This window comes from Schistocerca americana, chromosome 5, assembly GCF_021461395.2.
Source record: "Schistocerca americana isolate TAMUIC-IGC-003095 chromosome 5, iqSchAmer2.1, whole genome shotgun sequence".
Lineage (NCBI taxonomy): Eukaryota > Metazoa > Arthropoda > Insecta > Orthoptera > Acrididae > Schistocerca > Schistocerca americana.
Window position 1 is genome coordinate 613,341,415 of NC_060123.1, and position 144,179 is coordinate 613,485,593.

Sequence of the window (144,179 nt, forward strand, 5' to 3'; positions counted from 1 at the left end):
TCACAGAATCTCTTCCGCGAACCTTGCAGCACCAGCACTCCTGGAAGGAAGGATATTGCGGAGACATGTTTTAGCGCCGGCCGTGGTGACCGTGCGGTTCTAGGCGCTCCAGTCCGGAGCCGCGCTGCTGCTACGGTCGCAGGTTCGAATCCTGTCTCGGGCATGGGTGTGTGTGATGTCCTTAGGTTAGTTAGGTTTAAGTAGTTCTAAGTTCTAGGGGACTGATGACCACAGCAGTTGAGTCCCATAGTACTCAGAGCCATTTGAACCATTTGAACATGGCTTAGCCAGCGCACACTCCGCTGCAGAGTGAAAATCTCATTCTGGAAACATCCCCCAGGCTGTGACACAACCGCAGAAGATCTTCTGCAGACGTCGAAACATCCACATAGGAATGACTCTGGGGAGACGTTGTAACGTCCCCACAAAATTGTATAAATAATAACAATGAATAATATGATTCTATTTTAGTGTAACCTCCCCACAAAAAAATAATAATAAAATCAATATTATGGTTAGTGATTCTAATTTTAGTGTAACCTCAAAACAAAATTGGTTCACGTTTATAACCTCCCTACAGAAATTCATTCACATTTAACCTCCACACAAAATTTGTTTCCCATTTAATGTACCCACAAAATTCTTTTCTCATTTAATGTAAGCTGGAAACAGAAAAATTCCTAAGCCTCATACTAAAAAATAAATACAGTAACCTGGTAAATTTTGGACGACAGCAGTGCTGCGTCATGGCCCTGTAAGATCATTCTGAATAAAAAAGCAAAAATTCTTACCTCAATAAAGTCGCCAAATATCTGCTCTTACAATAAGTTTTTCCGGCACAGCTCTGTGCAATGCTGGCCGATAGATTTGTCATTTATGAAAGGAAGCAACTGATTTTTCTTTTGCAACAATCGGAATGATCATGGATTGGAGAAATTAGTAAATTCTTTAAATTGAAATGAATGCTTGTAAAAAAAATTACTTTATATGAGAAAGATTATTACTAGGACATTTTTAAAACATTTGCATGGGAGTTCAAATAACATTACTAGATATGCGCGAGGCTGCTTTTTACCTTATACAATAATACTCAGGCTCCGGCATCACTGCACTGTGACCGGCCCAGCCAACATGATACACCATACCAGACCAGAGCAGACTGCAGACTAGCCACTAGCACCAACTTACTGCTACAGCTACACAGTTCCTACTCAGTCAACACTGCTCTCTGGTCAGCGATTCTCTTATACCTTGCATATCGCAGGCAGCGCATGAGCAATACATCGAAATTACATCTGCTCAGGCCACTTACATAACCCTCCACTGGGGGGAGGTCAAAATTTGGCAGCGATGGTGAGTCAATTGGACTTGCCATGAGCAACAAATTTTTCGTAATTAACTAAGTTTACAGTCACAGAGTATATACATATATATAAGTGCAGAACATAAAATGAAATAGAGTGCACATGCACTGAGTACAGAACATATCAAGAAATTACAAAATGTATACGCAATGAGTACAAAACATATTAACAAATGACATAAAGTACACACGCACTGTATATATTTCTACCATTTTACAAGAACTAGTATAGGAAAGGGAAGGATTGCATCATGGTTGTAGCACAGTAGGTTGCACGTAGCTGCACGGAAAGTCCATATCTTTCTACAGAAGCACAACACCAAGTGAGACAATCTGAAGTTCTCTTCCTTGAAGTATTAATCAGTGTAGCCAAGACACTGAAATGTCGTATTAATATACAATGTTATCTTTTTGGTAGTACATTAAGTACACCAAACAGTGGAACCATAATAACATCTCCATTGTTCAAGGTGGTGGACAGCATGATGTGTCAACACCACACTCTTGCAGACCCATATTCTTTCACCAACGTAGAATTAGTGCAAAAACCAAGTGTAGTGCTCCATGATCATGAGGATGGACAGGACAAACGGATATTGCAGTAATTTCTGGTAATTAGGTCAGAAGGTGAAGGACATTAAGTCTTATGCTAGTCATCATTGAGAATTACACTAGTCTATCAACCGATTTGAGTAATTGGTGGCACTCATTGCCTAGTTACTAGACATTTCTGTATTATGTATGAAGTATTACAGAATATTATTCATAAGTCATCTGATTACAGTGAAAATTGGCACTCATTGGCCAGTTACTAAACATTTTTATGCATTATTCAAAAGTGATCATTCAAAGCAAGAGTTAATTAATGGCATAGCATTAACATAATTCATCTAGTTATAGTAATCATTGGCATTCATTGGCCAGTTACTAAACATGTAGCAAGTATTGAATATTACAAAGCACTATTCATAACTCATCTGATTGTGGTAATTATTGGCACTCATTGGCCAGTTATAGACCATTTCTTATGCATTATTCAGAAGTCATCATTCAAAACAGGAGCTAATGAGTGCAGCATCAAGCTACTGGTATTCATATATGATACCATGTAAGTGACATAAAGCAAATTTAAAATACAAGAAACAGTGGCATTCATTGGCCAATTACAAAGTATTCATATAGTTTTGTAAAACATTATTCAGTATTATTCAGAAGTCATCATTCAAAATGAGAGTTAATTATTGGCATAGCATTTATAGAGTATAACAAAAATATTATTTACCGAAATTATTGGCATAGCATTTATACATTGTTACAAAAAATCATTCAGTATTACTCAGAACTCTCTTAAACTGATAGCATTCTTTGGGACTGGTAATAAATTTTTTTGTACTAGGAATGCATTGCGTTGGGATCGATAATTAATGGCTGGGACATAAAAATATTTGCTTTTGACTTATTGCTGCAAATAAGGATTAGTAACGTCATTTGTCATGAGTCAGCTGTAGCAAGGTTATGAAACAAGTAGAGTATATGTGATCACATTCATAAATGACACACACAAATGGGTAAAAAATATGCAAGTACTAGAACAGGTTTAATGACTAACTGCTTATAACACATTAATTTCATAAATAGCTTCTCCTAGAAAAAATACAAAATGGATTATTGAGCTGAAAGAAGAAACGCATATTCTGCTAAAAAGTAGTGAACTTCGAATTAACAGGTAATGAAACGTGTACTCAATATGTATGTACTCTAGCTGTCCTTTCCAAAACATTCATTCATTATACCATGCGATATAAGACATACTGTCACAACGAACTGCAACAAATACTTAAATAACTACTAGCATCTCTTAACTTATAGTAAATATATAAATTTCATCATTATTCTCATCTGCAAGGAAAAACTTCATTATTCATATTACCAAAACTTCATTACTATCATCACCTGCAAAGAAAAACTTCATTATTCGTATTAGCATATTCTTCATATAACTATTCATCACCATTCATTATCATCTGCAAAAAAAGACACTTCATTATTCATATTACCATTTACTTCATACAACTATATATAGTATAGAGTTTCTTATTTCTAGCATATTTCATCACTAAACCTAAGATGTGTAGTTCTGTCTGACAGCCTGCATCAATCGCCTCGTGTTCTGAAAGAAAAATAATTAGTTAAGATTGCTATCATACGATGTGTATAGTATATTCTTGTTAATGCTCGTTAATTCTGATCCATTTACTCTTCGTGAGGAGGTATTGCATCTTCTTTCGTTCGTTCCGAAGGTGACATTCCCATTTCATAGTAATCCACTGTGGTTTGTTTAATTTATTTCTTTTACACGTTATTGCTTTCTGAAAATGATGAATAAGGATTAATATCTTGCATTTAAATCATATACCCATTAAATAAAAACTGGTTTCTAGTGATATAATTAAGCATACAGCATAGCATGACAGAAAACGTATTATGTCAAAAACATAGACAGCGTTCAGGCGCAAAAATGTACACACAGTATCATAATCTAGTAGCAAAAAAAATGTAAAATAGTCACGATGTTGAGATATCATAAGGCAAAGTCAACTGGTGTTTGTTATATCTTAAAGATTTCCTAGTGCATACAAACAGAACAGGAAAACAATCATACATACACGAAAAATGGAAAATGTGCACGGTCTGATATATAACGACAAGAAATGACTTTCTTTGTGTTCAGCTTGTATGTTGTGTAGTTGATAGAGGCGAGAGTTGAAGACTTTAATGGAGAAAGAATTTGATAAAATTAATGTCAGTAGATAGAATTGCATAATTGGTCATAAAATATGTAAGTTTATCTGAAAAAATGTGCACGGTCTGATGTGTAACGACAAGAAAAGTGACCTGCTAACCTTACCATGCCGGGCACTTGCCAAGAAAAAATATAATAATCATGAGTAAGTGTTCATATAACAATCTGCAAATGGCATTACAGTGTGATAAATCATAAAGTATATTCATTCGATAAAGGGTTTAATATTGGAGACATGGTGATTGCCTTTATTTTTTCTGGTTCTCAGAGTTTCGACGTGTACTACATTGGAGTGAGGAATGCTGCGAATTCGATATGGACCTGCGTGTAGAAGCTCAAATTTACTGCATCTGTTCTTTCCTCTGTTGGATAAATAGCGTGTACGTACTAATATCTTCTGTCCAATGTGAAAGTCACGGCGTGTACAAACCTGTTTTTGCTGTCTTCTCTGGCGCTCTGCGGCACGTTTGATGTTGTTCAGCGCAATGTCAATTATTTCATGGTGTCGTAGTCGACGAGATGTAGGAAAGGATACTAATTCTTTAATTTTGTTAGGTGATTCAACATTTTTCATTATAACAGTCGGAGATAGCATAGTAGATTCATTTGGTATCGAGTTAATTACATCCTGGAATGGCAGTATGTGTGTATCCCAATCAATATGTTTTTTATGGCAGTATATTCTACATAGTTTACCAATTTCTTTCATTAGTCGTTCACAAGGTTTCGAAGAAGCATGATACTTGGATATATAGATCGGAGAAATGTTTCTTGCTCGTAACATACGTGTCCATATAGCAGACCGAAATTGTGGCCCATTGTCGGAAATTACTTTCAATACATGTCCTACACGAAATAGAAAATGTTTTACAAATGCTTTCGAAACAGATTTAGCAGTAGCTTTGCGTAACGGAGTGAAGGTAACAAATTTCGAAGTGAGTTCAACAGCGACAAAGATGTAGCAAAAACCTCTATTAGTTCTGGGAATCGGACCAAAAATATCTACAGCGGCCATGTGTCTTAATTTAACAGGTACAATGGGATGTAATGGAGGAATACGTGAAGTCGTATCTGACTTAGCTTTCTGGCAGATTTTACATGACGCTAAAACTCGTCGAATACGTTTCTCTATGTTGGCAAAATAACAGTTCTGTCTCAGTATAAGAAAACATTTTCTGGCTCCGTAATGTGCGAGACTTAAACGAGTATACCAAATTAATTTGTTAACAAGCTCGTCAGGAATACATAATAACCAGTTGTTGCTGTCAGGGTGAGAGCGGCGAAACAGAATATTATTGCGTACAGTGTAATGGTTTCTAATGGTAACATTCTTCCTATCTTGCCAAAAGTGTTTAATTTCTTTCCGTACGTTGTCTTTACTCTGCTCTTGTGCTATGTCTCGTAATGACGACGAAATGAAATTTTCAAATGCAACTTGTTGAATGTACATAACGCTGAAATTTGCTTTGCAGAAGTTGGTTGCGATATCTTGCAGATTGTTGCTGAGAGAACGGGATAGTTCGTCTGCTACAATATTTTGTGTGCCGGGAATGTGAACAATTGTAAAATTAAATTCCTGCAAATAAAGTTTCCATCTGTTTAATCTGTCGTGTGTAAATTTAGCGGAAAGTAAAAACTGTATAGCTCTATGATCTGTGTAAACGGTCGTATGTCTTCCATAAAGAAAATGCCGTAATCTCGTAAATGCCCATACAACACATAATGTTTCAAGTTCTGTAACAGAATAATTGCGTACAGCAGGTGACAGAATGCGACTCGCAAAGGCGATGTTTTTAATTACTGTAATGCCATCTTCTTCAATTTCCTGAAAAATGTGTACGCCTAAAGCGGTGTTAGAACTGTCGGTGGCAATGGAAAAATTTCGAGTAAGATCTGGGTGTGATAAAAGTGGTGCATTCAACAAAGCATGTTTCAGGTTCATAAATTCAGAATGTGCTTGCTTATCCCAGGACCAAATAGTGTTTTTACCTGTCAATTGAAATAATCTAGGGGTGTCTAAAGCAGAGTAATGAATATATTTACGAAAAAAGTTAATTAAACCCAAAGAGCTGCGTAGTTGTTTCTTCGTCGTAGGAACAGTAATGTCACGTAAAGCTTGAAGTTTTTCCGGGTTAGGCGCAATGCCTTCTGCTGAAATTACATGTCCAAGAAATTTTATAGAAGTTTTGCCAAAGTGCGATTTACTGAGATTAACTGTGAGTCCTTGTGCACGAAAAGTTCGTAACAGTTGTTCAAGAATCAGATTGTGTTCAGACCAGTTAGCCTCTGCAATAAGAATGTCGTCTACATACGTTGTGATTCTGTCTTTCATGCAAAAGTGTGTATCGGATGCCGTCAAAAGTAATAACATTTTCGTGAACAAAATTCTCTGTGTCAAAAGTATCGCTTGCGTTGCTGGAAGATGCAATCTGTACTGTATCTAGTCAAATTCTTTCTGACGTGCTGTTATTTTCGGGAAGATGCTGTGGCATTTCAACTATTTGTACTGTTCTGTTATTTCGTCCTGACGTATTACGTTCGGGACGATGCCGACTGTCTGGTTCATTCATGATAATCTGTTGTTGCGGATGATTCTGCTGCTGGTAAGACCGACTGTTATTAAATGTACGCTGAAAATTGTGCTCATTACATTTACGTCTGTCATAATAATCATTGCTATACGGCGCGTTGCGATAGGAATTGAAATGATGTGTCTTCTGTACGTAGTGATTTCCTTATTGCTGTGCGTTGCTATTTGGTGTTGCCGACGCTATACGTGTAGGCGGCGGAACATTAAAGCTTGGTTGACCTTGCACATTACATTGTTGGTTAGGTATGCTAACTGGCTGGTTTTGTTGCTGTTGTTGGGAAAAACCTCTATTGTTACCAAAATGTGGTCCCTGTTGCTGATAATTTTGACGATACTGTTAATTAAAATTTTGTCTGGTATTTAAGTTCTCGTGGTTGTCATTTCTGGAGCGTCTAATGAAAACTGTCACTTTCGGTAAAACTCGTCATATCAGATTTCTTTACTCATTCTTAATCCTAGATGACCGATAGTTGAAGAGCTGTTTTGATAGATATAAAGGATAGTAGAAGAGAATGCAGCAGTGCAGAAAACTAAAGATGAAATAGCACTACTACGGCTCGGGGCCCTGTGCACGCTACGGCACATATTCATCGAAGCGTAATGAATCCCCTGAGGTCTCTTATGCGCTGCAAATAAATTTTAGTTTCTGCGTTACAGGCAATGCCGGTGAAAATTCAAAAGCAAGTTGTTGTATCCAATCCAATTCTAGTTTCTGCGTTACAGGCCAAGCTGATGAAAATACAAAAGCAAATTGTCGTATCCAGTCCAAAGCGTGAATCTGTGTTCTGTCATTATTAAGCACTTTAAATTTCCTAACAGATAGAAAGTGTTTGTAATAAAAATTATCGTCTCTGTATGTCTGAGCAGGTTCAGGATTGCATGATAATCTATTTGTCTGTGACTGTTCGGAATCTAAGTCACGTAGTCTCTGTAAATTACATAAATTATACATGCTGTGTGAGTGTGAGAAATGTTCGGAATGTGGCGTATGCTGTGCCGTGTTAGAGGCTGAAACATTTTTCATCTCTGTCACTTCTTGCTGTAAAGTTGACAATTTTCTACGTAATGTATTATTGGACGAACCTATCTCACTGATTGTCTACTGTAAATTTTGGAATTTAGGTGTTTGATTAAACGAAATTGGTGAAGTATCGTCTGATTTGGTGTCATTATTACTTTTGATAACGTCAATACGACTGGCCAATTCATCATATTTTCCAGTCAGTACTTTTACCTGATCATCGTTTTTAGTATCGCAAGCATTAATTTGTTCTTGTATTTTACGTGTGGTTTTGTTTAATTTCTTAACGTCTCCTTTTATGGCATCGAGATCCTGTATTAGTTCTAATTGTTCAAGTCTGTCGGTCATTGTCTGAAAGTCTAATGTGTGTGTGTCTGTTTTTGTTTTAAGACCGGAGATTTCATCATGCAATTCGGTGTTCAACCGTTTGATTTCGTCTGATACTGTAGCAATATTGATGTCTATATATGCTTTTGCTTTCGTAAACAATTTACGCTTATCTTCCTGTGTCTGTGCAGTAATTGTTTCCATGACTTGTTGCTTTACTTTATTCTGTTCCTGTATACGTTTACGGTAACGCGTTTCACTGTTTTGTAGGTGGTGATTAAAACGTTCGTCAATTTGGCTGTTCTGTTGGTCAAATTTCGCGTCTACTTTTGCATCCAGTGTGCGTGAAAGTTCTGCTGACATTAATTTAAACTCGTCGCGTAACTGTGTTGCGTTTTCCGAGCATTGTTTAGCGACTGCACTAATTTCATCTCTAAGTAATTTCGTTGTAGCTGCTTGCGTATTCCTTAATTCTTGAGCCACAGATCTAATTTCTTCACTACTGCTCCTAGCACAAGCCCTAATTTCCTAACGTAATTGTTCTTTAGTATCATGACATTGCGCGACAACGGCTGTAATCTGTTCACTAAGTTGTTTGTTCTGTTCATTAAGTTGTTTGAAATTGTTATCTTGCTTATCATTCGACTGTTTGGAATTGTTGTCTTTTTCATTTAGTTGTTTGAGATTGTCGCCTTGTTCTTTCTTGAATTGTAGTAATAATGCTACAATTTGATCCATGCCAAAATTACCTACTCTATTCTCTGTGCTGTTTGATGGCGTACCTGCAATTGTCATGTTTTGTGTCACCATTTGGTCATTCTGTGATTCTCGAAAAGGTTTGCCAATCGGATGTGCACTGTGAGTCACTACCTCGGAACCAAATAAATTTTGACTACAGTTTGTTCATCTTCGTGAGAAAAATTTATCTGTTCACATTTCAAATTTTGCAAACCGGGTGTGTCAAACTGGGCAGCGTTCATTGTATCGTAACGCGCCGCGTCATCAATTGTTAAATTTACTGTGGACATAATTGAATTTATTTGCCCATCATTAGGATTTGACTCAATACTAGTGTTCGGCAGGCACTGATTATCTGTAACTAGGGGATCATCATTATTACAATGAGTGTCGCAAGTATTATCGGTCAAATTATTCGAGCCGGCTATTTCATTCATTGCACATCGCGATGTACTGTTAACAGTTTTTCGCGGCATTTTTCACAAATCAAAATTAAGCACAAATTGAAACAAAGATAAAGCAAAAATTGAACAAACACAATTACAACAAAGAGCAATAAATTGCCGATGATCTATGAAAGAAAAAGTGACAAATTAGTAAATGCGTTGCGCCAGATGCAAACTACATTTAAGTAAATAAGAGCAGATATATGACTACTTCTCAGAGATTCACAAAGAAATACGATCCTGTCTGGATGTCGCCAAGTGTAACCTCCCCACAAAATTGTATAAATAATAATAATGAATAATATGATTCTGATTTTAGTGTAACCTCCCCACAAAAAAATAATAATAAAATAAATATTATGGATAGTGATTCTAATTTTAGTGTAACCTCAGAACAAAATTGGTTCGCATTTATAACCTCCCTACAGAAATTCATTCTCATTTAACCTCCACACAAAATTTGTTTCCCATTTAATGTACCCACAAAATTCTTTTCGCATTTAATGTAAGCTCGAAACAGAAAAATTCCTAAAGCTCGTAATAAAAAATAAATTCACTAACCCGGTAAATTTTGGACGACAGCAATGCTGCGTCATGGCCCTGGAAGATCATTCTGAATAAAAAAGCAAAAATTCTTACCTCAATAAAGTCGCCAAATATCTGCTCTTACTTTGCAACAATAGGAATGATCATGGATTGGAGAAATTAGTAAATTCTTTAAATTGAAGTGACTGCTTGTAAAAAAATTACATTATATGAGAAAGATTATTATTAGGACATTTTTAAAGCATTTGCATGGGAGTTCAAATAACATTACTAGATATGCGCGAGGCTGCTTTTTATCTTATACAATAATACTCAGGCTCCGGCATCGCTGCACCGCGACCGGCCCACTCAACACGATACACCATACCAGACCAGAGCAGACTGCAGACTAGCCACTAGCACCAACTTACTGCTACAGCTACACAGTTCCTACTCAGTCAACACTGCTCTCTGGTCAGCGATTCTCTTATACCTTGCATATCGCAGGCAGCGCATGAGCAATACGTCGAAATTACATCTGCTTGGACCTCTTACAACGTTCAGACAGTCTCCCCGAGTAAACGATGTCCCGAAATCGGAATGCAAGGCAACAGGACTAAGACAGCGAGGCTCGCAATGAATCCTTAGTAGTATTGAAACTAAGGTGATCGCAAGCACAAACTCCAAAACACACTTGAAACTGCAACTTACAGAGCACACGTATTCTGAACGATACCAAAAGTCATCCATAGAATCTCGGATTAGTGCTAAGCAGCGGCACATGATGCTTCGTGTGATATCGGATAACTGTGGACGTCAACTTGATACTACATTAAACAGTATCGTTGATAACTGAAGACTAAACAGAAACGCTTCACCGGTCATTTGTCGGTTATCATCACACACGGAACGAGTTAGGATGAATCTTAAATATTCGCAGACCGATTTTCTTCTTTCTATCAAATAAAGAGACATTTTTCTACGGTACGGATAGTTATGTCTGTGATGTGCTAGCGAGAAAATGTTTCGTAATTGTTACGGCACGAAGTCAAGCGCCGGCACACCAGTCGAGAACGATGGAGCAGAGAAGGCTATGAGAAGGGGTTAGCCAATCGCACGCTGACCGGACCTCCCTCCAGGACGACAACGCGACAGCAGAGGCCCCTATGTGGAGAGGACATAAGCGGCGCGACCGACTGCTGACTGCCCTATTCAATAGCAGATTCAAGACTAGCCACTTGGATAGCAGCTTCAATATTAGCTACTTCGATGGCAGTTCAGTGCAGGCTTTTGTCTGTTAGAGATCAGCAGTCACTGCACTGACTGATTATTTTGTACGGCGTCCTATGCTTGTGACACATACGTGTAACAGCCAAAGTACTGTATTTCATTAATTGTAATAAAAGTCATTACTACGAGTTGTTTGATTGTGTTTCTAGCGAACAGAGTAGGCAGGATTGCTAGACACAATAGTAATTCACAATTACAGAACTCAAGTCCTTCAAGTATTAACAATATCTGCCCACATTAGAAAATATTTCAGGGATTAGAATTACAGCAGATTCTGTGAGTAAGAACGGATGTTGTGCTGATCTACTGTCAGAATCAAGTGCCACGAATAAACCGGTTTCAACCTTCTTATACTTTACAAATGAGTTAATGTGTTAAATACAGAATGCATCATAGCTCATGGCGTAAATGAAGACAGTAGAAAGTACACAATACTAGAAGCAAAGAAAACTCAGTAATCAGGGGTTCTACAGCGCATACCTTAAAAGGTATACGTACTTCTCCACTGTCGATACTGTGAAACAAATCTCCTCTACTACAAGCTCTTTGCTTTCACTATTATGAGAGGAGGTAATATGGACTAAAAAAGAAACGATATCTACTAATATGGTCTCTATAGTGCGTACTTTAAGAGATATGAGGATTTGTTCAGTAGAAGAGATCTGTTTCACAGTAGTGACGATGAAGAAGTATTCATAGATTGTAAGTAGGCTGTTTAGGTTTTTTTTATTGGTAACACCACTTCTGTATAAAAATCACTGGCTGTGCTGTGTGCAGTCTGTGGCTAGTTTGCATTGTTGTCTGTCATTGTAGTGTTGGGCAGCGGCAGCTGGATGTGAAAAGCGCGTAGAGTTGCGCAGTTGGAGGTGAGCCGCCAGCAGTGGTGGATGTGGGGAGAGAGATGGCGGAGTTTTGTAATTTGTCATGAACTGATATATATATTATGACTATTGAGGTAAATACATTGGTTGTTCTCTATCAAAATCTTTCATTTGCTAACTATGCCTATCGGTAGTTAGTGCCTTCAGTACTTTGAATCTTTTATTTAGCTGGCAGTAGTGGCGCTCGCTGTAGTGCAGTAGCTTGAGTAGCGAAGATTTTTGTGAGGTAAGTGATTTGTGAAAGGTATAGTTTAATGTTAGTCAGGGCCCATTCTTTTGTAGGGATTATTGAAAGTCAGATTGCGTTGCGCTAACAAAATATTGTGTGTCAGTTTAAGCACAGTCTTGTATAAATTGTTCAAAGGGGACGTTTCAAGATCTTACGGTATGCGTTTTAGAGCCCATGTTTACTGAGTCCTTTTCGCTTCTAGTATCGTGCACTTTCAACCGCACGCGCTTACGTCATTAATTATGACACACGCTCTAATAGACGTTAGATATGTAAGCGAGTAAAACTTAGAGAAGGTTTTGAACTACCGGTATGTTTAAAGTTCGTTGGAAACCGATAAGAGCTGTTATTTTTAAACACTGGATGAATATGGTGGGGGTAATCTGGGTACCGTTTTAAGCAAAAGCAACTTTTTCACGCATCTCAATGTTTGTGAACGTAATATCTCCTGAATGATAAGTCGTACTACCACATAATTTTGCACGTACATTCAGTGGTGTATTGGGGGGGGGGGGGGGGGGCGGTAGTCTGCAAAATGTGTTGCGAACATAGTTACTACTAATGAAATAAAAAAATTAAAACGTCGTGTCTGATGTGGCAGCTTTACTGAAGGCACTGCGAATGTAATCATCATTTTGTGGAGAACGTAAGTTTCCTAAAGCTTTAAAAGTACATTACGTGATCAAAAGTAACCGGACACCTGGCTGAAAATGACTTACAAGTTAGTGGTGCCCTCCATCGGTAATGCGGGAATTCAATATGGTGTCGGCCCACCCCTAGCCTTGGAGACAGCTTCTACTCTCGCAGGCATACGCTCAATAAGGTGATGGAAGGTTTCTTGGGGAATGGCAGCCCATTGCTCACGGAGTGCTGCACTGAGGAGAGGTATTGACGTCGATCGGTGATGCCTGGCACGAAGTCCACGTTCCAAAACATCCCAAAGGTGTTCTACAGGATTCAAGTCAGGACTCTGTGCAGACCAGTCCATTACAGGGATGTTATTGTCGTGTAACCGCTCCGGCACAGGCCGTGCAATATGAACAGGTGCTTGATTGTGTTGACAGATGCAATCGCCATCCCCGAATTGCTCTTCAACACTGGGAAGCAAGTAGGTGCTTAAAACATCAATGTAAGCCTATGCTGTGATAGTGCCACGCAAAACAAGGTGTTCAAGCCCCCTCCACGAAAAACACGACCACATCATGACACCACCGCCTCCGAATTTTACTGTTGGCACTACACACGCTCTCAGCTGACGTTCACTGGGCATTCGCCATACTCAGACCCTGCCATCCGATCGCCAACTTGTGTACCGTGATTCGTCACTGCAACACAACGTTCTTCCACTGTTCAATCGTCCAATATTCATGCTCCTTACATTAAGCGAGGCGTCGTTAGTCATTTACCGGCGTGATAACCGCAGCATTATCCTGCTGAAATGTAAGGTTTCGCAGGGATCGAATGAAGGGTAGCGCCACGGGTCGTAACACATGTGAAACGTAACGTCCACTGTTCAAAGTGCCGTCAATGGGAGCAAGAGGTGACCGAGACGTGTAACCAATGGTACCCCATACGATCACGCCGACGATGACGAATACACGCTTCCAATGTGCGTTCACCGCGATGTAGCCAAACACGGATGCGACCATCATGATGCTATAAACAGAACCTGGATTCTTCCGAAAAAATGACGTTTTGCCATTCGTGCACCCAGGTTCGTCGTTGAGTACACCATCGCAGGCGCTCCTAACTGTGATGCAGCGTCAAGGGTAACCGCAGCCGTGGTCTCCGAGCTGATAGTCTATGTTGCTGCAAACGTCGTCGAACTGTTCGTGCAGATGGTTGTTGTCTTGCAAACGTCCCCATTTGTTGACTCAGGGATCGAGACGTGGCTGCACGGTCCGTTACAGCCATGCGGATAAGATGCCTGTCATCTCGACTGCTAGTGATACGAGGCCGTTGGGATCCAGCACGGCGTTCCGTATTACCCTTCCCGAACCCACCGATTCCATATTCTGCTAACAGTCATTGGATCTCGACCAACGCGAGCAGCAATGTCGTGATACGATAAACCGCAATCGCGATAGGCTACAATCCGACCTTTATCAAAGTCAGAAACGTGATGGTACGCATTTCTCCTCCTTACACGAAGCATCACAACAACGTTTCACCAGGCAACGCCGGTCAACTGCTGTTTGTGTATGAGAAATCAGTTGGAAACTTTCCTCATGTCAGCCGCCGTTGTGGCCGAGCGGTTCTAGGCGCTTCCGTCTGGAACCGCGCGACCGCTACGGTCGCAGGTTCGAATCGTGCCAATCATGGATGTGTGTGATGTCTTTAGGTTAGTTAGGTTTTAGTAGTTCTAAGTTCTAGGAGACTGGTGACCTCAGATGTTAAGTCTCATAGTGCTCAGAACCATTTTTTTCCTCATGTCAGCACGTTGTAGGTGTCGCCACCGGCGCCAACCTTGTGTGAATGCTCTGAAAAGCTAATCATTTGCATATTACAGCATCTTCTTCCTGTCGGTAAAATTTCGCGTCTGTAGCACGTCATCTTCAGGATGTAGCGATTTTAATGGCCAGTAGTGTATTTTCACACTCTGAGGAGGAAGCTGCTGATTGAAATTTCATGTGGAGGTCCTGCCGCAGCAAAAAACGCCTTTGTTTTAATGACTGCCAAACCAATTCGTGTATCATATCCTCGGAACTCCTTCGTTATTTCGCGATAATACGAAATGAGCTGTCTTTCCTTGAACTTTTTCGATGTTCTCCATCAGTCCTGTCCGATGCGCATCCCACACCGCACAGCAATACGCCAGAAGGGGCGGGGGAGGGTGGGACAAGCCTAGTGTAAGCAGTGTCTTCAGTAAACCTGTTGTATCTTCTAACTATCCTGCCAATATATCGCAGCCTTTGGTTCGCTTTCCCCACAACATTAGCTATGTGATCGTTCCAATTTACGTTATTCGTAACTTTAATCCCTAAGTATTTACTGTAGTTGAGTTTACAGCTTTTAGATTTCTTTTTTGTGCTCATTTGAATGACTTCACACTTTTCGTGATTTAGAGTAATTGCCGCTTTTTGCACCATACAGATGTCTGAATCGTCCGCTTTCATCATCCGATGACATTACATTACCGTAAGCTTTCTGGGAATCTAAAAATATGGAATCAGTTTACGTCCCCTGTTGATGGCACTCATTACTTCGTGAGAATAAAGAGGTAGTTGTGTTTTATAAGAACGGTATTTTCCCAATTTTTGTTGACCATTTGTAAATAAATCGTTTTCTTAGAAGTGATCACAATGTTCGAGCACAGTATATGTTCCAAACACCTATTGTAAATCGAAGTTAGTGATATGGGTGTGTAATTCAACGGATTACTCCTCATACTTTCGTAGGTATTGGTTGGAATTGGGGAACTTTCCAGTCTCTGAGTGAGGGTCTTTCTATGATTGCTAAGTACGGAGCTATTGTAACAGCATAATCTTAAAGGAACCTGAGTGGTATACAACACTGACCGGAAGCCTTGCCTTTCTTAAATTTAAAGCTGTTTCGTTACACTAAGGATATCTATTTCTAACATACTCATGTTGGCACTTGCTTTTGATTCGAATCCTCGAATATTTACTTGGTCTTCTTTTATCAAGTAATTTCGAGAAACTGTGTTCAGTAACTCTGCTTTAGCAGCGCTGTCGACAACATCACCATTGTCATCGTTCAGTGAAAGCATTGATTGCGTCTTGCTACTAGTGTACTTTACATATGACCAGAATCTCTTGAGGTTTCCCGCTAGATTTCGAAACGGAGTTTAGCTGTAGAAACTGTTAAAAGCGTTTCGCAATGAAGTTCGCTCTACATTTCGAGCTTCTGTAGAGCTTTGCCAATCTTGGGGATATGCCTTCTTTTAAAGTTGGCATGGTTTTTTACTTGCTTCTACAATAGTGTTTTGACCTTTCTTGTGTACCATGGGAGATCACTACCACCTCTTATCATTCTATATGGTATACATCTCTCAATTTCCGTCGATACTATTTCTTTGAATCTAACCGACATCTGGCCTACACTTTCATTGTCAGATTGGAAGGAGTGGAGACTGTCTCTTAGCAAGATGCCAAGCAAATTTTTATCTCCTTTTCCAAATGTATTTTGGGTTTATTATTGTTGGGTTTGGATGTTTCGGCAGTCAGTTTAACTATAATAACCCTGCGGTCACTAATTTCTGCATCTGTCGTGTTGCTCCTTGTTTGGTGATGATTATTTGTTGCTAAGAGGTGAACGATGTACATTTCTAATGGTCTCCTGATACAGTTGTTCAAAATAATTTTCTGAGAAAGCATTCAGTACGATTTCGGACGACGTTTTATGCATACAACCGACTTTACACATGTATTTGCGCCCACGTATCCAGGGTAGATTGAAGTCACCATCAACTATAGATGTATGAGTGGGGTACCTATTTGACATGACATTCAAGTTTTCTTTGAACTGTTCGGCAACTGCGTCATTTGAGTCACGGCGTCGATAGAAGGAACCAGTTAATTTATTCAAGTTGTCAAGCATAACCTCTATCCACACTAACTCACAGGAACTGTCTACTTGAATTTCACTACAAAAGAAACTACTTCTGACAGCAAAAAAACCTCTAACACAAACTGTGCTTCATCTAATCTTTCTGAATACGGTTAGGTCCTTTGTAAAAATTCAGGCTGGACATATTTCTTGCTTTTGTGAGCTTCCTGTGCCCATAATGATTTCAAAGTCAGTACTTTCTGTTAGTGCTTGGAGCTCTAGTTCTTTTCCAACACGTCTACAACAGTTTACAGCTACAATATTGATTGTTCCTATGTCTAGCCTCTTCCTTTGTTCCTCCTGCTCCCTCTGAAGCCTTTTCTGTACGTTCCTGAGACCTCCAGCCTAAAAAATCGTCCAGTCCCCTCCACACAGCCCCCCGCTTCCTGCGTGTAGTGGCCTCCTGACCTATTTAGTGGAACCCGTCTCTCTGACACTAGCAAATTCAGTTGTCTTCGCAATACTTTCCCCCAACTTTGTCTTTAGGAATCAGCTCTAGAGTCTTCAGTGCTGATTTTCAGTCGACTCTGAAGGTAAAGCAACAGGTGAGACATAAGCAAGGAAAGAAATTTTTCATCTGTCCCTATTCTCTAAGGCCGTTCAAGCCCCTTAGGAAAAGTATCCATCACTGCCTTTTTCTGTCATAATAGCAGGTGAAATGCGTTACACTTATCTGAGTATCGAGAACTGTGAAAAGTGGTATAGCAGAGCAGTAGAACAGAACATGAAGAAAGTGTCAATACCCTTTGGGCCGTAACGAGCTACTGCCGGAAGGTCATATATAATTACGGTGAAATCTTGCCTGGAAATTCATTAATTCATTAACTCATGGTGTTCCATATGTGTCATCGAAAAGATGGGATGTACACTGCTGGCCACCGTAAATGCAACACCCTGAAGGAAGCATCTGAATCAAGTGAAATTTACACCATGGGTTTGCAGCGATGAGATATGCAACTGATTAGAATTTCAGCGCAGACGCACATCACGCGCGCCTGTGGCGCCACCTCATAGCGCCATTTAAGGCTTGGCGATTTCGACGAGTGTACGTTCGGCACGTGTGTTTACCTTGTGGTTGTTTCACAAGACGATCAGTTATGCCTCGTAGACAACAGCGAACATCGTTTGATCAAGTATCCGAGTTCGACAGAGGAAGGATAGTGGCTTACCGAGATTGTGGATTATCATACAGAGAAATCGCTAGTCGTGTTGGACGAAACCAAACAACTGTAATGCGGATATGTGACCGTTGGATGCAGGAGGGTACGACGGACCGACGTGGTCGATCGCATTCACCTCGGTGCACCACTGCACGTGCTGATAGGCAAATTGTGCGCATGGCAGTGACGGATCGCTCAGTGACATCCCGAACCATAGCACAGCACATTGCGTCTGTAACGCATCATCCATTGTCTGCGCGTACCATTCGACGCCGTTTACAGCAGAGTGGTCTGTCCGCAAGACGTCCATTGCTTCGTCTACCATTGACGCAGAACCACAGACGTCTCCGTCGCCAATGGTGTGATGACAGACGGATGTGGACGGCAGAATGGAATGACGTTGTCTTTACTGACGAGGCACGCTTCTGTCTGCAGCACCACGATGGTCGGATTCGAGTGTGGAGACACCGTGGAGGGAGGATGCTGGACAGCTGCATTATGCACCGCCACACTGGTCTTGCACCGGGTATTATGGTATGGGGTGGTATTGGATATTACTCTCGCACGCCTCTAGTACGCATTGCCGGTACTTTAAATAGCTGGCGCTACATATGCGAGGTGCTGGAGCCCGTTGTCCTTCCTTACCTTCAGGGCTCGGCCACAGCCATATTTCAACAGGATAATGCGCGACCACACGTGGCACGCATTGTCCAAAGGTTCTTCGTCAATAACCAGATTGAAGTGCTTCCCTGGCCGGCTCGCTCTCCGGATCTTTCGCCGATAGAAAACGTGTGGTCCATGGTTGCTCAACGAGTAACCCAGATTACATCCCCAGCTGCCACACCAGATGATCTTTGGCAACGTGTGGAAGCTGCTTGGGCTGCTGTACCCCAGGAACACATCCAACGTCTCTTTGACTCAATGCCGAGACGTGTGGCAGCGGTGATCTCCAACAATGGCGGCTACTCTGGCTACTGATTCTGGCAGGAACCACATGTCACAGACGTCTGTAAACGTAATCATTTGATACTTGGTCAACATGTTATCTACAAAATAAATTTTGTTGTGCTACCTCTTGTCTTTCTTGGTGTTGCATTTACGGTGGCCAGCGGTGTAGAAAGAGGCAGGTATACATTAACATGAGACAAAGACATCATAGCAACTTGTATACTGTATAGAGAATTAATAGTAGACCCTCATTGTACAACTTAGCACACTTCACACTTACACCATCTAAATCCAGTCGAGTAAATGAACGAGGAATCTGCTACTTTAAAAACAGTTTCATCCTCCTCATTTGTACTGTATAGCTGGTGTGTATCTGCTATTATTTGCTTAGCATTTACCTAGGTACAATACTATTTTTCAAACAAAATATTTACCCACATACTTATCTACGAAGACAAAATTTTACCAAATTACGCCTTGTCAAATAGCTTTATAACAAACACCGCTAATTGCCATGCAATTAACAGACCTTGTGAATCCCTAAATCTAGATATTAAGGCCGATTGTAGAAAGACTGTCTAATGAGGTAGTTTTTGATTTTCTTTTCAATTGGTAGGACTTACGAGTTAACATGCTGCCTTACGTTGGACCGGAGGTAGTTGAGTATTTTACTACCATAGAACGTAACTGCTTTCTGAGCGCTCGTCATGGAGACAGTTACCATGAAAATTATTTTTGTGTAGCTCATTACGACTGTGTATATCATAGTTCAGTTGAAGCCTCTTGTCATGACGGCAATAAACATCATTAAGGAGTAAACGTACTGGAAATTCAGTGCAAGAGTTGGAGTGTCCTCACAAAAGCTTCTGCTGAAGAAACCCTTTATTTACTGTAGGGGCGCTTATCAGTATGCTACTGTACTTCAGTGAAACGACAGAAAGTGTAAATAAGAGAACATTATTGTCCTAAGGTTAACACAGAGAGAGACACTTCCAAGGCATAATATGCTGAACTGAGTCCTTAGGAAAGTTTATCCAGTCGGAGTTACCAAACTGTGGACAAAGAAAGCAACGGTGCTATCGTGAAGTTTCCCCTTCTAGGTGCGAAGACGATATGAGGTCACTCACAGCTTTACGACCAGAGGTTAAGATAACTCGAATATCTTTCAAAAATCAGCTCACTACCTGAGAAACCATTATCCAATATTTTCGTGAACAAGAAATTGTTACTGACGGAGTCAAATACATCGCAAAAAGAATAGCAGTGCCAATATAGAGGCATTACATTTGTAAAGGGACTACTTCAGCTCATGACGTATTTAACTTTCGCAGTCTTGGGCGTACGAATCACCAGACGCCACGTTTTAACAGAGTGGATTTTTTTGTCAGAGGTAAACTTACGTGGGGACCTGCTCACTGTTTAGTTGACAGTGAGATAAGCGTTACAAAGGCTTTAAAATTTTGATTTTCTTGTAGGTTGGAGGATTTAGTGCGTCGCAGTGCGATCAGCTCATCCCTTTCTAGTTCAGTGGTTCCTTAATACGTTAATCACCACTTCGATGAGCATTATACAGGGTGTTCCTTTCACCGTGTACAAACTCTTGCCGGCCGCGGTGGTCTCGCGGTTCTAGGCGCGCAGTCCGGAACCGCGCGACTGCTACGGTCGCAGGTTCGAATCCTGCCTCGGGCATGGATGTGTGTGATGTCCTTAGGTTAGTTAGGTTTAAGTAGTTCTAAGTTCTAGAGGACTGATGACCACAGCTGTTAAGTCCCATAGTGCTCAGAGCCATTTGAACCATTTTACAAACTCTTAAGGACTGATCGATGACTGGACACGCAACCAAAAAGATCTAATGAATTCATGTCCGGAAATGCTTGACTTCCATGTTGGAGGCCATTTATTTAAACATACTTTGTTATGTTAGAGAGACTGCTGTCTTGCGGCCACAGTGACAGCATGCATGGTTTCCTCCTAGAGCTTGGTACTGTTCCTCATACGTCATGCCCTAGCGTCCTCTCCGGCCATAGTAGTTGTTAATGTTGTATTCTGCTCACTTCTCTTGCTGACTAACCTTGTAGTGGATGTAATACAGCGTTGTATACAATGGATTGGAAACGAGAGAAAGGCAAATGGTAGCGGACAGCAAGGTTGTATCAGGAGACCTGTCTCCGCCAACAGCAATCACAGCATTCAATGTTTGCAACAGTGTTTCGCCGTTTGCCAGAGACAGGGTCGTTTCAGGAAGCTGGAAATCATGAAGGACGTACCCGAAATGTGCGGATACCAGACTTGGAGGCAAATATGATTAACACTTTGGAAGGCCCGCCAGTACGGGGTAAGCCAGACAACGGTGTGCAATATTTTCCATTCCTGTTGTTATTACCCTTATCACTTACAGCGTGTGTAGGGCTTACTAGCGACAGATTTTCAACATCGTGAGCAGCTTTGTCACTGGTTTCTTCACCAGGCAAGCACGATTCCGGGCTTTGTGGCATCCATCATATTCAAAGATGAGACCACATTTACGCTGAATGGTATCTGCAACTTTCATAAGTAATCTGTGGGATAGTATGCAGAGCCCCCATGGTATGGTGACAGCGAATCATCAGCATAGGTGCAGCGGGAATATGTGGGCCGGGATAATTGGCGACCGTATTTTAGGACCAATTCGCCCAACAGGCCGGAACTATCGGAGTTCCTTCCGGGTGACTTTGCCTCCCCTGCTGGAAGAACTGCCATTGATGATTTGAACGGTTATATAGCTGCTACAAGATATGCTCCAGCCCACTTAACGTCCGGAAGCATCTCTACCGTGTCTTCCCTGTTCGATGGATCGGACGAGGGAATCGAGTTGCCTGGTCTGATCATTCATGAGGACGCAACCTGTGATATTTCTGGTTATGGATCCATCTCAAAAGTAACGTGTATGGAGTACACATTCCAGATGTGGAGACACTGGAGCAGCGTTTTCATGCCGCCTTTGACACTGTTCGGATGCAGCCTGGCCGGTATGAACGCGTGAGACAGAACATGCTACGGCGCGTACACGCATCCGTTGAGGCACATGCAAACCATATCCAACAAATTCTGCGAATGTGACTGCATGATACAGAGTGTATTAGATCGCAGTCTCCGAAACAATGTATGATTTAATAAGTGGGAACATGGAACTCATGCGTTTCCGGACATAGGTCCATTAGACCTTTCTTGTTCCGTACCCTCTCATAGAAGAATGCCTAGAGTTTGTACACGATAGAAAAAAATCACCCTACTTAAAAATAGAGGAAAATGTTTAGTGTTTGTGTGTGTGTACACAAAAGCACTTTTAGTAATATATTCCCTTTTTTGAGTTGAAATATGTTTACTTGTATTTAACACACCGTTTATCCACAGTAAAAGTGAGTCTCTTTGTGTCATCACTCATGTTTAAGGACATAACAATGTGTTTGTATCAGTCACTATGTTTGGTCCTTTCTCCGTCGCTGTCCCTACTAGCATCTTCAAATTACGGTTGTTTACTCACTTTGCTGTGGATAAACCAGAAAAGAGGGGAATCTAAGCGTTTGAAGTGTGGCGTTACAGAAGGCAAGGGTTGCAAAAGATCCGCGCAGAATGTGTGAAGCAAAAATTAAGTGAAAAACTCTGATTAGAAAAAGGACAGGACATGTGTTAAGACACGGTGGAATAGAGTACCCGGTACTAGTCAGAGTCATAGAGGGTAAGGAATGTAGGAGAAAACAGAGGCTGTAGTTATCGTCATCATGAGACACTAAATGAATGACTTGTTGATCTATCTCTATTTTCCCGTCCTTCACCGTATTTGCTATTCGGCTGTGGTTGCTGCAGTTCATTTTATTGGTGACACTTTGTAACTTGTTTTTATGAAGATGGTATACTGAATAGATAAATATAGCAGACAAGTGAGGGCAGACATTAAAATACGAAACAAAATATCAACGTGAGTAACTTAATTTTGTACTTGGGAAGTACAGAAGCCGGCGACAACAGAAATATAACAGATATTACAAAAAATAATTGCAGTGACTAAAAAGGCCCTCATAAATACGACTGATTTATTAAAAAAACAACTAACTCAATCGAGAAGCAAGAAATAAATTCATGAAGATATTTATTTGGAGTGTTTTAAGAGTTGGTCGTAAAAGGTTGACTCCAGAGAAACGAGAAAGGAAATAATTAGATGCAACAGAAATGAGGATATGGATAAGAGCCACGAAACACCCTAACCTGAGAAAAAATCTAATTAACGAATGTTAAATTAATTACTTTCTGTTTTTCATGATACAGAAAAAAACTAGATTAACTGTACACCTAATTCCACATTATTTTGGGTTGTCGGACATTATCACCAGTGATTGGAATACATACCACAAAATTTAGGGGTGTTAAGTGTAACTGCTGCTCTTTGATAAGGAGACTGACACAAGAGATGAAATAATGGTGGACCGATTCAAACCAGTTAAAACACTAACGGGTTTGCAAGTAAAAATTGTGTCTTAGACTTTAAGTCCACTTCTTCAGTAATCCTCCCCACCGCCATATAGCCTTTCTTTGGGCTGCACTGTGAAATACCTGTCTCTGTGATTCTTTATAGAGGACATTTATTTTCTCATCAGAGTGAATGTATTGGTACACGCACTTCAAGATCTCTAGACCTTTCGTTGATTTTAAGTCTCTTTTTCAGCGTCTGTAATATTGTTTACAACTGTTTTGTTTACTAAACTGCATACCTTTGAATTTCCTTCCCGCCCTGTTTCTTTGTAATACGGAACATATCCTGATTTAAAATGTATTTTTTTCTCAGTTTTCTACGCACTACTTTTAACGTTATTATGTTCTAAGAACTAACAGTATCCAATGATATTTCATCTATTTTGCCTTTGATTGCAACTTGATTTTCTTACTACTACTGTGACTTCCTCAAACTGGTACGTTAGTAATCGCTTTTCTCCTTTCAAGGCATCTTTATAGAATTACCCCTTCTTTATTTTTACTTGATACGTTCCTGTGTCGAGTAGGGTGTTTTTTTATCATGCAATTGTCCTTTTGCATCTTGATTACTTTCGGCATTACGATATGCCGCTTGGAGTTACATTTCCACACAGGAAGTTACGCTCTTGGAGATGATGAAATTAATGTTATCCACATGCTCATAAACTTCTAAAGCGAATAGAAAAATATTATTTCCTTACCTTACATATTATTCCAGCGTTGTAGATGGTAGAAAAACATTGCAACAAATTAATCTGAAATTCAGTCTAGGTCAATCAAAACACAAAGGTAAATCACACTAAGGTGGAGTTTCGTGATGTATAGCACTCAGGCCAACTTGAGTGCAGTTTTTATGCGTTTTTCCACTGCCGTCCAGGAAAATGACGGACTTTATCGGTTCCCGTCCCCTGTCGTGTGCACAAAACATCACAAACATCGTTTATTTATTGCAATTTCATCCCATATGGCCTTGGTGGCAAAGGCGTCATTTGGTTTGACAAAGAAAAACGAATTTTAAAAGTAGTAACAGATTTTGAGAATAAATTGTAAGTACATAAAATCGTGTCATACAGGTATTTCACAAAACCATAGTTCTGTGTCAACCAAATGTACCGGTTTTATACCATAGCTGGATCTCAACCTTGCAAGTGACATCTATGGGATGGGCACTCATCCAGGAGGCTGTTGTCTAAAGCCGGCACTGGATGACAACACCTGAAAATGGCCGCTGTTATTTTCCTTCTCGATAATCTTGCGAATAGCAGTTGTAGTAACAATCATCAACTTACAAATGTTTGAGAGAAAAAGGTAGTGATATCTGCACCTGGTAGACTTGTTTATTTATTTACATTATGTACATAAACATAATACATGCTGTTAAAGGTACAATACTGAAGATTTCAGGGTCACACAAGGATGTACAGTTGTCGTTCAAATAGTAAAGCCACTATGTAAGCATTTTCTGCGAGTCATAATGCTTGATAACGTACAAAACGCAAAACCACTAATTACAACTTCAGACACGAAAACTCATGATGTTGGACGTGACGATTGTTCTTCAGTGCTGTCCTCCTAGGAACGCTTTACAAACTTAAGATGGATTCCACTCTTAGTCATAAGGACAAAGGACCTAGGATGGTAATCCAGGTTAGTTACTGTCTTCTCTGTGGGTCGCACGCTGTACTTTGACAGGATGTTCACGAGACCCACTTTGGTTTGCAACAGACCCATCCTCATACCTGAAATATACACAGAAATGTAATTATACAGCTGAATGAAGTGATTCTGAATCAACTGCCCCTATTGATTAGGAAGTAAAGGCCTTTCTTTTTCATGTCCCTTAAGTAGGACGACAGGCTTCAGAGAAAATATAACTGGAGCTACATTTCGACATGTAGATACACTTACTCAGTGAATTCTCTAAACTTGGAAAAAGCATCAAACTTTACTATTAGTTTTCCGCAAAGCATATAAGAACAAGTGCCCACATGTGAGATCTCATGAAATTACATAAGACAATAAGTGTCTGCCGCAGTTGTTAGGTCGGTTACTGCCGCTAAAATGGCAGGTTATCAAGATTTAAGTGAGTTTGAATATGGTGTTACAGCCGTCGCACGAGCAATGGGTCACAGTATCACCGAGGTAGCGATGAAGTGGGGATTTTTCCGTACGACGATTTCACGAGTGTACCGCGAACATCAAGAATCCCGTAAAACATCAAATCTCCGACATCGCTGCGACCGGAATTAGATCCTGCAAGAACGGAACCAACGACGACTGAACAGAATGGTTCAACTTGACAGAAGTGCAACCCTTCTGCAATTTGCTGCAGATCTCAGTGCTGGGCCATCAAGTGTCAGCGTGCGAACCGAACATCATCGATATGGGCTTTCGGAGCGGAAGACCCACTCGTGTACCCTTGATGACTGCACGACACCAAAATTCGACTGTTGATGACTGGAAAGAAGTTGCCCGGTCGGACGAGTCTAGCTTCAAATTGTATTGAGTGGACGGACGTGTACGGATTTGGAGACAACTTCGTGAATCCATGGGCCCTGCGTGTCAGCAGGGGACTGTTCAAGCTGGTGGAGGCTTTGCAGTGGAGTGGGGCGTGTGCAGTTGCAATGATATGGGACCCCTGATGTGTTTAGATACGACTCCGACAGTTGACACGTACGTAGGCATCTTGTCTGATGACGTGCATCCCTTCACGTCCATTGTGCATTCAGACGGACTTGGACAATTCCATCAGGACAATGTGACGCCCCACGTTCAGAATTACTACAGAGTGGCTACAGGAACTCTCTTCTGAGTTTAAACACTTCCGCTGGCCACCAAATTGGCTCTGAGCACAATGGGACTTAACATCTGAGGTCATCAGTCCCCTCGAACTTAGAACTACTTAAACCTAACTAACCTAAGGACATAACACACATCCATGCCCGAGGCACATCCATGGCCTGCGACCGTAGCAGTCGCGCGGTTCCGGACTGAAGCGCCTAGAACCGCTTGTCCACCGCGGCCGGCTGGCCACCAAATTCCCCAGACACCCACATTATTGAGCATATGTGGGATGCCTTGCAACGTGCTGTTCAGAAGCTCTCCCTTTGTACTCTCAAGGATTTATGGAGAGCCCTGCAGGATTCATGGTGTCAGTTCCCTCCAGCACTACTTCAGACATTAGTCAAGTCCATGCCACGTCGTGTTGCGACATTTCTGAGTGCTCGCCTGGGCCCTACACGATATTAGGTGTATCAGTTTCTTTAGCTGTTCAGTGTATATGACAGGCAGCTTGTTAAACCAGGGTCCCTACAGTTCAGAAGTGTTAACCAAAGACTCGTCCCAAGATAAACCGAGGAAACGAGAACGACGGTGACCCAACAACCTAGGCTGCATAAGTAGTGGGGAATCAAACGGTGAGTGTCGAAAAACATGTAGGAACCGTGGAAGCACTGAAAAATGACACAGCATCAAACCGCAGAACCACTGATAACCGAGAGCAGGGCATTTCCGGTGAAGTCTGCAGAGGAAGCAAACAATGAGCGCAACCATAGGCAGGAGCAAATTGTTACTGGGAGCTGGTCAATGGTGACAAACGACGCAGATCAACAACCGCCCTGATATAATAACTCAAAACACGACCAGGCAGGGAAGACCAGCATAATACGCAAGGAATGATTGAACGCAGATCGCAAGACATACAATGGCCACCGTTAACGAGTCCTGAGCGAAGGAACACTGCAATTAAAACCAACAGTTCTCGAGCAAGCAGTGTGACAAGCAAAAGTAGCAGCGTGTGATGAAAACCGGCAAAACCAAACGCAAGTCGGATAAACTGTCAAAAGGAGACATACATGACTTGAAAGGAAATGTAAACAGAATGAAGCAATTACTGAGAAATGATGAAGGATGTACACGTCACAGGTCCCAAAGTTGCGCTGACGTCGAAGTGGAAAATGAAAGACAAGATCCGGATCCAATGGAATTAAGAACACGAACCCACCTGTGAACATTGGACATTGGGCAGATGAAACGAAGGAATGTCCCACCATGTACTTAGGAGAAATGACACAAGATTGTAAAACTGCAACACTAAATACAGAATAGAATCGAAGACGAAAAAGAAGTTTCAAGCAATGCTTGTATGTGGCAGATACACACATCGCTCTGGTACAGCTAGTAGTCACATATAGAACAATTGAAATTACCGGGTATGACGAAGCTACCAATACAGGGAGTGCATGCGGAATAGGCGTCCTATACAAACAACATATTCAGTATACGACACGATCGTTACTCGAATCCCGAAGAGATAATATCAGCATAAAAATTCATGATATGTTAATCATAAAGTATATAAACCAAGGGACAGTGTCGTTCGCAGGCAGAGAAAGGAATTTCTCAAGTGATCAGTTGAAATTTTAATAATATGGACTTATAATAAAATTATTATCGAAGGCGATTTCAATTGTGTTTTAAACAATTACGACCAAAGTTCCAATTTCAATTTTTTTTCAAGGACTACACATTTTAATAGAAGGACTTAAATAATTGGACACCCGTATGTAAGTTCATGCCAGTGCTACCAGTGCACCTACATCACCAACGTCGCTAAAATCGGGTTACATAGAATCTACGAGATGTGATCAAAAAATACGGTGAATAAATTTTTTTAGCAGCGGCTGCTGACGCTACAACCATTTGATGTAACTTGTCCGATAACTTGATCCGTTGAGACAGACAGCATCTAGTTGGAGCACGTTCTGACTTGTCACTCAGCGTCCAGCGACACTAGAGTGAGGTTGTGTTTATCGACTCTGTCACGCGTCATGAATTTCGAACAACGCGTGAACATTACATTCCGTTTCAAGTTGCAAGGAAATGCCCAAGAAAGTCAAGAAATATTAAAACTGATGTGTAGCGGTAATGATGTAACTCTGAGGACCGTTTACAAGTGTTACGAGCATTTTAAAAGCATAAATCAGTCGGTAGAAGACGAGTACACAAAAAGTGTCAAAAATTGTCTATTCAAGCAGGCGAAGAACTATTCGAGAGCTTACCGAAGAACTTAACACCTTGCACGGTTCCGGGCAAAGCATTCTAACTGATGATTTGCAAATGAGACAAATGATTGTAAAATTTGTTCCCAGACTTTTGACTGATGAACAGAAGAAAAATGGTGTGTCAGTTTGCACGGAGTTGAAGGATCGTCTTTATGCAGGACCGCAGTTCACATCCAAAATTCTAACTGGAGATGAAACTTGGGTTTATGGATTTGACCATGACACGAAAATTGAGAATACCTAATAGGAAAACTGAATTCCCTCGCTCTAACATGCCACGTCAGCCAAAATCGAATATCATAGTCATGCCCATTGTTTTTTTCGTTTTCAGGGCATAGGGCAATCAGAGTTCGTTACAAGGGAAACTATTGTAAACACCGAATTTTGCAAGGTCGTACTGGAACGTTTGCGAAACGATATATGAAGAAAGAGTCCAGGAAAATGGGCCAATGGCTTCCTTCTTCATCATGACATTACGCCGCGCCACACTTCGCTTTTGATTTCCGAGTTTTTGGTCGATGAAGGTTTTCCAGTCTGGGTTCAAAATGCCTCTGAGCACTATGGGACTTAACATCTGAGGTCATCAGTCCCCTAGAACGTAGAACTCCTTAAACCTAACTAACCTAAGGACATCACACACATCCATGCCCGAGACAGGATTCGAACCTGCGACAGTAGCAGCAGCGCGGTTCCGGACTGAAGTGCGTAGAACAAATCGGCCACCGCGGCCGGCTTTCCAGTCTGGGCACATCCGCGTTACTCACCATGCCGCGCGGGATTAGCCGAGCGGTCTCAGGCGCTGTAATCATGGACTGTGCGGGTGTTGGTTCAAATGGTTCAAATGTCTCTGAGCACTATGGTACTTAACTTCTCAGGTCATCAGTCCCCTAGAACTTAGAACTACTTAAACCTAACTAACCTAAGGACATCACACACATCCAAGCCCGAGGCAGGATTCGAACCTGCGACCGTAGCGGTCGCGCAGTTCCAGACTGTAGCGCCTAGAACCGCAACGGCCACTTAGCCCGGCTGTGCGGCTGATCTCGGCGGAGGTTCGAGTCCTCCCTCGGGCATGGGTGTGTGTGTTTGTCCTTAGGGTAATTGAGGTTAAGTAGTGTGTAAGCTTAGGGACTGATGACCTTAGCAGTTAAGCCACATAAGATTTCACACACATTTTTTACTCACCAGATTTAGTACCATGCGAAATCTGGCTCTTCTCAAAACTTAAAACTAAGCTTAAAGAAAAAGGTTTTGACACTATTTCTGTCATTCAGAGGGCCAGGACAGAACAACTGAACGCCCTTCCAAAAGTAGCCTTCGAGAAATGCTTCCAGTCAGGGATTCAGCGTTGAGATAGGTACATTGCCAGCCAATGAAAAGACTCTAAAGAAGATTAAATCAAATTCCATGTAAGCTTACACTTTGTTTCTAATAAAATTATTTACCATATTTTTTATCACACTTCTTATATTTTTGACAATGCCAAGAATTATCTGGTGGATAGAAAAATATGGCTATTGGCCATTGAGGTTCCCTGATCACTCAACTTACCATATCGAACTAAGTGATGTAAAGCAGGAAACGTTTCTAGCATATGAAGTATGGCATATGAACACAGATCTCTCAAACCAACCAGATATACAGAAATACAGAACAAGTGCCTACACATTCAAAACAAATATATCTATATATTAGAAACCAAGGTAGCTTGATGTGAAATAGTTTATTTGATGACCAGTTTCGACAGTAACAAGCTTTCAGCCTCAAACCTACAATGTACAGATAGAATAACGTCAATGGAGTAATCTGCATGGTCGTACAACAGTTATACACAAGGAACCATAATACCTGAATAATAAAAATTAAATACATCCCAGAAACACAATTAGACATCAGTCTAGTCGACATACTGAGAACATGCTCCAACTGTAGTAATACAGCTCCATCCTCGTTTGTCAAAAATATAAAACTTGCTAAATAAAATATCTATAGCACCAACAAGCTGTACAGGAAATACGGCAGGTGACGCGTCCGCGACTACTCAGGAAGACTGGAGCGGCTATGCTGTAGCGCCCATGTTGCGTGGTTTCAAGCTTGGTCGCCAGGTGGCTCCACCGCACCGAGGCAACAGTATAGATAAAAACGTAGTTCCAACTGGACAATAAACACTGACTCGGCTCACACCACAAAACAGATGACAATAACGTAGACCGAGATATTTTCTTATAACATTCTTGACAGTCTGTGATTAGCTTTTTCACAAGGGTTATTGGTGTTAGTACCAAAAAGGCTCAACGCTTTCAAAATCCAAACACTGTGCAGTACTGGTTTCAAAATATGGACACGACTGTTGAATAAAAGGCTAAGAGGAATTCTCGCTAAGATACAACATCGATGTAAAAAAAGTGCGATAAAAGGATACAATATTCCGAATATCGGGATATAGCACTCCCAACATGGGTAGAAAAGCAAAGTTAGTATTAGCTTTAACGGTTTTGCCAAACTCTACGAAAGAGTTAATCAAGACTTATTAATTACTGTAATGGGCAAAATGGGATCTGAGGGAAAGTTCGTTAGTATAACACAACAGTGCGTCCCTGACACTCAATTTACAAAATAATGGTGAAACAGCTCGACCAATACTGGAGAAATGAGCTACACGACAGAGCTGCCCATATCCTGTAACTCTTTATGCAATTACAGTAAAGCCATGAAAATCTACATTCTCTATAAACCCTCAATAGGAAATCCGCATATCACGTATATGTGGATGACATGTTATCAACAACAAACAAGGTTCTACATACAAAAAGAAGAATCCTACAAAATTACACCAGTGCGACCGGCGCTATCTCAAATCAACCGTTGTCCTGAATGGAATTTTCACTCTGCAGCGGAGTGTGCGCTGATATTAAACTTCCTGGCAGATTGAAAGTCTGTGTCGGACCGAGACTCGAACTCGAGATCTTTGTCATTCTCGGTTCAGTGCTCTAACAACTGAGCTATCCACGACTCACGATCCCTTATCACAGTGTATGAAATGGTAAATTTAGAGCCTTTGCCCGCGAAAGGGAAAGGTCCCGAGTTCGAGTCTCGGTCCGGCAAACAGTTTCAATCTGCCAGGAAGTTTGACATGTTGGCCTACTAGGTCCACTGAAGACTACATTCAGGACACGTTTTTACCAACAAAAGAAAGAAGGGAAGGGTAGGAATGACTATAGCGGGTAACCCGTATGAAACGGCAATGCATACTGTCAGGACAAAATTCAACACCATCCGAACAGCAATGAACGAACACACGGCCAGTGAATTAGACCGACTGCAGAAGACAGCACTTATAAATGCAGATATGCATAGTAAGGTATAGCATATTGCAACACACAAAGCCAACTATATCCATCGATACTGCACACAGACTCTTCGGAAGCGCCGGATGCTTTGCATGGAGAGACAACATATTTAAAACACCATTCCATACGACACAGCTGCACCGTCAACGGGCAGCACTTGGACTGCGAACCATACAACCGCAATGCATGACATTATGGATCAACAGAACATTAAAGATTCTTTAAAGCTGTCCAGATTTGATAACGAGCGAGTTATTCAACTGCCTCGAAACAGAAGAGCAAAAAAATCCCTGTAAATGCGGGTCAAATAGATAAAAACATGGTTTACGTGAGGAGGTATTACAGTGAAATCAGCTATATTGCAGCTAACTATAAAGCCCGCCGCCTAACCTAGACATTTTTCGACCACATTAGACGTCAACATCGATGCTACACATGCGGATCCGTTGTGTTTTGTTGTGAGGTATTTATCGAAAGATGGAGAACCTGCTGAAAGATTTATCTGTTGTCTCAAATTGTTTCACAAGTAGGAAGAATTAGCTAATTCATTAATAAATTTACTAGGCAAGTACGACCTGGACACTCACCTATGCAGGGGCTAGTCACACTACAATGTAAGCAATATGGCTGGTACTTAATCCGGTCTCAAAGCTAGAATTAATCGGATCAGCCCTCTCGCCGTGTCTGTTCCATGAGCGGCTCACTCTCTCTTTGCTTGTCAGGGTCGTGCAGCAGAATGTTGTCCTCAATCAGTTTCATTTTTCCGTTTGTTGCAACACTTTCTTCCGTTCTTCGAGACCCGTTGGAATATTTTTCAGTCAAAATTAAATTATTCTTTCTCTGTAAAACTACTTTCATGAAGACGCCAGGCAGAGCGACACGATACAGAAGAGATCTAATGCTACAAATAAACTGTTACCAATTGTTGATACTGATATTGGGACTTTATTAAAGTTGTACGATTCTCTGCTTGAATACTTTCGATACACTCGTTCAGTGTACGACACATGTGAAAACACTGGCGTCGAAAACATAACTATATAGGAAACAGTTGAGAAAAAGAAAAAAGTTAAGAAAACTGAGACGAAACAGCGGACCTTGATACTACTTTTGAAGAAAAGGATGATTTTCTGGTGGATATCTTTCTAGTTATTCCACACAGACTGATATCTGAGCTCGAGAAAAGAAAAAATCGTTGGAAGAGAAATTTGGAGTCCCTAAGTAATTTACTTGAAAAAGACAACACAAAGATTACTTGGAAGAATTTTTGAGTGATGAGGTTATTTATTTTAAAGCGTACGGGAAGGGCAACGAATTGAAAACCGCCTCCCCAGATAGTTTGTACAGTGTGTTGCGTGAAAGCCACGTTCAAGAGGTGTTTATCAATTTGGAGATTACGCTACAAGTGCTTTTGCAAAGCGCTGCTACCAGTTGTTCTTCTCATTCCTCAAAAAAATCAAGAATTATTTGCGGTTACCGATGTTGCAGGATCGAGTCAACAGTCTTGCTGTACTCTCCATGTATTCTGATATAACACAGCAGCTAGACTAGGAAGATGTTGTGCACGACTTTGCTACATTAAACATCATTGCCTGATTTACAGTCAGTTCCACAAGAAAGTGTACACCACAATTTTAAATGTCACTTCCGCAGCGACATCTTGCTGGTCTCGAATCTGTACACAGTGAGCTTTCACACAGTTTATAGAGAAAGACTGTGGGAGTTGAATGTTTTGTTTTGTCGGTTGCGGTTTTGGCTGTTTGCACTTACAGGCAGTTTAAACGCTGAAAATATATGCAATATCAAAAATGTCTTGTGAGGTACGGTAAGAAGCTATATGGTTCGAACAAGGAAAACTGGGTGCTTCAATAGGGTAATGATGTGAAACATCGCAGCCATCTCCGTACAGCGTGGAAACAAGACAATGGGGTGTCAACGATAGACTGGCCTGCGGTGTCTGTGGATGCAAATCCGATCGCAAATATTTGATCTTGTATGAAAGGCTTATTTCAATACTGGGACAAGTCCATTTTTGTACATGTTGAAATACAGAGTCCTAAAGTTAAATGAGCGCTGAAAAATCTGCAGTTGAGATACCAGAAATATTGAAGCATAGGGCTTCTTGAAACTTACTGGCAGATTAAAACTGTGTGCCGGACCGACACTCGAACTCGGGACCTTTGCCTTTCGCGGGCAGGTGCTCTACCAACTGAGTTACCCAAGCACGACTCACGCCCCGTCCTCACAGCTTGGGTAGCTCAGTTGGTAGAGCACTTGTCCGCGAAAGGCAAAGGTCCCGAGTTTGAGTCTCGGTCTGGCACACAGTTTTAATCTGCCAAGAAGTTTAATATCAGCGCACACTCCGCTGCAGAGTGAAAATCTCGTTCTGGATATGGATTCTTGCTAGAGATGAACCTCTCTTTCTGTTTGGATCATTAATTTCAGAAGCATTATAGACAGAAAAGTGGAAGTAATGGACTTGTACCACTATTGAAATAAGCCCTTCATATTAAGGTGGAGCTTAAAGGAAAGCCAATATATACTTTGAAGCACCTTTCAAATAAAATCAGGACGATATAGACATCGTTACCGAGAGAATATGCAGAAAACTCGTGAAAAGCACGCCAAAGAGGTGCAAAGCTATAATCGATCATGACGGCGATTGGATTAACTATTAGGTTACTGTACGATTACAAATAACATGTATTTTCATGTAAGTGTGATGAATTCAGTATGCTTGTATTTATTATTATTACTATGCATTATTATTCGCAGCAGCAGCAGTCGTTGTATTCAGTTACGTACAGATGCAAGTAACTTGGTGGTACATATACGTGGAAACGAGGGGCAGGAGCAATTTTCTCCCTCTCAGCGCGGCAGATAGCTACATTCTCTCCCACCTGTAACCTCAGACTTTTCGTAGATGATGAAGTTATCAATAATGAAGTATTGTCTACAAAAACTTAAGCATATATTCGGTCAGATCTTGGCAAGATTTTCAAGTGGTGCACGATTTTTTGGCTACTTCCGTTAAACGCCCAGAAGTGTAAGACTGTGCACATAATACAGCTTAAAAAACGACTTATCGCATGGCTGCAGCATCATTTAGCTACAGTTGGGATGTGTCAACTCATTCGAATATGTAGGTGTAACAATTTGCAGGTATATAAATGGAATGATCACATAGGTTCTGCATGTCGCTGACTTTGGTTCATATGTAGGATAGCGCTGCAGTCTGTCCACAAAGCAGATTCCTTACAAGACAGTCGTATCACCCACCTTAGAATATCATTAAAGACAGGAATAGAGGGATATACCAAACAGGCTGCATGAATGGCCACAGGTTTGTCTGACACATGGTGGGCGCCACAGAGATGATGTAAGATGTAAACTGGCAAACGCCAGAAGATGGGCTCCAACTATCCCGTGAAAGACTAAATAGTAAGTTTCAAGGACAAACTTTAAGTGATGAATGTAGGAATACGTTGCAGCTTTCTACGTATCGTTCCTGTGGGAACCGCTAAGACAAGATTAGATTCGTTGCAGTGCACACAGAGGTGTTTAGGCAGCCATTCTTGTTGGGCTCAATACGTGTATGAAACGGGAAAAAGCTCTAATAGCTAGCATCATTGGAAATACCGCCTGCCGTGCACTTCACAGTGGTTTGCGGCATATGGATGTAGACGCAGTTCGGTAAACGGTGTATGGAGTAACAAAATTTTCCTTTCTATGACTGTGTAGTGAACAACATAACCCACAGTGTGAGGTTAACAATACGAAAATATGTCAAGAATGGTCGCAGTGAAAATATGTGGTAGCATCAGTTACCAACATAGCTGTGAATATTAGTGCGTGCAGCAGCCGGCAACGTACTCACCTATGCAAATGCGTGGTCCCTCCCCGAAAGGCAGGTAGACATAGGGGTGTCGCTTAGCTTTGGCCTCTTCGGAGAACCTCTCAGGATCGAATCGGTCGGGGTCAGGAAAATGTGTGGGGTCATAATGGAGGCCCAGCACAGACAGCGCTACTGGTGTTCCTTTCTCCAGAATGACGTCACTGTCTGGAATCTTGTAGTCTTGGTTGCACTCTCTGTTTAGCAATGGTACGGGTGGATATTTCCTGAGAGACTCTGAAATGGAAAAGAAAAAAATGGCAATTATGCTATGTCATACAGATCAGAAAATTCCGTCTTTTGCAACGGAATTTCTTCGAGTGTGCCATTATTGCCCATATCTGGAATGCCTTGCAACGTGCTGCTCACAAGAAACCTCCACCCCTCGTACTCTTACCGATTTATGGAGAGCCCTGCAGGATTCATGGTGTCAGTTCCCTCCAGCACTACTTCAGACATTAGTCGCGTCCATGTGACGTCATGTTGCGGCAGTTCTGCGTGCCTGGGGGAGCCCTACACGATATTGGACAGGTGTAACGGTTTCTTTGGCTCTTCAGTGTAGTTTCCGCGTTCAGGGTATGCAAATATCGCAGATTATTAAAAAATATTGTTTTAATGCTACAAAATTAATGTTTATCTTTAAATGATGTGGGTTAAAAACAAAGTAGCACATCTAAGTGTGGTAGACCCGTATTTGGGGGGGGGGGGGGGGGTAGTAAATTGTGTTCCAGGGATGTCACAGAATGGAGGGGCAAACGTATGGGGTAGAATTGGGAGGAAAGGTAGATCACTTGACTGTGGTCATGCAGATCCCTGCTTCATAGGTGTGCAGACTGGAGCTCGAGCAGGTAATTCCCCACTCTCTTTATGCCACTACGTCACAACAAACAACTACAGGGTGTTTTAGAGTGCTATACGTGGCACTCACAGCACGCCTTATGAATCACTGGCAACGTAGTGCGCAGACATACCCCGGCGAGTGTTTATTTTGCACGAAATGGGTTAACACTGGAAGGAATACAGGCATGAGTTACTGATAATACTAATTCAGGTAATGCATATGGACAGAATTTCCGTATTGTATTGTATGGGACTGAGGACCTACTAACGGCGGAGAGGCTTCATCCCCGTCGTAGCCCTCAGTGGTTCACAAACCCACAACAGGCTACAGCAGTCCACTCACACCACCGCCGCCCCACACCGACCCCAGGGTTATTGTGCGATTCGACCCCTAGTGGACCCCACCAGGAACGTCTCACACCAGACGAGTGTAACTCCTATGTTTGCGTGGCAGAGTAATAACGGTGTACGCGTACGTGGAGAAAATGTCTGTGCAGCAACTCAGGCGGAATAAGGGGAACCAGCCGGCATTCGCTGAGGCAGATGGAAAACCGCCTTAAAAACCATCCACAGGATGGCCGGCACACCGGAACTCGACACTAATCCGCCGGATGGATTTGTGCCGGGGACCGGCACGCCTTCCCGCCCGGAAAGCCAAGCGTTAGACCGCATGGCTAGCCGGGCGGGTGAATTTGTGAAAGTCGCTGCACAGTGTTGTACCGTGCTAGAGGAGAAATTGAGTCTTAGTCGTTCTGTACGATAGCAGTAGTGTTCCTCCTACAAAGGCAACGTCCTCCGCCGAGAGTACTGCCCGCTTTTCAGTTTACACACAGACTACACCTCCCCAGCATTTCCTATCCAGTTCTCTTATGGGAGTAGACACTCAGCTAGTCTTTATGTAGTGGAAGTACTTTCAGTTTATCTGTAAAGAAAACAATCCGGCACATTGTTTTATATACGTTTTTTGTTTGAAATTTGTATATGGAAAAAGAAAATAATTGGTGTCTCTCCTAGGGATCGTCAAGGTGCTTTTTCTCTGTTATTTCAGCTGGTACCTGCAGTTTCGTTTTTGCATTGTATAGCTAAAGTCTACCCCACCGAGTATTGCTTCACACTTGTTTCATGCGTCAAGCACCGTTTTTCCTATAACACACCAGCACACCACAGGGTTAATACAGTATAATTATTGCATCCAGGTTAAATTTTCTGACAAATGCTACCTGTATCAGTGAGGATTGTACTTTGGAAAAGAAAAATTTGCTGCAAGTAGGCTGCGTGGCTAATTTATTACAATAACATGGTAATGTTTAAGGTACGCCAATAAAAATCTGATGGGGAGCAAGATGACATACAAAGATTTTCAGTGTCTTTTTGCTCTCCTAAGAATGTAAAGTGTTGAGAAGTTCTATGGTTACGGGGTTTTAGCACTGCATGGTGGGACAGCCACAGTTCAAATGTCGGTCTTTGAAAACACTGCAGATTGGCGAATTTGTAAATGTGTAAATGTTGTCATTTTACGCACTGTTTTGGCAGATTCTCTGGTTGCTTTCCTTAGATGGGTCGGGAGCAGACATGTATTGCTCCCAGTCTGAATCGTAGCCAACACTTTGCATATATTAACGAGGCTGCAGGTTCGAAACTTTGGAGAGTTTCTTGAAATTTGCTTGTATTATTTGTGAACGGGATTGTTCTTCAAGTAAGACTAAATGTGAATCCCTTCTTCAAGCATTTCAATAGAGATAAATGTTTACATCGAGAGGACTTTCCACTGGTAGCCTTTTAATCTGTGATTTTTCTGCATGTGGGTGAACTGCCTGACTCTCTCTAACTTGTATGCTGACAGTATATGGTGAGAAAGGCAAACACAGTTAGCCAGTTGCTATAAAAACCTGAGACAGGTGGTTCTGTTTTGTTCTTATTTATTTGAACAAGGTGTAATAAATGTAATTAAAAGTGGAACCCAAACTGAAGAATGATTTTCCTTACCGGCTACAACCTTGTCGAGGTAAGTCATTTTGCCGATGGCGTCGTAGGATATTTCGCCGTCGTTTTCTTTCAGCACGGAGTCGATTTCGTCTTGCAGCTTGCTCTGCACGTCAGGGTTGAGCGCCAGTTCATGCAAAGTGAAGCTCGTCGCCGTTGAGGACGTCTCGAAGCCTGCAACGAAGAAGACGAAGGCCTGCGCTGCCAAGTCATCCATCGACAATTCTGTGGAAAGGTAAAAGAAAGTTAAGAGTCGCAGCTGAGTGCACAAAAAATGTGAAAGAGAATAACGTTCGGTTAAGTAATAGCACTCATGCAAATCACAATGTGTAAAAAGTGCCAGGAATTTTTATTGTAGTCTAAAATCACACCTTCAAGCAAGTTTAATCAACCAAATCAGACATGCCACCATTGTCGTTGAGGTAGTAAAAATATCAATTCCTTCATTATTTTGCATTATTCTCCTGAAACTTGCATGATTTTTTAAAACATATGTGAGCAATCAAAAAGAAACATTGCAGTATGGCATTATTGACAGAGAGAGCCCTAGGGGCAGGCACAGCTGTCTAATCGGAAAGTCTTTGTTTCCTCCGAGCATAATGGCTTCTTTGCGCAAGGTTTATTTGTGTTTCATCTTAGGCCAATCTGTTGGTTAATTTCGTCTCGCTCAGCGGCTGAATGCAAGTATTTGAAATGGACGTCACCGTGGGCGACTTGTGTGTTTCTGATCTACGCCAGCTGTCCAGTGGGGGAAAGGTTGTTGTGACGAGCTGTCCGTGGCTAAGTCACCTCAGGTGACTCCATAATACAGCTGCTACGGAATACTTTGAAATAGTGTTACAGGGCCATCGTATTACAAATCCGAGCATATCAAGGCAATCACATTACTGAGGAGTGTGTTTTGCTGTTTTGATAACAATTTTTTTGTAGAAACTATAGGACTTACTTTCAGATTGCTTATGAATGGCAGCGTTACACAAACCTTTATATACTTATATCTCACAGAGACTACGAATTATATTTACAGCCTAAGTGTTGAACGATTCCTGCGGTCCCTAGAAACCAATACTTAAGATCTCACTTCAATATCCATTTTACATTATGTTCTGAATCGTACGATGTTTGATTCGATGTTAATTATGCAAATGTATTAGGAGATCAATTTTTCCACAGTTATACTTAAAGTGAACGCAACGTGATATACCTTGAACCTCTACCTACACTGGTGTCCAAAGTTAAAGCAACAAACCGTTGTTTTCCCGACCTGTGTCTAGTTCACGAAATAGTCATACAAACTATCAACCAGGTGTCCGTACAATCTTCTGCACGGAAGATGGCATTCGGTCAACAGACAACCATGCCAGCGATGACGCCAGGGCACCTCTGAAACGAAGGTAATGTTTGCCAAGTAGCCCCACATCCACAATCGCCGTGTACACAGTCACAGGTGGTACACTATGGCGCAGAGAAACTCTCTGCAGAGAAACTCTCTGCCGTGGAGAGCCATAGAAAGAATGGAAGCAGGGCGCTCACAAACTGATGTGAGCCGATGGCTTGATGTGAATCGTTCTGTTGCTTCTCGGATGTGGCAATAGTTTATAGAAACCGAAACTGTATCCCGAAGGCCAGGTCAGGACCGACCACGTGTGACTTCATTTGGCTGTGAAGGCATGACAGTACCGCCCTAGTACTGTGTGGCAACTTGCATGTGAGCTCGCAGCATCCACTGGCTGTGTTGTACCGAGTCAAACGGTGTGCACAAGGTTTCGGCAGAGTGGCCTCTTTTGTCGGCAGACCTGTTGTATGTTTGCCTCTGACGCGTCTTCACAGAAAGGAACATCTAGAGTGGAGTCATCAACATGCCACCTGGCCAGTCGAACAATGGGCCAATGCTGTTTTCACAGATGAGTCCTGAATTTGTCTGGAAAGTGATTTTCGATGGATTCGCATCTGGAGGAAACGTGGAACAGGATTTTGGAATCCAGACATTGTGGGAAGAGACCGACATCGACGACGATCCCAAATGGTGTGGGCAGGGATTATGTTTACCACTGGAACTCTTCTTCATGAAATTGTACGGGTGAATCAATAAGATTTAACTGCTGTCATCCGTCGTGACAAGATCTAGGTACCTCATCTGCGGTTGTTGCAAGGTGCTGTGGGCTCAGAGTTCGTACTGATGGACAATAATGCTCGACCTTTTAGAGCACGGGTGATTGACGTTTTCCTGGGAACGGAAGATATTGCACGCATGTTAGGGCCTGCGATGGTCCTTAACAAGAATGGAAGCAGGACAGTTCCAAACTGATGTGACCCAATGGCTTAATGTGAATTGTTCTGTTGTTTCTCGGATGTGGCGATAATTTATAGAGACCGAAACAGCATTCCAAGACCAGGACAGGGCCGAACACGTGTGATGCCAAAAGATTGGACCCTTATTAGGTCGTAAGGGCACGACGGTAACGCCTTAGTACTGCACGGCAACTGGCATCTCACCTCGCAGCATCCACTAGACGTGTTGTATTGAGACAAGCAGTATACAGAAGGTTTCGGAAGAATAGCGTTTATCGCCGGAGACCTTCTGCTTGTGTACCTCTGATGCGTCTTCACAGAAGGGAGTGTCTAGAGTGGAGTCGTCAATACGCCAACTGGACGGTCGAACAGTTTGTCAATATTCTGCTCACACCTGAGTCGATTTGGTCTCTAGAGTGATTCTCGACGCATTTGCATCTGTAGGGAACGTGAAACACGATTTCGGAATCCAAACATTGTGGAAACAGACCGATACCGAGGGGAATCCTTAATGGTGTGAGAAAGGATTGTGTTGACCACTCGAACGCCACTTCATGAAACTGTATGGGTGAATCGGCTCAGGTACCGCGACGAGGTCTTGGGACCACATGTACAGTTGTTGCGAGGTGGTGTAGGCCCAGACTTCGTATTGATGGACGATAATGCTAGACCTCATAGAGCACAGGTGATTGACGTTTTCCTGGGAACGGAAGGTATTGCATGCATGGGATGGCCTGCTCGCTCTCCCGGTTTGAATCCCATAGAGCATGTGTCGGATGCGCTAGGGAGAAGCTTTGCATCACGTCAGCATCCACCGACCACTCTCCAAGACTTGTGAGCAGCTCTGCAGGATGAATGGGCGGTACTGCCTCAACATGAGACTGATGACATCATTCGCAGCATACCCCGTCGTTGTCAGGCCTCTTTTGCTGACAAAGGGAGTCAACCCCATACTGAGCAGATTAACCAGTTGTCGGAATGTTTGTACAAATCCGTTAAGTTGGAAGAAACGAAGAAATTTTTGTCCACCGTTGTGCATGTTGCAGTTGTTTACGTTCTAATTCATTGTATTGTTTCTAATTTACTATCACTTGTTTATTCTGTTCTGTGCCAAAATGAAAGCAACCTTGCAAAATTTTCGTTTGTTGATCTAATTTTGAACACCCGTTTATATATATGCGTATTATGTGTATATTTTATAAAGTGATTCCTTTATTAGTTGATTAAATATTTGTTGTAATGAAAAAAATCACTCTAGATCGCAAAGTAGAAGATACCTCGTGCTGAAAGATTTCAATGTATATATATCTTCTCCAGACCAGATGACAAATGTGAATTCTGTCATACAGTTCATCTCCACTCAGTGAACCTACAACTAATTGTAGTAGATGTCTTATGGTCTGAAGACGATCTGTGTGGATTAAAACTAGTCTCAACTAATAAATTATCTTTCATTTTGCGATGGAGACTGATTTTTTTCATGATGACTGAATTTATATCGCTGTATCCCAAATATGTTATCAAGAATCATTAATTTAATATTCACTTCGACTCTAACAACGATGTAAAAGTGGCACTTAGTACCTCAATTCTGATAGCATCATTCAATTGAGCACAATGAGCCATTTCTATTGAGCATGCCATCCTTACTGTTCATTCTTTATGTAGAATGTTTTATTTGTTATTAATGTTGACCATATGTCCTCAGAATTCATGCTTAAATTGTGCCAAAAATATTATGCCTAGAATACTGTGTGTGGTCTGAAGTGCACCGGAGGAGAGAGGGGTTTCTTTCAACATACACATTGTATCTGTAAAATCTTAATATTTTATGTGCTTCTCCATTGTTGACTTTGTTTATTCTTATAACTTTTGGCTTGCTTAGAAGAAGCACAAAACGGTGAACGAACTGTCACTTGTCTTGCTCTTCAGAGGCGTGGAAGAGGCAACTTCTGTATTGAAGATCTTTGTGGATGGTTTCAGACCAGTGAATTTTAGGTTTTAGGTGGCCATGTGAATACTTTAACTTTCGTAGGGAACTGGAATATTTTGGTGCTAAGCTTACAATTTGCAAGTATTTAGGTCAGTAACCTCTCACAAGTGTCTGGTGATATGCTGCCTTTGGACTTGCTACAGATTAGCATTATAGGATATACCACTGTTTACGGGAATTCTGATATTTTAACTGCACCACTGAACTTTGAATAGTTATGAATTTGCAGTTCCATTAGTGAACAGTTAAGTGGCATGGGACTTTCTACGTTGTTCACTGTAGATGATTATTTGAACTCTGGGGACCTGTTACCACTTCATTTCCGTTATCAGTAATCTTAACTGCACTTATTTTATTAGTGTTATTTCTTTTATGCTTTATAAGGATACGTTGTGGGACCACCATATCGTTGTTGTATGTTTTATTAAACAAATATATCGTCAGTTTGTTAGGATCAGATCATTGGTTTAGGCTGTAATTAATCCATAAGGACACAATCATTTATCATAACCAGTTATTTTACTTTTTATCCAACTTGTCATTTTGATTAACACTAAGAACTTTCTGAACATAAATAATTTAGCACGTAGGAGTTAATGTAAAGTATCAATATTTTGCAGAAAGCTTACGTTCTGGGCATAAAGCACACACGAACGTCTCACCGCTGTGACAGTAGCGAGCAACTGCTTGAAACTCTGTCATGTACTTGCCCAAAGGTGAGTATAAAATCATACCATCACAAGGGTAGCGACAATTTAACATGGAACCATGTGTTCTTCCTGGGGACTCCTCACACCATTGATAAGTGAAATCTAGGTTGAAAGCAAAGAGGAAATTTCCGGAGTCGAATTGTGTTCCAAATGCATAGCCTCTCAGTTCCCAGGCACACCTTTATCACTAGACCAGCAAGGATGTAGGAGACTATAATGGGTGCATGCAGAGTATGGTGTCACATTTGTGATATGTGATAATGAAAGAAAGGGAGAGTGAAGACGATGATGAGAAGAGGGAGAGGGTGTAGATCATAATGAGAGAAGGGAAAGGGTGAAGATGATAATGAGAGAAGGGAGAGGGTGAAGATGATAATGAGAGAAGAGAGAGGATGAAGATGATGATGAGAGAAGGAACAGGGTGAAGATGATAATGAGAGAAGGCAAAGTGTGAAGATGAGAGAAGGGAGAGGGTAAAGCTGATAATGAGAGAAGAAGGTGAAGATGATGATGAGAGAAGGGAGAGGGCGAAGATGATAACGAGAGAAGGGAGACGGTGAAACCAAATGCCGAGACACAGCCCAGTCCTCTCGAATAGCAGCAATGGGCTGCCTGGCTTAAAGTCCTCATCTGATGAACAGATCACCACCGACAATATCACGTGCTCTCCCTACATGAAATGTGGTGAAAAGGTGGGGAATTAAATTGTGGTACACTGGAACATGGCGCAAAGTGTGGTCATCAGGAACCTTACGTCATTATTATATCAAAAATCCGCCTCAGTTGCGAAATGTTACTGGTCTTTACCTAGGTTTCAGCTAGAGTAGTCTAGCCTTCTTCAGAAGCATAAAATAAACTAATGCATCCCAGAATAGGGCACGGTCAAACATAAAAAGCTTAAGTACCGCGGTACCATGTCAGGCTGCGTTACTTAGCTGAGGAACAGCCCCGGTCCCACTTTGTGGAAAGCGGTCGGTTAGCCGCGGACGCTACGTTGGAACTTACTGTGGCACGCGGATATGTACCGAGCAAGACGGCGGATAACGCGTATGCGAGCACGGAAAGTCAAAGGTGCCTGCCATTGGATGTCTTTATGTTATGTACTGGGAAATTACCTATAATGTTAAACCGTAAATTTGTGAGAGAACAAGGCACTAAGTGGATAGAATCCCCATGAGCGTTAACTGTAAGCCGAGACCTTATTAACAAATAAAAAATTTTACTTAGACGCTAAGTTAAGCTTGTTAGATTAAGAACCCACATATTATCACCGCTATGTTGTATGGTTCTGCACGATCTCACGAGGGGATGAACAAGGTTATACTTCCCAGGGTCAGAAATTAAGGAATCTGAAGGAAGACTGCATCATGCAGGTACACATCAGATGAAAAATTAAATACTAATTCCAGTACGAGTAAAAACTTGTTTAGTGACTACAGTTTGTCTTACATCCATATTTGCGTTTATACTCCTCAAGTCAGCATACGGTGCATGGCGGAAGGTACGGGGGGAAATCGACTGTCTATATGCTTCCAAACGAACCCTGATTTCACCTATCTGGTGTTCGTGCTACTTACGCGAGATGTATGTTAGTGGCAGTAGAATCGTTCTTGAGGCAGCCAAAATAAACCGAAGTCGTCCGTTTACCTTCCTTACAATCTGTCTTACATGCTCGTTCCACTTCATGTCGATTTTCAATACTATGTCTAAATATTTAATAGACACAACAATGCCATGTAGGACAGCACCAAATACAGTTTTCTAACGTTACAGGATTGTCTTTCCTATCCATTTGTCTTAACTCACTTTGTCCGACCTTAAGGGCAAGTTGCGAATCCTCACACCAAACAGAAATCCTCTCCAGCACTTCCTGTAACCTGTAGCTGCTCACTTTCCCGTACACTAAAGCCTCATCAGCTAACAGCCGTGCTTTCCTCCTCATACTGTTCGTAGGCTCATTTCTGGCTGCAGAGAACAAGAGTTGTTCCGTCGCAATAAGAACAGTACGTTTCACAGTTCGCTTTTAGAACAACAATCCAGTGCCTGAAATTGTTTGGACTTATAAGTGAGCGACACCGTGGCAAAACTAACCACCCATTCTCGATAGTGGGAACGGTATTCTGGGTAGTCTGTGTGTAGCTTTAGGTTCCCTACATGTGTTAAGCCAAACACTAGACAGGCCCATCATATCAAGAACTGAGTGGAAGAAAATGCCAACCCATAAGAAATTATTTTTGGTTATGCATATTATATTTTTGGTTATATTCAAAGTCAAGAATATAAATACAACAATACGGAGCAGTTTATCTAGTAGGCAGCATTTTCCAGTTGTACATATAGAGCTACTCATTACTAGCATGTGATGCAGTCAGAAACGCAACAGAGAACGTGATCAGAACAATTCTTACTCAAGTTAAAGCTAGCACGTTGTCCCCCTGACGCAATACACTAAAATTAGAACATAGAGTGAGGAATTATATGATTTATAGGCTCATGGTGAATAAGACAACTCCTCTATAAGGTAATTACGTCAATGTGCCATCAAAGGGAGCGGGCACTGTGAGTGTACCTGAACAGCAAGAAGAAGAAGGAGGACTTACTCTCAGGAGTGCCGATGCCTTTCTGATGCCCGTTCTCCACTGTCTCTCCTTTGTCAGGGTCAACATATCCTTTGTTTTTTAGCTGAATAAGGAGATCCATGAAGTCTTTCCTTCTGTAGTTATTCTTCTCTCTGTAAGCAACGGTGTCTGCAACCATTTTTCGGAAATATTTGCTGACAGCCGTAAATCCTCCTTTTACCCTACAAAAAAAGTAACAATTATTTGATGTTAACGCAAGCACTCCTAAAAATAGTTGCCTCTTTTCACTATGGAAGGAGATTACTGTTCTAACATTTCCAACATATTACGTATTACGGCCAATGAAAAAGACATGGTGTCGTTCTAGTCACAATAAACCTTCTAGCATGCCGAGGTCAACGAGGAGTGTAGAAACGTTTTCCTCAAGACAAATACACAGTTTTTGGTTACTTATCCACTCATTGGAAGTCCAGTACCTATTGTATGACTATGAGATGTATCATGGGCAGATTGGAGTTTGGCAACTCTTTATTTTTCCCCTTTTTCTTAGATACTGTCATATTAGAAGGTAGTTCATAATTGATAAATGTAAACACGGTCCGTAGTAGGCTCTAACGTGATTTTTATTTAGTCGTTCTAATTTCGACTACTTGTCATTGTCACGCACTTGTAAAACCGCTTATTGTCTGCATGCATCGCAAGAAATGATTTAAAATGTGTCCATTGGATGCACCTGTAATTTTGGCCAATACAAAAACCAAGATTAAATAAAAATCACGTTACAGTCTGCTACGGACCATGTTTACGTTTATTAAGCATCTGGAGGCTGTGGATCTCCACAAATACAAAATTTTAGTTGACAATTAAATCGACTTCGATCAGTCTTCCAAATGCAGTGTGGCTGTATATGAAAATGTGCTGTTCTCTTGTCTACTTCATCGGGAAAACAGGTCCTAGGCTGGCGAATATCATGGTCTTCCTGTACATCTCTCGTTGTCACGGAAGCAGTGATGTGTCTACGGCACTTTATGAATTTTTTTTCGTGAGACGTGCTATGAAAAGAGCAGAACATTTAAAGTTCGTGCGCCCAGTTTCTCTTGCTGTTTGTATTGTCCAAAATTTCAGGCGCTTATTATGGAAACATTTTATTTCATTCATTGATATGCCAAATTTGGGGTGGCAGGTGTTATTCTATCACTTGTTCTTTGATTTCCTGGAAATGGATGTTCATATGACCTTTTTTCTCCACATCATCAAACATTATTTTGATGTTTGATAGGCTTGGATGTCTCTTCAATAATGAGATGCACGTCACAACTTAACGAGGAGACGTGTGTTAATGATTATAAATACATTCAAAACGTTATTTCGAAAATTTTGTTAAAATACTAACAGTATTGGACTTAGAAAGAGATTTTCACTCTGCAGCGGAGTGTGCGCTGATATGAAACTTCCTGGCAGATTAAAACTGTGTGGCGGACCAAGACTCGAACTCGGAACCTTTGCCTTTCGCGGGCAAGTGCTCTACCACCTTAGCTACCCAAGCACGACTCACGCCCCGTCCTCACAGCTTTACTTCCGCCAGTACCTCGTCTCCTACCTTCCAAACTTTACAGAAGCTCTCCTGCGAACCATAGAGGACTAGCACTCCTGAAAGAAAGGAGATTGCGGAGACATGGTTAAGCCATCTGCCAGGAAGTTTCATATCAGGGCACACTCCGCTGCAGAGTGAAAATCTCATTCTGGAAACATCCCCTAGGCTGTGGCTAAGCCATGTCTCCGCAATATCCTTTCTTTCAGGAGTGCTAGTCCTGCGTGGTTCGCAGGAGAGCTTCTGTAAAGTTTGGATGGTAGGAGACGAGGTACTGGCGGAAGTAAAGCTGTGAGGACTGGGCGTGAGTCGTGCTTGGGTAGCTCAGTTGGTAGAGCACTTGACCGCGAAAGGCAAAGGTCCCGAGTTCGAGTCTCGGTCCGGAACACAGTTTTAATCTGCCAGGAAGTTTCATATCAGGGCACACTCCGCTGCAGAGCGAAAATCTCATTCTGGAAACATCCCCTAGGCTGTGGCTAAGCCATGTCTCCGCAATATCCTTTCTTTCAGGAGTGCTAGTCCTGCATGGTTCGCAGGAGAGCTTCTGTAAAGTTTGGAAGGTAGGAGACGAGGTACTGGCGAAAGTAAAGCTGTGAGGACGGGGCGTTAGTCGTGCTTGGGTAGCTCAGTTGGTAGAGCACTTGCCCGGGAAAGGCAAAGGTCCCGAGTTCGCGTCTCGGTCCGGCACACAGTTTTAATCTGCCAGGAAGTTTCAGTATTCGATTTCTTCTTTTGTGTCGATTTATCGTCTGTAAGGTCGTTTTCTTCATTCGCTATCCTATCCGATGGGACTTCAGTAATAATCATGTTTCTGAATTATCATATTCACGAAAAAATATTGCGAAAGATACATTACCCTGTCCTAGATGGTCTTCTTAAATGCCACAGTACTTAAAAGATTGCAAAAATTAATGGCTTCGTTGGTTTTTGCTATGTACGACAATACTGACACAAGTGTACTAAGGATGTCAACTAGGTGCGCTGTTGCGCAAAGCCCAAAAGCAACACCATCACAATCCGTGGAGGGCGTGGTTACTAATTGAGGAGATGGGTTTGTGTAATGTTTAAATGTTTAAATACAAATTTCCTTCTGAGTGGTAATTGTAACATCCACACTCAGGCCAGTACACATTGATTTTTTTCGTGACGGGAGTCCCTATCATTTGTTGTCCAGCCGGCCTAAGTGGCCGTCCGGTTCTAGGCGCTGCAGTCTGGAACCGCGAGACCGCTACAGTTGCAGGTTCGAATCCTGCCTCGGGCATGGATCTGTGTGATGTCCTTGGGTTATTTTGGTTTAACTAGTTCTAAGTTCTAGGGGACTAATGACCTCAGAAGTTGAGTCCCATAGTGCCGAGTGCCATTTTGAACCATTTGTTGTCCTCGTTCTTTGCACCAATTTCTTTGTTTCCGCTACGCAAACGTTTTGCAGAAGAGTGTGAAACTCTGGTACACGGCACGATACGACGTGTCAATTTCTCTAAAGGTTCCATTTGATTGTCCGTGGACAAAAATCATGTCGGCTGATCCCGTAAATTAGTGGGTCTCTGTTTAATTTAGGTTTACCGAGTAAACACTTCAACTTGTAAATTCAGACTGCACTCTAATAACCCTTGATATCAGGCCTAAACACGCGCATTCTATAGTGTGGTTTCCTGTGTCAATTCCTAGAAAGTCGCTTTTTCTTACAGTAGTTTCTGACATAAATGTTATGGGATTATGGGACTAATTTCCGAAACTCGTAGTGAAATTGCGTGTTTATGGAATATCGTCCCAGTTATGTGATTTCCTGTCGGAGAGGTCACAGTTCGTAGTAACTGACGGAAAGTCATCGAGCGAAACAAGTGATTTCTGGCGTTTCGCGAGGTAGTGTTATAGGCCCTTTGCTGTTCCTTATCTATATAAACGATTTTGGAGGCAATCTGAGCAGCCGTCTTCGGTTGTTTGCAGATGACGCTGTTGTTTATCGACTGATGAAGTCATCAGAAGATTAAAACAAACTGCAAAACGATTTCAAAAAGATATTTGAATAGTGCTAAAAGTGGCAGTTGACCCTAAATAACGAAAAGTGTGAGGTCATGCACATGAGTGCTGAGAGGAACTCGTTAAACTTCGGTTACACGATAAATCAGTCTAATCCAAAAGCCGTAAATTCAACTAAATACCTAGTAATTACAATAACGAACAACTTAAATTGGAAGGAACACACAGAAAATGTAGTGGGGAAGGCTAAGACTGCGTTTTATTGGCAGGACACTTAAAAAATTAACAGACCTACTAAGGAGATTGCCTACACTACTTTTGTCTGTCCTGCGCGGTTGGGATCCTTACCAGATAGGACTGACGAATTACATCATAAAACTTAAAAGAAAGGCAGCATGTATGGGAGAGAGTGTCACAGAAATGATACAGGATTTGAGTTGGAAATCATTAAAAGAAAGGCGTTTTTCGTTGCGACGGAATCTTCTTACGAAATCCAATCACCAACTTTCTCCTCCGAATGCGAAAATATTTTTTTGACACCGACCTACATGGGAAGAACGATCAGCACGATAAAATAAGGGAAATCAGAGCTCGTACGGAAAGATATAGGTGTCCATTCTTTCTGCAGCTATACGAGATTGGAATAATAGAGAATTGTGAAGCTGATTCGATGAACCCTCTGTCAGGCACTTGAATGTGATTTGGAGAGTACCCATGTAGATGTAGATGTAGAAACTATGTGGTTACCGAAGTTGGGCCGAGCTGGGAAGTTCGATGAGTCTATAAATACGTAAACAGCGCATAATCGGAAAAGTACGTGGAGCAATTAAGTGAATCCAAGTAACACTAGCCCACACTGTAGAACAGCCAGTAGAGGAAGAAGAAAATAGCGCAGTGAAGGTCGATGGCCGACTCCAAGTTCCTGGTCGAAGTCCAGGTGATGGGGAACGCAGTCTGTGTGGCACGAAGTCGTACGTAGAGGAGGTTCCGATCGCGACACTGATTGAAGAACTCGGGTGCAGGCTCAAAGCTTGGCGGAAGATGCATTGGAGTGGCTTTGCGTCACCCTAAATAGCCAGGCGGTATAGAGATACTGGAGGAGCTATATGTGATCACGTGGCCTGCAGAGGCAAAGAGATCCGTGGGGCCAGCGATCTGACCTTCGACGTCAGACCGTCGATCCACCACTGCTGCGAGAAGGATTGCTCGTTTATGTGATGTACTGCCCATACACAGCAACTTCCATGGTCAGCTTCCGTTTCATCCCGTGTCAGAAACTTAAAACACTGTGCGTGCAAAGTAATACGTCAATGAACTGTGAACTTAAGCCCCAGACAATGTAGTAGTTTGATTAGGTGATAGTACCACTAAGAAAACGAAATTATTGAAACCATTAAATAATGTAAAACCATGTGTAGCAATATGTGCAAATCATTACTGTGGTGTCACCGCCAGACACCACACTTGCTAGGTGGTAGTTTAAATCGGCCGCGGTCCATTTAGTACATGTCGGACCCGCGTGTCGCCACTGTGTGATCGCAGACCGAGCGCCACCACAAGGCAGGTCTCGAGATACGGACTAGCACTCGCCCCAGTTGTACGACGACTTTGCTAGCGACTACACTGACGAAGCCTTTCTCTCATTTGCCGAGAGACAGTTAGAATAGCCTTCAGCTAAGTCCATGGCCACGACCTAGCAAGGCACCATTAGCCTTACATAGTTTGATAGTTATCGTATGAAATGTCCCATCAAGAACGATGTATACAACAAGGATTAAAAGTTAAGTATAATTTCAAAAGCAACGTACTTTTCTTTATTGCATTCATTGAGCGTCCTGTTTCAGACTTCAAGATATTCTGCGGGAGCTTATAGCGTGCATATCGGCCCCCTCAAAATAACACTGTGTCGGCATTTCTGTCGACACATCAATTACAAATGATCGTCATCGGAGATGCACCCCTGGAGATAACGTCAAGCAGAGCAGTTGAAGATAGTTAGGAATGAGAGGAAGTAGGGACTGGATGTTGTGAGTGGGAAGTGGAAAGTGCCGAGGAAGGTCGAACTATATGAAGGAATAATGTAGCAATCAACGAATTGAAGACAGAATATTGAGGGCGGAAGGTAGTACTGAATAGCGAATGTCAAAGTTGTGGTGTCACCGCCAGACACCACACTTGCTAGGTGGTAGCCTTTAAATCGGCCGCGGTCCATTAGTATACGCCGGACCCGCGTGTCGCCACTGTCAGTAATTGCAGACCGACCGCCACCACACGGCAGTTCTAGAGAGACGTACTAGCACTCGCCCCAGTTGTACAGCCGACGTTGCTAGCCATGGTTCACTGAGAATTACGCTCTCATTTGCCGAGACGGTAGTTAGCATAACCTTCAGCTAAGTCAATTGCTACGACCTAGCAAGGCGCCATTTATCCTTTGCTATGTATCTAATGACGCATATACTGTATCAACAAGACCAATGTTCACCAATTGTGGATTAAAGTTAAGTATTCCAGCAGCTACGTACTTTTCTTTATAGCATTCATTACGTATCCTGTTTCAGACCTCACGCCAGCCTGCGTGAGTATAAGCGCGTGCCTTTCGGTTACCCGTCACTGTGGATTGGCTGTCTTGCCAGTCCACAACAAAAGTACTCCAACAAGCTTATTTTTGACAAAGTGCAACATAGTAGTGTAACAGGTAATAACAGTATATGGTAACGATAGGTGTGGTATTGTAAGTAAGCCGTTCAGGTTTTTTTGTTGATGACGCCACGTGGTGCTTTGTATGAAAATAACGGACTGTGCTGTGTGCAGTCTGTGGCTGGTTTGCATTGTTGGAATTTTTGCTATTGTAGTGTTGGGCAGATGGATGTGAACAGCGTGTAGCGTTGCGCAGTTGGCCGTGAGCCGCCAGCTGTGGTGGATGTGAGGAGAGAGACGACCGAGCGGACGACCTGTACGAGTGTCCGTCAGAAAAAGGAAATTTGTAAGACTGGATGTCATGAACTGCTATATATTCTATGACTTTTGAACACTATTAATGTAAATACATTGTTTGTTCTCTACCAAAATCTTTCATTTGCTAACTATGCCTATCAGTTGTTAGTGCCTTCAGTAGTTAGAATCTTTTATTTAGCTGGCAGTATTGGCGCTCACTGTACGGCAGTAGTTCGAGTAACGAAGATTTTTGTGAGGTAAGTGATTCATGAAAGGTATAGGTTATTGTTAGTCAGGGCCACTCTTTTGTAGGGTTTATTGAAAATCAGATTGCGTTGAGGAAAAACAAATATTGTGTGTCAGTTTAGTGATGATCAGAATAAGTAAAGAGAGAAATGTCTGAGTACGTTCAGTTTTGCTCAGCTGTTTGAAAATCAAATAACGTAGAGGTTTTCCAGCACCGTCATTTATAAATTTTTCTAAGCGGATGTTTCAGTATTATAACGGAGAAAAAATAGGTGATAAATCAAAGGCAATGTTTAGGTCTCTCTTATTTCAATAAATCATTTACCTACAAACTTACCTCAAGAATGGATCGATCCACTCCATCGCAGCTGAACTCATCTTAAAATTGCAAAGAACTGATTTGTATAGCAGGGGTTGCAGCATAGTTCTTCGGACGAAGGAAACGTCTTGGGTCTGTAAGCGTTGTTTGCATGTCGCAGAATCTCTACTTAGATTTCCTTGCACTTAGATTCCATTGAAAACCGAAGTTAGATTCAGTAGCAAGGACAGACGTATAAATTAGCAAGGCTCATAGCCATTAAAATTTAACAGACAGAGAACAGTAGACAAGCAACCGTCTGACTTCATAACTTCGACTTGGACATTTCCGGAACCTCAGACCACCAGATTTCTCTCTGGCACTATTCCTGAAAGCCTGGACCATTTTCAAGGAAACCTCCTGTAGATGGAAACGCTGCTCGCTGAAGTAATGCTAGACTGTAAGAACTCAGTTTTACGATCAGGTCCAGCCTTTATATAATAACTGACAGCCCTGTAACAGTTCGTGAAACGGTGAAAACTTGAGAACCCAGGCATGGCGAGTGAGAGCATACGAAATGTTTCGTTCGAGGACCTGAGAAGTGGTATCGCTAGCAAGGCAGTGGAGGTGTTCTAAGTTAATGGTGTGCAGCGTTTTGCCTTCAACACATCCAAGTCATGATAGAAGACTATTAAGGCTTAACGTTCCATCCACAAAGAGGTCATAACAGACGAATTGATAGTTGCGGGTCTTACCGTGCATAGTTCATCACCGTTGGACTGATGAAGTTCAGAAGGGACAGGATGCCTGCACGCAAAGAGGGCTCGAAGACCTTGCGCCCCCATTGGCGGAACTCGTGCTCCGGGTTCCGCTGGCAGTTGCACTCCTGGCCGAAGGCGACGGAGGAGATGACGTCAGTGGTGAACCGCGCAATCAGCTCGCGCACCTCCACCGACTGCCCGCGGTCCACCATTTCCCCCACCACGTCTGCCATCTCGCGCCCGTTGTCCTGGATAGTCTATCACATAAATGCATACACCTTGTCAGTGGCCGTAAGAGAGAAGCGTGTTTCAGCAAACTACCGTGTTCCTATTGCTGGATTCAGGACTTTTTAGGAGACAGATCTTGAGACGTAATTTTTAACAGAACAAAATCGACAGAAATGAAGGTAATTTCCGCGTTACCCCTTGGGAGTGTTACAGGGCCATTTTTGTTTGCAGTGTATAAATATGATCTTGTGGATATCGTCGGAAGCTCCGTCAAGCTTCTTGCAGATGACGCCGTTGCCTACAGCAAGATGGTAACGCCATACGACTGTAGCGAAATGCAGGAAGATATCCGGAGGGACTACGGCTGTTTCGGGGACTGGCAGTTGATACTAAACGTAAATAAATGAATCGTAAGTAGGCGGAGAAATCCACCACTATCCGGTTAGGACTTATGATGCGACCTAAAGTGAATCGACCACATAACAGAAATTGTAGGAAAAGCCGATGCCAGGCTGAGATTCAGTGGACATATACACCGAGGAGCCAAAGAAACTAGTGGTTGGGCTGTTTGGGGGAGAAGACCAGACAGCCAGTCCAACGGTCTCATCGGATTAGGGAAGGACGGGGAAGGAAGTAGCCGTGCCCTTTCAAGGGAATCATCCCGGCATTTGCCTGGAGCGATTTAGGGAAATCACGGAAAACCTAAATCAGGATGGTCGGACGCGGGATTGAACCGTCGTCCTCCCGAATGCGAGTCCAGTGTGCTAGTCACTGCGCCATCTCCCTCGGTGAAACTATTGCATCTGCTTAATGTCGTGTAGGGCCCCAGCGAGCAATCAGAAGTGCCGCAACACGACGTGATATGGACTCGACTAATTTCTGAAGTAGTGCTCGAGGGAACTGACACCATGAACCCTGGAGGGCTGTCCATAAATCCCTAAGAGTACGAGGGAGTGGAGATCTCTTCTGAATGGCACGTTCCAAGGCACCCAGATGTGCTCAATAATGTTCATGAGTGGGGAGTTTGGTGGCCAGCGGAAGTGTTTAAACCCAAAAGAGCGTTCCTGGAGCTACTCTGTAACAATTATGGACATGTGGCGTGTTGCATTATCATGCTGGAATTGCCCAAGTTCAACAATGAACATGAATGGATGCAGGTGATCAGATAGGATGCTTACTTACATGTCACCTGTCAGAGTCTTATCTAGACGTATCAAGGTTCCATACCACTCGAGGTGGACGGGCCCCACACCATTACAGAGCCTCCACCAGCTTGAACAGTCGCCTGATGATATGCAGGGTCCACGGATTCATGAAGTTGTCTCCATAACCGTGCACGTCCATTCGCTCGACACAATTTGCAACGAGACTCGTCTGACTAGGCAACATGTTTCCAGTCCAATGTTGGTGTTGACGGGACTAGGCAAGGCGTAAAGCTTTGTGTCTTGCAGTCACCAAGCGAACGCGAGTGCGTCTTCGGCTTCGAAAGCCCACACCGAATATATTTCGTTGAATGGTTCACACGCTGAAACTTGTTCATGGCCCAGCACTGAAATCTGCAGCAATTTGCGGAAGGGTTGCACTTGTGTCACGTTGAACGATTACCTTCAGTTGTCGTTGGTCCCGTTCTTGAAGGTTCTTTTTCCGGCCGCAGCGATGTCGGAGCTTTGGTGTTTTACCGGTTTCCTGATATTCACGGTACGCTCTCGAAATAGTCGCACGGGAAACTCCACACTTCATCGCTACATCGGAGATGCTGTGTCCCATCGGTTCTGTGTCGACTATAGAACCACGTTCAAACTCACTTAAACTTTGATAACCTGCCATTGTAGCAGCAGTAACCTATCTAACAACTGATATTCTGCCTGTTTACATATGTCTGTATTTGAATAGCATGCCTATAGCAGTTTCCTTGGCGCTTCAGTGTAATTTATCCACGAAACAAAGGCTGAAAAAACCCTTGTTTGACAGATTTTTGGATAATGTTCATTGACCTGGACTCTTTTACCAAGTAGGATTAAGGCAACCAATGGCGAATATTCGACAAAGGATTCACGTTTCGCGCTGGCATCGTTTAGTCGGGGCGTGTCCGTTACGGAAATGCCTTGTGCATCACGGAGAATTTTACTGTCGAAATTCCCAGAAATCAGAGCTCGTACGGACTGCAACTGTTCCCAAGCGCCGTTCGCGATTCGAACAGAGAAGCGGGTAAGCGATCGTGGTCTGAGATCTACCATCTGCCACACAGTATGGGGTGACTTTGAAGAGGATAGACGTAGATGTAGCAAAATTAAAAAGAAGTCTGTAAATCTTTTTATTACAAAAATTTATGCTTTCATACGCAGTTTACCTCACGTAATGTGTTGAGGATTTTCTGACGTCCCAACTACATACAAACAACAGGAGGCACGTAAAGCTTAATGGTGGCGGCGCAACGGAAACGAAATCTCTCCGTGCAGAACAGACATCAGAGAGGATCAAAACAGGCAATTAGTGCATCTGAAGAGGTAGTTCACGTAGTAAATGCTTAATTTTTTTCCGGTAGTCTAGATAAAGTTTCAATCAGATGCCAAATAGTTCAACCACACTATGAACTAGGAGAGTTGAAAAATGATCGATCAATGTGATTTCGCTAAAATTTGGTTACTTTCATTGTTGCTCCTCGTTTCACAGCTTCGAGAATTATAATGTTCTCGAATTGCAAGGATACTGTATTTCACGTTATCAAAGCTATTATATTTTGAAGAACAAGGAACTAAAACTGGGAAACAGAAGAAAATTCACCACCTGCTTTGCTCAATCTCCAACATGGAATAAAGACGTTATGAGAGTTACTTTTCTCGTGTTGCACTTGAAGGGTATGGTTCGACAAGGCGTTAAAAGCCCGCAGCATACAGTGTTCGCATTTAACGAGTTACCTCTCGGGATAGAACAAGTTTATTTGGTTCCTTAAATTCCTGCAACCCACAAGACTCACGTGTCCAGGCGGCAGCGATATACCCCTACACGAGGCAACAAAGTGCCTGAGCAGGATAAGAAGCGGGCCCGAAGCGCTCTTTGCTTGTGAATTTTTGCTGTCATTTGCTGTATTCCTGTATCCAGTCGAGCACAGATTTCCTTGAAATGCAGTTCTAACCAAGTACGACACGCAGTTCGCTGTGAACGAGCTCTGCGAGCAGTCTCCCGGATTACAAAAACTGCGTTTGTTTAGTCGGGGACACACTCATAACACGCCTGCCACATTTGTCTGACTTCAGATCATTAACTAATGGCCGCTGAATACTGTGTATCAGCTATCTTCCACCCAACATGTGCTGCGACCTTCTAGATAAGTATAGGCGTAGTATAGGCGTGAAATTTAAAACGATACGCGGTATTTTGGAGTTTGTGGCTTACTTACGACTCAGCCTCTTAGTACTACACTCATGCTCATAAATTAAGGATAATGCTGATACATGGTGTAATAACGCTCTGGTGGGCGGTTTGCGGGTTTAAATCACCTCGGGGTATAACTATGTGGTGCATTTGAGCTGCGGTCGCCACACGGTGGCGCTGGCAGCAGCCCACACACGCAGAGGTATGTTGGTACATGTCAGAGTACAGTGCAGCGAGTAAGTGTGCTGACGTTTCAGACGTGCTAATGGTGACTGTGTGTTGAAAATGGCTCAAAGAACACATATTGATAACGTTATGAGGGGTATAATATTGGGCAACTGGAGGCTGGTCCAAAACGGCAGGTCGTAGCACGAGCCCTCCGTGTGCCACAAAGTGTGATCTCAAGATAATGGCAACGATTCCAGCGGATAGGAAACGTGTCCAGGCGCTACAGTACGGGACGTCCACTGTGTGCAACACCACAAGAAGACTGATATCTCAGCATCAGTGCCCGCAGACGGCCACGGAGTACTGCAGGTAGCCTTGCTTGGGACCTTACTGCAGGCACTGGAACAGTTGTCTCCAGAAACACAGACTACAGACGACTGAACAGACATGGTTTATTCGCCCGGAGACCTACAAGGTGCATTCCACTAACCCCTGGTCACAGAAGCCTGGTGTCAAGAACACAGCACATGGTCATTGGATCAGTGGTTTCAGATTACGTTCACGGACGAGAGCAGTGATTCTCGCCGGGTTTTCATCTGGCGTGAACCAGGAACCAGATACCAACCCCTTAATGTCTTTGAAAGGGGCCAGTATGGCGATCATGGTTTGATGGTGTGGGGTGGGGTTATGATTGGTGCACGTACACCCCTGCATGTCTTTGACAGAGGAACTGTAATAGGCCAGGTGTATCGGGACGTCATTTTCAGGGTGGCAGCGGGTCCAACCTTCCTCCTGATGGATGATAACGCACGGGCGCACCGACCTGACATCGTGGAGGAGTACCTCGAAACAGGAGATGTCAGGCGAATGGAGTGGCCTGCCTGTTCTCCAGACCTAAGCCCCATCGAGCACGTCTGGGATGCTCTCGGTCGACGTATCGCTACACGTCCTCAAACCCAGAGGACACTTCAGGAGTTCCGACAGGCACTGGTGCAAGAATGGGAGGCTGTACCCCAGCAACTGCTCGACCACCTGATCCAGAGTATGCCAACCCGTTGTGTGGCCTGAGTACGTGCGCATGGTGATCATATCCCTTACTGATGTCGGGGTACATGCGCAGGAAACGGTGGCGTTTTGTAGCACATGTGTTTCGGGACGGTTTTCTCAACTTATGACCAATACCGTGGACTTACAGATCTGGGTCGTGTGTGTTCCCTATGTGCTTATGCTATTAGCACCAGTTTTGTGTAGTGCCACGTTGTGTGGCACCACATTCGTCAGGTATCCTTAATTTATGAGGATTAGTGTAGTAAGCCCCTATGACCAGTCACTGTTATATAAAGAAAAGTAGCACGCAAAAGTACGTGACACTCTGCGTTTTGTTCTAAACTACCTGGATAATACCTTGACCTTCAGCCTAAACTACCATTATGCAAAGTAATATTTTAACAAGTTATCATGTCGCTATTATATAGCTGGGCGCACAGTTCCCGTCAGTAGTCGGTGTGCCACCGTCCAGCGTTACATTGCAATCCAGACTTTATAGTCATCAGGATTAACCGTTATGGGGTAACAACAGGGTGAGGGTGGAAAAAGCTCTGCATTTTTTTTACTACGGAATTCCAATGTATATACATTGAAGAATTATTTCCCAAAATATTTAAAAAGTAGCGATTCTGTGAGCGTTTGAAGCTCAGCGTTCACGGCACACCTCGGCGTTAGAGAACCGGTTCCCCGCTCACGCTCCCCATTTAAAGCGATTCGAGTAAACCGGATTTGCTGGAGCGTCGTTTGAGCGGTTTTACTCAAAATGTGAATGAAAGTTTCAATAGTCTCATTTGAAGATACGCTCTAAAATCAGCGTTCAACCGTAGCGAAATTGTCACCATTGCTTCCAATTTGGCCGTATGTACATTCAATGTAGACCGTACTGCATTAATGCACTTGGCAAATGCTCTTCAAGTCAAAATCGGTGACGAAATGCGCCGATTCTGTAAGAATAGAGACGGTAGGGGCGATACGTTCAGCGGCGAAAAGACCGTTGAGGACGAAAATGAGGGTTTATCAGGTAAAAGTAACAGAAATCGGCCATCCGCTAGCCGGGGCGACAATTATGTGGAGCAGGCATCGATGATATCCCGTAAGTTTCAAGCTTTGTCCCTTTTCATATATGATAAATACCTGTCAAACTTTAAACGGGTTTTTCTCAAAACCATGTTTTTCGGCATGGTTGTCGTCGCCCAACCTACAATTTTCATTCGATTTTAATGATTTTTGGCCTTCCTTGAAGGAAACTGAATGCTCTTCGTCGTAGCAGATTTTTTTATGCTCATATTTTGTATTTTTTTCGACCAAGATAGAGGTGCCCAACAATGGCCATATTTTTCAAATTTGACCCTTTTTGTCAAATGATCAGGGCGATATGCAAGTTTCGTGTTCCAGAAAATCACAACGAGATTTACAGCGACAACCGTCTATCTACCTCATTTCAGAGCTACCTCGGGAAAATCCCAATTACAGTGAAGATATTAATATTTTTCAATAAAAATACCAATTGTAGCAAATCACATTTCTCTACTACATTCCAGAACGAAGAACCTCCTGAATTTGAGCAATATTTTCGTCCATCACCCTGTCCTTCGCCCTTAAGGTTTGTGACTGGAAGAACATGAATAGTACGGGAACGTTACGCTCTGTACGAGACTATCAGCCTCCTGAGAGGACCTAACTGTGAGCGGGCAGTTGGCGAGTTTTTGACGTAATATTAAGTGGAAACGGTGAATAGTCAATACTGCTACACCTTCAGCGAGATCAATCAGATCAGACGTGACGTTTGAAACTACTGATTTTTAGTAAAGTCTATAAACACGTCACGAACGCCGGTTTTTCATTATTGTGTCTCCCTCCACAAAGACAAAAATTCCGTAAGGGTGAGGTTCCATTTACACGACTGGAACATGTAGCGTAAATGAAGTTTCCAATGTGAAACATCAGTGTGTGATGAAGCAAAACGTTCTGTACGGAGAAAAATCCAAGACTAAACGGCATTGTTATGAACTCATGTTTTCTTATGTAGTGGTAATCGATTGTGAACCTATAGGCTGCGACAGTGTTCAAACTAGTCTGTATTGTCGTCGACCGCTTTGGTGGCCATCTCCACATAAGGGAAAGATTTATAGCTTTCGAGAGACAATTTTCGCTTCAAAGCCGTTGGGTTTGTAGCACAAAACGATTATGCTGTGGAACCGCATCACGCATCAACTCACCGTGAACATCACCTTTAGTTTTCCAGATGTGAACGTAGGGCTCAATTTGATTCTCAGCTGGCGCCACTTCTTTCCTCCCAACAGAAAGAGATGTTGGTTGAGAGGTTCTTCGTCGTCGACGAACAGTCCCCTGTCGTGGAACGTCCCGAAATCCTTAACAAGGACGTGGCGAATGAGTTCAGGGTCACGGATAAGCAGCAGTGGTCGACGGAATCCGTAAAACCCGACATACCTCTCTCCTGAAATGAAAACAGAGCAGAGTTCGACATAAACTGACGGCGCACATCTTTCTGATGTAATAAAACTTAGATGCCACCACAACAATCGTACCGATTCTCAGTGTTAGCTAGATCCGCAATTGAGACAAATAGAAAATCGTGTGGAACGTGACGCGAAATTTCGAAGCCCACACGAGCTCTATGGTGAGGATCCCGTCTATGCTTGATACGACTTAGGCCAACCAGATCTGCTGTTGACTATAACTGGCCTGCTTTGTTATCTAACAGCGACACGGATAATGGAATACTGGCTTTTATGCTGGCATTACACTATCATATTGCTGTGTCAAAGCTGATACGTCAAATATTTATGTCAAAGAAATTTGATGGTGTAATAGGGAACTTTGTCAAATCTCGCCTGTCGTCAAATAAATATGATCAAATCTAGGGCCTCGCGATAGATTTGATTATAAAAGTCGTTTGTCGCCTGTTCACTGCAATGTGACATGTAACCGCTTTGAGCGCTGGCGTCGCTACAGCTATTTGACGTCTGTGTATTATGTTTCTAAATATGGCTTCAAAGTTGGTGTGTTTCTTCGACTCTTATGGATTTTTTTTATATAAACTTACTCCGACTAGTGTTGGGAGTGACAAAGCGGCTCAGTGTATGCTATTAATTGTGTCTTGATGGGCAGGTGGAATACCCTGCAGGCAACTTCATGTCCACAATCACTGATACAGCCATCCACCTCTACATCTCGAAACACCCAGGTTGCTTTTCAACAAGCCGGAATAGAGGATGTGGTCACACTCTAAAATAAAAAGTTCTTTCTTAGCTTTCTCTTCTACTTCGTTTATGTTTGAATTCTGAATGCCACAAGCTAGAAAGCGCTTCATCCGTTTCGCACTTTTTATTAATTTTGTGTTTGTTGGAACACGGATTCCATTAATTAAATTATTCAAAAATAGAAATAGTTCTTATAGCCCATATAGTGTACTAAACATTTACTTATCTTCACGTATTTCTCCATCCGTGATTTATAAATCGCTTCAAACGTTTCTGGAATTACTTTGGTTAATGTGCATTGTAATATTCGAGTTCTGCGTTGTGAACTAGAGTAACTCTCTCTGCATCAAGATATCGCAGTCTCACAGTTTGTCTGTCTTCTGCACATATAGCATTTCTCAAGAGAGTACTCTGTATTGCAATATGAGAAGCCCCTTTACCGAGTAAATACTGAAATACTCTCCCATCCACTCGTAAGTAATTTATGTATTAATACCCGAATTCCTCCACTTGTAGCTCTCATAACAAATTTTGCTCAATGCTTTTATTATATCGAAGTAATACCTAAGGCTTCATCCGAGTATGTTACCTTTTTTCTCCGTTGCATTCATCCAAATACACACACAATGCAATTGTGGTACTAAAAACTGCAACGCATAATAGCAAGCTGTTGTCCACCATCTCGAAATTTGACGAAATATTTGGCGACAGTGTAATACCCCTTTTTAGCGCCACGTCATAGATCTTTGTCAAAGAAATTTCGCGAATATTTTATCATATTCCATTGTCACCGACGTTGCGAGTGCGCTAAACACCTCTACAAGAATAGAAAAAAAAACATAAAATGCGTTGCACGTCGCTGGAGTGTGCGGCTGCTAAGGACAAACAGTCGTTAGCAAACTACTTCTGGACCACCATCCGGATCTCAGTTGTAGCTGGCTTGTTCAGGTACGTGGGGCTCTGACCGAGGGTAGTGTTTACCTAGGTAATAATGAGACCAAAATCATAATGTCGCTACTGCATCGAGACTATCTCTAAGGTTCAAAATGGTTCAAATGGCTCTGAGCACTATGGGACTTAACTTCTGAGGTCATCAGTCCCCTAGACTTAGAATTACTTAAACCGAACTAACCTAAGGACATCACACACATCCATGCCCCAGGCAGGATTCGAACCTATGACCGTAGCGGTCGCGCGGATCCAGACTGTAGCGCCTAGAACCGCTCGGCCACTCCGGCCGGCTATCTCTAAGGACTGGAGCAGATATCGTTATGGTGTTTTGAGGCCATTCCATGTATTTGTGGTCTGGTTCACAGCAAGCCTGCCGATCGCTTGTGTAGGCCGAAATTGTGGACAGGCTAGTAACCATCGACACTGCCTCTTAGTTCCAGGTGTCTACGAGAACATGTCTGCTTTTCTTTAGCTATCTGTTACTGGTCTGTAGTCTCCCTCTCTTCTTTAGATTAATCATTTAATTTCAACCAGATCGAAATCACTGCAGCATGTGAAGAAGAAACGGACGCCGTCACAGTTCAGAGAGCAAGTGGTTGGTATGGTTAGGACGACTTCGACAGGCAAAATTCATTAATTCAGATCCCTTCAAAGAACAAGAAAGCAACAGCTCCGTAAACAGAACACTACCTTATGGAAGGTAAACTGAAGAGCCAAAGAAATTGGTACACCTGCCTAATATCGTGCAGGGCACCCGCGAACACGCAGAAATACTGCAAAACGACGTGGCATGGACTCGACTAAAGTCTGAAGTAGTGCTGGAGGGAACTGACATCATGAATCCTGTAGCGCTGTCCACAAATCCGTCAGAGTACAAGGGACTGGAGACCTCATCTGAACAGCATGTTGCAAGGCATCGACGATATGCTCAATAATGTTCATATCTGGGGAGTTGGTGGCCAGAAGAAGTGTTTAAACTCAGAAGAGTGTTCCTCGAGCCACTCTGGAGCAATTCTGGACGGTGGGGTGTCGCATTGTCCTGCTGAAGTTGCCCAAGTCCGTCGGAATGCACAATGGACACGAATGAATGCAAGTGACCAGACAGGCTGATTACATACGTGTCACCTGTTAGAGCTGTATCTAGACATATCAGGTGTCCCATATCACTCAACTGCACACGCCCCACAGCATCGCAGAACCTCCACCAGCTTGAACAGTCCCCTGCTGATTTTTAAGGTCCATAGGTTCATGAGCGTTTCTGAAGAAGAGAAATTTGTTAACATCCAGTATTGATTTAAGTGTCAGGAAGTCATTTCTGAAAGTATTCGTATGGAGTGTAGCCATGTATGGAAGTGAAACATGGACGATAAATAGTTTGGACAAGAAGAGAATAGAAGCTTTCGAAATGTGGTGCTACAGAAGAATGCTGAAGATTAGATGGGTAGATCACATAACTAATGAGGAAGTATTGAATAGGATTGGGGAGAAGAGAAGTTTGTGGCTCAACTTGACCAGAAGAAGGAATCGGTTGGTAGGACATGTTCTGAGGCATCAAGGGATCACCAATTTAGTATTGGAGGGCAGCGTGGAGGGTAAAAATCGTAGAGGGAGACCAAGAGATGAATACACTAAGCAGATTCAGAAGGATGTGGGTTGCAGTAGGTACTGGGAGATGAAAAAGCTTGCACAGGATAGAGTAGCATGGAGAGCTGCATCAAATCAGTCTCAGGACTGAAGACCACAACAACAACAACAACAACAGGTTCATGAGGTTGCCTCCATACTCGAACACGTCCAACCGCTGGATAAAATTTGAAACGATACTCATCCAACCAGGCAACATGTTTCCAATCATCAACAGTCCAATGTCGGTGCTGGGCCCAGGAGAAGCGTAAAGCTTTGTGTCGTACAGTAATTAAGGGTGCACGAGTGATCCCTCGTGTCCGAAAACCCATATTTCCATATAGATGATATTTCTTTCAATTCTGCCTGTTTACATATCTCTGTATTTGAGTACGCATGCCTACACCAGTTTCTTTGGCGCTTCCTCACTGCTGCACATCTGCGGCTGTGTAGCCATTTTCAGGGGTAGGCAGTGTAACCTGCCAATAAAAAAAAAATTGGTTGCAGACAAACTATCGTCCAATCATACGTTCATAAAATGTAACGCTCTGGCGATGGCACGTAGCTGGCGGAACATGGAAATTAGCAATGAAACAATAACAAATAATAAGTATACCGTAGCTGAAACACCATATCTGCGTGCAGCAATCGCTCCTGGATAGGTGTATTATAATTTGTGCCAAATGATTTCAGTCAAAGTGGAATGCTACAACAATCCATTACTATGTTTTCTAAAATATGTTTGTATCTGATTTTTTTGTAGATATCTGATGATCGAACAGACACTATTTGATCGAAAGTATCCGGACTCCACCAAAAACATACGTTTTTCATATTAGGTGCATTGTGCTGCCACCTACTGCCAGGTACTCCATATCAGCGACCTCAGTAGACATTAGACATTGTGAGAGCAGAATGGGGCATTCCGCGGAACTCGTGGACTTCGAACGCGGTCAGGTGATCGGGTGACTTGTGTCACACGTCTGTACGCCAGAGTTCCACACTACTAAAAATCCCTAGGTCCACTGTTTCCGATGTGATAGTGAAGTGGAAACGTGAAGGGCCACGTACAGCACAAAAGCGTACAGGCCGAACCTAGTCTGCTGACTGCAGAGACCGTCTACAGTTGAATTGGGTCAGAAAGTGTAAAAGGCAGATATCTATCCAGACCATGCATCAGGATCCCTTGCTAAAGTGCGCGTCATATATCTTGGCGGCCGAGTTTAGGTTCGTTCTGCGCATCTGACGTCACAAAACAGAGTCAGCCAATGAACAGAGAACGACGTTGCCAGATCTCGACAGCAGTGCAGAGCACGGACGAGTGTCTTCAGTTATAGAAACGTTGTCATAAATAAAGTAATAGAACAAAAGCAATGTCTTGATAGCAGACTTTCTTTTACAGAAAGTTTGGAAAAAGCATTCTTTATACCAATTGCTTCATATTCTATTAATTAATTAAACCAAACAAGCAATAAGACTCCTAATTCAGGCGATAGCAAGGAAAGGTGTTTGTTTCAATCTCACGAACTGCTTTTTCGCAATAAAGAACAGCGGTAATTGTTTATTTCCTATTGTACTTCGACGAAGCGCGAGTAATTCAAAGTCATACCAACAGTGTTTATAAGTAGTTGCGTGAGGTGTTAAGAGTCCTTATGGAGTTGCACTGTTTGATGAGTTGAGGTAGCGGAACGGTTAAGGTGTTGGGCTGCCAAGTGAAAGGTTATGAGATCAAACCTTGTGTGATGCTTAATATTTTCTTTATTTAAAAACAATATTGGAGTGCCTTACTTCACGAATTTTATTCGTTTGAATGAAATTTCTAGTGCTTTGCCTCTTCATTAACTTTTTCGCTGCTGTAGACACGTGCTCCCCGCATTCCGCGCTGTGCGCGATTTTGTCATCACTCCACTTCTCGCCTGTGCAGACTCATGGTGTTCCCACTTCTTTGACACACTTATCATTCGATTTCACAAAAACTATTTGGCCAAAAAATTTGATTTTTACACGTCTTCTTGCCTGATACCTTCCCCCCATAAATGACTTAATTTTGTTTTGATGTGCAGCATTAAATGTAGTAAACCATTGCACGAAATTTTGAAGAGTTTGCAGAGGTAAAAGTCCATAGCGTATACTTTCGTATGGTCGATTTTAGTTGCCACAATGTTGAGAATGAAATGTGGACAAGATACCTAAATTTCATACAATATTTACTGTATAACAATATCTCATTTAATTTAAGTACCACATAGGTGTCGTATGTAATATTGAGAAATATTCCGTCTTTCGCGACTGTAATAAAAGTTTTATATACACACGGCGCGTTTGGCTTTATTTTAAAGCACTTCCATCGGTGAAAGGTATGGCACATACACAATGGTATTCATGTTCTATTTCTTGTTTTTGTTCCACAGTCGCAGTTTTACCAATGGTATTGAAATATATACCTCTTCTGCAACTGTAATAAGCGACTTATTTAGACCAGACGCGTTTCTCTCTTTTGAAGCATCATAAGAGGACTGTATTTTGTGTCCTCCATTGCCAAGTCACCTTTCGTAGTTTTGTGCTGCGGTAGCACAATATTCAACGTTTGTGTTGGCTCATCAGTGTTTTAGCAAATAAATGCTGTTTGTGTGTGCCACACACAAAATTATATTTGACATAGCTCTGAGCACTTCACTGACAGACGGTATATTCAAGTCCTAATGTTTTTGTAAGTCCACAGTTTTGTTTAATGTATTTTGTCTACTTCCTTTTGATTGATTGAAGTGCTTTAAAATAAAGCCAAACGTGCCCAGTGTAAGTAAAACTTTTGTTACAGTCGCGAAAGGTGGAATATTTCTTAATATTACATACAACACTTATGTGGTACTTAAATTAAATGAAATATATAGGTATCTTGTCCACATTTCATTCTCAACATTGTGGCAACTAAAATCGACCATACGGAAAGTATACTCTATGGACTTTTACCTCTGCAAACTCTTCAAAATTTCGTGCAAAGGTTTACTATATTTAATGCTGCATAATAACTGCGTTGAACATCGAAACAAAATTAAGTCATTTATGGGGGGAAGGCATCAGTCAAGAAGATAGGTAAAAATCTAATTTTTAGCCAAACAGTTTTTGTGGAATCGAATGATAAAGAGTGTCAAAGCAGTCGGAACACAATGTGTCTGCACAGGCGAGCAGTGCAGTGACAAAATCGCCCACAGCGCGGAATGCAGGGAGCACGTCTTTGTAGCAGCGAAAGGGTTAATGCGGCCGTGGTGGCTTTACTTCATGAACTGCGCGCTCCCCCCTACACGTAAGCTTGCGAACTATGCTATACTATGGCGCTGCTACTATTGGCGCGTGCGTCGTGTGCAACTGGCAATGCAGCAGTCTCCAGCGTCTGGGCGGGCATGCGCGAGCCGCCAAGATAAAAGAATTGAACTATAGTACTATGAAAGTTAGGTGGGAGGTGAGAAAACTTGGATTTCGTGGTCGAGCGGCTGCTCATAAGCCACACATCACGCCAGTAAATGCCAACGACGCCTTGCTTGGTGTAAGGAGCGTAAAGATTTGACGACTGAACAGTGGAAAAACGTTGTGTGGAGTAACGAATCACGGTGCAAAATGTGACGATCCGATGGCAGGGTGTGGGTATGGCGAATGCCCTGTGAACGTCATCTGCCAGCGTGTGTGGTGCCAACAGAACAATTCGGAGGCGGTGGTGTTATAGTGTGGTCGTGTTTTTCAGGGAGGGGGCTGGTAGCCCTTGTTGTTTTGCGTGACACTATCACAGCACAGGCCTACCTTAATGTTTTGGTTGGGTTGTTTTGGGGGAGAGACCAAACAGCGAGGTCATCGGTCTCATCGGATTAGGGAAGGACAGGGAAGGAAGTCGGCCGTGCCCTTTGAAAGGAACCATCCCGGCAAGTGCCTGGAGCGGTTTAAGGAAATCACGGAAAACCTAAATCAGGATGTCGGGACGCGGGACTTGATGTTTTAAGCACCTTCTTGCTTCCCACTGTTGAAGAGCAATTCGGGATGGCGATTACATCTTTCAACCGATCGAACACGGTTCGTAATGCACGGCCTGTGGTGTTGTTACACGGCAATAACATCCCTATAATGGACCGGCTTGCACAGAGTCATGACCTGAATCCTACAGAACACCCTTGGGATGTTTTGGAACGCCGACTTCGTGCCAGGCCTTACCGACCGTTATAGATACCTCTCCTCAGTGCAGAACTCCGTGAAGAAAGGGCTGCCATTCCCCAAGAAACCTTCCAGCACCTGTTTGAACGTGTGCCTGAGAGAGTGGAATCTGTCATCAAGGCTAAGGGTGGGCCAACACCGTACTGAATTCCAGTATTACCGATGGGAAGCGCCACGAACTTGTAAGTCATTTTCCGTCAGGTGTCCGGATACTTTTGATCACATAGTGTATATTGTGTTCGAACATTATGAATTGCCTCGAAGAAAACGGTCTATTGACACACAGTCAACATGGATTTAGAAAACATCGTTCTTGTGAAACACAACTAGCTCTTTACTCACACGAAATGTTGAGTGCTATTGACAAGCGATTTTAAATTCCTTCCATATTTATAGATTTGCGGAAGGCTTATGACACTGTACCACACAAGCGGCTTGTGGCGAAATTGCGTTCTTATGGAATATCGGCTCCGCTATGTGACTAGATTCATGATTTCCTGTCAGGGAGGTCACATTTCGTAGTAGTTGACGGAAAGTCATTGAGTAAAACAGAAACAATATCTGCGTTCCCCAAGGTAGTGGTATAAGCCCTTTGCTGTTCCTTATCTGTATAAACGATCTGTGAGAGAACCTCAGCAGCCGTCTTCGGTTGATTGCAGATGACGCAGTCGTTTATCGACTAGTAAAGGCCTCAGAAGATCAAAACAAATTGCAGAGCGATTTAGAAAAAAGCTATCTGTATGGTGCGAAAATTGGCAGTTGACTCCACATAGAGAAAAGTGTGAGGTCACTCACATGAGTGCTAAAAGGAATCCGCTCACCTTCAGTTACACGATGAAGTGCAGCGGCAGCAGCCGAGCCGACAGGACGCTCAGCAAAGCAGCACCTGCACTTGTCTGATAAACTGTAAACTAATTTAGTCTCTGTTTTTTGTTTACGTGCTTCTGCCAAGAAGTGAGCTGTACGTGTGCATTTTACTGTGTAGACTAGTGGTTAGAAAATTAATCGTAGTTTTTGTTTCTGAGTAAGTCTTGTGAATATCCTTGTGCAGTGTAAATTTTCCCGTCGCCAGAAACTTCGTGGCGCTACTAAGTTTTAATTTTGTACTAGTAGACAGCACACAGTTTAGATCAGTGCATTCTAGTTTCAATATTTATCTCGCGCAGTACCTTTTCGGTAAACAGGATTTCTAATAACTGGTATCTTTCAATACATCAACTTCACCATCATCATCAGTAATCTGCTATATTAGCAGGTCCTTTGCCTCTCCATTTTCTGCGATCCATTGCTTCCTTCTTAAGGATGCTGTATGTTGTACCGTCCATCATGTCATCCAGTATCTGGAATCTCTTCCTTCTTTGCTTCCTTTTCCTTTCTACATAACCTTCTAAAACTGTTTTCATCAGTCCGTCATTCATGCCCAATCCAATTTCTTTTTCTTCTCTTTATTGCATCTAGTAACTGTCTTTTCTCTCCCACTCTTCTCAGTACCTCTTCATTGTTTACTCTGTCCATCCAACTTATTCTTTCCATCCTCAGCCAGATCTCAAAAGCCTCCAGCATATTTCTGTCTTTTTCCTCATAGTCCATGTTTCAGCGCCATATAGAAGAACACTCCACACAAGACATTTTATGAGTCTCTTCCTGAGTTCTCTGTCCAGACCGCTGCAGAAAATTCTCATTTTCTTATAAAACGCCTATTTGCACTACTCTTCTTCTTCCAATTACTACTCCTTTGCCGGCCGCTGTGGCCGAGCGGTTCTAGGCGCTACTGTCATATATTTTATTACATAACCTCAATATTTCTCTTATTCCATCTTGGTTCAAGCATTTTAGTATTTCTCCCGGTATTGTATCTGTACCTACCGCTTTGCCATTTTTCATTGCAGCTATGGCAGACTTTACACTGTTGTGTGATTCAAGTTCCAGAGTTTCTGGTTTGCTATTTGTCTCATATAGCTCTTTTATATATTCTTCCCATCTCTGGAGGATATCGTCACGATCTTTGTACAGTACCTCTTCGTCTTTGCCCAAAATTTCCATAGTAGCACTTTCTGCTCTGTTTGGTTCCCATGCCATAGTCTTTACTCTGTTGTATAGTAAGTCGTATCTTCCCTTCCTGTCCAGTTCAATTTCATCACATTCCTCTTTTAGGCATTTTTTCCTAGCCTGCTCTGTTTCTCCTCGCAGTTCATTATTTAACCTTCGGTATGTCTTTCTTGCATCTTCAGTGTTCTTGTTTTTCAATGTTCTTCTCTTCTCCATCTTGGAAGTCATTTCTTGTGTGACCCATGGTTTTTTTGACCTTTTCTCTTTTACATATCATATATTTTGCTGTCCTGCTTCAATGGTTGCTTCTTTCAGCGTATTCCAGTACTCGTTGGCATTATCAGGTGGTTCTTTGTCTCGTAATGTGTTTAGAAACTCCCGAGACAGCATTTCTGTAATTTGTTGTTTGTTGGATCTTATCTTCTCTAAATCCCACTTCTTGACCATGGTCGCCTTCTTCAGTTTTTTCATTCTAATTTTTTTATACCTGCCATAAGTAAGTTGTGGTCGCTATTAATATCTGCACCAGGTAATGTGTGCACCTTCTTGATTCCATTCCTGTATCTTTCTTCCACCAGTATAAAATCTATTTGGTTTCTGTATTTATCCCCTGGTGATTTCCAAGTGTAGAGCCTCCTCTTGTGGTTCTTGAACCATGTGTTTGCCGCTATCAGCTGCCTTTCCCTGCAGAAGTCAATTAGCCATTCACCTCTGTCATTTCTCTTTCCAAGACCATGACTGCCTGCTATGTTTCCCTCTTTCCCTTCTCCCACAATGTCGTTCCTGGCTCCCATTACTATTTTGCAGCATTTTTTAATTTCGTCCATTATTCTCTCTATTACATTGTACGTTTCCTCTTCATGTTCTGAAGTTGGCATATACACCTGGACAATCAGTAAATCTTTTTGTGCTCCTTTCAGCCTTACACCAATAACTCGGTCATTTGCATAGTCTACATATTCCACACATTTAGCCAATTCCCAAAATACAGTGAGAAATCTGCACAGCAACTTTTAGTGTTACTTTGCTCTCCCTTGGTACATTTTCAAACTCAAGAGCACCATTTGAGACCTTATATCTATTTTGTACACAGTACGATATGGCTAGGGACTGTGCTTGTTGTGAGCGGATACAAGGAGAGTTGGTTACTGTCCGTAAACAGCTGGAAGCTGCGTTGGCTTCCGTCGAAACGCTTCTAACTAATGTTCAAAGTTGCGGTAAAGTAGGGGCACCAGTGACGAGACCTGCGGCACCTTTGGTGCCACTGGAATCCCATGCCATATTTGGTGATGTTGTGGCGCAGACGCATGGCGAAATTCTACATGAGCCGCTGAAGTGTCGAAACACTGATGCTGTAGATGACCTCCTGAACCGCTCTTTTCAGCTCAGCAGTGGTTTTGGGACTATTGCTGTACACCTTGTCTATAATGCAGCGCCACAAAAAGGCGTCGCACGTGTTCAGATCAGGGGAATATGGTGGCCAATCGAGGCTCATGCCATTGGCCTCTGGGTACCCCAGAGACGAGTGCGGTTCCCAGAGTGCTCCTCCGAGACGTTAAACACTCTCCTGGGGCCGAGGTCCGTCTTGCATGAAGCGCATCTTGTCGAAATCAGGTTCACTTTGGATAAAGGGGGAGGAATCATCTTCCGAAACCTTCACATACCGTTCGGCAGTCAGACTGCCATCAAGGAATATCGCACCGATTACTTCGTGACTAGACATTGCACACCACACAGTCACCCACTGAGGGTGAAGAGACTTCTCGATCGCGAAATGTGGATTCTCAGTCCGCCAAATGCGCCATTTTTGCTTGTTGACGAACCCATCCAAATGAAACAGAGCTTCATCGCCAATCGAAACCATTTCATGTCAAAGTCTTGTTCGTCAGTTCTGCGGACAATAGTGTTGGCGAAAGACAACCGCTGTTGTACGGCCCTGGGACTTAATGGCTGATGGGTTTGAATTTTGTATTGGATGCGATGCAGGTCTTCAACAATAATTTGTCGCGGTGTCTTCCAGTTGATTCCCACCTGTTGTGCAGCTCGTCTAATCGACTTCCTGGGACTTGTTTGAAACACAGCGTGTGTCTTCTCGAAGTTTTCAGGCGTTTTCATCCTTTTTGGATGACCAAAATTGCCAACACTGCCATCACGAACAGTACCCGTTCTCTCAAATTTGCGAATCAAATTCTTGATTGCTAGCACAGTTGGACCGGTTGTCTCCAGCTTGAATTCGGTCGCAAACTTCCTTTGAGCCGCATTTGGGCTGTTACTGCTCGTATATTAGGCCTCCACAAGCGGTATACGCTCAGGCACGCTGCACCATGACATTTTCACGCGCAAATGGCCGACAACAACAAGGCCCGTGCCCATGAGCATACTAATTCGCACCATGCCCCGCGGTCAATCACGCAGTTTGACCGTCCTAACGAAAATCGTTCATAAGTTATGACGATTTTATTTCACACAAAACATCAAAGGGCGGCCAGGGTGGCCGAGCGGTTCTAGGCGCTACAGTCTTGAACCGCTCGACCGTTACGGTCGCAGGTTCGAATCCTGCCTAGAGCATGGATGTGTGTGATGTCCTTAGGTTAGTTAGGTTTAAGTAGTTCTAAGTTCTAGGGGACTGATGGCCTTAGAAGTTAAGTCTCATTGTGCTCAGAGCCATTTGAACCAAAACATCAAAAATGTTTCGCATCACCTCGGTTCCGAGAGTTCTGGAACCTGTACAGAAAATTGGAATAGAAATCACCGTAACATCATTTCCGCCATTTTTATTGCTCATGAAACCCACACATTGCATGTTTCACCACCATACAGCCAGACCTTCAGAGGCGGTGGTTCACATTTATGCACACACCGGTGTCTCTAATACCCAGTAGCACGTCCTATTGCACTGATGCATGCCTGTATTCGTCGTGGCCTAGTATCCACAAGTTCATCGAGGCACTGTTGTTCCAGACCCACTCCTCAACAGCGATTCGGCGTAGATCCCTCAGAGCGGCGTAGATCCCTCAGAGTGGTTGGCGGGTCACGTTGGCCATAAACAGCTCTTTTCAATCTATCCCAGGCATGTTCCATTGGTTTCATGTCTGGAGAACAAGCTGGCCACTCTGGTCGAGCGATTTCGTTATACTGAAGGAAGTCATTCACAAGATGTGTACTATAGAGGAACGAATAGTCGTCCATGAAGACGAATGCCTCGCCAATATGCTGCCTATATGGTTGCACTATCGGTCGGAGAATGGCATTCACGTATCGTACAGCCGTTACGGCGCTTTCCATGACCACCAGCGGTGTACGTCGGCCCCACATAATACCACCCGGTCCATTCGGCATGTTTTTGGGCCCATCCGTACCGCGCAGCATGGTGTCGTGGTTGCAAAGATGTGCCTCGCCATGGACGTCGGGAGTGAAGCTGCTCATCATGCAGCCTATTGCACACAGTTTAAGTCGTAACATGGTCCTGTGGCTGCACGAAAAGCATTATTCAACATGTGGCGTTGTTGTCAGAGTTTCTCCGAGCCATAATCCGTAGCTAGCTGTCATCCACTGTAGTATTAGCCCTTGTGCGGCCTGAGCGAGACATGTCATCGACAGTTCCTGTCACTCTGTATCTCCTCCATGTTCGAGCAACCTGGCTTTGGTTCACTCCGAGACGCCTGGGCACTTCCCTTGTTGAGAGCCCTTCCTGGCACAGAGTAACAATGCGGACGCAATCGAACCGCGGTATTGACTGTCTAGGCATGGTTAAACTACAGACAACATAAGCCGTGTACCTCCTTCCTGGTAGAATGACTGGAACTGATCAGCTGTCGGGCCCCCTCCGTCTAATAGGCGCTCTCATGCACGGTTGTTTACATCTTTGGGCGGTTTTAGTGACATCTCTGAAGAGTCAAAGGGACTGTTCAAATGGCTCTGAGCACTATGGGACTTAACTTCTGAGGTCATCAGTCCCCTAGAACTTAGAACTACTTACATCTAACTAACCTAAAGACATCACACACATCCATGCCCGAGGCAGTATTCGAACCTGCGACTGTAGCGGTCGCGCGGTTCCAGACTGAAGCGCCTACAACCGCTCGGCCACTCCGGTCGGCAAAGGGACTGTGTCTTTGATGCAATATCCACAGTTAACGTCTATATTCACGCGTTCTGGGAACTAGGGTGATGCAAAACTTTTTTTGAAGTGTGTAATTCAATAATTGATACCCTGTAAATAAGGTGTTCAACTCCAATTGTCAGTCGTGGCGTGGACCCATACAAATTAATGAATTTTCTTATATTCTCTTTTCACCTTAAGGACATTCGTCCAGTACCAACTTATTCTGGCCAGCTACACGTGCTCCTACACAAGTGCTTGATTGTTGAACCAAAATCCATGGGCAATACAGAACTGGTACTGAGATGGAGCATAGCAATGCCTTGAATAGCTGACCAGGGGTTGTCGCGGAGACCATGTGGGTACCTCCCACGTCTGCCTGTGTGAGGATGCTTCTGGATTACCATCTCCTGCGTACTCCTCCTGCATTAAGCCGTGCGCCTCCGTCCCTCCTGGGTCGTAGCTCTTGTCCAGAGTGGGTGGCTCAGGCTGTCTGCCCCAGTCTCTCTTTTATTTCAGCTTTCCAGCTTTCCCTGCCCTCTCCTAACCTACATCTACCCCTCTCACTGTCGATCAGAATACGCCCGTGACGACCACATTTTCTATCCCGCTCACCGTCCAGAGCAAAGGGTCACAACCTCGATCAGAGTTAAAACAGTCATTTACGCCTACCATAAATAAATGCCCTATAGCACTCCAATTACACTACTGGCCATTAAAATTGCTACACCAAGAAGAAATGCAGATGATAAACGAGTATTATTGGACAAATATATTGTACTAGAATGTGATTACAATTTCACGCAATTTGGGTACACAGATCCTGAGAAATCAGTACCCAGAAGAACCACCTCTGGCCGTAATAACTGCCTTGATACGCCTAGACATTGAGTAAAACAAAGCTTGGATGGCGTGTACAGGTACAGCTGCCCATGCAGCTTCAACACGATACCACAGTTCATCAAGAGTAGCGACGGGCGTATTGTGACAAGCCAGATGCTCGGCCACCATTGACCAGACGTTTTAAGTTGGTGAGAGACCTGCAGAATGTGCTGGCCAGGGCAGCAGTCGAACATTTTCTGTATCCAGAAAGGCCCGTAAAGGACCTGCAACATGCGGTCGTGCATTATCCTGCTGAAATGTAGGGTTTCGCAGGGATCGAATGAAGGGTAGAGCCACGGGTCGTAACACATTTGAAATATAACGTCCGCTGTTCAAAGTTCCGTTAGTGCGAACAACAGGTGACCGAGACGTGTAACCAATGGCACCCCATACCATCACGCCGGGTGATACGCCAGTATGGCGATGACAAATACACGCTTGCAATAGGCGTTCACCGCGATGTCGCCAAACACGGATGCGACCATCACGATGCTGTAAATAGAACCTGCATTCATCCGAAAAAATGACGTTTTGCCATTCGTGCACTCAGTTTCGTCGTTTAGTACACCATCGCAGGCGCTCCTGTCTGTGATGCAGCGTCAAGGGTAACCGCAGCCATAGTCTCCGAGCTGATAGTCCGTGCTGATAGTCCATAACAGTCATTGGATCTCGTCCAACGCGAGCAGCAATGTCGCGATACGATAAATCGCAATCGCGATAGGCTACAATTTGACCTTTATCAAAGTCGGAAACGTGATGGTACGCATTTCTCCTCCTGACACGAGGCATCACGACAACGTTTCACGAGGCAACGCCGGTCAACTGCTGTTTGTGTATGAGAAATCGGTTTGAAACTTTCCGCATATCAGCACGTTGTAGGTGTCACCACCGGCGCCAACCTTGTGTGAATGCTCTGAAAAGCTAATCATTTGCATATCACAGCATCTTCTTCCTGTCGGTTAAATTTCGCGTCTGTACCACGCCATCTTCGTGGTGTAGCAATTTTAATGGCCAGTAGTGTACTTTCAGAAGATGGTCGAGTCAGGCAGCTGGCCTGGAAAACGTGCACCGAAAACGGTTTGTACTCCATTAGAAAGTGCTCTCTAGCCTATTCCATAAACAAAATCGGAGAACAGTGTTAAAGTCAAACAAATTAGCTGCACTCACGGAAAAACCACGCTTCAAGTTTCCGCCGGAAAGAACGTAGTTTATTGTGTTTTGTAAGACCACGCCAAGCGAATCCTCGTTCGTTCAACGATACCTGCTGCCAGTAGTGCCCCACACTCGCCCACTTACTATCCAGTCCGTCTACACCCACTACACAAACAAACAAATGACGCATCCTGCGCACGGTAATACACGAGCTCTTCCGTAGATTTCTGCACGGGAAGAACAGCTTTGTTGATCTCTGACTGTCGACTTTCTAAATACACACCATAGTGAATCAGTACCCGACTCTGGCACCACACGAGGACTGCCGACCGACTTCCAGTTTTGTCGCGAGTTCCAAGAAGCTATCCGAAATTATTTAACGTATAGCCCGTTCAACCACTCAGCCTCACCAACAAAAATGGTTCAAATGGCTCTGAGCACTATGGGACTTAACTTTTGAGGTCATCAGTCCCCTAAAACTTAGAACTAGTTAAAACTAACTAACCTAAGGACATCACATACATCCATGCCCGAGGCACGATTCGAACCGGCGACCGTAGCAGTCACGCGGTTCCAGACTGCAGCGCCTAGAACCACTCGGCCACTCCGGCCGGCCCTCACCAACAGAATTTAGGCGTTTCCATTGGCCGTTTCCAGCAGTTGATGTAAGCTGCTGCTCGCCGCCGTCCGGAGTGGCTGAGCGTTTCTAGACGCTTCAGAGTGGAACCGCGCGACCGCTATGGTCGCAGGTTCGTATCCTTTCTCGGGCATGGATGTGTGTGATATCTTTAGGTTATATAGGTTTAAGTAGTTCTAAGTTCTAGGGGACTGATGACCTCAGATGTTAAGTCCCATAGTGCTCAGAGCCATTCGAACCATTTGCTGTTCGCCTGAAGGTTTTCCAGAACGTGGTGGCAAACTCATGTCATCCTTCGGCAATCACTCGCTCTACAGCCAGTCCTACCGGCCACCACCGAAACTCGTTTAGAACTATAGTCCGTGATTTCCTGGCTGCAGAGAGCCTCTTCCTCCCCCTCCCCCACCCTAGATACCGGTGAACCAGCAAAAATGGTTTAAATGGCTCTGAGCACTATGGGACTTAACTTCTGAGGTCATCAGTCCCCTAGAACTTAGAACTACTTAAACCTAACTAACCTAAGGACATCAAACACATCCATGCCCGAGGCAGGATCCGAACCTTCGACCGTAGCGGTCACGCGGTTCCAGACTGAAGCGCCTAGAACCGCTCGGCCACACCGGCCGGCGGTGAACCAGCTGTGGCATCCACAATACCCACAGGACGAACTCATAGACTAACCAGAAAATGGTGTGTTGCAAATGCACAAAGCATGTCTAGAGGGGATAGGCAAAATAATGTGAACAGTGCTAATAATGGGAAGGTTGTGTTTGACGGTCAGCAACGCAGGTAAGGCAGGTGTCGCACTAGACTGTGCGTGTTCAGTACGGACTACGCATCAGTGCAGGTTGTTTACGAGTAGTGCACACTTCGTATTTGCATCCAGAGGCTGAGGTCGACGTGCAATGAAAGGCCTAAGAGAGTCGCAAAGAGGGCAGATTGTGGTCCGATTAGATGCAGCATCAGTAACCAAGACAGTCAACTTACTGAATGTTCAAAGAGCAACTGTTTCAACAGTCATGACAGCGTACACAAAAATATTACAGACGTCATCGTGTAAACGTAATAGTGGGCGCAAGTCAAAAGTAAATGACAGAGATCGTCGTACACTAACACGAATTGTGTCAACACACAACTACAGCGGTTAAAGTGACTGCAGAGCTCGGTAGCCAATTTAGATACCCCGTATCTATCGACACTGTCCGCCAAGAACTCCATAAAGCGAATATTCATGGACGAGCTGCTATTCCGAAACCATTAGTGACGACAAGCAATGCAAACAAGCGTAAAATATTGTGTCAGGGACATAAATCTGGACGGCTGATCTGTGGAAATACATCATATTTTCCAACGAGTCGACGTTTTCGTTATTTTCAACATCGGGGCGGGTTTACGTCTGGAGAACCCCAAAAGAAGCTTGCAATCCTGACTGCTTGATTCCAACAGCTAATCATGGAGGTGGAAGTGTGATGGTGTAGGCAGCCATATCATGGTATTCTCCTGGACCCAACATTATTCTCAAAGGCCGTGTTAGAGCCAACGACTATGGGAACATTTTAGGTGATCAGGTGCCCCCATGATTCAAATGTTGTTCCCCAACACCTATGCGATATTTCAGGACTATAATGCGCACATTCACACAGCCAGGACAGTACAATCGTGGTATGAGGAGAACGCAATTCAACTGCAGCGTCTTCTCTGGCCAGCACGGTCCCCGGACTTGAACGTTATCGAACCCTAGTGGGCGCTATTGGAGCGCAGATTCCGGAGCAGATTTCCGCCTCTCTCGTCATTACAGGAATTAGGTTCTGATTGGAGAGTGGCATAACATTCCACTGGAGACAATACAATCGTTATATTCCAGTATTCCAAGAGGAAACGCAGCTGTATTACAGGCAAATGGGGGTCCAATCCCCTATTAACAAAACCATTCCCAAATAAGTATGGGTGTTCACATTATTTTCCCTATCCCCTGTTTATTACCACAGCTTATAGCACAGACTCGCCTAATTAGTAATGAACAGTTCCGTATAACTGACGAAAATATAAAATCCTTACTTGGCAGCTGATTGTACAATTTCTGTAGTGCCTCGCCGATAGATTCTTGGCCTAGAATGCATCTCCGGAAGTTTCCAAATGGGGCGGTCGGTTCTGCGTACGGCACCCCCTTGTTCTTCCAGTACCTGTAGCTACTGGAGAACCACAGGTAGACGGCGAGCACGGCCGCCGACAAGACGACCACCAGCTCGGCGATCCAAGATTCCAGGAGCAGCGCCATCTCCAGTCTGCAAAAAAAAAAAAAGAAAGCAGGGAGAGTGTAACACTATTCTCGAGTATGAGTGGTTAGTACAGTGTAATTAACTGTATATAATTATGAAGTGTTTATTCTTTACGCGTGAAGTTCTTTGAATTGTTGGAGGGAAATGGAAAATTGTGATGCATATATTCTTTTAACTTAACAGAGTCCTAAAATAATGAAACTTTATTAAATATGTCTGTTTGTGAAAACAAAATTGTATGTAGAAAACTGGTTCATACTTAGGGATCTTGTATTGTGAAGTAGAAAAGACGTAGGGAACCCCCTCCACTACCGAAGGGGTTGGCGCGCGAGAAAAGATGGAAGTGGCGGTCAATTTGGGGCGGCAAGAGAGAGAGCACGTGGCGCAGTCAGTGGCTAGCAGTCGCATAGTCAACACCACAGGTGACAAGTGAGGTATTCTGAAACCAAATCTATGATGGAATGGCCTCGGATGGAGCTCCGGCTGTAAAATGGTGCTCCTGCATTTGGAAAGGCTCTAAAGACAATGAATACATCGCCGAGAATAATTAAATACAGTTTAAAACCGGCAGAAGGAAACCTGATAGCCACCACGTGCTTGCCACCACTATTGCGCCACTGCTTCACCTACTTTGGAAAACATATGTATGCCTGTATGAACCAGTGTGCTTGTGTGTGCTTTTGCAATAATAATTCAAGTGTTGCAAAATTTGTGTTTGGATTTTGAAACTGTCCTCTTCATGATACCAAGCAGGGTCATATCCTAAAAGTGATAAAGACCGAGTATCCTGTTTATGAAGAAATGCTAATTTGTTTCTATTTAAATGTGCTTAAATTTCAGTTTTAAAGTATCGACCTTTTCCGCAATTGGTAAACGGTCCATTTTAACACGGGTAATGTGTCACAAAGCAAATACCGTCCGCACTGGCGGAATGTTACGTGATACCACGTACTTATACGTTTGTGACTATTACAGTGCCATCTATCACAAAGCGAAAAAAGTGGTCCAACTAAAACATTCATATTTCTTTACGTATTACACGAATATGTAATAAAAAATGGGGGTTCCTATTTTTAAAAAAAACGCAGTTGATATCCGTTTGACCTATGGCAGCGCCATCTAGCGGGCCAACCATAGAGCCATCTGGTTTCCCCCTTCAAGCTTGACAAGTTTCGTACTTTGTAGTTTTTTCGTTTGACGCTTATTTCATGAGATATTTGGCCCGGCCACGATCAATGGACCACCCTGTATATATATCCATTGAGGATAAGGTTTTCACCTTATTATGCCTAATTAATCTGGAGACCGTTTTTTATTGTTTCATTTGCGTAAATTTTCACTACTTTCATTATTTTCTAAATTATAGTCTTTCTGCTTTCTGCTAATTACCACAGTACGAAGTTCACGTTCGATACCCTCTATCAGTTAGGTTAGAGCACGGTCAAATTTTCAAAATTCCTCCCAGAGGGTAACGCTTTCTGCACGTTAAGGCCGTATTTGTCATTTTACATTGCGCGGTAGTGTTATACTTGGCTTCCCTGTGAAAGTCAGTTACTTGGGAGCACCTTTGCCATGTAGCACGATAGCGTTATAAGCGGCGTCAACATCCACTGTAGGTACAGCAAAGAACCGCATGACATGGAAAGTCACTGTATTGGTGTCAGAGAGAATGCAGTGAGCGACTGATTCTCTGCTGCAGGTGGCTGGGGGGTAAATATCGTAAAAATTCTTTATTATTAACCACAAACGGCAGCACTGCAGCGTGCCCATAGCAAGCAGAGAACAGGGTGACGGACATCGAATCCTGCACCATACTTCAGTACTGTCTAATCTTCCTGAATGTTAGTCATTGCCCGGAGAGCACGGCCGCTATTGACGAAGTTGTCAATATAATTAAATCCCGTGTCAACCGGCTGTGTTCCGCGCCTTGGATACAGCACTGACCCCCTATCTGGGCCCCCAGCGTTACACTACCAACGGTAAAAAAGATACAATCCTCTTTTCAGACCCGTCCGTAGACTGTTTTCGACTAGCTTTGCACTCGGCCATGAGCTCACGACAAGCTGAATCACTGAATCTATGGATATAAAGAGCAGTTAACTGTTTGCATGTAGGGGCTGTAAGAATAATCAGCCCTGAATGTTATGCAATAACTTGTTTACCAACAGTAATCCACGAAATCATCGAATGAATGAACACTTCACTTCATTCTGCACGATAACAGTTCTGGCTGTTTACACGACACGTTGAACAGTTTACTTTATGACGGAGAAAACCATCGAAGTAACGTCTCGTTGCCTAGATACACCTCATTTAAGGACTAAGTATTTTAGTTTGTTCCCATACGTCAAAAAAATGATTCGTGGGCAGCAGCTTTAGTCAAGCTTCCAAACCCAAGTATATGTTCGCGGTCTCTAACGCGAGGAAAAGTTCACTTATTTTAATGACGAATGTTTTTAGAAAAAATGACATGATTTATATTAGAATTGGTTTCCGTTTAATGATTTTTTTAAAATGTTTCTGTGGTGTCACCGCCAGACACCACACTTGCTAGGTGGTAGCTTTAAATCGGCCGCGGTCCATTAGTACATGTCGGACCCGCGTGTCGCCACTGTCAGTAATTGCAGACCGAGCGCCGCCACAAGGCAGGTCTAGAGAGACTTACTAGCACTCGCCCCAGTTGTACAGCCGACGTTGCTAGGAAAGGTTCACTGAGAATTACGCTCTCATTTGTCGAGACGATAGTTAGCATAGCCTTCAGCTAAGTCAATTGCTACGACCTAGCAAGGCGCCATTTCTCCTTTGCTATGTATCTAATGAAGCAAGTACAGTAACAAGACCAATGTTCACCAATTGTGGATTAAAGTTAAGTATTCCAGAAGCTACGTACTTTTCTTTATAGCCTTCATTACGTATCCTGTTTCAGACCTCACGCCAGCCTGCGTGAGTTTATAGCGTGCATTTCGGCTTCCTCAGACAACACGGTGTTGGCACTTCTGCCGACACCTCAGTTTCAAAGGCATCCCTTGTACTTACTTCAGGTCAGAATCATCTCTGGCTTACTGCACTTTGCAAAAACGCTTATTCTGTGGGTAGAGTTCTGCTGAATAACAGACTACACTCGCTGAAACTTCCGCATTGCACTTAAAACATTCTCGTTTACGAATTTCTTTGTACACGTTCATTATAGATATCAGAATGTTCCGAATGTAGTGAACTGTGTGAAGGTTTCATCTCTTTGTACTTTGAATACATCGGGCTTTCCACTGAAAAGCACCTTTTAAAGTTATCATTTGTTCTTTTCTAATCCAGAAGTCTTCTCATGTCTCTTTTCGTTTGTCCAGTAGTTATACGAAGTATTCAACAACCTCTGTTTTCCCTTTGATGTGAATAATAAGAACTTCTTCTGAACTCTTCAAAACACCGCTCATAACCTTTTATGCTGCTCATGTTATTTTTTCTTGTTTTATTTGTGTGAAGGACACCGACTTTTATGCAATGCTTAAATCTCTTTTTCGTTTCTGTCATTACGTTAAGGACGCACGTCACATTCAGATTAAAATATCGGTACCCAAAATTAGTTCTATTCTTTCTTTAAAACAGTTCAAACATCGCTGATACATTCTTTTTCGTTTAAGCTTTTAGTTAGCTTCCAGCGAAAAAAGCGCCCATGTTGTATATGTTGCGTGGGTAATTCTAGATGCAGAATGTGCCACACCATTTATTCTAATGTGCCTCAAGTTTCATTTGTTTGATAAACTCTTAACTGACAATCAGTCAGTAACGTATTACATATTTTCTTACCAGTTTTTACCTGCAGTCGGAATATTTGGTAGTCCTGCATGTGGACCATCTCCAAACTAGGTATGGTCTTCAATGAATTCGGACACCTATTTATTTGCTACGAAAATGATGCGGTTTACTGGTTACAAACCTTCACCAACGTTCGATAAACAACAGTCATAAACAGTTCGAACAAATCATTTTATCACGCCACGACATAACGCTTTATCCTTTAAGCGAAACCCACAGGAAATGAGTAATTTAAAATACCATTGAAGCATAGCTATTCCGTAGATCAGTTTGACGCTTGACTTACACAACGAAAGCAAATGTGCATTGATGTCACCTTCATTCGGATAGCTTTGGCTACGTATTTGTAAGTATTTATTCATAGCTTTAAGCGTGAAGAAGCATGATGTTTGAAGGTGAAGGACGTCCGGATACTTAAAAAGTACGACGTTCAGTAACGAATCGTCATTCTGCTAAATGACACCCAAATGAAGATTAGAAATAAACTAGAAGTTACTTTGTGTCACATTGTTTCTCATATACCGAGCAGCACGTGGAAAATCCCCAGCCATTATCACATGTACGTCTATGTTGTAGACGATATCTGGAAGGGGCAATTACACATGATAAGCATGATACAGCGCAGTACGGAGCATCGGCCTATCTCGTAAAAGTTACTGACAATCCATGTGCATTGGTTCATGCCGATTTGTTTTCAAAGGTATCGCTAAGTACGTATACTAGAGTGGAAAAGTCGTTGTTACTTTGAGCACACTAACATTAACCAGAAAAAGTCAAATGCCGCAAACAAGTTGTTGTGAAGCCCTTCTGAAGAAACTGCTATTTTAACGGAAAATAATATCACCCCCAAGTTAAATCTGAGCTATCACAACCACCTTATTCTCTACACACACACACACACACACACACACACACACACACACACACACACACGCACACACCTACACCGATGAGCCAGAAAATTATAGAGCTATCTTAATTCAACTTTGTGCCGCTGAATAACTGCAGTTGTTCAAAGCACGACACAAAAATTGACACGACATGGCATCCCACGTGTATTCCGTAATGTTGCTGTTGGACAGTTGTAGACCAGAGGTAATACTGGAATTCAGTGTTACATACGCCTTTCCAGATTGGCACGAGCCTGGTGTTAAGGAATGTACAACACGTCGTCGGAAATTCTCAGATTTATTGTGGACGACGTTAGTCATGACTGGCTGTTGCAGAAGCAGCAAAAAAGCATGCCAAATTAAAAAAAAAACTCAAAATTCCCAAGACTGGCAAAGTTTTGCAGAAGTTCGAAATATAGCGCGTACTTCAATGCGAGATGCTTCTAATACCTTCCACAACGAAATTCTGTCTCGAAATCTGGCAGAAAACGCAAAGAGATTCTGGTCATACATAAATCACACCAGTGGCAAGACGCAATCAATACCTTTACTACGCGATAACAACGGTGAAGTCACTGATGACAGCGTCACTGAAGGAGAGTTATTAAACACGGGTTTACGAAACTCCTTCACCAAAGAAGACGAAGTAAATACTGCTGAATTCCAATAAATAACAACTGCCAAGATCAGAAACATAGAAGTAGATATCCTCGGTCTAACAAAGCAGCTTAAATCACTTAATTAAGCCAAGGCCTCCGGTCCAGATTCTATACCAGTCAGGTTCCTCTCAGAGTATGCTGATGCAATAGCTCCATATTTAGCCATTATATACAATCCTTCGCTCACAGAAAGATCCGTACCTAAAGACTGGGAAATTGCCATAGTCACACCAATACCCAAAAAGAGAAGTAGGAGTAATCCGTTGAATTACATGCCCGTATCACTAACGTCGATTTGCAGTAGGGTTTTGGAACATACGCTGTATTCGAGCATTATGAAGTACCTCGAAGAAAACGATTTATTGACACGTAGTCAGCACGGATTCTGAAGATATCGTTCTTGCGAAACACAACTAGCTCTTTATAGTCATCAAGTAACAAGTGCTATCGACAGGGGATGTCAAATTGATTCCATATTTTTAGATTTCCGGCTTTCGACACCGTTCCTCACAAGCGTCTTCTAACCAAACAGCGTGCCTATGAAATATCGCGTCAGTTGTGCGGCTGGATTCGTAATTTCCTGTCAGAAAGGTCACAGTTCGTAGTAACAGACGGAAAGTCATCGATTAAAACAGAAGTAATATCCGGCGTTTCTCAAAGAAGTGTTACAGGCCATCTACTCTTCCTGGTCTGTATTAACGACATAGGACACAACTGAATAGCCGTCTTAGATTGTTTGCAGATGATGCTGCGATTTACCATCTTGTAAAGTCATCAGATGACTATAACGAATTGCAAAATGATTTAGATAAGATATGTGAGTGGTGCGAAAAGTGGCAATTGACCCTGAATAAAGAAAAGTGTAAAGTTATTCGCATGAGTACTAAAAGAAATCGCCGGCCGAAGTGGCCGTGCGGTTAAAGGAGCTGCAGTCTGGAACCGCAAGACCGCTACGGTCGCAGGTTCGAATCCTGCCTCGGGCATGGATGTGTGTGATGTCCTTAGGTTAGTTAGGTTTAACTAGTTCTAAGTTCTAGGGGACTAATGACCTCAGCAGTTGAGTCCCATAGTGCTCAGAGCCATTTTTTGAACTAAAAGAAATCAGATAAATTTCGATTATGCGATAAGTCACACAAATCTGAAGGCTGTAAATTCAACTAAATACTTAGATATTACAATTACAAATAACCTAAATTTGAACGATCACATAGATAATATTGTGGGCAGAGCAAACCAAAGACTGCGATTCATTGGCAGAACACTTAGAAGGTGCAACAGGTCTACCAAAGAGATTGCTTACACTACACTTTTCCGCCCTGTTCTGGAGTACTGCTGTGTGGTGTGGGATCCGCATCAGGTGGGACTGATAGATGACATCGAAAAAGTACAAAGAAGGGCAGCTCGTTTTGTATTATCGCGAAATAGGGGAGATAGTGTCACAGACATGATACGTGAATTGGAGTGACAATCATTAAAACAAAGGCGTTTTTCGTTCTGACGGGAACTTCTCATGAAATTTCAATCACCAGTTTTCTGCTGCGATTGCGGAAACATTCTATTGGTAACCACCTACATAGGGAGAAATGATCATCTCGATAAAATAAGTGAAATCAGGTCTCGCATAGAAAAATTTAAGTGCTCGTTTCTCCCGCGCGCCGTTCGAGAGTGTAACGGTAGAGAGACAGCTTGAAGGTGGTTCATTGAACCATCTGCCAGGCACTTGTGAATAGCATAGTAATCACGTAGACGTAGATGTAAAGTAGACAGGCGAATGCGACTCGGTTCATAGGACGGGGCCGCCCTTCTAGAACGCTACGAGCTGGACAAACAGAGTTTTAAAGTGAAGTAGTTTGAGATGAGAGAGGAGCAAAACATGTGAGCGTGTGAGGCTATATTAGCAACAAGGTGTACGTTTTGGAAGCCGCCATCTTGAATACACCTCGTAGTTTTCAGTGGTGAAGGGGGGGGGGGCGGTCGTGTGACACATCAGAGAAAGAAGAATTACGAGAGAAAAAACTTGGTGCCTTTCATTTTAGCATAGCATTCGTCATTATAGACTTAAGACGGTTTCTTCCTCACAAATCAACATCAAGCGTGACCCACGAAGCGGTGGTGAAATTCGCCGGGAATATCCATGAAACTGGCTCTGTTGGAGACAAAACTGGACGATCGAAAACGGCTACTGATGAAGCAGCGGTAGAGTCCAAAGAGCATACCAGCCGCCTCTCGCGGGAAACGAGCCAGCCGCCCCCCAGGGAGCGGACTGTTGATGCTAGTGCTAGCTTACCTGTACGTGAGTTGGTTAACGCCCATGAGGAATGGATGAAAGGGATAACAATGACACTACAACGTGCTGAAAACTCATGAAACATAAGCTGTAGCCTTTATGCGTTATCACCAACGTTTTGGAATGACTCTTGGTAGTACACTATCTTTGAGCAGATATCTCAACAAAAACTTATTGGAAAATAAACACACGGAAAAACCTTATAAAGAAACTTTGCAGTACTAACTGGGGAGCTTCAGCAGAGACGCTCCGAACTTACGTGCTCGCTTAAGTGTATTGTACCGCCGAATATTATGCTCCGGTGTGGTTCAAGACTCCACACGTAAATAAGACGGACACTTGGCTCAATAGAACAATAAAACCATGAGAATCATCACCGACTGTATAAGAACTACTCCACTGCACTGGCTATCAACATCCAGCCTCGTAGCCCCTGTTCCGTTAAGAAGACAACAATAAATATCTCCAACTTCCCATCCATGAAGATATTCCCTGGTTGACAAGAAACCGACTTAGTTCCAGAAATCCACCCGTGCGACTGCTCCAACAACTTGCTGATAGAAATTTGGTGTACAGGTGGGAGCAAGGCGAGGAAAATTTTAGGGAATTGGTTTAAAATAAATTATTTCAAAATACCCAGTCAAATATTTAAAAGTTTTCTCCTAGAGCAACTCCCTCTGTACCTACGTCACACAAGTTGCCTGCCTTTCAGAATCGAGGCAGCTCTGCCCAGTTGTAGCTACTGACAAGAGACGCCTTGAGCCCTCTGCTGAAACTGCTAGCGAATTCTCGCCACTGGTTTTAGTCAACAGCGTGCGTGGGATACAGATCACGTGTGTTGACTCTGGACGGTTGTGCAGTGCAGAACACAATTGCTTCGCTATCTAATGATCCGAACTTCGACTACAACAGACGTCTTACTTTGTCTCTGCACGCCATGACCGACCCGCCATCAACAAGAACCGCCTACTCTCCCGTTACCCACTTCATTTAGTTTTTCTTCCTCCTAGTCTGGCCTACACCCGCTAACTTCCGACCCTAGGTGTGCCCCTTGTATTCCGTACACCGAAATATATTCCCTTTGTTTGACTTAATTTTCTGTTCTGTCGTTTAATGGCAGCCCTGGATGCCCACACGATAAGTCACGATCGCTCGAACTCCTGTACATTGTCGTCATAAGCCATACGCAACAACGTTCTTCACTATCCTGGCCCATATACATTGGTGTCAAAAAAGCGACAAACCATGGATTCTAACGATCCTGGTATTGTACATAATTTACTATTGGTACTAGGCGACTTGAGGTCCCAAGCACATACACAGTAGTAATGACACGATTAGCGCTTGTGTTGCCGCAATCGATAGGGCTCTGTGTGACATACAGGATTGCGGAAGGAAAGGAATTAACTTTTTCTACCTTCTCTTTCTCTTCTTTCTCATCTCTCTACATTCTCTTTCCCGAACTTTCATTCTTTTTCTGTCCATGCCTTCTGTCTTTCGTAAGTGGTAGTTTCTTGACTGGTTAATTCAATGCACGAAGCTAAGATTTGTTAAGTAATGTACCGCAATAAGAATTGTAATGAGTAATGGAGGAGAATTAATCTGTTCTACCACTGTAAGTTGTTAAGTGGGGATATGACGACTTTCGACTGTTATCCCCCAGAGGACAGGGAAGTTTTGGTTCAAATGGCTCTGAGCACTATGGGACTTGACGTCTGAGGTCATCAGTTCCCTAGAACTTAGAACTATTTAAACCTAACCAACCTTAGGACAACACACACATCCATGCCCGAGACAGGATTAGAACCTGCGACAGTAGCGGTCGCGCAGTTCCTAGAACCGCTAGGCCACACCGGCCGGCAGCGAAGTTTTGTTGGTATAAACTGATGTATGATGTTGTTTTATTGAGGTTCTGTGGTTAATGTAGTTGAACGTAATTAAGTGCAGGCAAGAGCTCCTATGTTGGTTGTTTTAAGTGATGTTATTTTAGTTGTATAGATAATGTTTTGTTGTGGAAGCTGAGGAGGATCCGATAATGCTAATTATATTTCTAATTGTTTGAGAGGAGATGATTCGCTCATGTTAAATAGTCTGTTTTATGCTGTCGCCCCAAGAGGTCAGAGTAGAACAGTTAACCATGATTCATTCTGCCATGCAGTGAGTATCCAGTCGAGACAACTGTGTTTTTGGAGTCGTTTTAAGTCGCAGCTTCTGTCACCAGTGTACGCTTACCGTAAGCCTAGACCGCATAGTACAAACACGTGGACAGGCACAGGTGTCACCTTGCGATAAGCAAGCCACGTAAACATGCTAGCGTTTCTCTCCCTCTTCTTCGTCTGGTCCGTCATAAATTAAGTCTAATTTTCATTTGATACGTAACTCAATTATTGCTTAGGTTTTGAGTGAGCATAAACTATCATGAATTTTGTAGGAAACTGTTTCATTACATTTAGTAAGATCTTTTGTTCACTACCTTTGTTTTCAGTTTTAGTTTTTAACTAAGAATTTATTTGTGACAAAGCACTTGCTCAGTTGAGTATTGATTAGTATATACTAAGTTCTAAGTGGTTATGGGTAAACGCTAAGAGTTTTGTGAGAAGGATGGTCCAAGTACGTATCTATTTTTTACGTGGAAAGGTATTTCTGAAGATTTTGAGGTGTTTAAAGGTACCCTCTCCCAGCTACTGCACTTCGTCATCGGATGATAGTACGTAATTTCTGTTATTAAACTTTTTGTACAAGTTTGATGTAAGAGTCACTTGTAAATCTCTTTTGTTGACAAGGATTTTTTCTGTCTATCGAATGAATGCATTAAGCATACCTTGCTAAAGACTTTTTATAACGCTACTTTTTAAAAGTCGGCTTTGGTGAGTGTTTCGTTTGTGCCAAATACAGAATCAGCAGTCTCTCTTTGCTATGTCTATTCTGTTTGTCTTTTACTGTCCAATACTATGCCTATTCTGTTTGTTCAACAGCTGTGCGATACTTCGAATTTTCATCTAATTTTTCTAACTAGTGTTTCGCTGCTCAGCAGGCAAGCTAAATTCACTGTCGGTTCAGAGTATTTATTTCCCTATTTCCTTTCAAGGCGCCGCTCGTAAGTGTTAAAAATAATTGCGCGTTTTTAATTCTGATTGATGCCCGTTGAACTACCGTTTCCCTCCAGTGACTCTTCTTAAAACTTTCCTGCTCTGTCTCCAGTGAAATTACTAACATTCACTTTTTTTCTTATGTACGTGTTTACGTAGTATATTAAGTACTGCAGTACTATGCCACGCTGTGACCCTTGAGTATCGGAATTTTCGCGTCTTGAGATGAGTCTGTTGTAGTACGTACGCAAACAACAACTTCCTGAAACTACTGGCTAGCGTCTTCTGGTTTTTTTTTTTTTTTTTTTTTTTTTTTTTTTTTTTTTTTTTTTTTTGCTGAAAATCGACACGGAGATGGATCCTGTCGTCATATTTCTGTTTCAAAATTGGACCAAATACAGTATTGACGGTCAGAACTAAGCCTTCCTAAACATTATTTTCTGTGCTGCCTTGCGTACCGGTAACAAATCTAGCAAGTCAGCAGTTTCCACTCAAACAACAGAGAGTTGGTGCCCGCTCTGTGCTTGGTGTTTAGCCTGCTGGCAGACAGCTTTATCTCACTCTCTTTCTGCGCGTACTTAGTGTTATATATCGCCGGTGCACGCCACCAGTTGTGCTTCAGAAAACGTTTTCGTCAAGATCGCATTAGCAAGCATACGTGTGCTGTGCCGAGGGCTGAAAATCTCGTCTCCCCCTCTCCCCTTTCGTCCTCCCACCTCGCGTGCGCCTACCTCTCCGCTCTTTCCCCTCCCGCAAGACGTGCGATATGCCTGCAAATAATACCCCCCCCCCTCTACCCATCACCCTATTGGAGAGGAGCGCCATTGCAGATTGTCGACGTCACACATGCTCCGCGTGGAAGCCACGTGCTCATCTCCTATCAGCTAGAAGTTTCTTTACAAACACGCGCTCCTGTCGCACTGAGCACAGTCTAACTGCAAATCTTTTCGTATTTTATGAACTGGTTATAAACTCACAGCATTTTTCTCCTTTTTTATGTGAAATTTTATGTATAGGACGAGGACATTGGCGTTTTCCGATGATGTATCGAAGCTGAGGCAGTGAAAGCTCATCAGATGTTCTGGCTAGTTTATGCTACAATTTTTCTACTTGAAACTACTGAGTAATTTTGTACTAAGTGTAATATATCGCCGCGCGGAATTAGCCGAGCGTCCTAGGGCGCTGCAGTCATGGACTGTGCGGCTGGTCCCGGCGGAGGTTCGAGACCTCCCTCGGGCATGGGTGTGTGTGTTTGTCCTTAGGAAAATTTAGGTTAAATAGTGTGTAAGCCTAGGGATTGATGACCCTAGCAGTTAAGTCCCATAAGATTTCACACACATTTGAAAATTTTTTGTAATATTTCACTGTCTCTCATTCTTACAGTGTACTTCTAAGAGCCCCATTGTGTGTTATATTTTGAAGGACTCTTACTCTACGACGTGATATAAGGTATTTTAAATTGAGTAGGTAGACTGTTAATAGTAGAAATTCATGAGTTCTGACGTGTAGCCTTTACTATCCCCTGATTTCACTCATATTTACAATATTTTGTCATCGCAAGAAAATGCTTTGTACTCTGTATTTTAACATGGGCTAATACAGATAAACGTTTTCATGTGAATTATGGTACATAATCTCTTCAACTTACCAATTACATTCTACATTTTACTGAATTATCTTAATATTTTGTAGCCTGTGGAACTTTGTGCAACTGTCACCCGCACAAATAGTCAGATGATGTAGAAAGATTTTACTTAGATTATCACTCCTTTTCAAATTTACTTAATCCAGTTCTAATCTACGTCAGGTGATAATGCTCTGCAGGAAGCTGATTTACAACGTTTTTTACCCAGGTACTCTGATTATCATAGAATTAACTATTCTGTTACGTTGTTTATGCATTTTACGTTTCGGTATTAGATCCACTATGTAGCAACTAGATTAAAATTTGCCAGACACTACAAACAAGTTCACGTTTCTAGGGGCGCCTGTAAGCCATTAAAAGGTCAGTGCTGTTTAGTTCGGCCAGCATCTACTTTCTGTGACACTGAGTCTAGTACCAGAACAGTTAATTAATAATGGATTTTTCCCTTAAAATTAGCAAGAGCCATAATAGTTCATGACGGTGATCTTGAATTGATTTCAGTATTTCATCTTCCAGTTTTGGTCATTTTGCATTCATTCCTCTACTTGCACATTTAGTTTTCCTCATATTTCTCAGTTCTTCTTTACTAGCCCGTCAATCTCGAACGGTTTTTTTTCTCTTGGCGGAGGGCCGAAATACCGCTCAACTACACTCTTTCCATGTTCTTCTGCATATACTATTACTCTCAATTTACAGCCAGCGTCATATGAATTCCTCTTTTTCTCTATTACGCATCTAGCTATTAACAAAAATATTTCACTGTTACCGATAACACAAGTCACTTTCAATTCACGTTCACTGGCACCGTAGACTGAAATGCCGTGTCACAGGCTAGACAGTGGACAGTGTTCTGGGATTGTGATGGCGGGGTGGGAGAGAGACAGTGTTAGCAAGCTTGCGAATCCCTGCAACTCATGTTCGTCGCATCGGTGCACGGTTGTCAGATAGGCATAAGTTTCCCACGGCGCTGAATATATGGCCATTTTAAGACTAGTGGGAATTTCACATCGAACACTGGCTGCTTTTATTTTAATTTCGTGTGTAAGAGACACCGAATTTTGGAGGCAATTTTTCGAAGGAAAAAGTGCGTTTTGTAGTCCGTAAGGTACGGTAAATGAATCCGTAAGATACGGTAAATGAACCGGCGGGCTGCTGACAGCGAAATGTAGACTGAAGGGGTAACCCTGCCATCAGGTGCGGCGGGACATAAAGCGCAAACAGCGGCGACGAGCGAAAATGTGTACCGGACCGGATTCGAATACGGGTTCTTCTACTTACTTAGGCAGGTGCGCTAACCACTGCGCTTAGTAAGCAGGAGATCCCGGGTTCGACTCCCGGTCCGTTACACATGTTCGCTCGTCGCCAGTGTTCCCGCTTACTGTCCCGCTACAGCTGATAGCAGTGATCTCCCTTCAATTTACATACAGTGTTGCGGGGTAAGCGTGGTGTCTGTTCTTTCGCAAGAACAGACACCACGCATTCAAATAAGTGTAGATTGACCTGTAAGGATGATGGTGACGGTGGTGGTGGTGTGGTGTGGTGTGTATTGGACGTCCAAAGCGATCTTCAGCGCCCTTACTCAACTAATTGGGTACGATTGTGATTTTCTCTGTGGAAAGTATGCACCAGAAGGTAAAATGTAAAATACAAACCTCAGCCACGCTGAGGCACTTCCACTCACACTCACACGCGCGCATGGCTCATGGCAGTTCGTGATTAAAATATGCAGACTATAACTACACAACACGGAAATCAGTGCAACGGGGAACTGTATCTGGTTGAACAATGGGAAAATAATAGATGAAGCAGTGACCCTGGAAACACATTAAAATTTTGTAGCTAAGATACTATTGAGCAAATCGGACATCACACAGAGGTAGGGCCAGGTACCTGGGTCTGTGACGACGACTTCTGCACTGTCCGGGGTGTGAACCGCTGCTGCAGCTGCCCGCGGATGACTGTGGCGGCGTCTGCCCGCCAACCGCACTTTTAAGTCTGCGAAGAGGCGGCGCGCTGTGACGTTTCACACGCCGTCGGCGGTAGAGGCGGCGGATCACATCAAGGTCAGCGTCCGCGGGCGATACCCCCCCCCCCCCCCCCTCTCACAGGAGGGACTGCGGGAACTTCAATAGTCCACACTCTCCTGAAATATCGGAACGAAATTCACTTGCCTTCACCTACACGCACAACAAGTACGAGGGCTGTTCGGAAAGTAAGGTCCGATCGATCGCGAAATGTAAACCACAATGAAAATCCGATTACATTTTCCATACATGTGCTGGGCAGTATCTGTTGTACGACTGTAGAACGCGTCACGTCGCTCTTTTCAGTTCTGAGCGCACGTAAAAATGTCTAGGATGTAATGACTCCCGCCAAATATGAGTGCCTGTTACAGATTTCGCCTGATTTCATACAGCCCACGCAACGTGACTGTCACGCATTTCCTTCGCCACGACAATTTTCGGCCGCACACTGTAGGGATAATGAGGACGCTGTTGCAGCGTTTTCGGTGGTTAGTGTTTGATCATCCACCATACAGCCAGGACTTGGCTCTCTCGATTTTCACCTCTGCTCGCATGACCTGCAGGCTAAGAAGACAATTTTCGGGACAGACAACAAGCTGCAGATCAGCATAGCGAACTGTTAGAAAGCACAAGCGGTTGCCTTCTATGATGATCTTCTTCTTCCTCTTTTGCTGGTGCCTTTGTCCTGAAGTTTCGCAGGGTCGGCATGGTTACGATCGGATTTCGCATGGTTAGTTGAAGGGTTAGCCAGGTGCCCTTCCTGACACCACCCCGTACCCTCTCCCCCCTCCCCCCCCAGGCGGGAAACAGTGTACCGTAGCAGTCTGTGTCTAGTGTAATCATGAAATAGTGAGAATGTGTTGCAAATGTCTACGAGTCGTGTAACCGAGGCGGGATGTGGGGATCAGCCTGGTATTCACCTAGTGTGAAAAACCGCCTAAAACCACATTCAGGCTGGCCGGCATACCGGCTCTCCTCGTTAATCCGCCTGGCGGATTTGCACTGGGGCCAGTGTGCCTATCCGAGACCAGATAGCAGCGCAATAGCGCTCTCGGCTAACCTGTCAGGTTTGCCTTCTTCTTCTTCTTCTTCTTCTTCTTCGCGGATGGATCACTTAGGACCACGCGTAATCATTTGTTGGCCTTCCTTTTCGCCCAGTATTCCTTCATAAGCAACGAATGGGCTAGATTTCTTTGCGTAGACCACGTATGTTGGTTAGTTTTTCTATCTTCTTCTTCAAAATCCCTTTTGCCTTCTATGATTATGATACTGGAATATTGCTACAGCGCAGCGATAGATGTCTAACTTAGAGCGGTTACTATGTAGAGAAGTAGCTCGAAGGTGTAGCTAACTGTTGCTAATAAAACATTTTTGAATGTCACTGTGGTTTCCATTTCGCCACCGAGCGGACCTTACTTTCCGAATAGCCCTCGTACTTGGCCTTAGTACAAAGCAGCGTTCCACCCTGCCTTCTCACTCGTAACGCTAAATACCTGCGACGTTGCCATAGTAAACTGTATACACAAAAATCATCACTCGTGAATCAGTCTGTCTGTTACCGAAAACAACTGGGAACTGAGAATCATAAAAGCTCAAAGCACTGAAACAAAGTTGTGAGAAAAATAAAAGTCTGTGAAAATCAAATTTATAGACATAACACCAATCTCATGAGACTTTTGTCTTGGCTATAAATTTGATTTGGACTGAATTGTCTCAATTTTCCATAGTTCCCATGAAACAATACCCACTTTATTTTATGAAACCTTGATTAATATTTAAGATTGTATTTATTATTAATGTTAATTGACAAAATTTCCGTATCTAAGCTAGTGAACATAGTGTCTTTTGACAGCTGTAAGGTTTGTGATTAATGTGAAACTTCATTCAGAACATGAACAATAAATGCTAAGTGCACCACACATACAATTATGGACCAATTCGAACACTTCATGGCCGTCGTTATCATTATTTTCATGAAGGGCATTCTGTGGCCTGAGCCTCAGATAAAACTGCCGATAAACATCTGATTATGAAACACTACTACTACGTACATAATGCAGACGTTAAATTAAGTTCTGTGCCCAGATAAGAAGTGAGAGGTGAAGTGAAACAAAATTATGCTTCGTGCTTTGAGCCTATATGGAAACGACTACCCGAGAAATCGGTGAGACAGCTCTTTCTGAATGTTCTCACATACAGAATGGGGCTAGAATACGGATTAAGTTGGTTTGCCATAAGACCACCAGATGTCAGGTGCATGCATGCGAGCTACAATTTCAAAATCGATGACAGAGCGCCTTAGGCCCTTATGGCTCTCAGCGCCTCAATTGTACTGATGCGCGGAGAGGACGTTTGGCTGATGTCTCTTCGACAATAGTCGCATTTGACTTTTTTAGCTCCGTAGAAACCAGTATGTCAATTTGTCGTCCACTTTTTGCAATCACTGATGGCTTCTTGGAATCGCCTCCGAATCGCTTCGTTGTGGCAGAAATCATGTAGTATCGTAAACATACATATAATTGCCTAGGAAAAGCAGACTGTTCCATTAACGAATGACCCATGTGGAGTCAGGAACTGTTTAGCCAAATACCAGACGAGCTTGCGCTGGGAGAGTTTTACCAAATATTATGAATTAATTATGTACTGAGCCATTAATGACAAAGAAAGGAGTCTTACTTATAAATTATGAACTTACAGTGTTTGAAAATCTGGGCGAAAGGGTATAAATTACGATATATTTGTGATGTGATCTCTATAATTTGTCTGTCTTCCTTCTTCTCTCACTTCTGTTCTTCATTAACTTCCCTTCTCCTACCCTTGGTGTATAAGGATGTATGTATCATTGTAAACACATATAAGTGCGAATAATTATTTATTTCGTTCAAGGAATGACCCTTGTTTTGTTATTTCTTAACATTAATATCTTTAATATGTTACTGACAGGTTCCAATGTGGAAATTCGGGTAAGTTCTGTTAGATGAGCGTGGATAACCGGCTAGAGCGATATTTGTTTAGCAGCCATTGCGGCCATCTCACCGAGATAACTACAAATTGTAGTTATTGATTATAACCAACACATCATTTGATTAAAGGATCCCGGTTACCCAGAGCGAATCAGTGAACATTAAGTATTCAACACTTTGATGACGGGAGGGAAAGTACAAAGCAAAGCCAGCTATTCAGTGAGAATAACATTTTGTGTCTTGCAAAATTCAATCCGTAGGCCTTTCGTCAATTTAACTCGACCGGTTCTAATTAGGATAAGTTAAAAGTTGTGGCTTCTGCCTTAGGCCCAAGCGAAATCTCCCGAAAATCTTGATCGGAACGAAGAGGTAGGATCTATTTTTAATCTATTTCCAAGACAATATGTTCCAGAGTAAAAAGAAAAGCCTAATTTATGTGAAAATGTATTTGTTTAGGAATACAAACAGTAGACCACTCACATGATCATTGTACCCATTTCGCACCGTGATCGCGCAGAAACCATTCTCGATAGACAATGTTCTGCACCTGGCAGCTGCGAAGAATGCGTGCCCGAGGTGAGTCTGGGCTGGAAGCGGGCAAATAGCCCTTCGCTCTCTCACTTCAGGCTCACGGCTAGGCGTGGCGCTCCAGATGTGCACTTGTCTTACTCTGCACAATCCTATTCCCTGAATAAGCAGTACACGACGTGGCTTTCAGGTCCTGAACGACTATGTGGTCATCGTGTTTCTCCTGTTGGGTGCTAGTCACTGGAGCTGATGCCATCTTGCAGGGGGTTGAGTACTAATACCTCTTGAGTCCATCGATTCCATATTTGTATGATGGTCGTTAGATCCAGAGAAGCAAGAGGATCAGTTATCTGGAACATGAAGAACCAAAAAAACGTACACCTGCCTAATATCGCGTAGGGCCTCAGAGAGCACGCAGAAGTGCCGAAAACACTCCGTGGCATGGACCCGGCTAATGTCTGAAGTAGTGCTGGAGGGAACTGACACACTGAATAAATCAGTAAGAGTACGAGGAGGTGGAGATCGTCTCTGAACAGCACGCTCCAAGGCAACCAAGACATGGTCAATAATGTTCATGTCTGTGAGTGTGGTGGCCAGCGTAAGTGTTTAAACTCAGAAGAGTGCTCCTGGAGCCACTCTGTAGGAATTCTGGACGTGTGGGATGTCGCATTGTTGTGCTGCAATTGCCCAAGTCCATCGTAGTGCACAGTGGACATGAATGGATGCAGGTGATCAGACAGGATGCTTACTTGCGTGTCACGTATCAGAGTGGTGCTTAGACGTATCAAGGGTCCCACATCACTCCAACTGCAAACGCCCCACAGCATTACTGAGCCTCCACCAGCTTGAACAGTCCCCTGCTGACATGCAGGGTCCATGGATTCATGACGTTGTCTCCATACCTGTACACGTCCATCTGCTCGATACAATTTGAAACGAGACTCGTCCGACCAGGCAACATGTTTTCAGTCATCAACAGTCTAATGTCGTTGTTGACGGGCCCGTGCGAGGAGTAAAGGTTTGTGTCGTGCAGTTATCAAGGGTACACGTGTGGGTCTTCTGCTCCAAAAGCCCATATCGATGATGTTTCGTTGAATGGTTCGCGCTCCAACACTTGATTATGGTCCAGCACTGAAATCTGCAGCAATTTGCGGAAGCTTTGCACTTCTGTCATGTTGAACGATTCTCTTCAGTCGCCGCTGGTCCCGTTCTTGCAGGATCTTTTTCGGCCGCAGCGATGTCGGAGATTTGATGGTTTACCAGATTCCTGATATTCGCGGAACACTCATGAAATGGTCGTACGAAAAAATCGCCACTTCATTGCTACCTGGAGATGCTGTGTCCCATTGCTCGTGCGCCGGCTATAACACCATGTTCAAGCTCACTTAAATCTTGATAACTTGCCATTGTAGCAGCAGCAGCAACCGATCTAACAAGTGCGCGAGACCCTTGTTGTCTTATATAGGGGTTACCGACCACAGCGCCGTATTCTGCCTGTTTACGCATCTCTGTATTTGAATATCCATGCCTATACCCGTCTCTTTGGCCCTTCAGTGTATATGCATGTTTGGTGTCTGTCTTGTCGATATGTCGGACAGAGCGCACCGCACTCCTACGGATATGCAGTACAGAGAGTTTATACATCAGTTATACAAAAGCTTGGTGTATATACATTTAAAGCAATATACACAATCCAATTACATTACTACGACTACCTGTCAAAAGTCTGAGTAGCCAGTGTCTGCAGCGCGGACAAAAGGAAAATATTCAGTGGCTTTTAGGAAGGTACCAGCAGGGATGTGGAGCCACAGCTAATCCAGTGCCGTGTCTAGCAGTGCTAGGTCTCTCGGTTGAGGATCCATGGCGCGAACAGACTGATCGGAGTGGTCTCGATTGGGTTTAAATCCTCGGATTCTGACGGCCAGGGGAGTGCAGTGAACCCATCCCGGTGCTGTTAGAACCATGCAAATACACTGCAAGCTGTATAGACACTGCCTTCCCCTGCTGGTAGGAGCCACCGTGCAGAGGAAAAAAAAATGCATGTGGGTGTGGACATGGTCCTCAACGATAGAAACATACTTGCATTGATCCACTGTGCAGTCCACAATGAAGAAATCCCCTCGTCAGTGCAGTGTGTTTGCTTTGAGATGTTTCACGCTGTTCTGTCCGATAGAGCACAAAACGTGATTCACCTGGAAAGGTCAGCTATCGCCACTCAGTGGACGTCCAATTTCAGTATTAACGTGTATATTCCAGACTTCGTCGCCAATGGACAGCAGTCAGCGTGGGTGCATGAACCAGGCGCCTGCTACGGAGGGCATATGCAACAACGTTTGCTCAACGTTCGTTAAGGACACAATGTTAGTAGCCCTTTGATTCATTTGGGTGCTCAGTTGTTGAATAGTTGCACATCTATTCACCCGTACAGGTCTCCACAGCTGTCATTCCCCCCTGCCATCAATGGCCCGTGGTGCAGCACAGTTCTCTCAGGTTTGTTATGGACGGCACATTTTGCCATGCACGGTATACTTTAATCATGGCGCCATGCGAACAGTTTACTAACTTGGCCGTTTCGGAAGTGCTTCCACCCTTAGCCTGAAAGGCCATTCCGCTTTACGACAATGACTGCACTTTTTCTGTGTTCCCTCGACCCCCTTTAGGTACTATCCACTGCTAGTCTGTTTGTGGTTATAGCATGTTGACCTCGAATACAGGTGGCGGTCACATTAATGCTACTGTAGGGTGTATGTGACTGTAGCCCATTGTTCGCAATGTCCGGTCTTTATGTTTTGTAACATTTCATTTCCTGGTTGGACCTGTGTGCTCTTACTGCAGCTGTTATTTACGACGGGGTTGGGCTGTGAGGGGAAAGAGCCGTTCTTCATCCTGGCGCTGATGGGCCAGTCTTTCCCTAATCCTCATGAATAGGTTGTGGGCAGAACATACATGGATGGCTTACCGGGAGAGCAATTTCGCCATGACGGCCAGTGTTTCCAACATCCGTTGCAGAAAAGGTTCTTAAACTACTGCCATGAGCAGTAAATGGCCCATGAGAAGGCCTCCTTTTCTTCTCCGTTTCTGATTGCCTGAAAACCCAGTATGTTAAATAATTTCGTGGGGAAGTTTGGAGTTGTCGCTCGGCAGCTCTTGTTGTGTACCCTCCGGGGCGGAATTAGTGTTTTCTTTGTGTAGTTCTCAGCTCGGGAACAGGTGATGCTTCGTGATCGACTGAGTTACTTCTTACGTGATGGAAAACTGAGAAAACGCGATGTGCTTTCTCAGACGTGGGCATAGAATTCTACTTAGATACTTCCCTTTTTCATTTGGCGAATGTTCTTGATGGGTGAGTGTGGACTTGTTCAGTAAAGAGAGAGGTACTTCAGAGGAGGACGTGAAGTTATTAGCTATCTGGAGATGGTATTGGGTAAGACTGTCAGCCTTGGCTAGGCTCAATTCATACCAATAAGTTTCCTCTATTTCCATGCCAATTTGAAAGAATTGTTTTACGCGGTTCTTTCCCTCTTGACTTTGTTTTTGTGATTATCAACAGAAGTTACTGATAGATAGTTGGAGGCGTTCACCGAACTGTTAGCGGTAAACATAATCCAGTCCCGTAGTATGCTCTTCGAATCTCACCTGAAGGACAAGTAGGTCAAGTGGGAGTCATTCTGTCGTTTCAATTGTTTTTATTATTATTATTCTCTTTTCTGCCATACAATTATTAGATTCGTATTGCTTTCCCCTGTTTATTTGATGCAATATCTTTAATTGAAATTGGGACACAGATGACTGCAGAACCCATAAATTTCTTCCAGACAGACCATGAAGGACCAATGGTACCGACCGGCCACCGTGTCATCCTCACCCCGTAGGCGTCACTGGATGCTGATATGGAGGGGCATATGGTCAGCACACCGCCTTCCCAGTCGTATGTCAGTTTCCGAGACTGGAGACGGTACTTCCCAACCAAGTAGCTCCTCAGTTTGTCTCACAAGGGCTGAGTGCACCCCGCTTACCAACAGCGCTCGGCAGAGCGGATGGTCACCCATCCAAGTGCTAGCCAGCCCGACAGCGCTTAACTTCGGTGATCTGACGGGAACCGGTGTTACCACTGCGGCAAGGCCGGTGCCAGCAGAAGTCATAACATACCTCTAATTACGTCACAGCGGTTAATCTGGTATTGGGTTTGCGTGTTGTAGTGGACTGAGGCTCGGCGAGCTTTGGCAGCGTCAGGGTGTCGTCTTGACTGGACGGCGTCAGGTCCCGTTGTGCCACCTTCCAGGGGACCGACTTTCACGACGCCAGGAGCTATGCCGGAACAGAACCTGGCTGCCACACCCACTAGGCTGGGGACAGCGGGCAGTCACTCGTCCGCTGAGCTTTGCGTGCTGGGAACTTTTTTCACAGAAACGGAGCAGATGTCAGGCAAGAGGTCTCTACAAAGTACCCCACAGCTGCGTAGAACAAAGGAATTCTGGGAACTGCAAGGGACCTGCCTGTTCCTTCACAATCTGTTGTATAGATCCAAACTGCAACCTGTGATGTTTGCTCACCACAAGCCAGATAGCAGTTATAGACAAACAGACTATGGGTGGCCATCTTGTGGGATAATATCGCCAGGCTCGTGGGAATGTTAATCTTCTGGAATGTTCGACCCGCATATTGAAGAAGTGCCGCTCAATTTTTCTGTAACCAGCAATCAGAGGTGTTTGAACCATCTCTTGTTGTACTAAGTGAGAGACGCTACGATGGTCAATGCCTAAAAAAAATAGATGGAGTAGGAATCAGGCACGTTCTTTCTCGGAAACCGAAGAGTGGATTCGCTCACATTGATCTGAAAAACAACATTTTTGAGAGTGGAAGTTTGTACCATATTGTTAACATCTTGTTTAAACTTGAAAAATTAAGAGACTGGCTAGCGGATAAATAAACTTTTTCGGAGGAGGGAGGGCAAGGTCTGTCACGCAGCACGCCTCTGGGATCTTGTCTAACAACCTTGGGGATTGGCAAATAGTTCGTAGCAGCTTCTCCACGCAGAGCTCTCAGGAGTATCTTTCTTTACATTCTCCTCCTGGTCGCTCTTCTCGGGACTGAATGCAGATCGATCCTACTGCCGCCAACTTACATTTCGCGCAAAGCCCATCAAGATACGAGAAATTAGGACATGTACGAAGGCATGTGGTGGTTTTTCCCTTGCTCCATCTACGAGTGCAGCAGGAAAGGATACGACGAACAGTGACACAGGATTCCCTCCGCCGTGCACCGTACGGTGGCTTGCGCAGTATGTGTGTAGATATAGATCGAGATGTAGACCCTTCTTCGAAGCTTCTGCGGGCATTTCTTCAGACACAGTTTGACTGCAGCTGTCTCTTCAGTGCGGCCAGTGCAACTACTTAGGTTGCAGTCAAGCGTCTTGTACCACAGCATCATTTTATTTTGGCAATGACCACATCCACGACTCATTTGTCAAGACCATTAATTTCCCAGTAGTTTCCGTTGGACACAGTTTGTCACGTCACATCTGAACCGATGGGGAGCGATCTTCGAATCTAAAGGCACGGCTTCCTCCTTGCTACTGTCCAGTCACGCCTTGAATTCTCTTGCAAAGGTAGTTACACAGCTCTGAATGATTGACTTCGCATCTGTGAGAGATCTGTCTCACTGACTAAATTGGTTTTACATAAGTAGCGCTGCAGAGAATTACTGAGCGTCCGCCGACAAAAGTTTCCGACTCGCCCGACGCTACAGAAGCTTCTACGATTTATTCAGTCGATGTGTAAGGATATTTTTTTTCTTTATTGTGGTTTCATTCCACTGTCCCATCTGGGCAGGGGAGGGCTGTCAGCGGCCCAATCCGCCGCTCTTCAGCCGAGTGACATGACAGCTAATACATGACGAAAATGTGACATATTAGGCGATAAAAAAGGGGGGCATAAAACAGAGTAAGGGGAGATAATGGAGGTAAAAATACACTGACATGTAGCCGTTCATGGGGGGGGGGGGGGGGGGGGCTCAAATGGCTCGGAGCACTATGGGACTCAACTGCTGAGGTCATTAGTCCCCTAGAACTTAGAACTAGTTAAACCTAACTAACCTAAGGACATCACAAACATCCATGCCCGAGGCAGGATTCGAACCTGCGACCGTAGCGGTCTTGCGGTTCCAGACTGCAGCGCCTTTAACCGCACGGCCACTTCGGCCGGCGGGGGGGGGGGGGGGGGGAGGGGGGGGGGAGAGGACAATTAAAAAAGTCGACGTAAAAGTTAAAAAACACAGTTGGCGATTCGTATGACACAAAAAAGACACTGAAGTCACATGTACAGGTTAAAAGTTGGCCACAGTATTAAAAACACTCCAGAACAACACAGTTTAAACCCACTTGGAGCACACACAATGAAGAATAAAACTGCCAGGTGGGACCTGCCGAGGGAAAGGGCAGAGTGGATGGAAAAGGAGGGGAGAGCAAGAGGCAGTAGGGGAGGCGGCGGGATGAAGAGAGTAGGGGCGTCAGCGCGTGCAACAAAAGGCAGATGTGTAGGGATACGTATAAACGAAAGTCATGAACCAAATTGATACTGAGCGTATTTCGAAAATAATAATAATTCGAAACGAAATATGAAACTTCCTGACAGATCAAAACTATGTGCCGGACTGAGACTCGGACACATTCTTCCAGAAGTGCTAGTTCCGCAACGTCTGCAGGAGAGCTTCTGTGTAGTTTGGAAGGTAGGAGACGAGGTACTGGCGGAACTGAAGTTGTGTGGACACGTCGTGTGTGGCGCTTTGGTAGTTCAGATGGTAGATCTCTTGCCTGCGAAAGGCAAAGATCCCGAGTTCGACTCTCGCTCGGGCACACTGTTTTAATTTGCCAGGAAGTTTGATATCAGCTCACACTCCGCTGCAGAGCGAAATTTTCATTCTCGAAACGAAATATATTTTTCCCGTGCTCCACATCAGATCGTGGATGCAGAATGCTAACCAAAGTCTAAGACTCTTAATGCTTTGTGCTGTAAGAAGGTCAACAAAAGCGTTCAGCAAGCAACGGTGACTCAGCAACCGAGTCAAGATAAAGTAGCAACTGAAGAGTCAGCAGGCTTACATCTACCTGTCACTGTGAGCCTCGTGACTGATATGGCGTTCTTGTGCTCAGCGTGAACACGCATTCCTCTGTCGAGGCACGTTACAGGAAACGGGGAACGTGGGTGGGGAAGGGGGAGGAGGGAGGGCCTCTTTTGTATAACACCATTCAACGCTTATGTGTCCACCCCCGAGTAGTCAGCGTGGCGGAATCCCCCGCCAAGGGGCCCGGGTTCGATTCCCGGCTGGGGCAGGAGATTTTCTCCGCTCAGGGAGTGGGTGTTGTGTTGTCCTCATCATTTCATACCCATCTCCTACACGCAAGTCACCCAATGTGGCGTAGAATGGAATAAGTACTTGCCCTTGGTGGCAAGGTATCCTGTACCTAATGATTTCTTGCACTGTGCTGTCTTTTGTTAACTAATATGTGGATGGGGTAGTAAAAACCAGTTAGCAGTGACCTGAACGTAAATACAGAGTTAGTTACTTGACAATCCGAGTGGGTCTTGTTGGGTACAACTACTCGCCCTTCGCTGGCGATTTTGCTGTCTCCGAGTCCAGGTGACAGCAAAACTGAGCGGCACTGCTACACAATATGTGTGAAATTGTCGGCAACCTACATAATTAATTAACAAATTTGAAATGCGCTTTACTCGTGTATTATTTACCGCTTATTTCACATTTGGGTGACTTTTTTTTCAAGAACATAAATCATATATCTGATAAATTGATGTTTACTAAAAAGAAATCTGTCTCGACGTCCATCCTAAGACTCGACGCATGCTTTGTCTCTTGTACCCACCTCAGAAACCGAAGTCGCTTAGGCAAAGTCATGCCGTGGCGTTCGACTCGGAGGTGAGCCTGTTCGAATCCTGATTGCGCAGAAAATTTTCATCGCCAGTATGTACAGTGTGTGCAGACCACTGTGAAGCGCGTGGCAAAGAATCCTTCAAATTGCACCAGTTAATAGGGCGTCATCCCTTTCCGTTCCCGTACGAAGCGCGGCAAAAATGATTACATTACCTATGTGTACTCGCTGTCATTATTCTAATCTTGTCCTCCTGGTCCCTAGGTGTGCGATACCTAGCGAGTTGTACTATTTTCCTAGATTCGTCACTTAAAGCTTGTTTATAAAGCTTTGTGCGTACGCTTCCATATGACAGTTTGCATATATTTTCAAGCGGCTAGCTGTTCAGTTTCTTCATTATCTCAACTATCCTCTCCCGCGCGTCGAAGAAACCTGGGGCCCTACATGCTGCTCTCCTTCGTATACGTTCTCTGTCCCTTATTAGTCCTATTTGGTGCGGGTCCCAGACTTTTGGACAATATTCTAAGACCGGTTTCGCTGGAATAACTTGCCACAATACGATATTTAAGCAAATACACTCTTGCTACGTACCAAATATGTATCTAATGTACATTATTAATGTGTTTGTGACGCGGTAGTGTGTATAAAAAATAGACGCATTGTCCTATAGGCAGAAATATAGCAATATAATGATGTCACAGGGAGCGAAAAGTTATTTACAATTTGTACAGAAACTAGATGCCAGTTATTAGAGTCGAGGGGCACGAATGGGAAGCAGTGGTTGAGAGGGGAGTGAGACAGCGTTGTAGCCTATTCCCAGTGTTATTAAATCCGTATATTGAGCAAGCAGTAAACAAAACAAAAGAAAAGTTTGGGATAGGAATTAGAGTTCAGGTAGAAGAAATAAAAAAACTTTGAGATTTGGGCCGATGACATTGTAATTATGTCACAGACAGCAAAGGACTCGGAAGAGCAGTTGAATGGAATGGACACTATCTTGAAAGGAGCATATAAGACGATCAACAAAAGCAAGTCGAGGATAATGGGATACAGTCGAATTATCAGGTGATCCTGAGGGGATTAGATTAGTAAATGAGAACTTAAAGAAGTAAATGAGTTTTGCTATTTGAGCAGCAAAATAACTGACGATGGTCGACGTAGGGAGGATATAAAACGTAGACTGGCAATGGCAAGAAAAGCTTTTCTGAAGAAGAGATATTTGTTAACAACGAGTGTAGATTTAAGTGTCTGGATGTCCGTCCTGAATGTATTTGTATGGATTGTTGCCATGTATGGAAGTGAAATGTGGGGCCCTGCCAACTCGTCTCTTATAGGGTGCCTAAAAGATGCTGCTTTCTCGGATAACTATACAACAATTCAAGCAAATCACATCAATGGTTTTATTGCAATAAAGTAGACTGACAATAATTAACTTTGGTTTACTATGTCGTGTCGCAACCTATTGGCGACACGCAAATAATCAATGTCTTTCGCTATATAGAACGTCCATGCAAGCAATGGATATGGATCACAAGTATCAGCTCCACTAGTGACCGTCTTCTACTATCTGGTCGTGGCTGGGAGGAGCGGCGTTTACGGTCTCTTCAGCTAGAGGGCGTCCCTTTCGTTGTGCGGTCCTAGTCAACGAACTATTGGGTGACGTCGTCTCACTACCTTCTCTGCTCTTGCGTTCTTCATCTTCATGCCGACGCTTATCATCACGCCGGAATATGGAAACATGAAACATAGACGATAAACAGTTTAGACAAGAAGAGAACAGAAGCTTTTGAAATGTGGTGTTACAGAAAAGTGCTGAAGATGAGATGGGTAGTTCACATAACTAATGAGGAGGTACTGAAAAGAAGAGGCAGAAGAGAAATCTGTGATACGACCTATATTAAAGAAGGGATCGGTTGATGGACACATTCTGAGACACCAAGGAATCACCAATTTGGAATTGGAGGGAAGCATGAGGAGTAAAAATCGTAGGGGGAGACCAAGAGATGAATACAGTAAGCAGATTGAGAGGGATGTAGGTTGCAGTTGTTACTCGGATACGAAGAGGCTTGCACAAGATAGAACAGCATGGGGAGCTGCATCAAACCAGTCTCTGGACTGAAGTTCATAACAAAAACAATGATATCACGACCTTTCCTGTACCTACTACAAGTATGACCGCAACCAACATTCCAAAACATGTACGGGACACTTTCATGTTTAATAAATGCATTATTTAATAACACCAGTAAATAGTAACCCTTTGAGAGAAGTACAGCGGGGAGTCTGTATCACAGTTGGATGCTAAAGGGACTTTTCAATGGTTCAAATGGTTCAAATGGCTCTGAGCACTATAGGACTTAACATCTATGGTCATCAGTCCGCCGGCCGAAGTGGCCGTGCGGTTAAAGGCGCTGCAGTCTGGAACCGCAAGACCGCTACGGTCGCAGGTTCGAATCCTGCCTCGGGCATGGATGTTTGTGATGTCCTTAGGTTAGTTAGGTTTAACCTCAGCAGTTGAGTCCCATAGTGCTCAGAGCCATTTGAACCATTTGTCATCAGTCCCCTAGAACTTAGAACTACTTAAACCTAACTAACCTAAGGACATCACACAACATCCAGTCATTACGAGGCAGAGAAAATCCCTGACCCCGCCGGGAATCGAACCCGAGAAGGACTTTTCAGGTTGTGCAATGAGAGTGTAGTTAGGTACTTATACATTTGCATGTTGACTATGGGTAAAGTAGAAAATACGGAAAAAAATGAAAAAGGATGATATAATATGCTTGGTAGATGAACCTAAAACAGACATAAACAATTTACACAAGAACATAAAGTTCACAATACAAGAAAAACAAGAAAACACACTCTACTTTCTAGACATAACCATAAGAAAAGACAATGACAAACACACATTTGATGTATACAGAAAACCCACAAGGGACACCATCTTAAATGCAAACTCAAACCACCTGCAGAATCAGAAACACATGTTAAACTGAACTGAATTCCCCTAAACACTTCAGATTACCAAAAGAGCTGGCAATTGTAAAACAAAAGGCATTAAAAATGAATAATGAAAAAAAACTAACCAAGCCACAAATAATGAGAAAAACTAATCAAACCACTCGACACATACAGCCTGCACTACTATTAAAAACGGCATACAATGATCTACCATAACAAATCCACCCACAAAATAGGTAAGATGTTCAAAAAAACTAGGCATAAACATTACTTACAAAACAAATAGCTCAACTCAAAAGCGCATCCCAAAACTGAAATAAAAACCACCCAGATACCAACAATATAGTATCTTACAGCTTAGTTGCAGAGATTGTGGAAAAATATCCTTTGGAATGACCGACAGAACATTCAACACAAGAAACAAAGAGCGCATCAGAGCATTGAAGGTTGGTACAAACCATTCATCATTTTCAGATCACCTAAACAGAAATACCACGGAGTAGGTAATACTGAAAGAGATATGAAGATCATAAGAATCGGTTAAGACAGGCACCACCTTCCTTTCTAAGAAAATTTCCGCATACACAAGTAATTAACACAAAATAACCAATTTCTCAATGGCCAAATAAATCTTGGAAACCAGACACTCATCATCATTTTCTTTGGGCCTTTGCTCCCCCCCCGCCCTTCAACGCGAGGTCCTCCTTGTTATCATGGATTTGGCGATGTTAGTGTCAGAGGGCGACCAGCTGTCCTTCCTGTCGCCACCCCGAATCCCCCAGGACGGAATTAGTGGACCCCAACTGTCTGCATCTATTGTAAGCCATGAAACAGCGCGAACGTTTTCAAATATCAGCGACTCATGTAACTGAGGCGGAACGTGGGTTTCATCCTGGTATTCACCAAGCAGGATGTGGAAAACCGCCTGAAAACCACATCCATGCTGGCCTGCATACTGGCCCTCGTCGTTAATTCGCCCAGCGGATTCCATTTGGGGCAAGCGCGCGTTAGTGCACTTGGTTACCCTATTGGGTCTGGAAACCAGACACTATATAAAATAATTTAAAAAAATATGTTTCATTTCAATTTTACTTCTTGCTCCTTACCTTTTCCTCCAACTCAATCTCCATTACACTACTCTTGTCCTCTCATAAAAAAATGGTCCATCAATATACCTTTACAACTCTTACACAGTACACAAATACACAGCAACATAGTTAAGGAGAAAAACACAGAAATAATTAACTAAAAATACAGGTAAAGACAAACTAAAGTCAATGTTATATTGTCAACACTAAAAAACACAAAAGTCACATAGAAGCATAAAAATAATTGAATTGCAGAGAAATAAGTGTATCAGGTCATTTGAAAACAATTCTTTAAGTAAATATTTCACCTAAGAGCATTGTCCCCATTTTTATTTGAAGTAGTGTCTCACTCACCAATGTGTATAAATTAGTTTGCTTATTGTCTGGGCACTGCACTAAGCGATCAGCAACTGTAGTCATAAATTTGCATCTGGCGCACACAGAGAGCAGCAAGCACCACATTTCCAAGCAATTGCGTTACGAGACAAGATATTTTCATTTCAGGATCAGTTTACTACGAAAAGTATCGGCGCACAGGGACCATTTCATGAACGGCATCATTAACGCACAGGGCCCACTTTGTTTGATTGGAAAGATTAATAGCAAAGTTTAGGATATAATCAGTTTGCTCATTTCTTTAGAAATATTTAATACAGGGAAAATTCGTGTTATATTCTCACAGGCAGATGTATTTGGTTTCTCTCGCAGTTGGAAATGCAGAAACTCACCCAGAGCTAAACAACAGCAAAGGTACAATCAACGAAACAAGCCAGTTCAAAAAACAAAACAAACGAAAACAGTTATTAAAGGGTACTTTCACTGTTAGGAAGTTACAGGTGGCCGGTGCGAATTTTCACAGTCGCCATAGTTGTGATTGCTCTCCACACTTACCCTACTAGTCAGATACTTCTATAATTCTAGGCTTATCAGCTAATTGTGAGTGGATTTAGTTAAGTCCCCTTTTGTATAAGATCTTTTTGGATCAATGACAACGAGCGCATCGAAGTTCGGTAGGGCCTTTTGGTGGAGTTGAAGTGGATTGCACAACGTTAATCAGAGCCCCTGAGTGGCCAAGATCTTGGCCATTAGTAGTGAAGAGAGAATTCATGTGGAAGATGTGTACTTCATCTCTCTGGCGAGTTGCCACCGGTAAGTGTCGTTTTCATAAGGTTCTTCCTTAACTAAATGTTGTAGCTAATAGTTGAGACATTCCTTTCATTAGTAACGCCTTTGGTCTCTAGAAATTTGGCCTCAGATCTTGTAACCATACCAGACACGCGGTTTGGGGCGAATCAGCCGCAAGAACGGCAAAAAGCCGCTGAGACAGATAAGGTCGCTCTCACCCAGGAGCAGGTTAGTGAATTGTTATTACAGAAAAAAAACAGATACAGGAACAGAACGCCGACCTTGTACATCGGCGTTAACGTGAAACTAGACAGGTATCAAGTCAAACTACTGTAAGCACATCTAGGGCCTCTGCAGTGGAAAATGAAACATGTTTCAAATGTAACTAGTATGCTTCCTGCAGTTTCGTTTATCCGACCATAGAAGATGCTACTGCCCATGTGCTTTCCCTGACTAACTATATGGAAGCAGGCTATATAAAAAAGCATCAACAGCATTCATAGACCTGAGCACAGTTTTTGACACAGCCTGGAGAAAACATCTATTGTACAAACTAATTCAAATAATTCCGTGTAGAAGTACTATCAGTCTGATCGATGCTTGCTGGGAGAACTTCGAAAGTGTTTACTGAGGAAAGGAAGGGCTCAATCAAAGTGCGCAACAACGGGCTACCACAGAGTTCAGTTCTTGCCCCACTGTTCTGCAATCTCTACATTTCCAGCATTCAGAACACACAATATAGGAAGTTAGGCTACACAGCCGACTGGGCCCCAGCTGCACTACAGAGATCACTTGAAGCCACTAAAGGCATCCTGTGCCTGTATCAGAAAGAACTGAGTGACTACTTTTGCAAATCGAGACTGTAGCCAAACCTGACAACACTGAGGTATCATGCTTCCACTTTTGCAACCATGCAGTAAGAAGAGAACTCAACATTATCTTTCAAGGAGAATGCCTTAACCATAATAACTACCACAAATATCTAGAAGTCACACTGGACAGGAGGCTCTCTTACAATGACAACCCAACAAAGAGTGCAGGCAAAATGAGGACAACAAACAACATCATCCATAAATTGTGCAGCACTACCGGAGGTTTCACAGAAAACGCACTCCGCACGTCAGCATTTATCTGAGTCGAAACAGAATATTTTTTAGCCAGTTTTGCAATAATATGTGTGGCTATTTGAGGAATAGCAATATCTGGCAGCAACTAACCTCATATAGCACGAAATCCCCATTGGAGAGTAGACCATCTGCCCAGAAACTGTATAGGCTATCATTTCATCTACAGTATGTCGTTAAGGAACATATTTAACAGCAGCTGTCCGCAGGCATAATCAACCTTCTGCAAGGTCCTGGTCGTCAACTGTTGTCATGGACCCTAAGAAAGTCAATGGAGAAAAGTCGCATCGTCTGTGTGTCGATATGAGAGCATAAATGTGGTCACAAACCCTGACTCATACCCTCAACCCCATTTTGATGGAACACTAGACAGATTGGGAAATTTTTGGTAATTTACCACCCTTGACATGTTCTCTGAGTACCACAAAATTCCAACTGCACCAGAAAATCGAAGCAAATCCGCTGGATTATAAGAGTTCCTGTGTATATCTGTTCGTTTAAGGAATGTGCCTGCTACTTTTCAAGGATTGGTTGACTGGTTATTGAGAGATTTGAACCCACTATGTCTCATATACATCGATGATATAGTAATTTTTTCAAGAACAGTTGTGAACATAGAGAGAGGCTACAAAGTGTGTTTTACAAGTTGCAAAGCAGTTAAGTTGTAATTCGTGTATTTCGAATGGAAGAACAATGTAATTGAAAGCTTCAAAATTCGGATATCAATTTAGAACGCACTGAATACCCTGGAGGAGACTCTGTAAGTTTGATGTTGCCACAGTTACCATTAATGACTATTTTTGTGAATTACTGAATATCGATACCGTATCCGTATGCACAACCGTGCTAGTGAATTCTATAACCGACCTTCACATGTTACTGTGGGCCTCTCTTGTATCCCCATGACTGAGTGTGCCATTTCCGATGTTAAGCAGTCATGAATAAAAATATTCATGACTGCTTATCATCGGAAATGGCACACTCAGTCATGGGGGTATAAAAGAGGCCCACTGTTGTTGAGGGGCTTCACGTCGCTGCCAAGCTCCCGACCGCGCGCCGTGCTGTCTGGTGTGGCCTCGGTCCTGAGACGCAGCGGCGCTCACCTGGGTCTCTGATAAGGATAGTCTAAGACCGTCTTAAGTAAGGACGCCTACCGCGCAGCCTCTGCTCACCGACTGTCGCCGTAGCAACGACGTACACTTCGTTTAAAAAGTCTCCCTACTAAACCTGTGCGAGGGGCTCGGTGAAGGACCGTTGTAACATTCTTTGCTAGCAAGCCTCCACAGTATCTTGCCTAATTGGTGACAAGAATGTTTGCAACAAAATCCACATCCCAGATGATTTCCACCACGCTTGGATGCCACAACTGTGCTCGGCCGCCCCATCCACCTGGCGAGCTATCTGCTATTTGTTCAGACAACGTTGCGGACTGCGCAGCTGCGGGCGTGACACAGACCAGATGCCTCCCTCTGTGGCAGAGACGCCTACTGCGTCTTTCTGTTCCGCACCCTCTAGAGCAGGCTGTTCCAGCTCGTTCGCTCCGTTGTGAGCCGCGGAGCGCTCCTGCTCCAGGGAGCCGCGTCGCTCGCTGTGACCAGTCAAGTGGGCCGGGAAGTCGCACGGCTGGCTGAGGCAGGCGGCAAGGCAAGCGTTTTGATGATCCAGCTGCGTCTTACAAGATCGACAACCTCATACTCTTAGTTGCTAAGACGTGGTGACATGCTACACCAGGAAATACGATGCTCAGGAAATAAATAAGAAACAACTGTTTTACAAGAAATTGCATACTAAATTTATTGGGCCTCTGTAGCTTCACATTTTCTTTTCATTAAAAGATCAGAAATATCAGGCGTCAAAGTGTTCGCAGCGTTAATGCGGAGGATGGCCTTCATTGTTGCATCCTGAAGAAACGATCGTTCCTTACTTTTTACTCTTTTGATTGCTGAGAAAAGCTGCTCACAACAATACGTAGATCCAAACATGCACATGATCTGAGCGGCATTGTTGTGAAGCTTGGCAAATGTTTCTTGTTGTAATGAACGATACCATCGTCGCAAATCCAACGTGTTGTAGTACCTCTCTTTCAACAAAATTGAATTTTGCAAATCAATAATTTCCAATTGAAGTGACGATGACAAGTCATCAGGGGAAACTGAAACAGGAGTGCTGAACACCTTAAGTTCCATTTCCAAACTAGTGAGGTCTCGGAATCGTGCTTCAAACGACGTCATGAGCTGCTTTAACTTTGCTTGGTAATCGCCGAAAGTAGTACCTTCAGGTAGTTTCAAAGAAGGAAGACGATTGAAGAAAAATGTCCATTACTCATCTGCCTCTCAAATAAACGTAACTTTTCCATGAACGCTTTGATCTGGTCGTGCATGTCAACGATTAGCTGCCCTTTGCCCTGCAATGACAGATTTAAATTATTCGGATGCAGTTATGTCAGCTAGGAACGCCAGGTCTGATATCCATTTTATATCTTTCAGACAACGCATTTCTTCCCCTTTCATTTCGAGAAAAACGGATATTTCCTCACGAATGTCAAAGAAAACATCAAGAATTCCCCGACTCAGCCAATGAACTGTACTGTGGTAAGGTATATCCCCATACTCCGCTTCCATTTCTTTCAGGAATCCTTTGAGTTGGCGATGATTCATACCGTGACGCCGCACAAAATTCACACACTTCACGACATCTTTTATTGCGCCACCTAGCTCTACTGTTTCAGCACACAGTGCCTCTTGGTGAATAAAGCAATGTAGAGTCAAAATGTCTTTCCCGAATTCGTCCCTGAGTTTATTTTTCAAACGAAAAGCAAAACCTTGGTGACGCCCGATCATTTGTGGTGCACCGTCTGTCGCTACAGAATGGAGCTTATCCCTCGGCAAATTCATTTTGTTCACTGGTTCACAAACAGCTTCAAAAATGTCACATAATGTTGCGGTGTAATCGAGCGGTACCATATCCAAGAATTCTTCAGTTACCTGCAGCTCCATGTCGACACCACGCACAAATACTGCAAGCTGAGCACAGTCCGATATGTCGGTGCTTTCGTCAAGCGCTAGCGAAAATGCAACAAAGCTCTTCCACTTTTTCCTGAGCTGTGTGTCTAAATCCGCTGCCATTTCCAGGATTCGACGAGACATTGTTTTGTTCTACAGGCAAACCCCTTCAATTGCCTGCACTTCCCTTGGAAACAAACATTCTGCAACTGCTACGGTGCACGATTTTACGAGTGGTCCCACCGCAAACGGCTTGCCGCTCGTCGCAATGATGTGAGCGACCCTGTAGCTTGCTCGAATTGCAGATCCAGTAGTGTTTTCTCCGCTCTCATTCACCTCAGAATTATAAACGCATTACAGAACACGAACTATGTTGCATGTTTTGATACCCTCCATATTGCGAAACCGTTTTTAAACTTACGTCTCCTGGTATGTCGTTCTTCAGCCTGGCTACCAGTTCTCTGCGTGCAACGCCTTCTACCTGACCGTATTGCGCTGCGTGAAGACGTGTATAACGTCGTTGTACCTCTTCGCAGAATTAAATACTTTATGACATAAAAGACACTGCGGACGACCATCCCTCTCAATGAATAGAAAGGTATCCTCCAGTAGAGGCACAGGTCTCCCGCGGCTAGTCATAACTGTCATTGAACACTGATTATTGCGTCAGTTGCGGCTACATGCGGCCAGGGGCAGTGAGTTAGTTTTCCTCCTCCACGCGGGCTCCGAGTTGCCGCAGTGAGCGCTCCGAAGCGCTCCGGCTCCCTGGAGCTTGGATGGAACAGCCTGCTCTAGGTTATCCCAAGCAGACCTTACCGGAGTCGTGAGACACCACGTTGCATATGACTACTAGAGGAACAGCGCAGTGCTGGGGAAAGTTCCGTTCCTATCAAAAACACCTTATCAGCAGACTCAAAATGCAGTGATATCTGCTGTACATAAGACCCAGAAAATTCTCAGCACAGCACAGGAAATACCCAGGGGCAGATTGAGAATATTTTTTCGGTGGGGAAGGGACACAAGATTTCACATTCAATAATTATCCAAGTCACAACAGAGACAATGTATCCGCCTATAGTAGGCTACTTATACACTGAAGCGCCAAAGAAATTGGAACACGTATGCTCATTCAAATACAGGGATATGTAACAGGCGGTCGGCAACGCCTATACAAGACAACAAGTGTCGCGCAGTTGTTACATTGGTTACTGCTGTTACAATGAAAGGTTATCAAGATTTAAGTGAGTTTGAACGTGGAGTTATAATCGGTGCACGAGCAATGGGACGCAGCTTCTCCGATGTAGCGATGAAGTGGGGATTTTCCCGTACGACCATTACACGAGTGTACCATAAATATCAGGAACCCGGTAAAACATCAAATCTCCGACATCGCTGCAACCGGAAAAAGATCCTGCAAGAACAGGATCAACGACGACCGAATAGAATCGTCCAACGTGAAAGAAGTACAACTCTCTGCAAATAGCAGCAGATTTCAATGCTGGGCCATCAACCAGTGTCAGCGTGCGAACCATTCAACGAAATATCATCGATATGGGCTTTCAGAGCCGAAGACTCTCTCGTGTACCCTTGATGACTGTAGGTTAACAAAGCTTTACTCCACGCCTGGGCCTGTCAACACCAACATTGGACTGTTGACGAGTGGAAACATGTTACCTGATCGGATGACTCCCGTTTCAGATTCTATCGAGTGGATTTACGTGTACGGGTATGGAGACATAATGAATGCATGTCAGCAGGGAACTGTTCAAACTAGTGGAAGCCCCTAATGGTGTGGGGCATGTGCAGTTAGAATGATTTGGGGCGCCTGATACGTCTGGATAAGACTCTGACAGGTGAGGGCATCCTCTCTGATCCCTTGCATCCATTCTTGTCCATTGTGCATTCCGACGGACTTGGGCATTTCCAGCAGGACAATGCGACACCCCACATGTCCAGAATTGTTACAGAGTGGGTCCAGGAACACTCTTATGAGTTTAAATATTTCCGTTGGCTGCCAAACTACCCAGACGAGAACATTATTGAGCATATCTGGGATGAGTTTCAACGTGTTGTTCACAAGAGATCTCCACCCCTTCGTTCTCTTACTGATATATAGACAGCCCTGCAGGATTCACTGTGTCAATGCCCTCCAGCACTACTTCAGACATAATTCGAGTCAATGCCACGTCGTGTTGCGGCACTTCTGCGTGTCGCGGATGCCCTACACGATATTAGGCGGGTGACTCTTCAGTATATACACTCCTGGAAATGGAAAAAAGAACACAGTGACACCGGTGTGTCAGACCCACCATACTTGCTCCGGACACTGCGAGAGGGCTGTACAAGCAATGATCACACGCACGGCACAGCGGACACACCAGGAACCGCGGTGTTGGCCGTCGAATGGCGCTAACTGCGCAGCATTTGTGCACCGCCGCCGTCAGTGTCAGCCAGTTTGCCGTGGCATACGGAGCTCCATCGCAGTCTTTAACACTGGTAGCATGCCGCTTCAGCGTGGACGTGAACCGTATGTGCAGTTGACGGACTTTGAGCGAGGGCGTATAGTGGGCATGCGGGAGGCCGGGTCGACGTACCGCCGAATTGCTCAACACGTGGGGCGTGAGGTCTCCACAGTACATCGATGTTGTCGCCAGTGGTCGGCGGAAGGTGCACGTGCCCGTCGACCTGGGACCGGACCGCAGCGATGCACGGATGCACGCCAAGACCGTAGGATCCTACGCAGTGCCGTAGGGGACCGCACCGCCACTTCCCAGCAAATTAGGGACACTGTTGCTCCTGGGGTATCGGCGAGGACCATTCGCAACCGTCTCCATGAAGCTGGGCTACGGTCCCGCACACCGTTAGGCCGTCTTCCGCTCACGCCCCAACATCGTGCAGCCCGCCTCCAGTGGTGTCGCGACAGGCGTGAATGGAGGGACGAATGGAGACGTGTCGTCTTCAGCGATGAGAGTCGCTTCTGCCTTGGTGCCAATGATGGTCGTACGCGTGTTTGGCGCCGTGCAGGTGAGCGCCACAAACAGGACTGCATACGACCGAGGCACACAGGGCCAACACCCGGCATCATGGTGTGGGGAGCGATCTCCTACACTGGCCGTACACCACTGGTGATCGTCGAGGGGACACTGAATAGTGCACGGTACATCCAAACCGTCATCGAACCCATCGTTCTACCATTCCTAGACCGGCAAGGGAACTTGCTGTTCCAACAGACAATGCACGTCCGCATGTATCCCGTGCCACCCAACGTGCTCTAGAAGGTGTAAGTCAACTACCCTGGCCAGCAAGATCTCCGGATCTGTCCCCCATTGAGCATGTTTGGGACTGGATGAAGCGTCGTCTCACGCGGTCTGCACGTCCAGCACGAACGCTGGTCCAACTGAGGCGCCAGGTGGAAATGGCATGGCAAGCCGTTCCACAGGACTACATCCAGCATCTCTACGATCGTCTCCATGGGAGAATAGCAGCCTGCATTGCTGCGAAAGGTGGATATACACTGTTCTAGTGCCGACATTGTGCATGCTCTGTTGCCCGTGTCTATGTGCCTGTGGTTCTGTCAGTGTGAGCATGTGATGTATCTGACCCCAGGAATGTGTCAATAAAGTTTCCCCTTCCTGGGACAATGAATTCACGGTGTTCTTATTTCAATTTCCAGGAGTGTTTTCCGTTGGCTGCCAAACTCCCCAGACGAGAACATTATTGAGCATATCTGGGATGAGTTTCAACGTGTTGATCACAAGAGATCTCCGCCCCGTCGTACTCTTACTGATATATAGACAGCCCTGCAGGATTCACTGTGTCAATGCCCTCCAGCACTACTTCAGATATAATTCGAGTCAATGCCACGTCGTGTTGCGGCACTTCTGCGTGTCGCGGATGCCCTACACGATATTAGGCGGGTGTACCAGTTTCTTTGACTCTTCAGTATATATTTACACACGCGCTTCCAGATGTGATGGCCAATATTCAGGGATATGACAGGAATGACTCTTCGAAAGAAAAGAGTCAAGTAAACATGGGTTTTAAAACGCTTACCGTAAGAGCTATGAGTAATTCTTGATCTTCGATACTGCGAAACAAATCTCTTCTAATGCAAGCTCTTTGCTTTTCATGGACCAAAACGAGGAAAAAATGTCGAGTAAACATGTGCTCTGAAGTGTATACGGAAAAATTATGAGCACTTGTTCATTAGAAGAGTTGTATTTCGTAGTAGCGAAGATGAACAGTTCAAATGGTTCAAATGGCTCTGAGCACTATGGGACTTAACGTCTATGGTCACCAGTCCCCTAGAACTTAGAACTACTTAAACCTAACTAACCTGAGGACATCACACAACACCCAGCCATCACGAGGCAGAGAAAATTCCTGATCCCGCCGTGAATCGAACCCGGTAACCCGGGCGTGGGAAGCGAGAACGCTACCGCACGACCACGAGATGCTGGCAGATGAACAGTTACTCATAGCTGTTAAGGCACGCATTTTAGGGCCCATGTCTACCGTACATTTTTTTCTGATTTTGGTCCACACTACCAATTCCCAAAATGTGGAAAGCAAAGGGCTTGCAGTAGAAGAGGTTTGTTTGGTCATAGCTCTTAAGATATGCGTTTCAGAGCCCATGTTTACTTGGCGTTTTTGTTTCGAACAATCATTCGTGTCATATCCCTGAACATCGACCATCACGTCTGAAACACCTACCATGTTAAGGTCAAGGTGGTCTTTACAAGGACTTTGTAATAAATTTAAAGCACTTGAACGGTTTTATTGAAGTTTTAGTGGCTTAGTTACAGCAAAGCCGGTTAAATAAAATTTTTATATAGGTATAACGTATGGTACACATTGAAAAATACTGCACTGTCAAAAATACTGCACATTCAGTCTTTCGACAGGAGACTTCTAGCACTACTTCTACTGGTAAATTTGATGTTCTGGTTGACGTTAATCAAAGCTATGCCATTCAGTCGGTTTTCTGCTATTGTGCTGCGAAGATTGAGTTTGATGCTTCGCAGAGCAGTAAATTATCTTTCTGCTGCGCTAGTAGTGATGGGCAGAGTGTATAGGAAACGAAGTTGAACTTTTATGAGATTCTGCTGGAGAGGTTGGCTTGTGGACTTGTTCTTTCCACAACTGATTCGGGAACATCAGTTCCCCTTCCAAAGTTGCGAAGCAGGGAAATCATTTTTGTATACTTCACAGCTCTTCAACACTTCCCCAGTGGACCCATGAGAAATGTGTTTTGGTATTAGCTGCTTTAAATGATCAGCGGCTCCAAGCTTTGGGGAATCTATAGGACAGTTTGTCACACAGAAAATCTTGAAAGCTTTCGTCGTGTGACTAAGCTGGGCATTCGTTCGATTCTTCTGTAGGGCGTTATTCTAGGGGTCTTTATATCAGTGCAAAATTTATCAGCAAGTTCTTCTGTTGCCACAGAGACAGGATGGGAATGTAAAATACTGTCCTGACGCAGTTGTTTGAAGATGTCGCACGCTACTTACACGAGATGCATTGCTTGGAACAGATCGATTCTCTTGTCTTGTGCAGTTGTCTAGCAAGTGGCAATGTTGTACCAAGAACTTCGGCAAATTCGAGTAAACTTACAACAAATTCTGATGACTGCACAACACTGAGTAAGGAAAATGCAGTCGTTGCAGTACTGCTTCCCCTGCGAATGATACACAGTTTCTGCAACGCAATAATTAGGCTAGGAACGATGTCTCGAAAATGCAGGATAGCATCATGCCTCTCTATCCAACGCGATCCACACAATATCTTTATTGTGTGAATCATTTCTGGTGATAAAGATGACTGTATTTCTTTCTTTAGTGAGCGTCGTCGTTGAGCAGATTTCCTGGTGAAGTACGCTACTGACCCAATAATACATACTGCGTTTCGTATACTGCTTAAAGTATAGCCTTTGCTTACTGCAAGATAGAACCATAAAAAATCCACACTGACTGTAACTTGTTAACAGCTGTTCCTGTTATATAACTGCTTGAATTTCTTTAAATATGACACTCATATTTCCTTCCCCGCCATAGGGTTGATCTTGGCAATAAGCTATATCAATGCCATTTGCTTTAATCTCCTGCAGGATCGTGACTGCTAAGTTTTCACCCATCAATCCAGTAACAGAAATTAATTTTAAAAATTCTTCTCTTACAACACTACTCTCAACATCAAGAAACCTGTCCATAGCGATAATTCTTCAGAGGTGCTTATATCAGGTGCCTCATCAGCTATTAAGGTGCAAGGTTTGGATTCCTTTATGGAATCAACCGCTTTCTAGTAATAATATCACCACAACAATCTATTAAATCATTTAGTGTTGTCTTACTAATACATATGGCATGTTTGAGAGGGGTACATGTGCTGTATTAATATTTCATCGCCTGCGTCCATTCGAAATTTCAGTACAGCACAAAGGTTTCACTCTGAAATAAATTCGAATCATTCACTGTCCGTCTCTTGACTGTCTTCACCAAGGAGTAATCCCTCGTTTCTATGCTCCCGCAATGGTATATTATGGGCACCATACAAAATTATTGTCTTTATAATTCGCATTAGTTTTTGTCTCTTTTTGTACACTCTTTCTAGCCTCATCCATTCTCGTTAATACATCCGTTGGCTTCCTTTCAATCACATGCAGAAAGTTCTGCCAGGCAATCGTATTTCTCTTATGATACCGTTTCTCTCGGTCACTGTGTAATTTCAGTTGCTTTTTTTATACATTTCGTTGTTTCGCTCACTAGTATTCCGCCCTACCAAAGAGAACGCAAGCTTTTCAAAATCTGTCATGTATTTGTTGCTGTTGCTAGCCAATTTCTGCTAGCCATATTCTCTGGAACGACCGCCTTTTATTACCTTCTGCAATTTGCGGAAAGCAAAATTTGGTAGGAGGTACCCAAATGCACTTTAATCATTGTAATATTTCTTCGCCTGTCAAATGTCGACTTCAGTTCACCAAATTCCCGATATCATGTGCATCCACAATAGTCTCGTCATCAAGTAAACCATTCACATTACTTACAGTGGAATTACTAGCAGAAACTTAATCCACAATCGCTGGAAGTGGTGCCCCTTCTCTAACGTTAATTACACTCTCACGTTTTATGTTTTTGCAAAAAAAAAAAAAAAAAAAAAAAAAAAAAAAAAAAAAAAAAAAACCCAATGATGTGTCTTTTATCGTTTAGACCTAGTCATATCGTCTCCTGTTTAACGCATCTACCGGCCATAGTTACAAGTATATACGTGCAAAATGAGTGGGTCATGATACCAACCCCGTCGGGGGAGGGGGTGAGGGACCCCTTGTGCCCCCTCCCCCCCCCCCCCCCCCCCCCCATCAGTTTCTAAATCCGCCACTGAAAATACTAAGAACTTGCGTAGCGTAATCAAGCACAGTAAGCTGTGGTATATGATCGAGTACGGCACTGTGTCGTGACGAGAGTTTGACATCACTGGAGAACGGACTTTAGTCACACAGCTTAGCAAGAATTTGAGCTATTTCTCCGCTGTGTGGGCGCATAAAGCACAACTTGTTCGAACACAACCACGCATATTCGTGACAACCACAATTCCAATCCAACTACTAAAACATCACAGGAACTAAATAAAAGTTATCACCAGATTTATTACGTTTCCTTCTAAGAAAGGTACACCGTTTCTCGGAAGTTAGTATTACATAATTACCATATACTCGGACATCTATGACGCTGCTGATGCTGTTACAGCGTGCTCGCCGATCCCACACAACGAATGAATCGGCCCTGACAAGTATGTCAGAGTAATTTAGTATGGAAATTTACAAAACTACATAGTTACAAGTGAGACACAGGACATAATTACTTCTAGAGGAGATATGCTATGCACCAATTCAGCTACATCAATAACCCCATCCTTTATTAAGAGGAAATACTTGAGGTTGCCGTTGGAGAGATATAGTTAACTGGAGACAGTGTCTTAGAAGCAACCATCAAGAAAGAACTCCGAATTGTACCTCAGTTAGTGCAGTATTCAGACACCACTTATCTCACAGTTACGGAACATACTTCCACATTACCTTTATTCTAGTAGAAACGCAGGAAGTAACTAAAGTTGTTCTGAAGTGGTCACGGGCAATACATTCTTGCACATTTCATTTACACTAGCGTAAGGTTGCTGACCTCCACATTGCTGTTTTGTATTTTGTATTCTGTGTACTGTGTATTGGATTTGATGAACTTTGACTCACAAAGAATGAGAGTCCGCCTCATCTGCTCTGAGCCTCACCACAATTACCAGCTATCATATATCTGAAGGTACTGAATGTTTCTTGCTACTAAGTATTACCTTAACGACTGTCGCAAGTTGTGAAATAAGATTAGTTAAAGTGTATCAGTCCTTATGTTATGTACTGGGAATAAGTACTTTAAGGAAATTGCACCCCTCCTAATTACGACTCTATTTCTCCTATTGTGGACTATTTAGCGATTGATATTTTACGCCCATTATGAAAGTGCACGTTACGCACACTACAATGGCAATTATTGAGTTGTGGTATCGAAAAATGCGTGCTCTGACACGTCGCGTAAGATTATAGATGAGACCTAAGGCTGTCATTCAGATACGTGCAGCCAGGACGCGGTAGAGACGTTTTGTTTACATGAGATCTGCCTATGTTAAAAGTTGATGTTCGAAAGTTTTATCATCTCTATCCTTGACAAAATTGATCCGAGCTACAGAATACTCACCTCATGGTTCAAATTTAATAACCTGCGGTCCTTGCAGTACAGCCCTCTACTACAGCAGACAGTTTCTGCAACCTTATTTTAATTTGTAACCTGACAGGACCGTCGTCCGGAACACTTTCCAAGTTAAGCTTCATTTTCTCGTCGAATACTGCATATTCCCGACAGGAAGACATTCCGACGTTCTGTTAACACTCGAGATTGTCATTAGTGTTCGGGATCATTTTGCCTTTTCCTAGTTACCGGCTTTTCAGGCTAATACCGCAGCGTTTCATCAGTTGGGCTTAGCCTGATTTGATCAATACTGATACAGACCGAGTAGGTCTCTGAGTAGTTGCGAAACTCCTTTTCAGGGAGAAATGGCTAAACCGCCATAATCTCGTGCATCTTATTCCCCTATTGTTAACACCTGTTTCTAGTTCGTCGCATGCTGAGTTACCCGGTGTAGATGCGCAACATACCAGATTCCAAGAATCGCTACGAGTTTGGACGGCTGATCACGATCAACTTCCTAGCTCACCTCAAATCCTTATCACATCGTTCTCTGGACTCAAGTCTGAATCCATCGGCAATACGTTTTAAAACGAAATCCTCATTATTTAACACCGTCGTTACAAATCATTACTTCATTTTGCGTAATTTAAGAATTCATTTGAAAACTTGCGCAGAGTTCGAAATTACTATTTTCTTTCAATGTCCTTGTACATCTGCATCTTCGTGATTGCTAACTGTTGCAATTTTAATCCATCTCCTCACACTTACTTAATTCCCCTTCACTATACTAAGAACGTAGTTTAACTTACGAGCACTGATTCCCTAATCCAGTTCTTCATGTGTCACACCAGCATACCACGAACATCGCTACTTCCACCAGTTACGTAACAATGCACATATAATACCAACCTCTTGTTTGTTGCCAGCTTTCTTGCGTGGAATAAATCCATACATCGTTCTGTCATTCTTTAAATTTCAATCTGTGAAGCGATTTGTTCGACTGCAACACAATGTGCTACCATCTTTTAGGTAGATGGGCTACTGCTAACTAGTACAACCAGTGGGACACTACAGAATTGTGATAATCTATGCGCCAAGGTATCCCGAACTGTTGCACTCTCTTCAAACACCGCCGGTACCTCATATGATGTGCCGTATTATGTTTCTCGACTTCTTGATGTTATGGATGCTCCACTCTTTCAGGGCACCCTTCATCGTCAAGTATAATTTTCGAACGCGTGGACAACTTGTTGTACACTCCTCACTAGATTGTCATATTAGCCGACATAAGCCTAACTGCGCTGAAAGAAGAACAAGTAGTGTTGCAGCGAATCACCAATCACTTAATATAGCATATGAATCCCTTATAAGGAGGCCGGGACAAAGCGAACACTTCATACTCTTAAGACAGGAAGGAAGATTGGGCAAAGCGTCTCGTCGACATCGAGGTCATTAGAGAGAGGGCACAAGCTCAGATTGTGTCGAGGATGGCGAAGGAAATCGGCCAAGCCCTTTCAAAGGAACCATGTCGTCATAGGCTTGGAGCTACACTCCTGGAAATGGAAAAAAGAACACATTGACACCGGTGTGTCAGACCCACCATACTTGCTCCGGATACTGCGAGAGGGCTGTACAAGAAATGATCACACGCACGGCACAGCGGACCCACCAGGAACCGCGGTGTTGGCCGTCGAATGGCGCTAGATGCGCAGCATTTGTGCACCGCCGCCGTCAGTGTCAGCCAGTTTGCCGTGGCATACGGAGCTCCATCGCAGTCTTTAACACTGGTAGCATGCCGCGACAGCGTGGACGTGAACCGTATGTGCAGTTGACGGACTTTGAGCGAGGGCGTATAGTGGGCATGCGGGAGGCCGGGTGGACGTACCGCCGAATTGCTCAACACGTGGGGCGTGAGGTCTCCACAGTACATCGATGTTGTCGCCAGTGGTCGGCGGAAGGTGCACGTGCCCGTCGACCTGGGACCGGACCGCAGCGACGCACGGATGCACGCCAAGACCGTAGGATCCTACGCAGTGCCGTAGGGGACCGCACCGCCACTTCCCAGCAAATTAGGGACACTGTTGCTCCTGGGGTATCGGCGAGGACCATTCGCAACCGTCTCCATGAAGCTGGGCTACGGTCCCGCACACCGTTAGGCCGTCTTCCGCTCACGCCCCAACATCGTGCAGCCCGCCTCCAGTGGTGTCGCGACAGGCGTGAATGGAGGGACGAATGGAGACGTGTCGTCTTCAGCGATGAGAGTCGCTTCTGCCTTGGTGCCAATGATGGTAGTATGCGTGTTTGGCGCCGTGCAGGTGAGCGCCACAATCAGGACTGCATACGACCGAGGCACACAGGGCCAACACCCGGCATCATGGTGTGGGGAGCGATCTCCTACACTGGCCGTACGCCACTGGTGATCGTCGAGGGGACACTGAATAGTGCACGGTACATCCAAACAGTCATCGAACCCATCGTTCTACCATTCCTAGACCGGCAAGGGAACTTGCTGTTCCAACAGGACAATGCACGTCCGCATGTATCCCGTGCCACCCAACGTGCTCTAGAAGGTGTAAGTCAACTACCCTGGCCAGCAAGATCTCCGGATCTGTCCCCCATTGATCATGTTTGGGACTGGATGAAGCGTCGTCTCACGCGGTCTGCACGTCCAGCACGAACGCTGGTCCAACTGAGGCGCCAGGTGGAAATGGCATGGCAAGCCGTTCCACAGGACTACATCCAGCATCTCTACGATCGTCTCCATGGGAGAATAGCAGCCTGCATTGCTGCGAAAGGTGGATATACACTGTACTAGTGCCGACATTGTGCATGCTCTGTTGCCTGTGTCTATGTGCCTGTGGTTCTGTCAGTGTGATCATGTGATGTATCTGACCCCAGGAATGTGTCAATAAAGTTTCCCCTTCCTGGGACAATGAATTCACGGTGTTCTTATTTCAATTTCCAGTAGTGTATTTAGGGAAAACGCCGAAGACTTAAATCTTAATGGGCGGACCCGAATTTGAACTGTCGTCCTCCCGAATGCAAGTCCAGTGTGCTAATCACTGGGACACCTCGCTCGGTGGACGTCAAACACGTGCTTATCACTACTCAGGAGCAGCCGCGAAGTGTTTCGGAAGCCGTACCACTCCATTGCGCCAAGTGAGCCTAGCTCAACGGAGGCGGAATCGTACTACAGACACCATTCGGTAGCACCGACCAAGCAGTCGCTGATGGTAGGAATAAAGCCCTCCAGCGGCCCCGTATTTCGCTGCTCAGAATCAATAGATCCTCGCCCGCCAGTACATGCGACTTTCTCATATTGAAGATAACCTTCTGGCTGCTACCAGACAAATCCGGAATGTAGCTACCAAGCTGCGACGACAATGCGAAGACCTACAAACTCAGTCCATTGTGAAGCAGTCACATTATACAGGGAATTAACAAACCTGATTGTTACCCTGGAAGTAACCAAAGCATTATAAATCTTGTTATACAATGCCCATGCAACTCATTTACGTGACAGCACTTTACATTCTGTCATTCAGCTAAGATGGCACAGCCTTTTACCCAGCGAAACCCTTTTGCAAACAGTAACAAACACTTCCTTTCATTTATCGACTCCTATGCAGATGTTTTACCTCATATAGGAATCGAGCCTGCCATATAACTTCTCAGCTTCTAGGGTACAATTGTCACAGTTCCTGGATGCCCTTAACTTGTAGATCTCATTGACTGTCACTTGCGCAGACTGTGAATTCGAATGTTACTGTCTTCGCTCCTTCTAAGTTGCATGTGCAGTTGCCCAGAAATACGTCGTTGTGCAAACCAAGGGTATCTTGATCGTTAGTGTAGACCACTAGATGCTGCGTCACTTGATACACATTAACCTTGTACTCACAGCAGTTACTACATGTGTCCTATCCTGTCATTTAGGACAGCGTAAATAACTGAAATTGAACTATCTTTAGAAGAAACTAAAGTTCCTTCCTACCCTCATGCGTTGAAGTGATACACGAAATCCGGTTCGCACCCGTCGGTAACAGCTTACTGCATTCTGTTCCACAACCCATTAGATTGGCCTTACTTTGTTATGCTCACGCATTTATGTCTCAGATTTATCGGGTTGCACTGGCTAATAGTGGACCTGTATTTAACAGTTCCACCTGTGGCAAAGTAGCGCCCACCACCAAACTATCTGCTCGTCTTACATATGCACAAAATGCTGGTATTAAGCGTTTTCTGTTTTACCTCGCCCTGACTGACTGCCTGCACTGCCAAACAACACCAAAACACGTCTCGTGGAGTCTACAAATGATCTGTTGGCTCGATAACGGGGGAAGTTTACCACGGCCAGTGTTAAGGAACGCTAAGCATTACATGCACCGAGTAGACATTCCCAGTGCTACATCTGTTCCTCTAACACTGATGATGGCCTGTTTCATTATATGGGTTCTGTATACCCGAGAACTCTGTAGGTGTTATAAAACGCAACCTCTTGCAACAGTCCGCAAATAATAGCCCATGCATTGCTACCAATCGGCCAGTAATCTGAAGAAGTACAAGAAGCGAGAAACAAAGATGTTAAAAGGCGTCGCGAAAACTTTTTCAGAAACTGTTAACGAGTGGAAACAATGGAAGGCGTTTTCAAGCGGCTTCTGATAATTTGCAATATATATATTTTCAGTATTAGAAAACTGTCACAAAAATACCTGAAACGTTTGTTGAAGGAGGCAAGACAGCTATTACTGTCCCCTGCAATTCTACTCACACCACGATCGACTATAACACTGTGGTGGGGATATAAATCATGGACACGGCTCAATGAATTTTCTCGCAGTTGTCAACGTACAATTGTGGAACTGATCACTATTGATTTCATATCCACTCGAAATGACTTATAAGATGAAGTGAAACTGTTCTATCAAATCTATGTCCAAGAATGTTATGAGGGAAGACGTATTCGGATTTTCAAAAATGCATCGATCTGTATTTCCATCGTTGGGACTTCCGTAGCCAGGTTTCGGATGATCGTCCATAAGTCCCAATGTTAAGTTGAATTCCTTTTGAATGATCTTCTTTTATGTTTCTGCCGTTTCTTTCTCTTCGGCGTTGCATGCTCGTCACTTTTTAATCGCAAGTTTGTATGACAAATGGAAGCAGCATTCGAAAAACCGGATCCAAGGATGCAATGGCGATAACCCAAGCCTCAGATTCTGTTACTTTACTCCCTTTTGTTAAACATCGTCGAGGTTACTGAAATATTTACTAGTACTTCCATGTGAAAAGCATCATTGTGAAGAGTTTGTGGATGCGAGTGCATTGCATACTTACTATCGGCCATGGCAGTAGTAAAGCAAAGCAGGAGCAAGTCCATTTTGTTAATACGGGTTGCCTACATCAGGGGCAGGTATGAACTCAGGGGCCAACCTATTGCTTTCCTTTCATCGACAGGTACTTAACCTATTGTTCTCCTTTAATTAACAGGCCCTTAACCTATCGTTCTGCTAAATGGATCCCTCTACTTAATTAAATTGATCAATTATTTAACTTCTCCCACCTCTTGTAAACCCCACCCCTCTCAACCTCCTTCCTTTAAACTGACGGGATAAAGATTCAATTGATCGGTCATTTGGAGGGAATTCACTTGTAGTGTATCGAATATTGTTTAAACAATTTAGATAATGTATAGAATATTATTTAGTTATTTATGGCAGTGCATGGATTTATTTATTTAGTTTTAGAATTTGTCCAGAAATCGATTGCTGTGTATGGAATATTGTTTGAACAATTTAGACAATGTGTGGTATATTGTTTATTTAAACAGGTTAGGGGATTCAAGGCAGTGTACAGAAAATAGTTTATTTATTTATTTTGGAATTTTTCAGGAAATCGATCACCACCACCATCACCCCATCCCCGCCCCGCCTCCTCGATCCCCTCACCCACTCCCCTTCTCTACCTGGAAATTGGCGGCTCTGTGGTGGAGAGGCAGGATCTCACAAAGGGAAATTCAAGGGTATATTGTTCTTTTTTGAAAAATAATCAGTTTGCAGGGCTTGCATTTTTCTTGCTCATCATTCTCTGCTGTTTGGAAAGACGTAGGTCTGGTGAGAAGTAATTACATCGATGGAATTTCTGTTTTTATTCCAAATGCGTAAGGAACACCATCATGAAACACGCATCACACGTAATTACACCAACGAATCTTGAGGTCACAAAGCACGCACCGCCCGCTGTCTCCTGTCCAGTGAACATCACAGGACACTACCGCACATGCTCCAAGGAGTTGAGATGCAGTGGCGCCCCCTGCGAGGCGACGACGCTGCCGTCAGCTGCTGAAGTACATGCAGGTGTCAGTTCGGGTCCTGTAAGGATGAAGTGGCGGCATACCTTTGATACCCGACACCTGAGAAATTCCTGTCGAAATACTAGGCACCATTGCTGGCGTGATGACGCATATCTGTGGGTCAAAAAAAATGGTTCAAATGGCTCTGAGCACTATGGGACTTAACTTCTGAGGTCATGAGTCCCCTAGAACTTGGAACTACTTAAACCTAACTAACCTAAAGACATCACACACATCCATGCCCGAGGCAGGATTCGAACCTGCGACCGTAGCGGTCGCGCGGTTCCAGACTATAGCGCCTAAAACCACCTGGCCACTCTGGCCGGCTCTGTGGGTCAAGTGCTATAAAAATCTGTTCCAATGCTTCCCACAATAGCTCAGGGTGCATTGGTCTTAGCGATTCTAATAGGACACACAAACGCGTCGGCCGCATGCATGTTTACCTGCCCTACGAGGCTGACCCATGAGCACGAGATGTGTCTGTAGCGTGGCTGGAATTTTCCGTGTCCTACAGCTACTGGTCTGGAGATGTCGTAATACCACAGTATCAGATGAGGGACAGCATCATGTTAGAGGCAGAAGGTCTGCTTCAACTTGTCTTTGAACACATGAACTCAGAACTTTCCGTATATAAACCCCACAATACTTGTCTACAGATTATCAAATACGTTTTGACTGACAAGAATATTGGGAGCCAGGAACATATTTAACAGTATACCTACAATTAAATATTGCGATTGCTACTGCACTCTGACACTAACCAATGTAGTGGTAATATCTCCTCTTGACGGTTGTGGTTCTGGAGCGAATCCCAGTATCTATAGACCACATAATTTTCCACATAAAAATTTCTCTCATACCATCGCAGTTATCGATGTGCTGAATCTATACGTCCCTCACAATAGGACACACTCATTTTCTCTGGTCATGCCACAACATTAGCCACAGTAACATTACACTGCAATAGATACACATTTTACACAAACAGTGCAGTTATCTTTTATATCTCTACAGCACCCGAAAAAATTATGGTATGCCTACACTCACACACACCAGCTATGTGTCTCGATTCTCCTCAGTACTAGGAAATTGTCTGACAGAGTCTTTAAAGCAGCACTTCTGGTTCAAATGGTTCAAATGGCTCTGAGCACTATGGGACTCAACTGCTGTGGTCATCAGTCCCCTAGAACTTAGAACTACTTAAACCTAACTAACCTAACATCACACACATCCATGCCCGAGGCAGGATTCGAACCTGCGACCGTAGCAGTCGCACGGGTCCGGACTGCGCACCTAGAACCACGAGACCACCGCAGCCGGCAGCACTTCTGGAAGATGTTGCATCATGCGAAGCTTCGCTCAAACAAGTGTTATGAAGGACACGCAGCCGGCACTATGTGATAATGAATACCGCAACTGCAGATGTAATGCTTGGAAAGACATCACCGATGTGGGTTGTATTCGCTCAAACAAGTGTTATGAAGGACAGGCAACCGGCTCTATGTGATAATGAATACCACAACCACAGTTGTAATGCTTGGAAAGACATCACCGATGTGGGTTGTATCTATTGTGAATAAATAGTTGCCACTATTTAAGATCCAACCCTCATATGTTCGCTGGCTGGAGTGGCTGTGCGGTTCTAGGCGCTACAGTCTGTAGCCGAGCGGCCGTTACGGTTGCAGGTTCGAATCCTGCCTCGGGCATAGATGTGTGTGATGTGCTTAGGTTAGTTAGGTTTAATTATTTCTGAGTTCTAGGCGACTGATGACCTCAGAAGTTAAGTCGCATAGTGGTCAGAGCCATTTGAACGTTCCTGGTTCCCAATATTTTTGTGAGTCTTGTATGCATTTGACGATCTGTAAACAACTTTTGCTTGGGTTATCTACGGAAAGTTCTGAGTACATGTGTTCAAAGCAAACTGAAGCAGACCATCTATCTCTGTCGTCCCTCATGCGATATTGTGGTATTAGGACATCTCCAAACCATTAGCTGTAGGATACTGAGAATTCCAGCCATACTACGCACACGTCTTGTTGCTATACATCAGCCTCGCTGGGCAGGTAAAGGCATGCTCGCAGCCCACGCGTCTTGCGTGTCCCGTTAGGATCGCTAGGAACAATGCACCCTGAGCTATTCTGGGAAGCACTGGAACAGATTTCTATAACGCTGACCCGCAGCTATGCATGGCCTACGGGCCTAGGTGAACACGTATTTGCACAGGAATTTCTCAGGTGTCATGTATCAAAGGGATGCCGCTGTCTCATCCTTGCAGGACCCAAACTGGCACTTGCACGTGTTTTGGCAGCTGACGGCCGCGTCGTCACTTCGTAGGGGCTGCCGTTCCATCCCGACTCATGGTAACATGTGCGGCAGTGTCCCTTGTGGTCAAGTGGACAGGGGATGGAAGATGGAGCGTGCATCACAATCAAAAGATTTGCAGTTGTAATTACGTGTGATGTGTGTTTCGTGACAGTATTCCTTATGCAATTGGAATAAAAAAAGAAATGCGATTAATGTAATTGCTTCTCACAAGAGCACCTTTCCAAACTGCAGAGAATGATGAGGAAGAGAAATCCAAGCGCTGCAAACCGATTTCTTTAATAAAAGAACAATATAGCATTGAATTTTCCTTTGTGAGATTCTTCCTCTCCACTATAGAGCCTCCAATTCCCATGTAGAGAAGGGGAGTGAGAAAGGGGAGGGGGAGGCCGGGTGGGGATTGGTTGGTGGTGGTGGAGATTGATTTCCTGAAAAATTCCTTAAATAAATATATAAACTATATTCCATAGATTGCCTTCAATCCTCTAAATTGTTTAAATAAACAATATAACACACAATGTCTAAAGTTTTCAAAGAATATTCCATACACAGCAATCGGTTCCCAAACAAATTCTTTAACTAGATAAATAAACAACACTCATGCTCATATATTAAGGATAATCCTGATACATGGTGAAACAATGCTCTGGTGGGCAGTTTGTGGGTTTACATCACCTCGGGCTAAGACCATGTGGTGCATTTGACCTGCAGTCGTCGCACGGTGGTGCTGGCAACAGTCCACATACGCAGAGTAGTGTTGATGCATGTCAGAGCATGGTGCAGCGAGTAAGTGTGCATACATTTTTAGATGTGCTAATAGTGACTGTGTGTTGCAAATGGCTCAAAGAACACATATTGATGACATTGTGAGGGGTAGAATACTAGGGCGACTGGAGGATGGTCAAACACAGCAGGTCATAGCACAGGTCCTCCATGTGCCACAAAGTGTGATCTCGAGATTATGGGAACGATTCCAGCATACAGGAAATGTATCCGGTTTGATGTTTCACTGCACGTCTTCAAATCCAGCTGCTCGATCACCTGATCCAGAGTATGCCAACATGTTGTGTGGCCTGTGTACGTGTGCATGGTTATCATATCCCAAATTGATGTTGGGGTACATGATCAAGAAACAGTGGCGTTTTGTAGTACATGCATTTCAGGACGGTTTTCTCAACTTATCACAATACCGTGAACTTACAGATCTGTGCCGTGTGTGGTCCCTATGTGCCTATGCTATTAGCGCCAGTTTTATGTAAGACCACGTTGTGTGGCACCGCATTCTGCAATTATCCTTAATTTATGAGCATGAGTGTATATTCCATAAATAACTAAACAAAATTCTATACATTGTCTAAATCGTTTAAAGAATATTCCATACACTACAATGAAATTCCCTCCAAATGACCAATCAACTGAGTCTTTTTCCCGCCAATTTCCAGGAGGGTGGATGGGAGGGTGGGGGTTTACCAGGGGAGAGAGGTTAATTAACATATTTAATTAAGTAGTCAATCAAACTGATAAGACTGAGAGGGGCTATTCCAGTAACTCAGACTTGAAAGTGTACCTGTAGCAGTGAGGGAGTAGGCTTCCTGAGGAGGGAGGGGAGTGAGAAGTGTTGGGGGAACAATAGGTGCCTGTCAATCAAAAGGAGGGATCCTTTTAGCAGAACAATAGGTTATGGACCTGTCAATCAAAGGAGAACAGTAGGTTAAGTACGTGTCAATCAAAGGAGAACAATAGGTTTGCCCTGATGTCGGCCACCTGCACTAACAAAATGGACTGGTGCCTGCTTTGCTCTACTACTCGTGGTGAACGCCATATTGTACGAAACTGTGGTTCCTTTTCCGTATATTATATTTCCAAAGGCAACAGGTGACTTTATCTGCTTTTTTAATGTATTGTACCTCATTGGCCGTAGTTTATGTGCTTCCATAGGAGAATTGTAGTCTCAATGGTCTACAAACTCGAGTAGACGAAGTTCTAGGATTTTTACAAATCACGACTGCTGCGTCTGATTGTGGTTCCACTGAAATATGTTGTAAAAATACATTCACATCCTCAAATGGTCGTTTATATTCACTTTGTCAAGAACTTCCGTCACAACCCCATTTGCAAATGAATTGTATGTGTCTAACATTCGCTTGATCCACACTATGAATGATATTCTCTTGGCATAATAAAATGCGGCCGTTTGCATGATCCAATAAAACTTGCAGCAGGACCTCGGCCACGTTTTCTGTGATGGTGACAGCCGTATCAGATAGATAGCAACATTTTTTACTTCCGCCAGTTTGTTGTAGGAAGGATAAGGCTTATAGTTTTTCTCCTTAGTTGTCGTTCTCAGTCCCTGATATTGACTCTTTCTGAATTTATATTCAATGTACAGTGAAAGTGCGGCTTCGGCGGACAAAGTTTCCTCGCTTGTCGCCGTCGATTCAAAGGCCTGTCGACACATGGACGCTCTCGATGGACTTGTGATTGTTGTCTCATAAACAACCTTGATCTGCTGAGCACAGGCTCATCCGAGTATCATAAGCTAACTCTTGTGGAGTCAAAGTTTCACGAACTGACTGGGCTCCATTGCGTTTCGACCTCTATCTCAATGACGCAGACTCCTCTGAAGGACAGTCACTGCATTTATTAGTCGATGGCAGATCACAGTCAGCATGATACTTGCCACTAACAATAGGTACCAGAAATAAAACTGATGCATTAAGCCATTCATTGTTTTGTTTCAAAAAGGGGCCCTGTGTCCTGTTAGCCTTTTTCTACCTTGTTCTCATTTTACCTCACTACGAGGAGAGTGAGTCTCATATCCTCCGGTACCTGCAACGGTCGACCAATTTCATCGGAAAGTTGTTCCTCCAGGTAAGGGATCACTGCAGGTAGGTCATCATTCAAACGGTGTTTAACGATGTTGAAAATTTCTTACCTAGTGAATTCCACACATTCCTCATCCGAACGTGTGTGAAAAATATTACATTAGCATTAGCGACAAATTAAGTACTGGAAAATAGTCAAATATTATAAGCGTATTGCACGGGAAAAATACAAGGTCCGGCAGAAAAACCTTCCCTTTAAGGAAAGCTAATAAAAACAAAACCAAATAAGGTAGAACAATTTTATTTATACTAAATAAAAGTACATATTATGCCATTTTAGAAAATACTCTTATGGTCTTACTTTTTAAATAAAACATCCCTTAAATGGCTTCCTGCACTGTCGACACACTGTTTGAGTCTTTCCCTGAAGTTATTCATTACTCTTTGAGTCATTTCAGGTGGAATAGCTTCAACCTCTTGTGTAATTGCTTCTTTCAGGGCTCGTAAAGATTGTGGACGTTGTTCATAAACTTTTGCTTTTAAATAGCCCCAAAGAAAGAAATCACAGGGCGTTAAGTCCGGCGATCGTGGGGGCCAGCCAATGTCTCCACGCAACGAGATCACATGTCCAGGAAACATTTCCTTCACCAATGCCAGTGACTGCCGCGCTGTGTGGGCTGTAGCACCATCTTGGTGGAACCACACGTTCTCTATTTCACCAAAAAGCTCCCTTAGTTGCAGTTGGAGAAAGTCGCGGAGCATGGCACAATAGCGTTCACTGTTGACGGTTAAATTCCTGTCATTTTCTTCGAAAAAGTAAGGACCGATCACTCCGGAATTGTAAACAGCACACCATACTGTTACTTTAGGGCTATGAAGTGGTCGTTGATGAAGTTCTTGGGGATTGTGTTCACACCAGTACCTGCAATTTTGGCTGTTCACTGTTCCGGCAAGGTGAAAGTGTGCTTCATCAGAAAAAATCACAATATCGTTGGGACGAATGTTCCGAAGAAGGTCTTGGCACAAACTTACACGGACACCACAGTCTCGTTCACTCAGTTCCTGCGTAGTTACAATTTTGTAAGGATGCATTTTAAGATCTCGATGCAAGATTCTTCTCACACTTCGATCAGATATCCGTAATGCTGCCGCATGCTTTTTAGCGGATCGTCGAGGAGATTGTCGAACTGAAGCTCTAACTGCATCAACATTTCCGGGGCCTGTTGCAGTCCGTGGTCGTCCAGGTGGTTTCCTTTTTAATGCGGAACCTGTCTCACGAAAGTTAGCAACCCAAGAATAAATTGTTTTCTTATCGGGAACAGGGTCCCGTCGTCCGAGCGCAAAGCGAACGCGAAAAGCACGTTGAGTATTAATAGGCGATTCGCTATTTTGAATAAAATCTTCCACTACGAAGGCACGATGTTCACCAGACCACGCCATGGCGCACACTGAAAACGGCACGTAGGCAGCTACTTAACGACGCGCCCCCCACCACTCTGCTCCTTCTACTGTCCGCTGCACGTTACTTTGTAATCGGGGAGTTTTTTATGCCGGACCCTGTAGTTCTGAAGACTGCCGCGCCGTGAACTGCATCGACCGCGGCGCGGCGTCATGTAGTGGTACGATATGTGGGACGCACGGGCCCGAGTAAACATTCATTGTACAAGGGGGTTCAAATGGCTCTGAGCGCTATGGGACTTAACATCTAAGGTCATCAGTCCCCTAGAACTTAGAACTACTTAAACCTAACTAACCTAAGGACATCACACACATCCATGCCCCAGGCAGGATTCGAACCTGCGACCGTAGCGGTCGGGCGGTTCCAGACTGTAGCCCTAGAACCGCTCGGCCACGCCGGCCGGCATACAAGGGAGTAGGCAGTGTTAAATAGCTGCTTCTTGCCATTTCCTTGAGATAATCGATCACTCTATAGTCTGGGAGTAGTAATTCCCTAGTATATTGCTACTTTTGCTCCTGTTGAAAATGCTAGTTCGGCAGATCATGGTCGTTTTGCACAAGCATCGTGAAAGATATAATATAATTAGGATAACCATGCGATTTAGACTACATTAGTGTATGAATATACAGGGTGTTACAAACAGGTACGGCCAAACTTTCAGGAAACATTCCTCACACACAAATAAAGAAAAGATGTTATGTGGACATTGAAACACGTATGTAACGTAGCAGCGATGGTGAGGCACGCTAAAATCTTTGACCAGAGAGCCTATTATCGTGGTTAGTATGCGCTTGACCGCGCGAGTGTTACGAGCAGTACTCTGTCAGTAGTCGTTGCGAGCAGTAGCTCAGTTCAGTTGCGTCCAGCAGTACGCTAGTAGTAGTCGTGCAGAGCAGTACAGTAGTAGTCGTCGTGGAGTTCGCTAGTTGTCGTCATGCAGAGCAGTTCGCTAGTAGTCGTCATGCAGAGCAGTCGGTCAGTAGTAGCAGCCCAGTGCGGTTGTGTGATGTTAGTCTGTCGGCAACACTGGTCAAGATGCTGAATAAGGTATTTTGTTAATTAAGGTAATCATCAGATAATGTAAAGTTTATTTATTGTAATTAATTTGCAACAAGTGCCCCAATAATAATTTTCATTTCAAAAGCATTTTACAAAAAAAATTTATTTAATTGAACTAACGATTTCGTTCCACTTCCCTTAAAGAAAAGTTTCAGTTAAATTACAAAAAAAAAAAAAGGGAATATTATTATTTGCAATGCAGTTCCTCCAAGCCGTGCGCAAGAATAAGAGCAGAAATTTGACTAGCAGTTACAATGAGGTAAGAATTTAATTCTGATTTTTGCACAGGGCCAAAGACCGATATTTCGGTTTAATTGAATTATTATTATTACTGAGAGTGTCTTATCACTGAATGGACTTTAATTTTTTTTGTGAGGAATTTATATTAGGGTCAGATTGCGATTCTCATTTTTTATTGTCATTAAATTTAATTGCTAGGGAGGTTACGTTTGGCTCCTATTCATTTTATTATTTCTGTTTTAAAAATTTCAGTGGAGAGGTTACACTTAGCGCAGTGTCCATTTCTATGAAGTATTGTCATTTTTATTTAAAATTTTTGTGGGAGGTTACACTTGGCGACACCCAGTCAAGGATCGTATTTCGTTGAGAGTCTTTTGAACAACAGTCAGATATCTGCTCTTATTTGCTTAGATATAATTAGGATTTGGCGCTACGCTTTTATTAACTTGTGACTTTCTTTCTACAGGTCAACGGCAATTCGTTGCTCTGTGTATTTGTGTGTTGCTTTTGCATTGTGCTTATTTATTTTGTGAAAAATTGTGACTATTGTAAAAATGCCGCGAAAGACTGTGAATCGTGTATCGCGAGGTATTTTGAATGAAATTACCGACTTAAACAGCGTGACCGATAGTAATTGTGACACGCAGTGTAATGATGACAATCCTGCGTTCACTGACAATCAATGCATTCCAACCACTAGTGATGGCTTTTATCTTAATGATGAACAAACGAACTCAATTGTCTCTTCTGTTAACTTGACGACAATTGATGACGCGGGGCGTTCTGTTGGAATGAGCGCTGCCAGCAGAACACACCCGGTTTGGAAAATTCAAGTAACGTTCAAACAAATATTTCTAATGAAAATGGACCGTGTACTGAAAATACGACGGATTCATTTAATTCCGAAATAATGTCTGACAGTGTACATCCGACTGACAAACCTTTTTCTAAATCTCAGAATAACCAAATGATTACTGTAAGCGAGAGAGTTCCAGATCCACCACTAAACAGCACAGAGAGTATAAACGGTAACTTTGGCTTTGAACAAATTATGGCAAGATTGCTACAACAACAATTTAGTGAACAGGACAAAAAATTTAATAAAATTGATGAAAATTTCAAACAACAGAATGAAAAACTAGACAAACTTAGTGAACAGATCAGACAACAGAGTGAAAGTTTCGACAACCATTTCAAACAACTTAGAGAAACAATTGATAAAAGTTTCGAACTCACAAACGAAAAACAAGACGACCATAAAGAGCAGAACAAACAAATTAGTGAGCAGATTACAGCTGTTACCGTGCAGTGTCAGGACAGTAAAGAACAACTACGTGAGGATACTGAGGCTTGTGCTAATAACAGTAATGAAGAAGTTGGCACTGTTGCACAAGAATTAAGTAGCACACGTGTAGGTACAACAGAATCACATAAAGACGAGATTAATGCAGTCACTGAACAATGCGCTAAAAACGCAGTACAGATACACGACGAAGTTAATTTAGAGTCAGTGGAAGTTTCACACACTCCGAATACGGAAGTTGACGAGAAATTTGCTCGACAGATCAACCAAATTGATGAAAGTATTAAAGTAACAGAATTAACAATTATTTCAGTCACCAATACGTCACAGAACCCGCCACGTTGCGAGCATTTGTCAGAGTCACGCAGCGTGTATAATATGAACAATTTACAGAGACTACGCGAATTAAAATCCGAAAAGCTACGCGACTTAAAATCTGAAAAGCTACGTTACTTGAAGTACGAAATGACACAGACAAACAGATTCACACACAAACCCGAACGTGTTTTCAAATTCAATGACGAGAACGTAGATTACGAGCAATTTTTATCCGCAAGAAAATGTAAGGAATTTAATAATGACAGAGCACAGATACACGATTTGCACTGTATACGACAATTTATTTTTGTACTTTCACCGCTATTATCTGTAATGCAGAAACTAGCTTTGAACCAGAGGCGACAATTTGCTATTGTATTTTCATCAGCATTACGTATTATGCAGAAACTGGAATTAGCAAGAATACGGCGATTTATTTTTGGATTTTTACCGCTATTGCGCGCAACGCAAAAGCTAAAATTTATTTGCAGTGCGTAATAGACCTCAGGGGATTCATTACGCTTTAATGAATATGTGCCGTAGCGAGCATAGGGCCCCGAGCTGGAGTAGTGCTGTTTCATCTTTAGTTTTCTGCACTGCTGCCTTCTCTTCTACTATCCTTTATATCTATCCAAACTGCTCTTTAACTATTGCTCTACCTAGTATTAAGAAACGAGTAATGAAAACCGGATATGACAAATATTTTACCGAATGTGACAATTTTCAGTAGGCACTCCCGTAATGACAACTACCGCCGTAACTTTAATAACAGATAAAATCGTAATCATCAGTATGTGTAAAATTTTGAGCAATCGGAACCACATTTTTGTAACAATAGATGTTTTCCACCACAATAGCATGAAAGTCAACCGCTTAGCATACCTAACCAACAATGCAGTCTACAAGGTCAACCAAACTTTAATGTTTCGCCGCGTGCACGTATGGTCCCGGCTCCAACAAATGGTAGCGCGTGGCAGCAAGGAAATGGCTACGTACAGGTAACACACTATTTCGACTCGTATCGCAATGCGCCGTATGGAAATTGCTATCATGACAGACGTAAAAATAGCGAGCACAATTTTCAGCGTACATTTAATAACAGTCGATCTTTTCAGCAGCAAGAACATCAGCAACAACACATTATCATGAATGATCCAGACAACAGGTGTCATCGATAGCGTAATACGTCAGTAAGAAATAACAGAACAGTTCATATAGTGGATATGCCACAACATTCTCCCGTAAATAATAACACGTACGATAGATTTTAACCAGATACAGCACAGATTGCATATTACAGTAACGCAAACATTACTTTTGACACGCAGAATTTTGCTCACGAGAATGTTATTTGAAACATGCTCTGTTGAATGCTCCACTTTTATCGCACCCAGATCTTACCAGAAATTTTTCCATTGCCACCGACAGTTCCAACACCGCTTTAGGCGTACATATTTTCCAGGAAATTGAAGAAGATGGTTCTACAGTAATTAAAAACATCGCATTTGCAAGTCGCATTCTGTCACCTGCTGAACGAAATTATTCTGTTACAGAACTTGAAACATTATGTGTTGTATGGGCTTTCACGAGATTTCGGCATTTTCTTTATGGCAGACGTACTACCGTTTACACAGACCATAGAGCTATACAATTTTTGCTTTCAGCTAAATTTACTCACGACAGGTTAAGTAGATGGAAACTATACTCACAAGAATTTAATTTTACGATTGTTCACATTCCCGGCACACAAAATGTTATAGCAGACGCACTATCGCGTTCTCTCGGCAACAATCAGCAAGACGTAGCAACCAACTTCTGCAAAGCAAATTTCAGTGTCATGTACATTCAGCAAGTTGCATTTGAAAACTTTATTTCATCGTCATTACAGGACATAGCAAAGGAGCAAAATAAAGACAATGTGTGGAAAGAAATTAAACACCTTTGGCAAGATAGGAATAATGTTACGATTAGAAACCATTGCACTGTACGCAATGACATTCTGTTTCGCCGCTCTCATCCTGACAGCAACAATTGGTTATTATGCATTCCTGACGAACTGGTTAACAAATTAATCTGGTACACTCATTTAAGTTACGCACATTACGGAGCACGAAAATGTTTTCTTATACTGAGACAGAACTGTTATTTTACCAACATGGAGAAACGTATACGACGAGTTTTAGCGTCTTGTAAAATTTGCCAGAAAGCTAAATCAGACACCACTTCACATATTCCTCCTTTATATCCCATTGTACCTGTTAAATTAAGACACATGGCCGCAGTAGACATTTTTGGTCCGATTCCCAGAACTGACAGAGGTTTTTGCTACATCTTTGTCGCTGTTGAGCTCACTTCAAAATTTGTTACTTTCACTCCATTACGCAAAGCTACTGCTAAAACTGTTTCGAAGGCATTTGTAAAACATTTTCTATTTCATGTAGGGCATGTGATGAGAGTAATTTCTGACAATGGATCTCAATTTCGTTCTGGTACATGGACACGTATGTTACGAGCTAGAAACATTTCTCCGATCTATATATCCAAGTACCACGCATCTTCGAACCCCTGTGAAAGATTAATGAAAGAAATTGGTAAGCTGTGCCGAATATACTGGCACAAAAGACATATTGATTGGGATACACACATACTCTCATTCCAAGATGTAATTAATTCCATTCCAAATGAATCCACTATGCTATCTCCGTCTGTTATACTGAAAAACGTTGAACCACCAAACAAAATTAAAGAATTAGTAAACTTCCCTACCTGTCGTCGACTAAGACACCACGAAATAATTGACATTGCGCTGAACAACATCAAACGTGCCGCAGAGCGCCGGAGAAGACAGCAAAAACAGGTTTGTACACGCCGCGACTTTCACGTTGGACAGAAGATATTAGTACGTACACACTATTTATCCAGTAAATTAAAAGGTAAGTGCAGTAAATTTGAACTTCTATACGCAGGTCCATATCGGATTCGCAGCATCCCTCACCCCAATGTTGTACACGTCGAAACTTTGAGAACCAGAAAATCGAAAGGCAACCACCATTGGTCAAATATTAAACCCTTTATTGAATGAAGACACTTTATGATTCAACACACTATGATGCCATATACTAATGCAATTATATTCACCTGACTAATTACTGATGATTATCGTATTTTTTCTTGGCTAGTGCCCGGCAAGGTAAGGTTAGCAGGTCGCTTTTCTTGTCGTTACACATCAGCCCGTGCACATTTTCCACTTTTTTTTGTGTATATGATTGTACTCCAGTTTTGTTTGTATGTACTGTGAAATAGTTAAGATATAACACACACCAGTTGACTGTGACATTCTTTTGGCCTTATGACATCTCAAGATCGTGACTCTTTTACATTTTTTGCTGCTACATTGTATTATTCTGTGTACATTTTTGCATCTGAACACTGTCAAAGTCTTTGACACATTACGTTTTCTGTCATGTTACGCTGTATGGTTAATTATGTTACCATAAACCAGTCATTATTTAGTGGGTATATGATTTAAATGCACGACATTAATCTTTGTTCATCAATTTGAGAAAGAAATGATGCGTGTAAGAAATAAATTCAACAGAAATGGGAATTTCACCTACGGAATAAACGAAAGAAGATGCAATAACTTTATGAGGAAGAGTAAATGGATCAGGATTGGCAGGCATTAACAAGAATATACTATACTCATCATAGAATAGCAGTCTTAACTAATTTTTTCTTTCAGAATACAAGGTGATTGATGCAGGCTGTCAGACAGAACTACACATCTTAGTTTTAGTGATGAAATTTGCTAGAGATAAGGAATAGTTGTATAATGAGTAATGAAGTGATATTTTGCAGATGATAATGAATGCTGATGAATAATGATGAAGGATATGGTATTATGAATAATGAAGTTTTTCTTTACAGGTGATGATAATAATGAAGTTATGATAATATGGATAATGAAGTGATTGATAATGAAGTTTTTTCTTTACAGATGAGGATAATGTTGAAGTTATGTATTTATGCTACGTAGTTATTTAAGTATTTGTTGCAGTTTGTTTTGACAGCAGGTGTTATATTGCATAGTAGGATGACGGAAAGTTTTGGAAAGGACAGCTATGGAACACATTTTTATACACATTTCACTACCTGTTAATGCGAAGTTCACTACTTTTCAGCATAGTATGCGTTTCTTCTTTCAGCTCAATAATCCATTTTGTATTTTTTTCAGGAGAAGCTTTTCATGATACTTACTAAACCTGTTACTTATTATACCTGTTCTAGTACTTGCATTTTTATTTTTTTTTACCCATTTGTGTTTATCATTTATAAATGTGATCACATATACTGCCTTGTTACATAACCTTGCTACAGCTGACTCATGACGAATGACGTTAACCATCCTCATTTGCAGCAATAGGTCAAAAGCAAATAGTGTTATGCCTCAGCAATTAATTATCGATCCCAACGCAATGCATTGCTAACAAAAAAAATGTATTACCAGTCCCAAGTAGTGATACCAGTTTGAGAAAGTTTTGAGTAATGCTGATTAGCTCTGAATAGTATGTCACTTGAGTAATGACTTCTTAATGAGACAAAAAAAATATATATATAAAATAATGCTTTGTAACTGGCTAATAACTGCCACTGTTTATTGT

The 144,179-nt window shown here is 43.2% G+C and overlaps 1 protein-coding gene across 1 annotated transcript; it reads right to left on the reverse strand.

The window, feature by feature from the left end:
- Window positions 1-24,711: 24,711 nt before the first annotated feature.
- LOC124616045 (cytochrome P450 6k1-like) lies at window positions 24,712-94,187 on the reverse strand. Its single transcript, XM_047144272.1, has 8 exons — window positions 94,102-94,187; window positions 79,608-79,834; window positions 60,949-61,187; window positions 53,906-54,168; window positions 46,123-46,322; window positions 38,531-38,752; window positions 35,690-35,941; window positions 24,712-25,138 (listed from the first exon to the last, which is right to left on the reverse strand). Exons 2-8 carry the CDS (start codon window positions 79,825-79,827, stop codon window positions 24,972-24,974), a joined length of 1,563 nt encoding a protein of 520 aa, XP_047000228.1. The 5' UTR covers window positions 79,828-79,834; window positions 94,102-94,187; the 3' UTR covers window positions 24,712-24,971.
- Window positions 94,188-144,179: the final 49,992 nt, after the last annotated feature.

Coding starts and splice junctions, on each gene's coding strand:
- LOC124616045 (XM_047144272.1), bottom strand. CDS start 79,827: ATGGCGCTGCTCCTGGAATCTTGGATCGCCGAGCTGGTGGTCGTCTTG. Junction 46,323..53,905: donor ACGGTGATGAACTATGCACG/GTAAGACCCGCA, acceptor CTTTTTTTGTAG/GGTAAAAGGAGGATTTACGG. Junction 25,139..35,689: donor GGGACCACGCATTTGCATAG/GTGAGTACGTTG, acceptor TGTATATTTCAG/GTATGAGGATGGGTCTGTTG.